The following is a 144,179-nucleotide window of genomic DNA, read 5'->3' as shown; positions in this document are numbered from 1 at the left end:
TGGCTAAGAACTGCACCTTGAGGAGAAAGTGCAACCGCTGTGAGGAGGTCCACCTCAACATCCTACACGAGGTCTCCCTCGCCAGGTCCACGGAGGGCACCAGAAGCCCTAGGTCCGGTAGCGCACCGGAAGAGGAAACACCTGTCTACTATCTAGACCCAACCCAGAGCAGCGGCTCCAAGGTCCTACTGAAGGTGGTGAAGGTCCGACTTCACCACAACAACGCTGTGTACGACACGTACGCCGTTCTAGACGACGGGTCGGAACGGACCATCCTTCTCCAGGAGGCAGTGCGCCAGTTGGGGCTCCAAGGGACTGAGGAGAAGCTGACTCTGCGCACGATACGTCGCGACCTTAAAGAGGTCACCGGGGCGAGAATCAACTTCTCTATCTCCCCGGCGGGGCGGCCGTCGGACAGATATCGGCTTCAGAATGTCTTCACCGCAGACCAGCTAGCGCTCTCCCGCTACGACTACCCCCTGGAGAGATTACGCGCAAGATATTCCCACCTACGGCGAGTAGACCTACATCCGATAGAAGGAGCGGAGCCAACCCTTCTCATCGGCTCGGACAACGCTGCACTGATCGTGTCGCTCCGTCCTCCGCTGAGAGGACCACGAGGCTGCCCGATGGCTGTTAAGACTGCGCTTGGGTGGGCCCTCCAAGGCGCTACCGAGTGGAGAGATAGAGACGGGAGAGCTACGTCATCCCTCCATGTCCGAACCGAAGAAGTGCAGACCATCAACTGCCTTCACACCAGTGTGGACTCCATGAATGCGGCGCTACTAGACAACGTCCAGAAGCTGTGGACGCTAGACGTTGCGCCCTACAAGAATGAGAAGCTCTACGTACGGTCAAAGGAGGACGTCTACGCCATAGACCTCCTTAAAGCAAAGACAGTGCGTATCGAAGTCCAGGGCGTGAAGAGATACGTCACACCACTACTCCGAAGAGAACCCATGCCAGAGTTTCGAGTATCCCCTCGAACCGTCCTACAGTGTCTGACCAGCACTGAGAAGCGTATGAGGAAGGACGAGGTCCTTGCTGCTTCTTACAGAACGGAGATGAAGAAACTGACGGAGTCCGGTCTGGTGAAGAAGCTTGAGCCAGCCGAGGCGAACCAGAGTGCCGAGTCTTGGTACCTCCCGCACCACAATGTTCACCACAACGGGAAGAACCGAGTGGTCTTCAACTGTAGCTACCAGGTGGGGAAGCTCAACCTCAACCACTATCTTCTCCCTGGTCCAACCTTGACCCCAGCCCTCTTGGGAGTTCTGGTGCGATTCCGTCAGCAGCCGATCGCAGTCAGTGGTGACATTAAGCGAATGTTTCACCAGGTCAGGATGTTGGAGGAAGACAAGCCACTCATGAGGTTTCTCTGGAGAGAGGACCCGAGCGACCCCGACCCCTCTATCTACCAGTGGGAGGTGCTACCCTTCGGGACAACCTGCAGCCCCTGTTGCGCCACCTATGCGCTACAGACTCACGCCGCGCAGGAGACGGCACCTCCTGGAGTGTTTGACGCCGTCCATAAGAGCTTTTACGTGGACAACTGCCTCCACAGTTCGAAGACAGCCACGGAAGCCCGCCAGCTAGTCCAGGACCTGCGTGCTCATCTCCAGGAGGGTGGATTTGAGATCTGCCAGTGGGCCAGCAACGACCCGCAAGTCATCAGAGACCTCCCGGAGGAGGCCACCTCGACCAGCAGCGAGGCTTGGGTCTCTCACTCACCAGATGATGCTCAGGAGATGACGCTCGGACTTATCTGGCAGTTCCAGACCGACACTCTACGCTATCGCAATAAGCCTGCCAAGCCCCAACGCGTCACGATGAGAACGATATACAGCACTCTAGCGAGCCAGTACGACCCACTGGGATATATCGCTCCCTTCACGACGATGGCCAAGGTGCTTGTCCGGGAGCTGTGGGCCCAAGAACGAGGATGGGACGATCCTCTGCCTCGTCACCTAGAAGAGAAGTGGAAGGCCTGGGAGCAGGAACTTCCCACTCTCCAGCACATCAAGCTGCAGCGGAGCTACTTCCCTCCCTCCACGGACCTAGAGAGGAGTGTCATCACGCTACATGTATTCTGCGACGCCTCGGAGATGGCGTACGGGTCCGTGGCATACGTCAGAGCGGCAGAGCTTGGAGGTGAAGTCCACGTCTCGTTTGTCCTGGCACGTTCCCGAGTGGCGCCGAAAAAGCAACAGTCCATCCCAAGACTGGAGCTGTGTGCTGCCCTGAACGGCGCGCAACTGGGAAGGTTCCTGCTCGACGAGCTCCAGCTACCTCTGATGAGCGTCACCATGTGGTCAGACTCAACTACCGTCCTCCAGTGGTTGAAGTCCAGCTCATGTCGGTATAAGGTGTTCGTGGGCACCCGAGTCGCAGAGATTCTGGAGTTGACTGAGGTGAACTGCTGGCGTTATGTAGACACCAAGAGGAACCCTGCTGACGTCATCACGAGAGGGGCAACTCTCCAGGATCTGGCTGAGCCCCACCTGTATCACACGGGACCAGACTTCCTACAGGAGCGGGAGTCAGAGTGGCCAGCCACGCCGGCGTTAGCAGAAGACAGAGAGGACAAAGAGCTGCGTAAGACGTTGTTCTGCGGAGCCACCCAGGTCGTAGACCCTGAGACTACTCCGGGAGAGGAGTGTGAGACGCTCGAAGAGCTGCAGAAGAGGATGTTCTGCTCCAAGGCCGGTCTACCCCTAGATACTATGCTCAGCGCCGAAGATTACACCGCGGCGGAGCTCCTGGTGCTGCAGAGTGCCCAACAGGATGCCTTCTCCCGAGAGCTGGAGTGTCTCGAGAAAGGGAAGCCGATCCCCTCGGACAGTAGACTCCGCGGCTTAGCTCCAGAGCTCGACGGTGTTCTCATTCGCGTGGGTGGCAGACTGCGCCGCGCTCAAGATCTAGACTTAGACACGAAGCATCCCATCGTGCTTCCCACTAAGCATCAGGTCACCAGATTGGTCATCAAGCACCATGATGACAAAGTGCAGCACGCGGGTGGAGAGCGTGTCTTCGCGGAGGTACGACGGAGATTCTGGATACTCCATGGACGGGAGGCGGTACGGAGATATCAAAGGTCCTGCTCGGACTGCCAGAGGTGGCGAGCCACGCCGCCGCAGCCCATGATGTCCGATCTGCCCGAGGACCGGCTGCGACTGAGACAGGCTCCGTTCCACTCTACTGGGGTCGACTGTTTCGGGCCACTCCTAGTCCGAAACCGGCGAGCCTCCGAAAAGCGGTGGGGCATCATCTACACGTGCCTGACGACGAGAGCAATGCACCTTGAAGTTCTGCACCAGCTCACAAGCGACAGCTTCCTCATGTCCTTCAAGAGGTTCACCTCCAGGCGAGGGACCCCTAAGACCCTCCGGTCGGACAGAGGCACCAACTTCGTCGGTGGTGAGGCCGAGCTGAGGGCGAGCTACGCTGCGATGACTGAGGAGGCCCGTGACAGACTCGCCTCCCAGCAAGTGAAGTTTGAGTTCAACCCCCCAAATGCTCCACACTTCGGGGGAGCCTGGGAGCGGGAGATTCGCTCAGTAAAGAACGTCCTACGTACCATTCTCGGACAGAAGGTGCCTACCGATGAGGTGCTCGAGACTGTACTAGCAGAGATTGAGGGCATCTTGAACTCCCGGCCCCTAGGCTATACCTCCAGTGATGTAGCAGATCTGGATCCCATTACGCCCAACTTCTTGCTGATGGGGCGGCGAGACTCTGCACTGCCTCAGGTAGTCTACGACCCTGCAGAGCTCACCGGAAGAAGATGGTGGAGGCACAGCCAGGTGCTCGCGGACCAGTTTTGGAGGCAGTTCATACTGCACTACCTGCCGACCCTGCAAGTCAGGCAGAAGTGGACGAGGGAGAGAGACAACTTGTCCGAAGGTGCCGTGGTACTGGTGATCGACCAGTCCCTTCCACGCGCCGCCTGGCAGACAGGCAGAGTGACCAAGGTCCTGCCGGGTCCGGATGGAAGGGTGCGGACGGCCATCGTGGACGTTGGTGGTCGCACTTACACCCGACCTGTGGCACGCCTGATTGAGCTCCCTCAAATTACAAAGGACACTATCACCTCATACCTCACGCTGCTAGAGCAGCCTAGCCAGTGTGCCTTCCATAGTTAAATGAAACCGAGGGTTTCATGGGGCGGCTGTTATGAAGGCCCACAATTTAGAGCCAGTTAGTTTCCCCAAATCAGCCCTATTTTGCCCCTGTTATTTCCTTAATTATTTTCCATACTATTCATGTACGTTTTCATGAAGGTGTATGTATTGTTATTGTAATTGTATAAGTTCTGTCTTAGATTTGTTCAGTATTGTGCAAGCGCCAGATTAGTGGGCGTGGTTTTGATTGGCGTACGTGACTTGATGTATGTTCGGTTGGTATCTATAGCTACGGAGGTGGTCTGTGCGTTAGAGTGAAGATGAATGAGAAGTTACTCCTGTCAGTCACAAAGTCGACCAAGCATAGCTGAATTCAGCCTCGTCAAGGTGAACTCATTACTGTGTACTGTGTGATGCTGTCTAGGAGACCTGCCTTTAACATCGACTGTTAATAGTAAATCACTAGCTACCCGCATCACCGCGGGAGTTCGGAGTTTAGTGAGTTAACAGCGCTAGCCCAGTTTAGCTGTGTCACCGTTAGCCAGCCTTGCTAGCCGCCGGCTGCTAACGTTGGCGCATAGCGAGACCAAAGCCAAACAAAGCCGTCGCCTCCGAGGTGGATTGCGACCGACCGCTAACACCACCGGAGCTGACCGTGGACCACCGGACCTGAACCATTCACACCTCGTCGTTTACTACGAAGACGCCCCTTTCCCTTCAAATTGCAACGTCACTCCCCCCCCTTATCTGCTGCCTTCCTCGAATCACATACGAGCTCCAACCAGGCCTCAACGCGCTCATTTTCAGTCCCGGACTCTAAGCCTTTTCAGGCCAGGTACTGTGTGTGAGTGAGTGAGTGAGTGTGTGTGTGGCCGGCGGGGAGGGAGTATATTGGGATGTATATATAATTTGTATAAATAAATGTGTTTGTTTATATTTGATACATTGCTGTGTGTTTAGTTGTCTGTATTGTTTAGTTTAACAGCAAATCTAGTATTGGGTTTAAGTATTGTCTTATAGTGTGATTAACTGAGTTATAGCTTGTATTATAATATATGATATATATATATAACTGTGATATGCTAGTCTAAAGGGTTGCTGGCGCCCCCTGCCTCTATCCTCCTACACTGCCGATTTAGCTCAGAGTTAGTTAGATAACCAGCCCTTCCTAAAATTCTACAGTCCTTTAGCTACTCCCTGGTTACAGGGGTAACTAATTAAACATGGTGTCAAAAAATGATCACACACCATGATCAGCCGATGACCTACTCACATATTCCTCTGGTGTAGATGTAGATGTAGAACTGTGTGCCTCTGCAGGGCTCGACAGTGCGACTGTTTTGGTCGCATTTGCGAGTGAATATATTTCTGTGCGACTTGGAAATACATTCAATCGCACCAGTGCGACTAAAAGACTGCTGAACTACTGTCATGCGCAGTCAAACTTATGTGTATAAGCGATGAGGGAATGAAAACAGTGAACAGAAACGTGTGTCGCAGAAATGCTTCACGCGAGTCCTATATGCGCTTACAATGCGCATAATGGGTATATGGGATACAGCTCTCATAGTTCGTAGCGCTGTGTTTTGTTAGCTGCTAGCTGCTAGCAGCGTTTGCTTCCGGTTTCATTACAAAGAGGTTAACCCTATATGTGCCTGACGTCTAACATTCAAATGACTCTAACTTCATCTTTTTTCGGATTTCAATGTATGACACATCATTTGAAAGCTTATGATCCGTAGTTCCAATCCACAACACGTCTCATTTGAAAGTGTTTATGTATAATTTTTTACCTTTGAAAGTGTTTTGTTTATATATATTTATATTATACAATTTACCAGTCATATTCTGGAATGTGTCTAAATGTTAAAGTTCCATAAGTATAAGCAAAATAAAGTAACAGTTTGTAAATAAATAGTAGCATTTAAAAAAAAAAAAAAAAACGTGAACCGTGACCCAAAAACCGAGGTTCATACCGAACCGTGGGCCAACTGAAATTAATATTCTTACTTCCCCTTTACATTGTGTGCGTCTCCATTTTTATTACGGCCAAGAGCCGGTTATGATCATTTTGATATGTTATGATTATGATCATTTGTTGTTGTTGTTGACGAAAATTGCACAATTTTCATTGTGCTACTGAAATTCTTGGTGTCCTACTAAATTTTTCAACATGGTAGCACAGTGCTACCTGGGGAAAAGGTAAGCGTCAAGCCCTGCTCTGGAACAATACCTTCAACAACAACAATACCTTCTATAAGTACCCCATGCTCCCCACAATAACTACTCCACTTTAGACACACCACACTTAGCAGCAGTTTACATTCAGTTCATCTGACAATCAGTTAATTTAGTTGAATAAACAATAAACAGATTTATGGAATATTTGATGCATTAATTTATCCTGACTAGAGTTTCTCTCCTGAAACCATCCATTCTATAATTCTCCTCCAGACTCTCTACACTTACCAAGCAGACCAGCTGATTCTCTCTTCAGCTCCTCCAGACTCTCTCACACTTACCAAGCAGACCAGCTGATTCTCTCTTCAGCTCCTCCAGACTCTCTCACACTTACCAAGCAGACCAGCTGATTCTCTCTTCAGCTCCTCCAGACTCTCTCACACTTACCAAGCAGACCAGCTGATTCTCTCTTCAGCTCCTCCAGACTCTCTCACACTTACCAAGCAGACCAGCTGATTCTCTCTTCAGCTCCTCCAGACTCTCTCACACTTACCAAGCAGACCAGCTGATTCTCTCTTCAGCTCCTCCAGACTCTCTCACACTTACCAAGCAGACCAGCTGATTCTCTCTTCAGCTCCTCCAGACTCTCTCACACTTACCAAGCAGACCAGCTGATTCTCTCTTCAGCTTCTCCAGAGTCTCTTCACCTAACCACACTCCAGGTTTAACTACTGTATGTAGGAGAACACAGAGGTGAGTCCTGTGTACTAGACTATTAACATTAACACAGAGGTGAGTCCTGTGTACTAGACTATTAACATTAACACAGAGGTGAGTCCTGTGTACTAGACTATTAACACAAGTCAGTACAGGTGATTTTAATGTCTCCAGTAATTCCATCCCCTCTCATATATGATATGGAGGTTGGTTCTACTTCTAATCACAATTCAAACAAACAATTCATCTTAATCAGATTGATGTGTGATTCCCTCAGGATGTCATTTGATAGGATGTCACTTTTGCAAAGATTTAATTTGACACTACAATTGAGAGTATTTTTTAAAAACCATTTTGTAGTTTATAGTGGAACAAATCATTTCACACTCACCAGCTGAACCACCACCACGAGCTGTGAATAATACAATTGAACATGTAAATCAGGTTAAACTGTGAGACATATATTGATAATGATGATACAGCGAGCAGGACTGCCATCAGCAGGCTAGTAGCTGTTTCCTTATTAAAGTACACCCAAACACAATGAACTAGGTATCATACTTGACATGTGTTAAAAGGTTTCTAATGAAGACAACAAGATCAGCATAGACAGTGATGGAATGTTTATAACACAGTTCTGACTCAGAATACCTCTCCCTGACTCCCTACATGTGAAAGTACAACTGTGTTGTACAAAGAACACAGCTGGTCATTGTTCATGTTCATGTGTTTATAGTCATGTACTGCAGCTGTACAACACTTACGTCTGGTCACTAACTCCACAGCAGCCACCTCCTCCTGTCCTCCATGGGTGACCTCACAGATGTATTTTCCTCCATCTGACCCCCTGTAGCCTCTCAGCCTCAGGGACACGTTGCCTCTCTCCAGCTCCTGGGTGATCAGACTCACTCTGCCTTCCCAGCCCCCCCCCCCCCTCTGTCACCTGGCCGTTCTCATACAGGTAAATACACTGCCTGTTTTGATTGATTGATTGAAAACCTTTATTGTCCCCAATGGGGAAATTTTGTTGTCAAACAGCTCAGTTAGGGCAGAAAACATTCAGTACAGAAAACAGAAAAACATTCAATAAAAAACATAAAACAGTGCAGGCTCAATAAGTAAAAAGTTCCAAAAGTTCCATCTCCAGGTCTCCCCCACCCTGCAGGGCCTGGTTGTAGAGTCGGAGTGCAGCTGGAATAAAGGACTGTCCAAATCTTTTTGTACTTTGACGGGGGAGAACAAATCTGTGGCTGAACTTGCTCCTCATCCCTGCCAGCTCGCAGTACATCGGGTGGGAGGGATTGGCCAGCATGGCCGCCAGTTTTTTCCCCATCCTCTGTTCTGCCACCACCTCTAGGCTGTCCAGCCCGGTCCCCACCACAGAGCTGGCCTTCTTCACCAGTTTGTTTAGCTTCGCAGCATCCCTGGCACAGATGTTTCCACCCCAGCAGGCCACGGCGAAGAACAGAACGCTGGCGACCACCGACTGGTAAAACATTTGCAGCAGCTTGTTGCAGACACCGAAAACGTTCGTAAACCACTTGATCGTCATGGTGACAGCACTGGTCTCAGGGGAGAGGTGACATGGGAGGGTGACATCTTCACCTTCAACAGCAAACACCCAGTCTGTGGTTGTGAGTTTAAACTCATCTGTTGGTGAAGGGAAACATTTATCACTTTCAACATCTCACGTCCATACAGGCAGACCACACACACACACACACACACACACACACACACACACACACAGACACAGACACAGCAGTCACAGCAGTCACAGCAGACACAGACACAGACACAGACACACACACACACACACACACACACACACACACACACAGCTCATATAGACACATATAGGCCTGCTGTGGATACCCAAACAAGACACACATGGAAATACATCCTGTCTCTCACACACACATCAACTAAAAAACACACATTAGACAAACACACAGGACACCATAATATACTATAGTACTACAGTGCTGAAGGAGGTCAAAGGTGATCCTCAGTAGCAGAGCTCACACTAAAGCACCTCAGCTGTTTCTCACAGACACAAGCTCAATAACAAGTCTCATTAATGTGACACATTCTAATGCTTTGGTCCGCATGGCGGCAACCAATCAAAATGTTGGGACTTTTATTTTGAAACACGGAACTACGTTTCAACGTTGTTGAGAATCACAACACAAACTCGCTAGTCAAGCCAAAATACTGCAACATAATGGATTTGGTGAGTAATCCCCACAGCTACCTAGTTAACTATAACACTACTTTACATTGTTACCTAGTTACCTATAACACTACTTTACATTGTTACCTAGTTAACTAGAACACTACTTTACATTGTTACCTAGTTAACTAGAACACTACTTTCCATTGTTACCTAGTTACCTATAACACTACTTTACATTGTTACCTAGTTAACTACAACACTACTTTACATTGTTACCTAGTTAACTACAACACTACTTGACATTGTTACCTAGTTAACTAGAACACTACTTTACATTGTTACCTAGTTAACTACAACACTACTTTACATTGTTACATAGTTAACTAGAACACTACTTTACATTGTTACCTAGAACACTACTTTACATTGTTACCTAGTTACCTATAACACTACTTTACATTGTTACCTAGAACACTACTTTACATTGTTACCTAGTTAACTAGAACACTACTTTACATTGTTACCTAGTTAACTACAACACTACTTTACATTGTTACCTAGTTACCTATAACACTACTTTACATTGTTACCTAGTTAACTACAACACTACTTTACATTGTTACCTAGTTAACTACAACACTACTTTACATTGTTACCTAGTTAACTACAACACTACTTTACATTGTTACCTAGTTAACTAGAACACTACTTTACATTGTTACCTAGTTAACTAGAACACTACTTTACATTGTTACCTAGTCCAGGGCTCGACATTAAGGCTTGTCCGCTTGTCCGGGACAAGTACATTTTATGTTTGGACAAGTGGGCTTCCTCCTGCAGTTGTCCGATGGACAAGTCAAAACAAAAAAACTAATCAATATGTGAAGGGTATACCGCCGTCCACTAGGTGGCAGTATGTCGTTTGTTATGCTGTCCGGCTCAGTCAGGAGTCGGCCATGTTATTATTTGATTAGTTTCAGACGTTCATGTTACGGTGGCCGTCTATTAAGCTGTCCACCTAATTCCTGTAAGTTTGTCATTCAAACGTTTCTGGTTAAGTTACAGGGCTCTACGCTAACCTTTTTCACTAGGAGCACATGTGCTCCTAAATGAAAAATGTTAGGGGCACACAAAGAAATTTAGGAGCACAGTGAAACATTTAATTATAACACATTTTTATTAGTGATTTTGCAATTTTTGCACCAAAATCACACATTGGCCCATGCCTACAGCCCTACTAGACGCAGAGTTGATGGCATTGTATTATGGTAACTAGCTGTGTCAAGTTCTCCTGGTTAGCAGCATGTTCATTCATTCATCCATGTCATGCCTGTCAGCTAGCAGCTAGCAGCCCAGCCAGGCTTTAGGGCTAGGTCTGTCAGCTAGCAGCCCAGCCAGGCCATGCAAAGGTCTGTCTCCATGCTGCCCACCTCCCTGCTGCTGGGTCAGGCTACATCAGTCACACACGGTGGCCAGACAACTCCACATCTAGGGGTATTAAACTACCCCACATCCAGATGACCAGTCCCCAGCCCCAAGCTGCCCGGGGTGGTGACATGTGGAGGTGGCCAGCCCAGCACGGTGCCTCTGCGGCGGCTAGCTGTTAGCACACCACCATCCCCGGGGGTCCCACCTCTCTGCCACACTCAAGTACAACATGTTGCATTTTCATGCCATTAGGCAACTTGCTTCCTAGGGTTTCCTAGGGTTAGAGATGCATTTGGACTTCTGGAGTACCTCCACTACTTTCAATGGGTTCTGAAGGTCTGAGAGCTTTCTACTTTCTACCCTGGGTTGTTAACCCTGGTTGTAACCTTGGGTTCAAATCTGGAGTGTGTGGGACCAAATCTGTAGATGTGGTGAGCTAATGAAGCTAATGAAGCTTGAGATGAGAAAAGGGCGCTTGTCTCTTTAAGGCCCAGGAGGGAGTTAGCGATTAGCGATGTTAGCTTAGCGCCAGTTTAACAGAAGTAACTTCACTTTTAACATGACTTCCCGTGGTCGTAGCGGGCTGGCTGACGGCTTAAAATGTGGCCACACGGTTCGCGCAGATATATATATATATATTTTTTTTTTTTTTTTTTTTTTTTTTTATAATAATCTGTACTCGCACGTGTGCTCGTGAATTTATTTCTCTAGTCGCACAGATGTATTTTTAATCGCAAATGCGAGTGAAATGGTCGCACTGTAGAGCCCTGAGTTATATATAATACATTTACCCTGCTTATACTTTATCTCAATTCATGCTTCTATTGTTTGTATCACTGCAGGGCTTCTTCATCTTTGTCATTAAATACTTCATTGACATTGAGGAGCGTATTCCTTCATGAAGAAGCCAGGAAGCCATGGTCGTCGTTGTATGCTCTGTCCCTGGCTGCGCTTTCGGAACTGAAGACGTGTCTGAAGCACTCGCCATTGCCCTGTTGACTAATCATGGATTTGCCCATCAAAGCACATCGCCTGTCACAGCCGCGCCGACCCCCCGAGGCCCGAAACTGGATCGGCCTAAAGTCGACGTAGGCGTATCAATTGAGGAATGGAACGTGTTCAACCGTCGTTGGGACGTCTTCTGCACTGGCTCAGGCATAGGAGCCGCCGAGGCCCCTTTCCAGTTGTTTCAGTGCGCTGGGCCTGAACTTGGTGACAGCCTGTTGAAAGTCAACCCCAACGCCGCTTCCGAACCTTTGCCACACCTAATTGCCGCCTTGCGTTCACTAGCAGTCATTCCAGTCGCCACATGTGTCCTGCGCACCGAGCTGCTCCAGTTACGCCAGGAGCGTGATGAGACATTCCGCGCCTTCACTGCCAGAGTGCGGGGGAAAGCGGAGACATGCGCCTATGTTACAATATGTGGCGCGGTGTGGTGTGGCGAGGATGTGGACTATACCGACCACATCATCCGCGACGTTCTAGTCAATGGTATCTCTGATTCGGACATTCGCCGAGAGATACTAGGGACGCCAGACATCCTTAAAATGCCAGTGAATGACGTGGTTGCACTCGTCGAAAATAAAGAGATGGCCCGCAATGCTCTCCCGTCATCCGCCCTTTCGGCCATGTCGCCATTCCAGCGCTTAAAAAAGAGTCCACAGGCGAGCCCCACCCCGACCCCAGGCCCAGCGGACGTGGCGAAACGAGCCCCGTGCCCAGGGTGTAAGAGGACCTTTGATGTCTTCACAGAGGGATCTCGCGGATGGAATACCAAGCCCCACCAGCTTTGTATCGACTGTTATAGGGCCCGCCGACGCAAGGGGCGACCGCAGCCGTCTACCAGCAGTCAACAGGCCGCCGTAGAGTCAGAACCGATCTCCCAGATTTCGTCGGTTCAGTCTGATGCCCGCCCTGGCCGACGTCGTGGGAGCCACCACCAACGCCACTTCCCCACGCCTATCAGACTTGAGCACCACATTTTCTCCAAGGGCGAATGGAGAAGGGCCAGGCTGAGAGACCATCCCCGAGCGCTGACCACTATCTCGGTTGACATGCCTGTCGGTCCGAGTGCAGGCACCAGCGACCGTGGCTCGGTCAACGGGGCGAGGGTATCCGCCATCGCGGACACTGGTGCACAGTCGGACCTTTGGTCCCTAGAGGAGTTCATTGCCTGCGGATTCTCACGTGACGACCTGCGTCCCGTCCATCTCAGCATGTCGGCCGCCAACCGCTCCCCCATAGCTGTCGAAGGCGCATTCTTCGCTAGACTCTCGGCAGCCTCCAGCAGCGGTGGAGTGGCGTCCTGCCGCTCCATGGTGTACGTGAGCAGCTCAGTCCGGGCCATGTACCTATCCTACGAGTCGCTGCTCAACCTCGGCCTCTTGTCTATGGACTTCCCATCAGGTGACATCGTAGGGGGGCCCAACGACGAGCGTGGGTCTTACACGCCAAACCAGCCCCTGTCCGTCAATGCTATGAGGTCCACCAACGGCGGCTGCGGCGACCCGAGTAACCCCCACAGCGCCCAGTGCTCATGTCCCCAGCGTACGGTCCCTCCGGAACGCCCTGCGGCGCTACCTTTCCCTGTCACACCAGAGAACAACAGCCGGATGAAGGATTGGCTACTCGGGAAATACGCCTCATCCACATTCAACACTTGCCCTCATCGGGCGCTGCCGTGCATGGAAGGGCCACCCATTGAAATGCATGTGGACCCCGCAGCCACGCCAAGAGCATGCCACACCGCGGCCATTGTGCCTCTACACTGGCAGCAGAGAGTCCATGATTACCTTCTCCGGGATGAGGCCCTTGGTGTCATTGAACGTGTGCCATACGGCGAACCAGTCACATGGTGCCATCGTATGGTGGTCACTCGGAAGCACAATGGCTCCCCCCGCAGGACCGTGGACCTCTCACCTCTCAACAAGTTCTGCCTACGTGAGACTTTCGCCACCGAGTCCCCATTCCACCTCGCACGTCGTATCCCAAAGGACACCTGGAAGACTGTCACGGACGCCTGGAATGGCTACCACAGCGTGCCCCTGCATGAATCGGATCGTCATCTGACCACATTCATCACGCCCTTTGGCATTCACGAGGGCCACGGAGAGAGACTCACCGGTAGATGAAGAAGAGGAGGAACATCGAGGTGAAACCAGAGTCTCAGGCAGGAACTCGGAAAGAAGAGAAGAGTGTGACATCTGTGGAAGCGATCAGCACGGTGGCAAAATATTCTTCTGCCAAAAGTTCAAGAGTGTCAGTCTGGCAGAGAAACGAGCCATAGCAAGGCAAAGCAAAGCCTGTCAGAAATGTTTGGGCATGCACGGCGCCGACGGGGAGTGTAGTAACCGGTACCTGTGCAGAATGTGCAAGCAGAATGAAGGAGGGGCGAGTCATCACTACCTTCTGTGTCCCAAGTGGAATGAGGGAAAGAAGACAGGGCCAGGGTTCTCTGATGAGCAACGGGAAGTCCTGGACTCTTTGGGACTCAACCCTGAACAGGAAAGGAGGGTGAACGCATTCACCAGTAAGGCTTCGATGACGCTGAGCACGGGCGCAGAAGGCGGGGGTCTCTTCGCGGAGAATGGGCCAGAGGAACATCCAGTACTAATGATGACATTGATAGTCAAAACAGAAGCAGGAAATGCCCTGGGAACCCTCATAGACCTCGCCTCCGACACAAATTATATCACCAACCGGGCCGCCGATCGGCTCCAACTGGAGCGGAGGCAAGTAACACTGACTGTGCAGGGGGTCGGTGGAATGAAGGTCAGGGTCAAGACTAACAAATACCTGCTAAAGGTCAGGGCGTGGAGCAACAACAGATGGAGTCCCCACGAGATGGTATGCTACGGGCTCGACACAATCGCTCGTGCAGACAAGGTCATCAGGCCAGAGCGACTCTGTAAGTTCTTCCCTGGGGTCGAGAAGAAAGAGCTGGTTCGACCTGAGGAAATCGAGCTCTTGATCAGCCACCGAGAGGGACGACTCGCTCCACGGTGGATAAGAAGGACGGGAGACTTAGTGTTGTGGGACGGGCCTCTGGGGAAGACCGTGGGAGGAACGCACCCAGACCTGTTTGAAAGTTGGGAAAGATCCGCACACAACTCCCAGACGCACTTTGCGCGTTCTCTGAGAACGGAGGCAGTAAGATTTGAGGAGATCCCCTGCAAGACGCCCAGCGCCAAAGAAGAGGATGGAGACCAGAAGCCGCAAGGTCATGAAAGGACCGGGAGAACAGCTGCAAGCAGCAAAGAGGTCCTCGAGTGGTGGAGCTGGGATAGCATCGGCGCCGCGTGCGAGCCAAAATGCGGAGGGTATCGCTGCGGAAATTGTCAACAAGGCGGGAAAGAGATGACTCTCGCAGAGAAGAAAAGGAAGAGGAGCTCTGAGCAGGACGGAGAGCAGAATGAGAATGAGGCAGAAGATCAGGCAACCACCAAGAAGGGCAAGAAAAGTAAAAACAACAGTTCAGAGGATGACCCAATCAGAGAGGCCGCAGAGGACGAGGCGGGGGAAGCTAAGGAGGAAGCAAAGGGGACATCCACACCGGTTGGGAGTTCCAGGGACCCCGAGCATGAGAGGGAGAGGCTCTGGGGCGCTGCTCTCATGGACCTGATTGAGCCAGAACGCTTCAGTGAAATAGGCAGGCTCATTCGGGTAGTTGGGTGGGTCCGGCGAGTTGTTAGGCAGTGGTTGGTTTGCAGGAGGGCTCCAGAAGACGCAAAGTGGGAGGCTACACGCCCGAGGGAGACAAGAAGCGGAGTTAGCCTCGGCGTCCAGGAGCTAAACGCAGCTTTCCGCAACCTGTGTCTGGCTGCACAGGATGGAACAGAATTTCCTAAAACGACTTGGGGCAGACTGGTAGTTAAGAAGGTCGAAGGGCCGGGGCTGATGGTGTGTTCCGGAAGAATCCAGGAGGCGAAGGAGGTGGGAATCCCACTTGTCCCCTACACTGCATGGATCAGCACTCTGTTGGCAAGGGAGGCCCATAAGGCGAACCACGAGGGGTTGGCTGGCACCCTATTGAAGATGCGCAAGAAGGCGTGGGTGATTCAGGACGAGGAAGGAGCGAGGGCCGCGATCTCTTCCCAACGCTCGACCGAGACGTTGGGCGGGTGGTCGTGCTGCTTCCCGTGGAGGAGCAGTAGAAAATAACTGTATTGAAGAGAGGGAAAGTTGTGGTCCATTTAGTTATAAAGGACCAATGGACCAAGTGGGAGGTGTTTGGCTAATCCATGGGAGGGTTCATTTGGGGGTTATTTTATTTGTTGATTGTGATTGGTTAAAAGTATGCATGAGTGGAGTGATTGGTTAGATAGAAATGGGGGCGGGCTTAATGAGTGTGTTCTGAGAGACAGGGGAGACGGGAGATCAGTTGTACAGAGAGATGGGAGTTGGTAAGTTGAGTTCTGTATGATTGTGTAGTTTGTTAAATCTTTTCTGTTAGTTTGTTCACTGTTAATTATTTACATGTACTAATATCAATGTGTTGTGTTCAGTTTTACAATCTGTTTAATAGAGGAAGAAGGAAATCAAATCGAATTGTGTCAAGTCTCATCATTTCACCCGTACTGCCGGAGCAAGCAGAAGATTCACCATTCAGCTAACTAGAGGGAGAGCTGAACACGTACGCTAGATGAGATAACAAACTCACGCCTGTTTAGACTCAGGCAGCGTACCCTCCCATGGCGCTTCGACATTGTGCACCTGCCTGGAAAGAGCAACTATGCGCTGACGCAACCTCAAGACATCCGTCTCCATCAGGCTCAGCGAACGGCCTCTCACTGGGATTGCCGGGCGTGCCTGACGCCGTGGAGTCAGCACTTATGGCTTCCATCCGCGCCGATGCAAAAGAGCTCGGAGCCGTCTCTTGGACCCTCCTTGCACGAGAAACAGCAAGTGATGCATGCCTCAGCCACCTTCTGCACCTGATCGAACATGGGGACAGGGTTGATATGAACGACCCCGCCCTGGCGAGTCTATCACCAGTCTGTGAGTCCATTTACGCACAGGACGGCGTCCTGCTATATCATGACCGCGTCGTGGTCCCTCCATCCCTCCGCGACAGCGTCCTTCGACACCTCCATGCCGCCCACCAAGGGATCTCGGCGATGGGGCAACAGGCCCATGCCATAGTCTACTGGCCAGGGATGTCAGAGGACATCCGAGCCGCCAGGTACGGATGTGCGGACTGTAACCGGAACGCTCCGTCACAAGCAGCCACGCCCCCGCTACCATCCTCGCCACCGTCCACCCCATTCGAGGCGGTGTTTGCTGACTTCTTTGACTATGGAGGTCGTCACTACCTAGTTATCGGAGATCGACTATCGGGCTGGGTGGAGGTCCTATGCTCCACAGCAGGCACTGATATGGGAGGCTCAGCTGGGCTGGTTCGCCACCTCCGTGCGTTCTTTGGCTCCTTTGGCGTGCCGGAGGAACTTTCGAGCGACGGTGGTCCGGAGTTCACAGCAGGCCAGACACAGGACTTCCTCCGTTTGTGGGGCGTCAACCACCGTGTGTCCTCTGTTGCTTTCCCACAGTCAAACGGAAGAGCGGAAGTTGCAGTGAAGTCTGCGAAGCGCCTCCTGATGTCCAACACTGGCCCGACTGGCAGTCTCGATCATGACCGCTTTCTGCGTGCCATGATACAGTTACGCAACACGCCTGACCCCGACTGCAACCTCTCACTGGCGCAGATTATCTTCGGTCACCCCCTTCGAGGTTCGCTTTCCTTCGTCAACAGGCTTGAGAAGTTCTCGAACCCACATATCCGACCGCTCTGGCGCCAAGCATGGGCGGCAAAGGAGGATACCCTTCGGACCCGGATGTCCCGTACCACTGAGTCCCTGCAGGCTCACTCGAAGCCACTCCGCCCATTGGCACTTGGTGAGAGGGTGTTCCTCCAGAATCAGCAGGGCCCTAGCCCTAACAAGTGGGACAGGTCAGGGGTGGTGGTGGAGTCACGTGATCACGATCAGTATCGGGTTAAGGTTGATGGGTCTGGACGCCTGACTTTACGCAACCGGCGGTTCCTCCGTGGCTACACCCCCTATGCTCCTCAGCAGCCAGCTGCTATGTCCCCTCCACCTACGCCCCTGGTACACCGCTCCCTACCTGTCCAACCGTGCCCGGTGGTGCCCCAGGGGATCGTCCAGCAGCTGGCGGATGGACCCTGTGGCGCGGCCCTGGGTTCCTCCTTGCCGGCGCCTGCTGGTGAGGCGGCCCCTGGCCTCGGGTCCCAGGGCGACCCTGTCCCCACTGATGCCACCCCGAACGCTTCGCTTCTAGTGTCGCAGTCGCCACTGTCGCTGCCCCGTCCTACGCGGCCTAGCCGTACAAGGGAGCCACCCAAGCACTACGAGCCCGAAACAGGCCGTTGGACGCGGGACTGAGTCCGGTTACCTATTTCAGTTTATAGCTTTCCGGACTGGGGGGGATGAAGGGTATACCGCCGTCCACTAGGTGGCAGTATGTCGTTTGTTATGCTGTCCGGCTCAGTCAGGAGTCGGCCATGTTATTATTTGATTAGTTTCAGACGTTCATGTTACGGTGACCGTCTATTAACACTACAAGCGCGACGTTTTTTTACCTACTAAAGCGCGACGAGGTGTGGATTCACACGACCACTATTCACAATGGGGGAGTGTGTACTGACCCACAAAAATCGCTGGATGGCGATGTCACGCAAGAAGCGTGAACACGCAACAGAAACACACCGCGGGGGAAACCCGATCTCTTTGTTCATTGATCGGAGAGCCATCAACCCTCCCCCCACTGCCCGCAGCGCAGAGCGCATGTCTTATCGCTGGAACGAGACTGACTGATACACACCACACCTCTGCCATCATACATCGGTCCCACATGTATTTATTTACCATCATATTTTTCAATATAAAACGGTATGATATGGTAGCCTACATTGCAGTCGTCCCGCAGTTCTAGTAGATCGCCGACATCATGTTATTTGATGTACACATTTCACGGCAAGAGAATTCCGATTTGTGGCAAACACCCAACAATTGTTCGTTCACTAAACATTATAACATGAACACAGTTATAGCACCAGTTCCTAGCACCTAGTTTCCTAGCACCAGGGGAGCCCCCCCTCCCAAATTTCGTTGTTTGGTACCTGTACTATATCAATGACAAATAAAGACCATTCATTCATTCATTCAAACAATGACAGTTACAGACTCGCTCAAACTGTAGCGAGATTAGGAGACTACTAATTGAGAAAAAGAAAAGAAAATACATGAAAGAAAGGAGAGAAAGAGTACAGAATGATAAATCATTCAGAATGTTATTGGTTTTAATATTTCACAATCTGCCAGAATAAGCACGCTCCCTCGCACGCCCAGCCCATCATTTTTGATGCCGCTAATGTGTGTAATGAAAAGTGTGACAATGTTGAAAGACATGATGTCATAATCAAAATATAAAACCTGGTTGGATAAAATAAGATTCTGTTGTGATTGTGTTGACATTGTTGTGATGTCAAAAGAGATCTTGGTTATGTAATGTGTAAAGTGGAGAGGAGATTGATCGGAACTGCGGGAGTTTTCATTACTAACGAATGATGGTTGATTATTATTATACAAAAATAATAGTAATAAATATTGCAATATTGTGTTATCATAGTTATGAGCTTCACAGTGATAAAGTCTGTTTATTTGTCGTGAACTTCACGCCGGCCGTGCCCGTAACATCAGCAGACAATCGACTGCTGTAAGCTTGTAAGCGTTGAAACCTGCTTGGCAGCTTTGAAACCCGCTTGGCTCGCTCATGAATTGGCAGCTATTGTTTGCTGATGGGAAACGATCAATAAGATTACCCTCCCCCGTGCATCAACCATTGCATCAAGTGATTGTAACTCACTTTAGAAACTAGTTCTTAGCCTACACGTTTATTTGTCAAATACATGCTCTGCATGTTTCTCTAAAATGCATAAAGTTCCTATGAGCTGAGAAGTGGGGAAATTATTAGAGCAATCTGATATGAAGCTTGAGTCAGCTGAGAACGAACTATGGAACAGATTAAATGCTATATATGGAGAGGAGATTGATTGAGACTGCGGGAGCTTTACTAATGAATGAAAGTTGATTATCATTATTAAAAAAGAATAGTAATAAATATTGCAATATTGTGTTATCATAGTTATGAGCTTCACAAAGTCTGTTTATTTGTCGTGAACTTCACGCCGGCCCTAACATCAGCAGACAATCGACTGCTGTAAGCTTGTAAGCTTTGAAACCCGCTTGGCTCGCTCATGAATTGAATCAAGTGATTGTAACTCAGAAGTTTGTAACTTAGAAACGAGTTGTCCCATACAGTGATTTTGTTTGTGCCTACTTGTTAGAAACAGAGCCTAGTATGTTTATAACCAAGTGCTTTAGTTGGCGAGCGGACATGCCACATATCATCCCAGTACCTCCATCCCACATGTATTTTTCATATTTTTCAATATATGTTGTATTGTCTGAATGAACATTTATTTCGCCATATTACGTGACTTATCACCTTCGTTTTTTGTGAACGGGACGATCAGAAAGAGATTCGTTTACCACAAAACAAGGAATGCAAAATCCAAAAAACAACGTGTTACATTGGCCGTCCTAATGAGCCGATAACTGTAGGCTACTCAAATAGAAGTCATTATCACTATTAGGCTACCGCGTCTCAATTTCAATGGCATTCAATTGTCAGGATTCATCTGTGATAAACAATGGCCTACTAATTACATGCCATTGAATATGTTTGCAATCTGCCATCCTATTTATCATCATATTTTTCAATATACCTCCATAGCAGTCTACAGTCTAATTTAGCTATTTCTATAATTACATTATGAGAACATCAGTGTTGTTCCGCCTTTGGCTGTATTGTATTGAGCCTATATTATGTTTATAATCAAGTGCTTTAGTTGGCGAGTGGACATGCCAGTGTTATGCAAAACATTAACACAGTGAGGATTCAAACAAACAAAATAATGAATACACTCTGCAATTGGCTACTACTACAACGTGGTCTACAGTGATATACAAAAAATACATTATATACAATATTATAAATATCCTTTTGTTAAATATTCGTTGATGAACTACTTTGCTGTGGTACCTATGTAATACCACACAGCTTGATAGGTACATACTGTGCAGTGTATCATTCATAACTGTACATAGGCTACACATATCATAATATCTGATCACTATTGCATGGAACTTGGGTGAAAAAAAAAACTCAGCTCCAACAAATCTGAAGGGATTGGGAGACATACTGTACAGTTTATCATTTTCATAACTGTCTGTACATATACATATCTTATGTATCACTATTGCTATATATAGCCTATATATAAACACATTATGTTACAAATATCAGTCTTATCCACTGTATCTAATTCAGCACTGAAGCCTGAAGGTTGAGCACAGTGTGTGCCCCCTTGCTACCTCTGCTGATATAAAAGAGAATTGCAGCCTTGGAGAAAAAGATGGCAGCCGAATCCCAAGGCAAATACACAGACACACACAGAAATACTGCAAAATCGCTTTATACTAACTCGATTTTGACAATGTAAAGATGCTGGGTGGTAGAACGCACATATCTAGGAAAAGTCATGAAAGGAGGGTCCTGAAATTTGATCGAGTGCAAAGGTAGATTTTTTTTTGTACTCACTGGTGCTGTTTAACACCTCACGGCTGATTAAGTGTTAAGCTGTCCACCTAATTCCTGTAAGTTTGTCATTCAAACGTTTCTGGTTAAGTTATATATTATACATTTACCCTGCTTATACTTTATCTCAATTCATGCTTCTATTGTTTGTATCACTGCAGGGCTTCTTCATCTTTGTCATTAAATACTTCATTGACATTGAGGAGCGTATTTCTTCAATATGTATTAATATCTGCAAACATAATTCCTCCTTCTGATCTGAATAGTAAAAAAAAAATAGCAAGCAAAGCGAGGCTATTTCAGTCTCTCGTAGTTCGTTATCGTCATAGTTCGTAAATTCGCTCAGAGCGCCAGAGCGCACACTGCGTTCAACGTCATAAAGAGACCAAGTAATTTGATTGGACAAAAGGCATTCCATGAGTGCTGATCAGATTCCAGAGCGAGTTTACGAACGCATAGTGTTGTGGGTCTCCTGTCACTAGTGCCATTCACGTGAACATGCGCATATTCGCTTCTTCTCAATGCCGCTTATTTTCATGTAGTTCGATGCGATCGTATATTTTAGGTTTGAAGTTTTAAGACCAGCACATCGCAATACGAACTTCAGAATGACACTAATGATAGATTTCTCAATTTGAATATAGGATACTATCCAAAGGCTAGCAAATAAGATTGCTTCCATTGGGGAGGGACTGTAGTGTAAATATTCCTAGATATTCATCCCTTTTGTGGCCAATCTTAATCTAAACGGGTTAGGGTTACGTTTTTAAATAATTACAAAATATTGTTTGAAAATTAAGGATACATCATTATCAAATCAATAGTAGTCAAATGTGTTATTTGCATACACATACACTCACTGGCCACTTCATTAGGCACACCTTGGGGTTGGACCCCCTCTTTTGCCTTCAGAACTGCCTTAATTATTCGTGGCATAGATTCAACAAGGTGCTGGAAACATTCCTCAGAGATTTTGGTCCATATTGACACTATAATATCACGCAACAGCCCGTCTGGCACCAACAACCATGCCAGGTTCAAAGTCACTTAAATCACCTTTATTTCCCATTCTGATGCTGGTTTGAACTTCAGCAGATCGTCTTGACCATGTCTACATGCCTAAATGCATTGAGTTGCTGCCACATGATTGGCTGATTAGGTATTTGCGTTAACAAGCAGTTGAAAAGGTGTACCTAATGAAGTGGCCGGTGAGAGTATAATATATTATTATTCTTAATATTGCTTTTTCAAAATCTTTGGATTTGGACAAGTAACCTGAGCTCTAGGACAAGTAAAAGATAAGTTCACTTGTCCGAAGGACAAGTACCTGAAAAAGCTTAATGTCAAGCCCTGCTAGTTAACTACAACACTACTTTACATTGTTACCTAGTTAACTAGAACACTACTTTACATTGTTACCTAGTTAACTAGAACACTATTCTACATTGTTACCTAGTTAACTACAACACTACTTTACATTGTTACCTAGTTAACTAGAACACTACTCTACATTGTTACCTAGTTAACTACAACACTACTTTACATTGTTACCTAGTTAACTAGAACACTACTTAACATTGTTACCTAGTTAACTACAACACTACTTTACATTGTTAGCTAGTTAACTACAACACTACTTTACATTGTTACCTAGTTAACTAGAACACTACTTTACATTGTTACCTAGTTAACTAGAACACTACTTTACATTGTTACCTAGTTAACTACAACACTACTTTACATTGTTACCTAGTTAACTACAACACTACTTTACATTGTTACCTAGTTAACTAGAACACTACTTTACATTGTTACCTAGTTAACTAGAACACTACTTTACATTGTTACTTAGTTAACTAGAACACTACTTTACATTGTTACCTAGTTAACTACAACAATACTTTACATTGTTACCTAGTTAACTACAACACTACTTTACATTGTTACCTAGTTAACTACAACACTACTTTACATTGTTACCTAGTTAACTACAACACTACTTTACATTGTTACCTAGTTAACTATAACACTACTTTACATTGTTACCTAGTTAACTAGAACACTACTTTACATTGTTACCTAGTTAACTAGAACACTACTTTACATTGTTACCTAGTTAACTACAACACTACTTTATATTGTTACCTACTTAACTACAACACTACTTTACATTGTTACCTAGTTAACTACAACACTACTTTACATTGTTACCTAGTTAACTACAACACAACTTTACATTGTTACCTAGTTAACTATAACACTACTTTACATTGTTACCTAGTTAACTATAACACTACTTTACATTGTTACCGAGTTAACTAGAACACTACTTTACATTGTTACCTAGTTAACTACAACACTACTTTACATTGTTACCTAGTTAACTAGAACACTACTTTACATTGTTACCTAGTTAACCTTTTATTATTATTGTCATGGTTTCTTAGGTTTTCATTTTAGAGACATCTAGTGGACATTTTATGACATTACATTTGTTACTGCCTTTATTCAGTTTCGGTTTTGATTAGTCACATGACGAACATTAGTCACATGACGTGAGCACACTGTTCAGACGTGATAGCTCGTGCAACAGCTAGTTGAGAGAAAAAGCTCCGGAGAATCTCTTTGTTTACATTCTTGCCCTGGAAAAGGCTTTGTATTCTGTTCCCACTGCGCGTAACCAGGGCGCAACTTCCACAGATAGCGAACACACACTGACACATAAATGAATCCTCAGACGCTGGAGTAAAGTTTAGTTCTTTACTCAATCCTCAGAAACATGAGTGGTCGTTTGGTTATTTTGTAAAACTGTAAATAAACATAAGAGTACAATTACTGTAATGCTCAAAACTATACTGTTACACTTTCAACATCAACAGTATGTAGCCAACATATTATATCAATATAGCAATACAAATAGTTATACTTAAATAATATAAGCTATGTATTTATAAACATATACATTATACATTGTAGTTAAACAAGAAAAGAAAAGGCAACTTACAAGCAAAGCCTTTTCCAGGGCAAGAATGTAAACAAAGAGATTCTCCGGAGCTTTTCCTCTCAACTAGCTGCTGCTACGAGCTATCACGTCTGAACAGTGTGCTCACGTCATGTGACTAATGTTCGTCATGTGACTAATCAAAACCGAAACTGAATAAAGGCAGTAACAAATGTAATGTCATAAAATGTCCACTAGATGTCTCTAAAATGAAAACCTAAGAAACCATGACACTCCCCGTCTGGTATGGAGGAAATACCACTATGAACTAACTCAGGGATACTCAGTCCTTTGGCGACATGAGAAGCACTGTCTCAGATATTGGTCTCAAGAACGTTTTAGCCGTCCCATGTTTGGTGATCTTCACTTCGATTCTTCTGATCTTACCGTCCTTGTCAGGGAATGTCTGGCTGACTAGTCCTAAGGGCCAGTCGTTGCGCTTAGCCTGAGCATCTTTGAGAAGGACCAAATCCCCTACTTTGAGGTTCGGACGTTCCTCTTGCCACTTGCTGCGACTCTGTAGTGTCGTGAGGTATTCATGTCTCCATCGGCTCCAGAAAGTATTTGCAAGGTGCTGAACCTGTTTCCACTGCTGTCTGTGGAGGTCCGTATCACTGAAATTTCCCGGAGGAGGAAGTGGAGTGCACATCTTCTGCGTAAGAAGCATAGCTGGTGTTAGAAGAAAAGGAGAGTCTGGATCCATTGAGATGGGGGTGAGAGGTCTGGCGTTGATTATGGCTGTAACCTCTGCCATCAGGGTGGAGAGAACTTCATGAGTCAGGCGAGAAGGGCAAGCCTTGAGCAGCATGGAGTCAAGTATGCGCCTTGATATCCCTATCATCCTTTCCCAGGAGCCTCCCATGTGGGATGAATGAGGTGGGTTGAAGACCCATGAGCAGCCCTCTTCTCCCAGGTACTTTCGAATGCTAGGCATGTTGGGGTCGGTCAGCAGAATGTTCAGCTCTCTGCATGCGCCTGTGAAATTTGTTCCACAATCTGATCTAATCTGTTTGGCAGGTCCTCTTAGACTAAAGAACCTGCGTAGCGCATTGATAAAGCATGATGTGTCCATTGACTCAATCAATTCGATGTGGACAGCGCGCGTACTTAGACATGTGAAAAGAACAGCCCATCTTTTACTGTTTGCCTGTCCTCCTCTTGTGCGTCTTGTGCTTACATGCCAGGGGCCGAAGACGTCCAGTCCCACGTAGGTGAATGGGGGTTCAGTACTCAGGCGATCAACAGGTAGGTCGGCCATCATCTGTTCCGTCACTCTGCCTCTGAGCTTCTTGCAGGTTACACAGTCGTGAAGGATGCCTTTGATCAGTCGTCTTGCTCCCATGATCCAGTACCCTGCAGTGCGGACAGCGCCTTCGGTAAAGACTCGGCCTTGGTGCATCACCCTTTGGTGATGGTGTTCCACAAGTAGCTTTGCGATGTGTTTCCGTCCCGGAATAACAAGAGGGTGTTTTTCCTTGTAGGCGAGATCTGAATGTCTGAGCCGTCCCCCTATTCTCAGGAGGCCTTCTTCGTCGCAATAGGGATTGAGTTTCTTCAGAGGACTACTTCTTGAGATGTCCTTTCCACTTGCTATGCACGCAAGTTTGTCCTTGTAAGCCTCTCCTTGCACGCATTTGATGATGATGAGTTCAGCTTTTGTCAGTTCTTCAGCTGTGCGAGGCTGCTTGCAGTGATGCCATGAACTGCAAGTTTGATCCTGATCTTTGCTGGTAGCCTTACAGGATTCCACGATGTGGATGAGTGAACTTGTTGCTCTCACAAGTCGCTTCCATGAGGAAAAACGCTCGAATCTGTGAGATCCAAGGTGTGTTCTGTCGTTGGGCAGGTTGGTGATGTGTGCCCGCACCTCTATGTCTGAGTCCGGGTTGATGAGGTCAAAGACTTCAGGTGATGATGGTTCCTCTACTTGTAGCAGAAACGTTGGTCCTCTAAGCCAGGTTGTCTCACCAAGCATAGCTGCAGGCACAGAACGTGTGCCAAGGTCAGCTGGGTTATGGCTTGTGGAGATGTAGTGCCACTGGGTTGGTTCAGAAGACCGCCGTATACGCTGCACTCTGTTGCTCACATATACATAGAACCTTCTTGTCTGGTTGCTAATGTATCCTAGGACAACTCGGCTATCTGTATAGAACTTGACAGCATCCAGAGCTATATCTAGCTCGCTTGTGACTAGCTCAGCGACTTCCACACCCAACACGGCAGCTCCCAACTCCAATCTTGGGATAGTGTGAGCCGACTGTGGAGTTAACTTAGCTTTTCCAAGGACAAATCCTACTTGACATTTTTGCTCAACATCAATTACTTGGAGATAGGCGACTGCTGCAATAGCCTTCACTGAAGCGTCTGAGAACACGTGTAGCTCCTTTCTTATGGCTGTTGAGATTGTAGAAGCAGAATAGGTTCTTGGGATCTCCAACTGCCTGAGGTCTTGAAGAGAGCTTCTCCAAGCGTTCCACTCATCTTCCCTTTCTGGAGGAAGAGGAGAGTCCCAGTCGGAGGCCTCGTTTGTGAGCTCTCGTAACAGGATCTTTCCCTGTATCGTAACTGGTGCAACGAATCCAAGTGGATCGAAGAGGCCGTTGACAGTAGCTAGAACACCCCTACGTGTGAAAGGCTTTGTGGATTCTGCTACTTGAAACGTGAAGACATCTTTCTTCAGATCCCAACTCACTCCAAGGCTCCGTTGAATAGGAGTGGGATCGACATCCAAGTTTAGGTCTTTGAGTCCCTTTGCTCGGTCCTCAGCAGAGAATGCTTCCATAACCTCCTGGCTGTTGGAAGCAACTTTGTGAAGTCGCAGGTTCGACACAGCAAGCATCTCCTGTGTCCGCTTCAGTAGGTCGATGGCTTCACGTGCTGTGGGCCTTGACAGGAGTCCGTCGTCAACGTAGAACTCTCTTTCGATGAACTGTTTGGCGTCAGACCCAAATTCTTCTTCACCATGAGCTGCAGCACGTCTGAGACCATAGATTGCCACCGCAGGAGAGGGACTGTTCCCGAATACGTGAACCTTCATGCGGTACTCACATATGTCGTTCCTAGGATCGTTGTCCTCGTACCACAGAAAGCGGAGAAAGTTCCTGTGGTCTTCTTTCACAACGAAGCTGTGAAACATTTGTTCTATGTCCACAGTGACAGCGATCGGTTCTCGTCTGAATCGCACCAGTACTCCTAAGAGGCTGTTATTTAAGTCCGGACCAGAAAGGAGAACATCGTTCAGTGACACGCCTTTCCATTTTGCACTGGAATCGAAGATGACTCGAATCTGGCCTGGCTTCTGAGGGTGATAAACCCAGAAGATAGGTAAGTACCAACATTCTTGTCCGTTCTCCAATGTAGGAGCCAGCTCAGCATGATCACGGTCGAAGATGTTCTGCATGAACGCGATGAAGTGCCTCTTCATCTCGGGCCTTTTCTCCAGTGTGTTTTGAAGAGAGGTAAGTCGTGTGAGGGCCTGGCCTCGGCTGTGAGGGAGTTGCTGACGTGGTGTTCTGAATGGCAATGGTGCCACCCAGCTGTTGCAGTCATCCATATACATTTCTTTGTCCATGACCTTTAAGAACAGTCTGTCTTCAATAGAGAGTCCAATCTTGTTGTCATCCTCGGACGTGTTGAAGATGGTGCTCCCTAAGTTGCATTCCCGGATACTGTGGGTGCCTTGCGCTGGGGCAATCTGATGTGCTGGCTTCGGAACATATTGCTCCTTCACCTGGATCCTGTTCGGACATGGGCTGAAGAATGAAGGGCGTTGGTTCTCAAGCACATTGGTGCGGTAGCTTTGGATGTCTGAAGGCTTGTGGGCTGCCTCTAGGCAGACTTCTCCTATGATGACCCATCCCAGGTCGAGTCGTTGTGCGTAGGGGGCGTCATGTGGACCGTTCCGTTGCTCCCGCACTTTATGAACTCTAAGGATGTCTCGGCCTAGCAAGAGAAGGATCTGTGCTTTAGAATCCAAAGGTGGTATACCATATGCTATGGGCTTGAGGTGGGAATGATGCAACGCTGCTTCTGGCGTAGGTATCTCAGCTCTTTCGGTGGGAATGTTGTTACACTCTATTAGTGTAGGTAGTGTCACTGTTGTAGCTCCATCCACAGATTCCACCACAAAGCCTGTGGCTCTCCTTCCTGTCATCTGAGTTGTACCTGCACATGTACGAAGTGTGAATGCTGAATCTGACCCCTTGATGTGGAACATATCAAAGAATTCAGACCTTGCAAGCGACCTGTTGCTTTGGTCATCCAGCACAACATATGCTCTGGTTGCTCTCTCTGGGTGTGCTTCTGGGAATATATTCACCAGGCAAATCTTCGAGCAGGATCTGCCGCTTTGACCCTCTGCACAGACTTCTGTGCAATTTGAGGTGACTGCAGATTGGTCTGATCCTCCTTCTCCCTCCCCGCCATCCTCAGATGGGGCTGGAGGCGGAGGTCCTGGATGAAGAGCCGTGGTGTGGCTGTTACTCTCACATTCCATGCACTTGATGGCTGTGGTGCAGTTCTTGGCTAGATGAGTAGTTGTGGAACAACATCTGAAGCAGACACCGTTGTCTTTGAGGAAGGCCTTGCGCTCCTCGAGGGGCTTGCTTCTGAAACCTCTGCAGCGTGTTAGGGGGTGTGGCTTCTTATGGAGAGGGCATAGTTTTTTTATGTCCACTGCTGTTCGGCCTGAACCGTCTTGTGTGTCTTTCTCGTGAGAGACATCTGTCTTATGTGCAGAGACCATGCTCTTACTTTGTCTCTTGAATGGCTGCTCTGACTTCATCTGGGCTGTGTTACTCATCGATAGCCTGAAGCTTGGGTCATTGCGAGCTCGTGCCTCTTTGGTGATGAACTCGCAGAAGAATGTGAATGGGGGAAAAACTACCTGTCGCTCAGCTTTGTATCTGGAACCCTGTGATATCCATTTCTCTTGGATGTTGTAGGGCAACTTGTCTACGATGGGCAAAATGCCGCGTGAAGTGTCCAAATAGCTCAAACCAGGCAGGTAACCTTCGAACATGGCTGCTTCCAACTCTTGGAGAAGGTCACTTAGCTCTCTCAGCTTCACAGGATCTTTATTGCTGATCTTTGGGAAGTTCTCCAGCCTGTCGAAGAGGGACTTTTCAATTACCTCTGGAGACCCGAAGCACTCTTCTAAGCGTTCCCAAGCTTTGCATAGACCTTGAGATGAATGACATACATGTACTGCTCTTATTCGTTTCACGTGCTTTGCAGATTCACTCCCTAACCACTTAATCATGAGGTCCATCTCTTCATTAGCACTGAGTAGTAGTCCGTCAATGGCGTTCTTGAAGGACGACTTCCATGCCCAGTAATTTTCTGGGTGATCATCGAACTTGGTGAGACCGGAGGTTACGAGGTCTCTGCGTGCTAGGTACCGAGCCACATCACTGATGTCGGTTGTGTCACCGCTTCCTGTTGGTTTGTATGGTGAACCCTTGGGCCTGCTGGGTGTGAGCTGCTCTGATGTCTTTGGCCTACTAGGTCGCAGTGATGGAGAGCTGTGCTCATGCTTCACGGTGGAGGAGTGCTGTCTCTCGTATGAGACAGTCAGACGCTGTCTGGGTGGTGAGGAGGATCTCAGCCTATGGACTATCGGTTCCAGATTGGCTATAGAGTCGTTAACATCTTCGGCAGATAGTGGTAGCTGTGACTGTTGTTCTACGTACTGGCGTGTGCGGTCAACAGTGGCATGAATGACAGCTTCGATACCGTTGTTTTCTTCCTCCGCTGCTGCTTCAAGAACATTAGCTTCAGCGATGGCTTCTGCCACTTCTTTCTCATGCAGCAAGTTCTTTAATTTTGCTTCCATTTGGGCTTTTTCGATCATAATCTCTGATTCCATTTTTGCATAGCCAGCACGTGTGCGTGCTACTTCCACTTTGACACGTGCATTGACAGCTGCCCTACTGGCTGTTGATTTAAAAGACCTAGATGTGCTAGAGGCCACTGACCTTGTCTCAGCATTGCTCAACTCTTCCATCATGAATATTGCTGTGTGCTTGGCGTGAGCAAGAATGATGGGGAGCAGTGCTTGCGCTGAAGATCTCTCTCCTTGAGTCGATCCGCCCGCTGAGTGGTTGCTTTTTTACTATTCTGTTCCCACTGCGCGTAACCAGGGCGCAACTTCCACAGATAGCGAACACACACTGACACATAAATGAATCCTCAGACGCTAGAGTAAAGTTTAGTTCTTTACTCAATCCTCAGAAACATGAGTGGTCGTTTGGTTATTTTGTAAAACTGTAAATAAACATAAGAGTACAATTACTGTAATGCTCAAAACTATACTGTTACACTTTCAACATCAACAGTATGTAGCCAACATATTATATCAATATAGCAATACAAATAGTTATACTTAAATAATATAAGCTATGTATTTATAAACATATACATTATACATTGTAGTTAAACAAGAAAAGAAAAGGCAACTTACAAGCAAAGCCTTTTCCAGGGCAAGAATGTAAACAAAGAGATTCTCCGGAGCTTTTCCTCTCAACTAGCTGCTGCTACGAGCTATCACGTCTGAACAGTGTGCTCACGTCATGTGACTAATGTTCGTCATGTGACTAATCAAAACCGAAACTGAATAAAGGCAGTAACAAATGTAATGTCATAAAATGTCCACTAGATGTCTCTAAAATGAAAACCTAAGAAACCATGACACTTTGCTTGTAAGTTGCCTTTTCTTTTCTTGTTTAACTACAATGTATAATGTATATGTTTATAAATACATAGCTTATATTATTTAAGTATAACTATTTGTATTGCTATATTGATGTTATATGTTGGCTACATACTGTTGATGTTGAAAGTGTAACAGTATAGTTTTGAGCATTACAGTAATTGTACTCTTATGTTTATTTACAGTTTTACAAAATAACCAAACGACCACTCATGTTTCTGAGGATTGAGTAAAGAACTAAACTTTACTCCAGCGTCTGAGGATTCATTTGTGTGTCAGTGTGTGTTCGCTATCTGTGGAAGTTGCGCCCTGGTTACGCGCAGTGGGAACAGAATAGTAAAAAAGCAACCACTCAGCGGGCAGATAGACTCAAGGAGAGAGATCTTCAGCGCAAGCACTGCTCCCCATCATCCTTGCTCACGCCAAGCACACAGCAATATTCATGATGGAAGAGTTGAGCAATGCTGAGACAAGGTCAGTGGCCTCTAGCACATCTAGGTCTTTTAAATCAACAGCCAGTAGGGCAGCTGTCAATGCACGTGTCAAAGTGGAAGTAGCACGCACACGTGCTGGCTATGCAAAAATGGAATCAGAGATTATGATCGAAAAAGCCCAAATGGAAGCAAAATTAAAGAACTTGCTGCATGAGAAAGAAGTGGCAGAAGCCATCGCTGAAGCTAATGTTCTTGAAGCAGCAGCGGAGGAAGAAAACAACGGTATCGAAACTGTCATTCATGCCACTGTTGACCGCACACGCCAGTACGTAGAACAACAGCAACAGCTACCACTATCTGCCGAAGATGTTAAGGACTCTATAGCCAATCTGGAACCAATAGTCCATAGGCTGAGATCCTCCTCACCACCCAGACAGCGTCTGACTGTTTCATACGAGAGACAGAACTCCTCCACCTGGAAGCATGAGCACAGCTCTCCATCACTGCGACCTAGTAGGCCAAAGACATCAGGGCAGCCCACATCAGAGCAGCCCACACCCAGCAGGCCCAAGGGTTCACCATACAAACCAACAGGAAGCGGTGACACAACCGACATCAGTGATGTGGCTCGGTACCTAGCACGCAGAGACCTCGTAACCTCCGGTCTCACCAAGTTCGATGATCACCCAGAAGATTACTGGGCATGGAAGTCGTCCTTCAAGAACGCCATTGACGGACTACTACTCAGTGCTAATGAAGAGATGGACCTCATGATTAAGTGGTTAGGGAGTGAATCTGCAAAGCACGTGAAACGAATAAGAGCAGTACATGTAGGTCATTCATCTCAAGGTCTATGCAAAGCTTGGGAACGCTTAGAAGAGTGCTTCGGGTCTCCAGAGGTAATTGAAAAGTCACTCTTCGACAGGCTGGAGAACTTCCCAAAGATCAGCAATAAAGATCCTGTGAAGCTGAGAGAGCTAAGTGACCTTCTCCAAGAGTTGGAAGCAGCCATGTTCGAAGGTTACCTGCCTGGTTTGAGCTATCTGGACACTTCACGCGGCATTTTGCCCATCGTAGACAAGTTGCCCTACAACATCCAAGAGAAATGGATATCACAGGGTTCCAGATACAAAGCTGAGCGACAGGTAGTTTTTCCCCCATTCACATTCTTCTGCGAGTTCATCACCAAAGAGGCACGAGCTCGCAATGACCCAAGCTTCAGGCTATCGATGAGTAACACAGCCCAGATGAAGTCAGAGCAGCCATTAAAGAGACAAAGTAAGAGCATGGTCTCTGCACATAAGACAGATGTCTCTCACGAGAAAGACACACAAGACGGTTCAGGCCGAACAGCAGTGGACATAAAAAAACTATGCCCTCTCCATAAGAAGCCACACCCCCTAACACGCTGCAGAGGTTTCAGAAGCAAGCCCCTCGAGGAGCGCAAGGCCTTCCTCAAAGACAACGGTGTCTGCTTCAGATGTTGTTCCACAACTACTCATCTAGCCCAGAACTGCACCACAGCCATCAAGTGCATGGAATGTGAGAGTAACAGCCACACCACGGCTCTTCATCCAGGACCTCCGCCTTCAGCCCCATCTGAGGATGGCGGGGAGGGAGAAGGAGGATCAGACCAATCTTCAGTCACCTCAAATTGCACAGAAGTCTGTGGAGAGGGTCAAAGCGGCAGATCTTGCTCGAAGATTTGCCTGGTGAATATATTCCCAGAAGCACACCCAGAGAGAGCAACCAGAGCATACGTTGTGCTGGATGACCAAAGCAACAGGTCGCTTGCACGGTCTGAATTCTTTGATATGTTCCACATCAAGGGGTCAGATTCAGCATTCACACTTCGTACATGTGCAGGTACAACTCAGATGACAGGAAGGAGAGCCACAGGCTTTGTGGTGGAATCTGTGGATGGAGCTACAACAGTGACACTACCTACACTAATAGAGTGTAACAACATTCCCACCGAAAGAGCTGAGATACCTACGCCAGAAGCAGCGTTGCATCATTCCCACCTCAAGCCCATAGCATATGGTATACCACCTTTGGATTCTAAAGCACAGATCCTTCTCTTGCTAGGCCGAGACATCCTTAGAGTTCATAAAGTGCGGGAGCAACGGAACGGTCCACATGACGCCCCCTACGCACAACGACTCGACCTGGGATGGGTCATCATAGGAGAAGTCTGCCTAGAGGCAGCCCACAAGCCTTCAGACATCCAAAGCTACCACACCAATGTGCTTGAGAACCAACGCCCTTCATTCTTCAGCCCATGTCCGAACAGGATCCAGGTGAAGGAGCAATATGTTCCGAAGCCAGCACATCAGATTGCCCCAGCGCAAGGCACCCACAGTATCCGGGAATGCAACTTAGGGAGCACCATCTTCAACACGTCCGAGGATGACAACAAGATTGGACTCTCTATTGAAGACAGACTGTTCTTAAAGGTCATGGACAAAGAAATGTATATGGATGATTGCAACAGCTGGGTGGCACCATTGCCATTCAGAACACCACGTCAGCAACTCCCTCACAGCCGAGGCCAGGCCCTCACACGACTTACCTCTCTTCAAAACACACTGGAGAAAAGGCCCGAGATGAAGAGGCACTTCATCGCGTTCATGCAGAACATCTTCGACCGTGATCATGCTGAGCTGGCTCCTACATTGGAGAACGGACAAGAATGTTGGTACTTACCTATCTTCGGGGTTTATCACCCTCAGAAGCCAGGCCAGATTCGAGTCGTCTTCGATTCCAGTGCAAAATGGAAAGGCGTGTCACTGAACGATGTTCTCCTTTCTGGTCCGGACTTAAATAACAGCCTCTTAGGAGTACTGGTGCGATTCAGACGAGAACCGATCGCTGTCACTGTGGACATAGAACAAATGTTTCACAGCTTCGTTGTGAAAGAAGACCACAGGAACTTTCTCCGCTTTCTGTGGTACGAGGACAACGATCCTAGGAACGACATATGTGAGTACCGCATGAAGGTTCACGTATTCGGGAACAGTCCCTCTCCTGCGGTGGCAATCTATGGTCTCAGACGTGCTGCAGCTCATGGTGAAGAAGAATTTGGGTCTGACGCCAAACAGTTCATCGAAAGAGAGTTCTACGTTGACGACGGACTCCTGTCAAGGCCCACAGCACGTGAAGCCATCGACCTACTGAAGCGGACACAGGAGATGCTTGCTGTGTCGAACCTGCGACTTCACAAAGTTGCTTCCAACAGCCAGGAGGTTATGGAAGCATTCTCTGCTGAGGACCGAGCAAAGGGACTCAAAGACCTAAACTTGGATGTCGATCCCACTCCTATTCAACGGAGCCTTGGAGTGAGTTGGGATCTGAAGAAAGATGTCTTCACGTTTCAAGTAGCAGAATCCACAAAGCCTTTCACACGTAGGGGTGTTCTAGCTACTGTCAACGGCCTCTTCGATCCACTTGGATTCGTTGCACCAGTTACGATACAGGGAAAGATCCTGTTACGAGAGCTCACAAACGAAGCCTCCGACTGGGACTCTCCTCTTCCTCCAGAAAGGGAAGATGAGTGGAACGCTTGGAGAAGCTCTCTTCAAGACCTCAGGCAGTTGGAGATCCCAAGAACCTATTCTGCTTCTACAATCTCAACAGCCATAAGAAAGGAGCTACACGTGTTCTCAGACGCTTCAGTGAAGGCTATTGCAGCAGTCGCCTATCTCCAAGTAATTGATGTTGAGCAAAAATGTCAAGTAGGATTTGTCCTTGGAAAAGCTAAGTTAACTCCACAGTCGGCTCACACTATCCCAAGATTGGAGTTGGGAGCTGCCGTGTTGGGTGTGGAAGTCGCTGAGCTAGTCACAAGCGAGCTAGATATAGCTCTGGATGCTGTCAAGTTCTATACAGATAGCCGAGTTGTCCTAGGATACATTAGCAACCAGACAAGAAGGTTCTATGTATATGTGAGCAACAGAGTGCAGCGTATACGGCGGTCTTCTGAACCAACCCAGTGGCACTACATCTCCACAAGCCATAACCCAGCTGACCTTGGCACACGTTCTGTGCCTGCAGCTATGCTAGGTGAGACAACCTGGCTTAGAGGACCAACGTTTCTGCTACAAGTAGAGGAACCATCATCACCTGAAGTCTTTGACCTCATCAACCCGGACTCAGACATAGAGGTGCGGGCACACATCACCAACCTGCCCAACGACAGAACACACCTTGGATCTCACAGATTCGAGCGTTTTTCCTCATGGAAGCGACTTGTGAGAGCAACAAGTTCACTCATCCACATCGTGGAATCCTGTAAGGCTACCAGCAAAGATCAGGATCAAACTTGCAGTTCATGGCATCACTGCAAGCAGCCTCGCACAGCTGAAGAACTGACAAAAGCTGAACTCATCATCATCAAATGCGTGCAAGGAGAGGCTTACAAGGACGAACTTGCGTGCATAGCAAGTGGAAAGGACATCTCAAGAAGTAGTCCTCTGAAGAAACTCAATCCCTATTGTGACGAAGAAGGCCTCCTGAGAATAGGGGGACGGCTCAGACATTCAGATCTCGCCTACAAGGAAAAACACCCTCTTGTTATTCCGGGACGGAAACACATCGCAAAGCTACTTGTGGAACACCATCACCAAAGGGTGATGCACCAAGGCCGAGTCTTTACCGAAGGCGCTGTCCGCACTGCAGGGTACTGGATCATGGGAGCAAGACGACTGATCAAAGGCATCCTTCACGACTGTGTAACCTGCAAGAAGCTCAGAGGCAGAGTGACGGAACAGATGATGGCCGACCTACCTGTTGATCGCCTGAGTACTGAACCCCCATTCACCTACGTGGGACTGGACGTCTTCGGCCCCTGGCATGTAAGCACAAGACGCACAAGAGGAGGACAGGCAAACAGTAAAAGATGGGCTGTTCTTTTCACATGTCTAAGTACGCGCGCTGTCCACATCGAATTGATTGAGTCAATGGACACATCATGCTTTATCAATGCGCTACGCAGGTTCTTTAGTCTAAGAGGACCTGCCAAACAGATTAGATCAGATTGTGGAACAAATTTCACAGGCGCATGCAGAGAGCTGAACATTCTGCCGACCGACCCCAACATGCCTAGCATTCGAAAGTACCTGGGAGAAGAGGGCTGCTCATGGGTCTTCAACCCACCTCACTCATCCCACATGGGAGGCTCCTGGGAAAGGATGATAGGGATATCAAGGCGCATACTTGACTCCATGCTGCTCAAGGCTTGCCCTTCTCGCCTGACTCATGAAGTTCTCTCCACCCTGATGGCAGAGGTTACAGCCATAATCAACACCAGACCTCTCACCCCCATCTCAATGGATCCAGACTCTCCTTTTCTTCTAACACCAGCTATGCTTCTTACGCAGAAGATGTGCACTCCACTTCCTCCTCCGGGAAATTTCAGTGATACGGACCTCCACAGACAGCAGTGGAAACAGGTTCAGCACCTTGCAAATACTTTCTGGAGCCGATGGAGACATGAATACCTCACGACACTACAGAGTCGCAGCAAGTGGCAAGAGGAACGTCCGAACCTCAAAGTAGGGGATTTGGTCCTTCTCAAAGATGCTCAGGCTAAGCGCAACGACTGGCCCTTAGGACTAGTCAGCCAGACATTCCCTGACAAGGACGGTAAGATCAGAAGAATCGAAGTGAAGATCACCAAACATGGGACGGCTAAAACGTTCTTGAGACCAATATCTGAGACAGTGCTTCTCATGTCGCCAAAGGACTGAGTATCCCTGAGTTAGTTCATAGTGGTATTTCCTCCATACCAGACGGGGAGTGTCATGGTTTCTTAGGTTTTCATTTTAGAGACATCTAGTGGACATTTTATGACATTACATTTGTTACTGCCTTTATTCAGTTTCGGTTTTGATTAGTCACATGACGAACATTAGTCACATGACGTGAGCACACTGTTCAGACGTGATAGCTCGTGCAACAGCTAGTTGAGAGAAAAAGCTCCGGAGAATCTCTTTGTTTACATTCTTGCCCTGGAAAAGGCTTTGCTTGTAAGTTGCCTTTTCTTTTCTTGTTTAACTACAATGTATAATGTATATGTTTATAAATACATAGCTTATATTATTTAAGTATAACTATTTGTATTGCTATATTGATGTTATATGTTGGCTACATACTGTTGATGTTGAAAGTGTAACAGTATAGTTTTGAGCATTACAGTAATTGTACTCTTATGTTTATTTACAGTTTTACAAAATAACCAAACGACCACTCATGTTTCTGAGGATTGAGTAAAGAACTAAACTTTACTCCAGCGTCTGAGGATTCATTTGTGTGTCAGTGTGTGTTCGCTATCTGTGGAAGTTGCGCCCTGGTTACGCGCAGTGGGAACAGAATAATTATGTTTTTAAGCGCTTTTTTTTCGAAAGAAAAGTCTGATCATTACACGTCAGTATACACGTGTCATAAACACCAAACCAGAGACACCAAGCGAACACATATGTGAACCCAAGTCTACCCAGCAGTCAGTGTGTTTTATATGTATGTTCTAAATACTGTACTATACTATAAATCTACCCAGCAGTCAGTGTGTTTTATATGTATGTTCTAAATACTGTACTATACTATAAATCTACCCAGCAGTCAGTGTGTTTTATATGTATGTTCCAAATACTGTTACTATACTATAAATCTACCCAGCAGTCAGTGTGTTTTATATGTATGTTCTAAATACTGTACTATACTATACATCTACCCAGCAGTCAGTGTGTTTTATATGTATGTTCTAAATACTGTTACTATACTATAAAGGCAAGACAACGCAGCCACGGACATGTGAGCAGTAGCGGCTGGCCGATAGAGGGCGCTGGGGCGCCGCCCCCACCTTCACTTCCTAGTTCCCCACCTTTTTTGATTGATTGATTGATTGAAAACTTTATTAGAAGATTTGCAGAAGTAGGTACATGAAAGTACATATTACATACAAGGTCAACTAACAGGATAAAAACCCAAGAAAGCCACTGGCTTATTTCAATTGGGGTCCTTCACTTCCTAGTTGCGATTTGTAAACGTTTTTAAAAACAATAAACATTGTTTATTCACAAAATGCGGCTGATATTCTGTCGGCGCCTATCAGCATTAATTAAAAATCCTCCAATACAATAAACATTTTATCTGTGTGTGTGTGTAAAATTCACTGTTAAAATACATTGATTGATTGATTGAAAACTTTATTAGAAGATTTGCAGAAGTAGGTACATGAAAGTACATATTACATACAAGGTCAACTAACAGGATAAAAACCCAAGAAAGCCACTGGCTTATTTCAATTGGGGTCCTTGATTCTCAATTCATCGTTACATGTAAGACAGACAAACAAAACTAGTACTATCTACAAGATAATACAGACAAATAACTAGTACTATCTACAAGATAAACATACATCCAACATGGGAAGAACAATACAACAAAACATAAGGTATGTACAGCGGGTAGGACAGGTGGGGACATACACCACAGGTGGGGGCGGGGGACAAAACACAAAGTATGTACAGTGAAAAGTTGTGGCAGCGTAGGGGGAGGAGTCGGGTCGCCGATGGAATGCAAGTCTATCGCAGGCCGAATACTTTTCACTTACACGTGAGCTGTAGCAGCGCTCCAATTGGCTGTGTCTATTTCTCGGCCGGGGCGCAAAAAGTTGCGTCCTGAATATCCGGTTGTATTGCAGACAATGCATTATGCTGAGGACTTCCGACTTCCGGTTTTCCGGACTTCCGGGCTTCCGGAGTATTTTAAATGAACATTCGTAATGTCTGTCTCTGATGTTCATGGTCAATTAAATCAGCCTATTTTGTGCAACTAATAATGTTCCCGCTAATGGGTTAACCGAGCAGCCTCGCACCTAATGTGCAAGCACCTAGCTTCGAACTATTCATAGCAATATGCGCGGGGCAAAAATTATCTATTGCCTCTAAAATCACCACGAACAGAACGGCGGAGGAACGGGTAAACACGGCTCATGTTGGTGTCCTCAAAGGTAAGAGCTGTTTTTCTTTAACTCAACTGATAGCATTACCTTGCTGTTGTTGTTTACCGAATGCTCCATCTGACTGTCACACTGTGATTGTACTTGTGTAAACAGTTAATGAGTAACCCTAGCCGGTTTTGTGCGTGTCCTCTCATAGGCCTACTAATCAGTGGTGTAGTCTAGTTTTTTCTAGCGGGTATACTGTGATTTTTCCCTCCCAGCCTCATATCGTTCATAAACATACATCTGCGCTCCCTGTCTAACGTTATATATATATAACATGACATGTTATAAGGCTGATCTGTGCATGATATTGCTGCATTCTGACATATTTCATGTCGCATCTCCCCCCTTTGATGGTATATGACGCTATAGTCAGTGGCAATGGTCCAAAATTCAAGTGCTTCGTAACACAGACGGGGTGAATTTCATGAATGAAAGTGAAAGTTCTGTCACAAAACGCCGTTACGTATCCTCACACATGTTTAAGTGGGTATTGCGTGGGTAAAGTGAAATTACGTCTTTGTTTTGAGCGCCAGTGCGCGTTTTATGCGCGTGCACGCGAAAAAAAAATCGTGCACGCGAAAAAAACATCGCGCGAAAGAGGACCCCCCCACCACTAATGTGAAAAATCCTGAAAGAAACACTGCTGTGCCCTACCCAAACATTTTTGCACCAGCCGCCACTGCATGTGAGACAGTAATATGACTTACTAGGAACTTTGGACTCTGCCATTTCCCTGCAGGAAGAGTTGGAGAGCAGTATTACCATTGATACAGACACCATCTGTCCATCAACATCATTTGAACAGTAAACACAAGTACAGGCCTTCGTTTTAAAACAGAAACGTTGTGTTTAGTTCAGTGGAAAGAGAAATACTGAGAGAGCCTCTTACCTTCACCAGTCCTCAATCTCTTCTCTACAGATTAACAACAGTTGATGTAAATCCACTTCAATACTTCTTACACATGAACAGATTCAAACAGTATTTCCCAAGAACGTCTGAATTATTCGGTGTTTATTTGTCTCCACAGCACACTGCCTGTAAGAAACGTACCTGACAGTGTACTTTCACTTTCTCAGATGAACAGGAAGGGGTGTGCTTAAAGCAGTGGACTGGCACCCCCTACAGGCCGTACAACATCACTTCAGCCAGCCTGTTGGGTTCCACGTCCAGGGACCATCCTTAGCTTCAGGTCAGCTGACATCTGTCCCTTGAGAGTAAAGACACAACTTTTTATTTACTTTTTTATTTACTTACTGGTAGATAAATATAGTTGATTCAAATACGCCTCTGCCATCAGACCTCTGCAGCTCATCCAGAACGCTGCTGCCCGTCTGGTGTTCAACCTCCCCAAGCTCTCCCATGTCACCCCCCTCCTTCACACCCTTCACTGTTCTCCCAGTAGCATTTCATCAGATTCAAGACCCTGGTGCTCGCCTACCAGGCAGCAAAGGGAACAGCCCCTCCCTACATGCAAGCTACACCTTAACTGTCCCTCCTGAAGACCTCCATCTCTTCAAGCTACACCTTAACTGTCCCTCCTGAAGACCTTCATCTCTTCAGGCTACACCTTAACTGTCCCTCCTGAAGACCTCCATCTCTTCAGGCTACACCTTAACTGTCCCTCCTGAAGACCTCCATCTCTTCAGGCTACACCTTAACTGTCCCTCCTGAAGACCTCCACCTCTTTAGGCTACACCTTAACTGTCCCTCCTGAAGACCTCCATCTCTTCAGGCTACACCTTAACTGTCCCTCCTGAAGACCTCCATCTCTTCAGGCTACACCTTAACTGTCCCTCCTGAAGACCTCCATCTCTTCAGGCTACACCTTAACTGTCCCTCCTGAAGACATCCATCTCTTCAGGCTACACCTTAACTGTCCCACCTGAAGACCTCCATCTCTTCAGGCTACACCTTAACTGTCCCTCCTGAAGACATCCCTGTCCTCTATTATTGTACAGGCTTAATTTGATTTAAATTCAGCCAATTCAGGAAGTGATTTGGAATGTACAATTTAAAAATGGTAAATGTTGTGATGAAAAGGACATCTTATTTTAGGACTACTGAGATCATTCAAAAGTAAATAAATCACTGAATTGGAATTCAACTGTCCTCAACCCTAGACTAAAACCTCTGACCTCAACCCTAGACTAAAACCTCTCTCCTCAACCCTAGACTAAAACCTCTCTCCTGCACCAGTTCTCAGAAGTAGGCTGCCCCTTTGACCTGTACATGGACCAGACTTTCCAGGACAAGTATATCAAATACCAACCACTACTTGGTACGATAACCAGCTTTGGGTACAAGTGCAAATTCAGCATACTTGTATTTGGAAGTCTGGGCCATGTATATAAATGCACCATGAGGGGTCTGAGAATTGCTGCAATGACTAAAAGAAAGGCCAAACAGGTTGCCAAATTTTGCTCTGTCTCAGCTATTATTGGCAGCTTGGCCGTGTGGAGAAGGAGGTGTTATGTGTATCCTTAAGTGTTCAGTGCTGCTTAGCCCCGAAATATTTGATTCCCTGTTTGTATAATATAATTTGTGGAACCAAATAAAGTATTCAAATGTGTGTGTGTGTGTGTGACACCTGCAACTAACCTGTGGAGCACTGTTTCAAAATGAGTTTGAAGTTTCAGATGTTTAGGTCTGGGGCGCCACCTACTGGACATCGTGTACCTTTACATCTCGTCACCTCAACTCCCAGAGGAAATCTATCAAGGACTTTCTAACCCTATAGTGGTGGACATATTAGATTTTATTGTTTTATTGTTGGCTCCATTTCCTTCAAATTGTGTCAGGTCTGGTTTTCACTGAGAAACATAGATGTGAAGCTGCACTGTTTATAACTATGTGTGAATGAGTGTGCATGCCTAATCACCCAATCAGGTTCAGGTGTGATGTCAGAGGTGTGAAAAGGACACGAGCGACCCACACACCAGACAACCCATGGATTCCTTGTGAGAAAATCGGTTTTGTTTCTGTTAAAAACAGACAAACCAACTAAAGAAACTCAAATTAATTAATTAGTCGAGTTTTCAGTCTTCACATTTTCCCCGCTTTCATTGAATGTGGGACTTGTTTGGTTTGGCAGTACGGAGAAGGAGACCCTGGAGGAGGAGACCCTGGAGCAGCGGTGGAGGAGAGGGGAGGGAGGTGAGCCTGCCAGTCTATCGGACAATGTAAACAACAGCTGTATGACGAGTTTGTATGACACAGTTTGACGAGACTGAAGAGACGCGCAATGCATTTTGGGGATGTTGAGTAGGAATAGCATGCATGGATCGCATACTCAAAGATTTGACAAAATCTAGTATATATACTAAATTTCTCGCATACTCAAATTTTGCATACTGTACAGTGTGAACGCTCTCGCATACTCAAATCTACGTCATATCTAGTATGAGTAGTATGCATCGCATCCATTCATTCATTCATGCTAGTATGCTATTCCGAACACAGCCAATGTTGTTGTTGTCAGTACATATGCAGAGTGTGAGTATAAAGCGGATGTTTTTTTCTACCTGCAAAACTACTACGTTTGTCCTGTTATTGCCGTCACTCCTACATTGGTGAACCTGATTTTCTCTCAAACGTTTTTGGGGATTATTGAACATGTCAACTAACGCAGTTTCACTCAAGCTGCCCAATTTTTGGGAACAAGATGCCACGGCATCTTGAACAGGCTGAAGCTCAATTCGTCCTATAACACTCTTAGCCAAGGGGCGACGACAGTGAAAAATGTGCAATGTGAGCACCTGTAGTACTACCTGTCTGCCTGCAGCCAGAGAGGAACTGTTTCAGGGACTGTTCCAAACTAAGAGCCCAAGGCTCACCAACTTTCTTGGACAGATGTTTTACACTTGTACTTTCAAATTGAACATGCAAAATATGTTGTCTATGTGCAATCACAGTATCTATTTTTACTAAAAACATGTCTAGTCCTACATAACAGATCTGTCTATGTGCAATCACAGTATCTATTTTTACTAAAAACATGTCAAATCAAATTCCGTTTTTTGTGTTTTTCTTGTTATTACACTGTCAACCAAATTGTGCATATTTGATACCCTTCTAAGCTTCCCTCTAAGCTTGTAAGTAAATTGGTTGAAAATGCAGTTTTCTACTGGAGTATGGCAGCTGGAGAAGATTTTTGAAGAAGAAGGATTGCTGTGTGAAACCTGCTTGGTAAAGGATATTTAGCCTCAAATAATCATAAAAACATTGATACCATTTAAAAGCCCTAGCTCTTCTCTTCAAAATTGACATATAATGTTTGTCTCTCTGATGTAATATGAACACACCACAAACATTTGTTGTAACGGAACTCAATATTCCGAAACATGAAAATATGAAATATGAATATATAATTAGGTTTAAAAGGACTCAGATTAAGAAGGACTCAGAGTTTATTCTTTAATGGACTCCAGTTCCAGGTGTTGTAGTTACCATAGTAACAGGCCGGTACAGGTACATTCTGATTGGTAGATCAGACCCAGACCAGACCAGATCAGACCCAGACCAGACCAGACCCAGACCCAGACCCAGACCCAGACCAGACCCAGACCAGACCCAGACCAGACCCAGATCAGACCAGATCAGACCCAGACCAGATCAGACCCAGACCAGACCAGACCCAGACCAGACCAGACCCAGACCAGACCAGACCCAGACCAGACCAGACCCAGACCAGACTAGACCCAGACCAGACCTAGACCAGACCCAAATCAGACCAGACCAGACCCAAATCAGACCAGATCAGACCAGACCCAGATCAGACCCAGATCAGACCAGACCAGACCCAACCCAGACCAGACCAGACCAGACCCAGACCAGACCAGACCCAGACCCAGACCAGACCAGACCAGACCCAGACCCAGACCAGACCCAGACCAGACCCAGACCCAGACCCAGACCAGACCAGAGAAAAGCAAGGTTATCATTTTCATATGTAGAAACACAGAAAACTGCTCAGATTCACAAATTACAAATACATTCACATTATTCGGACAGGTCATGTGACTCCTAAACTATAAAGGTTGCTATGGGAACCCCAGAATGATGAGGTTCCCTCTGTCACCATGGCGATCTGTCCACCCAACAGGTCAAAGGTTAAAGCATCATGTCACAGTTCTAATCACAACCTAACTAACCCTAACTAACTCCACCTTAACCCTAACTAACCCTAACCCAGCCTAACCCTAACCCTAACTAACCCTAATCAACCCTAACCCTAAACAACCCCACCGTAACCCTAACTAACCCACCCTAAGTAACCCTAACCCTACCTAACTAGGAAAAGTGCTATACAAATAAAAGTTATTATTATTATTAAAGGTGTTAACCCTAACCCTAACCAACCCACCCTAACCCTACCTAACCCTAACCCAGCCCTGGGTGGAGCGGAGAAAAGAGTCTGTCTGTCTGACCAGATCAACACTGTTCATCTGAGGGGGCGTGGTCTGTCTGGGGGGGTGTGGTCTGTCTGGGGGGGCGTGGTCTGTCTGGGGGGGGGGGGGGGCGTGGTATGTCTGAGGGGCGTGGTATGTCTGAGGGGCGTGGTCTGTCCGAGGGGCGTGGTCTGTCTGAGGGGCGTGGTCTGTCTGGGGGGGCGTGGTCTGTCCGAGGGGTGTGGCCTGTCGGAGGGGCGTGGTCTGTCTGGGGGGCGTGGTCTGTCTGGGGGGCGTGGTCTGTCTGGGGGGGCGTGGTCTGTCTGGCCAGAGTGTGACATCACTAGGTATGACATCACCAAAGCCCAGCAGGATGGTGGTGTGATGGTAAAGCTATAACAATGCGTGTGTGTGTGTGGGGGGGGGGTTGGGGGTGGGAGTGGGAGTGAGGGTGTGTGAGTGTGTGTGTGTGTGTGTGTGTGGGGTTGGGGGTGAGAGTGGGAGTGAGGGTGTGTGTGTGTGTGTGTGTGTGTGTGTGTGTGTGTGTGTGTGTGTGTGTGTGTGTGTGTGTGTGGTGTGGAGGTGGGGGTGTGTGTGGTGTGGAGGTGGGGGTGTGTATACTATTTACAAGCATAGACCAGCAGAACCATCATGACTGTCGGATGACTTCCTGGTTGAGGAACCGACAGGAAGTACCTCTGATCACGACACACACACAGACACACACACACACACACACATACACACACACACACACACACACACACACACACACACACAGGGGCTAGACCTAGCCACGCCCACTGGAGGGTCAGATCACCTGACAGACAGACTGGAGTCATGTGATCACATGTGACTACATTCACTATGACATCATCAGATAGAGCCAGCCAATGGGGGCAGTCTTAGCTGATACTGTGGTTGTTGTTGTCTATAAACAGGAAGTTGCCTGGTGGAGTGTGATGATGTCATAATGCACAGTCTTTAAACTGTTGTTGCTTTTATCTTCTGCGTTGCCATGGTTTCAACCTTTAGCCCCTCCCCACCCACACCTGTAGCCCATCCCACCCCCACCTTTAGCCCCTCCCCATCCACCTTTAGCCCCTCGCACACTCACCAGACAGGCAGGAAGTGCACTTTGATTAATGATTATAATTAATTTGATGATAAAAAAAACTAAAAACTAACTTGTTGATTTTCAAAACAACTAAGGCTCAGTCACATGACCATTAATATAGACGAGATCAACGTCCAATCAAACGAGGGGGAACAGGGTTTGTTGCGACGCCCTTCCCTGTGATCAGCCAATCAGCTGAAGGCTTTAGTTCTCTGATCAGCCAATCAGCTGAAGGCTTTAGTTCTCTGATCAGCCAATCAGCTGAAGGCTTTAATTCTCTGATCAGCCAATCAGCTGAAGGCTTTAGTTCTCTTATCAGCCAATCAGCTGAAGGCTTTAGTTCTCTGATCAGCCAATCAGCTGAAGGCTTTAGATCTCTTATCAGCCAATCAGCTGAAGGCTTTAGTTCTCCGTCGCCCCTGGTGATGATGATGATGAAGACTATCTGTCGTGCTTCTCGGGGGCGTGTCCCTGGGTCTCCTCCTCAGAGGGTGTGTCCAGGGCAGGGTTAACCAATCCCTCCCAAGACTCTGAGTCCCCGCCCCCCTCGGAAGCCCCGCCCCCCTCCGAGGCTCCGCCCCTCTCCGCCGAGGCTCCGCCCCTCTCCTCCGAGGTCACAAAGTCGTTCTCCCATTCCAAGGCGTTGGAGTCCTCGGAGGCGGGGCCACAGGAGGAGGAGGCGTGGCCAGAGGAAGAGGCGGGGCCAGGGGGCCGCAAGGCCGCCCTCAGGATGTCCTCCTCCGTACGGGAGCGCTCCCACGCCGGCGCTGCACGCGTCATACCTGGGGGAGGGGCAAGGGGAGGGGCTTTAAGTCATCTTTATAAAACACATTTAAAACAACTTTTAAAAAATGAATAAATCCACTGTACATGGATTAAAATCCACAATAAATACAATCACAATAATGTAAGGATAAAGACATGCATATAAAGTACATTAAGGATGGGTTCCCCATTGAATTTGATAAAGCATTCTTCCCCTATCTTTATTAGGGTTGGGTACCGAAACTTTGCATTCGGTACCTACCAAACCGAATTGCAACGAGATTTCGGTTCCTCGTTTCGGTTCCTCTCTCGCCCCCTGGTGTCCGAAATGGACGTTACATGCAACAGTCAACCGCACGTGACATCGCCTGTTAAAGTTCCACTCAGTTCATGTAATCGAGACTGAATCGCTCTCACGAGGCGAGGCGAGGCGCTTGCAAAACAGTTTTGTGATTGGTCTGAATTTAGCGGGAAATTTGGATTTGAACAACGACACAATATTGACAGGGGAAAAGAATTGGAGTAGAATTTGTATTGACAACGGATTTACATGCTGGAAAAACATGCAGCTAAAATTCAGGGAACATTTGGACAATACGAGACACAAGGGAGCTGTGGTCGCATGGTCGTATTACAGGGCAATATGCGCGGTGCAAAAATAATCTAAAATCATCACGAACGGCGGAGGTACGGGTAAACAGGGCTCATGTCGGTGTCATCAAAGGTAAACGTTGGTTTTCTCAGCTGATAATATGCATTACCTTGCTGTTGGTTGTTTACCTAATGCTCCATCTGACTGTCACACTGTGATTTGACTTGTGTAAACAGTTAATCAGTAACGTTACTGTGCGTGTACTCTCATGTAGGCCTACTTCGTATTGATGAGCTGATAATCTTTCAGTGTGTGTGTGTATACGTGACTGTCAGTCACAAGTTTATATTCTACGAATGTTGTTCAGTGCTGTATGCGCGTTCCCGGTTCTGTGTGTACTCTTGTGTACTTCATATTCAATGAGCTGATTATCTTTGTGTGTGTGTGTGTGTGTGTGTGTGTCTTGGGCGTATCTGTCAGTCACATTCAGTGCTGTATGCGGGTTCCCCATGTTCTGCTGCAGCTGTAGCGTCAGGATATCTTGGTATTTGATCACCTTCTATATAAAACATTGCCGCTCTGCATTAATGGCGTGCACGCGGAAAATCGCGTCAGTGACCACCCCGCCAATCAAAAGTACTAATTTAAGTACCGTTTCGGTACCGGTACCGTTTTTAAAGTATCGATTTGGCACCAGTATCAAATAAAACCCAAACGGTACCCAACCCTAATCTTAAACCAGGTGTTTGCATGTTGCCACAACCCTAACTCAATCTCAGTCTTACTAAAAAAAGGACAAGGACCCCCTGGAGTGTGGCTCCTACAGGCCCATAAGTCTCTTGACCTGCGACTATAAGACCCTCACTAAAGCTCTTGCACGACGCCTGGAGACGATATTACCCCCTTATAATCCACCCTGACCAAACAGGGTTTGTTGCAGGCAGATAATCTTTTTTTTAATATGCTGTGGTGACCCACTGTACATAAGACATTCCCTAGACACTACGGAGGAGGTACGGCTCCTTTAAGACGAGAAGTTGAGAGTTCAACCCAGGGGCTTTCTGGGTAGTGTTTAGAGTTAGCCATTCCTGTTTTATACACGAGTTTCACGCGAAGTTGTTGTTACCCTATGCTGTTGCACTGTTATACTATTGCTGCTGTTCTGACATTCAAAGTTGGGAAGTAAAACATCCGACTCGACAACCTGTCTACCGTCTCCTCGTTTCTACTCACTCCCACAATGCGTCACTTATTTCATGTTCTCTACTCTGCCCACTCCACAGTACAACCTGAGATTATAATCTCACTACTGCCGAAAAGGCATTTGATTGAATTGAATGGACCTATTTATTCACTGTTCTGGAGAGATTTGGTTTCGCATTTACACATGCATTCAAAGACATTTCCAAGCATAACTTCCAACCACTGCTGGAACGAACTAAACAGGATTTAGCTAAATGGGTGTCTCTACCGATCTCGCTAGCAGGGTGTATTAACTAAATGACAGCATTGCCAAGGTTTCTTTTTTTTTGTGATCAAATGTTTCTTTATTTTCTTTTAAAACACACATAATGACAAAACAAGACAACAAGGCCACATCCTGCAATCAACGCCCCCAACAACCCATACAACCACACCACAACACACAAATTACAATATAGCTATCTAGGTATTAGGGACATACACTACAAATCGGGACCCCAAAAAATGTAATAAATAAATAAATAAATAAAAGAAAGTAAATAAAATAAAATAACCCCCACCCACCCACCCCAGGGACCAGAGGACAACAGTAAATTACCATTGTGATAACCAACACTCAACTCAAAAGATTTTTAAGATCGACAGCTGTGGATATCCACAAATTAATATTTGCCTCTTTAGCACCATGCATACGGGCCGTAGAGAGTTCCAAATAAACAACATCCAAAAAACGTAAAACCCATTGTTTAAATGAAAGTGAATGTGGAGGCTTCCAACGTGTGGCAACCATTTTCTTTGCTGCCGTCAGACCAGCAAACAGAATGCGTCTTTTAGTTTGAGGGAGGGGTAACAGGGAAAGATCATTGAGGATCAATACAGAAGGAGAAGGGGGTATAGTCACAGAGAGCAGAGCAGAAAGTTTAGAAGCGACCATTACCCAAAACTCTGAAACCTCTGAACACTCCCAAATCATATGAATAAATGTGCCCACAACCCCCAGAGGACACAGAGTACAATTGGGGTCATTTATGATTTTCATAGTACACATCTTCAGAGGAGTCATATAAGTCCTATGAATACAATTATAATGAATTTGTTGGTGATCAGGATTCCTTGATGTTTGTAGGACATCTGACCACACTTTATCCCAGTCAAATTCTAGGTCTAAGTCCGGAATGTCCACCTTCCATACCGATCCAACTGCCAAAGGCAGGTATGTTTTCTGCAGGAGGTACCCATATAATGTGGAAACTAAGCCCCTCGTACTACCCACCCTGTCCAGAACAACAAGCACCGGGTGCCTATGAAGTGGCTCCTTCCATGGGACCCCATAGGTTTTCATGGCAGCCCATAGTTGTAAATAAAAGAAAAAGGAGGAGCGTGGTAAATTAAACTGAATTTGTAACTCTTCAAAAGAGTGAAGACCTTTGTCCCCAATAAAATCGCCCAATGAATAAATACCCCTGTCAGCCCATTGTTGGAATCTAATCGGACGCCCCCCAATTAAGAGTGCATCATTATTAAATATTGGTGAGCAGGGGTTCCATCCAGAGGGCAGTTTGCATGTTCTCGTCATTGCTCCCCAGACACTGATTAATTGAGAAATAATTGGGCCAAACCGTTGCCTACACTGAGCAGGTGGAGTGTTGGAAAACAGCACCTCCTTCAGATTGAGAGGGAACGTCAATCCCTCTTCCAAAGCACGCCAAGAAACCTCAGCCATGGGATTAAACCAAGTTACCAGAGGACGCAGTGTGAAAGCCCAATAGTAACGTTTACAATTAGGTAGAGAAAGGCCCCCATCCTGTCTCTCACGCTGTAATGTAGTCAATTTAATTCGGGGTTGTTTACCTCTCCAGATGAATTTAGTAACTGCGGATTGCAATTTGTTCCAATAAAGAGAGGGGGGAGGAAGAGGAAGCATAGAACTTACAAAGTTAATTCGGGGGAGCACATTCATTTTAACTATGGAAACCCTAGTGCTCAGGGAATTCGGCAGTGCAACCCATCTGTCCAAATCCTGTGTTATATTAGAAGGAAATTCTGAAAATTGGTATTAGCTGTAGTCAGCAGTGAGGGATAAATGTCAATGCCTAAATATTAAAATTTGGTAACGATCGGAATCTGGGAGGGCACAACTGCACTCCTCATGGCCTCATTTAGCGGCAAGAGAGCAGACTTGGTCCAATTTATTCTGTATCCAGAGATGGCGCTAAAAAGATCAAAGATGGACAGAATATGGGGAATGGATTGTGGAGCATCATCTACATAAAGAAGTACATCGTCTGCATATAGGGATATGTGATGCTGAGTGCCACAGATAGAAATTGGTGTGACTGTGGTCGACTGGCGGACCCTCTGAGCCAGGGGCTCCAGGGAAAGCGCAAATAGTAATGGGCTGAGCGGACATCCCTGTCTGGAGCCTTTAGCAATCGCAAACGGTGACGAAAAATTCCTCCCAGTCATTACCATTGCAGAAGGGTTCAAATAAATCGTCTTGATCATATTTAAAAACATCGTACCGAAACCCAATTTTTCAAGCACCGTCCATAAATAGGACCACTCGAAACGGTCGAATGATTTCATAGCGTCCAGCGACAGCACCGCAGTAGGATAATTAAATGAGGTAGCACCATCTATGATGCACCAAACGCCTGCTGGATAAACTCCAGGGAAACATCAAATGGGCACGAATGGAGATTAAACCCAGCAAGTCCCGCAGTATCTCCATTGTCAAAGGCAAGCTCGCCAATGAGAGGTTCCACGTCAACAACGAGCCAATACCAACAGTTCTAGAGAAGCCTATCAAAAGCCTTGGCCGCTGGTATAGCGCAGAACTCAAAGACTCGAAGCAGGTGGAACAACTCAGGCAGGATACAATCAGTGGCCTCAAGCAGATCAACAACACTGCTCTCCCTGGGAAGCTGAAGCTGTGGTGCTTTCAGTTTGGGCTGCTGCCCCGTCTCATGTGGCCAATTTCCATCTACGAGGTCACACTATCCCATGCCAACCGGCTGGAGAGACTGGTGAATGCACAAGTGAGGAAGTGGCTTGGACTGCCGAGAGGCCTTAGCAGCATAGGCCTGTATGGCAACGGAGCCCTCTCCCTACCAATCTCAAGCCTGGTGGAGGAGTACAAATGTGCCAAATCAAGGCTGGAAATGACTCTCACAGAATCCCGGGATCCATTCGTCAGAGGTGCTGCTCCGATCCTAGCAACGGGGAGGAAATGGAAGCCATCTGCAGCAGTTGCGGTGGCAAAGACCGCCCTCAGACACCGGGATATAGTGGGGCATGTCCAACATGGCAAAGGGGGCCTTGGTTTGGAAACAACAACACCCACATGGCAAAAGGCTACTCCAACCGAACGGCGGAAGATGGTGGTTGAGGAGGTGCGCCACCAGGAGGAAGCAGCCAGGTGCGCCAAGGCAGTCTCCCAAGCCCAGCAAGGCCGCTGGATGAAGTGGGAGAGCGTGGAGAGGAGGAAAATCACATGGAACGAGCTGTGGAGCATGGAGTCTAATAGGCTAAGTTTCATCATCAGAGCCACATATGATGTCCTGCCCTCTCCTACCAACCTACATCTCTGGTATGGAGAGGACCCAGCCTGTCTCCAGTGTGCAGCCCCAGCAAGCCTCAAACACATCTTGGTGGGTTGCAAGACCAGTCTAACTCAAGGAAGATACACCTGGCGCCACAACCAAGTGCTAAAGTGCTTGGCTGCCGAACTTGAGCACAAGAGGGTAACCACCAACGCCATGCCTCTAAATGCCCAGACTACCTTTCCACGGAAAACAATCTTCATCCGGGAAGGGGAGAAACAGTGGACCAAGCCATCACCTCCAGACTCAGGCCCACTGAACGCAGCCCGGGATTGGGAAATGCGGGTAGACCTCAGCCAGAGGCTCACCTTCCCACCCGAAATTGCAGCGACCAACCTGCGCCCAGACCTAGTCCTCTGGTCCAAGTCCTGCCGGCGTGTCTTCATCGTAGAACTGACGGTCCCATGGGAGGAGGCCATCGATGAGGCATTCGAACGGAAGAGGCTGCGGTATGCCAACTTAGCAGTCGAAGCAGAGGGGCGGGGCTGGAACGTGAAGGTGTGGCCAGTGGAGGTGGGCTGCAGAGGCTTTGTAGCCAGCTCCACCACAAGGCTCCTGAGGGCAGTAGGGATCAGAGGACAGGCCCAACGGAAGGCAATTAAAGAACTATCCACTGCAGCAGAACGGAGCAGTCACTGGCTGTGGCTGAAATGTAGGGACCCAACATGGGCTCCCAAATGACCACGTGGTGCCACCGTGCGACACACACCCAGGCCTGATCAGCCTGTGGTGGGCCAACCTCGGCAGAGGGTGTCTTGTGATAAATGGCCGAAACACCCAATGAGGTCGGGGACCACAACTGAAGATGTGTCGTACTGGTGGCACCACGTGATCATTGCCAAATTCCACTCCACCCAAGAGGACATCTCCAACTCCACTCAGTCAATTGTTGTGCTAATTATTTAGGGATTTTAACATCTAGTCCTATTAAGAATCCATGTGTAAGAGTCTCCTCATGAAGCCAATCTGGTCCTGATGAAGCCTGTCTGGTCGCAGTGAACCAATTTGAGCATGTAAGTCTGTAACCGGCGTGCAAGAACCTTGGCATAAATGTTAATTTCTGAGTTAAAAAGGGAGAGCGGCCTATAGCTCCCACAGTCCAAGGGGTCTTTGTTTTTTTTCAGCAGCAGAGAGATCAACGCTATATTAACATCAAAGGAGCCCTTCTCAATAGAGAACAAAATCATTTCATGCAAAAGCGGGCCCAAAATGTCCCAGAAGATATGGTAAAACTCAGGTGGTATGCCGTCAATGCCAGGAGACTTGCCCCTCTGCATATCTTGAGCTGCCTCTCTGAGTTCTTCCAGGGAGATAGGCCGGTCGAGAGATGCAGATTCATCTGCTGCGAGACTAGGCAATTGCAGGTAATTCAGAAATTAATCACAAGCAATTCTATCATGAACAATCTCAGAGCTGTAGAGGTCAGCATAGAACGACCTAAAGGATTAATTAACATGCAATGGATCCGTGCAAATAACACCATTACTTGTCTTAACAGCAGAAATATCCGCAAACCGCTCATTAACCCTAAGCTCCAAGGCCAATAAATGGCTGGGTCTTGCACTGTTAAAATCGTAATTTTGTCTGACCCGGTGAATAAGGAATTCTGATCGTTGTTTGAGTAAAGAGTTTATTTCTTTTTTAACCAAATTGCGCTGTAATGCGGTGCTGTCGCTGTACTTAAGCTGAAGTGAATTATCCAGGCGAGCATATTCAGATTCAAGTTGATTTAATTTCTCTGCTCTGGCCTTATTGCGGGTTGAGGAAAACAGGATTGTGTTGGACCTTATGAAACCTTTGACGGCATTCCAAAGCACTCTCGGGTCATCAACTGAACCCTTATTTATGTTTACAAATTCTTCCAGTTGTGGTTTAAATTGCAAAACAAACGATTCACTAAGTAAAAGGGGATTATTGAAACGGCATCTAGGGGCCCTATTAGTCCCAACTCTAAGTGAAGCTGAGCAGACCACTGCTTTGTGATCAGAAGGAGCAAATGGTACATGGTACGTCAGCTATTTCCGAAAAAATATTTTTGGAGGCAAAAATAAAATCAATTCTTGAAAATGTCTCGCTGAATAACATGAAAGGTCCTTAACCGAGGGATTAATCAAGCTCCATAAGTCAACAACGCACAAATGAATGAATGAATGAATGGTCTTTATTGTCATTGCTATAGTACAGGTACCAAACAACGAAATTTAGGAGGGGTGGCTCCCCTGGTGTTAGGAAAGAAAAAAAACTTTAAAAAAAAAAAAAAAACACAAGAAGGGAAGGAGCTGGTTTACATAAATAAAGGCTATGTACACTATCCACTCTACTATACTGTACAGATAGACGACTAGGGTTGGCCCAAAGCATTGGCCCACGCACGGAGAGCAAGAGAGGCTTGTTTCTGGTGGCTGGCTTCGGACGCCATGGTTCTGTCAATTTTATAATCCCATACCGCATTAAAGTCCGCTCCCACAATACATTTGAAATCTGGAAATTCCAACATAGTATTGGTCAGCAAATCATAAAACACTTTATCATAATTGTTAGGTGCATAGGCAGAGATCAGCACAATTTTTTCCCCATCTAGTTGAATTTTAGCCAAGGCTATTCTACCCTCCGGATCCGCCCAATCTCCCAGGATGTCATATTTAAAAGTACGGCGACAGACGATCGCAACGCCCTTAGATCTAGTGTTGGCAGCCGATGAAGCAATCACATGATAATGTCTGTTAGCCAGACGATGGGGGTCTTTAGATAGAAGGTGTGACTCCTGTACTAGAGCTATATCAACTGCTTTCCTTCTGAGGAAATCCAAAAATGTTGTACGTTTATTTGGCGAATTAAGCCCCCTGACATTCAGGCTCACAATCGTGAGTTTAGTCATAACAAAAAATGGCTACATTTTGTAAACAAGTGTCATTATCTGAATGAATAACCCATGGTCCCTGTGAGAAAATAAAACCCAAATAAAACCCCAAAACAAAAACAAACAACAGATAGTTGTTTGTACCTCTCTGTGCTGCCTCCCCATAATGCCTTTTTTTGGTATGTTTTGTTTTGTTTAATGTATTGCTGTTTGTAAATGCTTAATGTTGTGTGGCCTGTAATTGTCCTGTGGCTTCTATGTGCTTGAAATGTCGCTGCCCCCATATGTGGTGTTTGTTGTAGCCCCTTCAACCACCTCAGCTTGCTTACGTGTGTTTTTTGTCAAGTGTGATGTTGGGGTACCTTGTCTCAGCCACGTGTTCTTAGAATATTTAAATGTTTTATTTTAACTAATGACGTTACTTTTCAGGATGCCATGTTGCAACTGGCCGGGGACTTCAGCTGAAAATTAGCCGACTAGGCTAAAGCTGCCTTTTTTACTGTATTTTATATGGTTCATGTATTTGGATTGTCCTCGATATAATAAACGAATAAACTAAACTAAACTAAATAGAGAAATGAGGGGAAGAACTATCCACCCCTGCATCTCAGCTCTCGATAGTCGCTCGCGACTCACCAACGACTCTGGCAACTATCCGATACACAAGAAAAAACAACAACAACCTACCATAAGAACTCCTACTTTAGTATAAAATGATCAACACTTTCACCTACGGATAGAAGTTGTTACCATGTAACTGTGAAAAATGAAAGAAATAAAACACTCCCTGAATTGAACAAACACTGGGATGTATCAAAACAGTGCTAATGTTGCTGTGAACATAGATTAGCAAAATCTCTATAGGCCGGATAATCAAATTATGGCCAGGCATTATAATAACGGTACCTTTCCCCCTGTTTAATACCCGATTCACCACAAAACTATCTTGTATTTTAAAATGACTCAATAGCCACATGCTCTTACCTAGTACTGACTGAATGTCAGCATTCTGTATTGCTAGAAAACAGAAATATATTTTATATATATTTTATATATAATATAAAAATATAAAACAAAACAGCCATATAAATGAGATCACCATTGCATCAAACATAAATAAAGTAACAACATGTGGCATCTCTAGTAGGACATTCTATGCCTAGTAGACTATATGGTAAATGTTAATATAGCCGCAACAAAAATAGTACTTTTACCCGTTTGACCTATTAAACCATTTTGTATTATAATTCTCCCACATACCTTTACCTAATTCTGATTGAGTGAAGACATGTTGTACTGCTCCAATACAGAAATGCTATATAATTGATATAACATAACATAAACCAAGTATAACATACAGTAATGTGGTAACTCTATTAAGACAAAATATGCCTAGCAAGCTATATGAAAAGGGTTAGGCTAACAGCAACAAAAGTAGTAACGCTCTACAACACGAACAGGCTGATAGTACCACTTTGACAATTTGCATAGTATTATCATCAACCGCCAAATAGTGCAAAAAATTATAATAAAAAAGTGTAATGATGTATACTACCAGCAGCGATAGATCACACAAACCTACCCTCAAACCGGGGGGCATGAGGAAAAACAGCCCAATCGTCAGCCCGACTGTGGTTACCCATCGTTCGGATATGCACGAAAGTGCACCGTTCAACCTTTATCCCTGGAGGAAAGGACGTGCTCCTTCACATACAACTCCGCCTCTTCCCTGGTGCTGAAGATGTTGTTTGCCCTCGAAAGTCAGTCTGAACCGGGCTGGGTGTAAAAACCTGAATTTGACACCCTGCTGGCCTCGGAGCATTTGCTTGACGTCGTTGAAGGCAGCTCTCTCTACTACCCCTACTACCCCTCTACTACCCCTCTACTAGGCAGCTCTATTCTTAGCAACGGCTGCCGTGAGATCAGGGAACAGGAGGACACGTTTCCCATTATGAGTGAGCGGCCCCGCTTCTCTGGCGCGTCTGAGAATTTCCTCACTGACATGAAAGAAGTGGACCCTCGCTATGAAAGGACGGGACGCTCCTGGCCTCGGCTGGGAGTATAGCCTATGAGCCCGATCCAGCAATGGGGCTTCCTCGAGATTCAGCATGGATTTCAGCAAGTTAGCCAGGAACTCGCGAGGGTCGCGTGAGCCCTCAGCCTCTTCGATGCCCAGCACCCGAATGTTATTCCGGCGAGAGCGGCTCTCCAGGTCCTTGCATTTGTCTCAGATGGATGTTACCTCCGCTGTCAGAGAACGCACCTGCGCCTGTAGGTCGGTCGTCTCGTCGGACCAATGGGATAGTCCCTGCTCCAGCTCATCTATACGGGTAACCTGGGTGCCAACTTCAGCTTGAATGCCAGCCACCGCCTGGTGATGCTCGACTCTCACCGCAGCTATTTCAGTTTTCATCAGGTCAGCCAAGCTCTTTATTTTTTGTCAACAGAGGTACAGATTCAGATTTGCAGCACACATGTTTGATTCCCTTGATTTACATTTTTACATTTTTACATTTTTGGCATTTAGCAGACGCCTTATTCCAAAGCGACTTACAATCGATACATTTGAATGCTAAGCATGTGAATCATCAGTCCACCATTCGTGGCAGGAAGAGTAGTCTAGCTCAGGCCCGGGGCCATTGATAGAAGGAGAAACCTTCTTCTACCACCTTCTTCTAGAACCTTTTTTATTTTGTAAAACATTTTTATACTGGAGGAACAGAGAAACAGTACAAAGGGGGCGATAGAAGTTCTTAGGGACACAGTAGAGGGGAAAGCGGACGTCTTTAGGAGACGTAGTGCTGAAGGGCAGAAGATGTCTCAGGAGGAGCAGTTAAGGTGTAGCCTGAAGAGGTGGGTCTTCAGTCTACGACGGAAGATGGGTAGTGACTCTGCCGTTCTGACAGCCGTGGGGAGCTCATTCCACCAGCGGGGAGCCAGAGTTGTGAAGAGACGTGATCGGGCAGCATGACTGCTGTGCAGAGGTGGTGGGGCCAGTCGGCTAGCCGAGGTGGAGGAGCGGAGAGAGCGGGCTGGAGTTTGGGGGGTTACCATTTCCTTCAGGTAGGCAGGGGCTGTCCTTTTAGCTGCCTGATATGTAAGCACCAGGGCCTTGAATCTGATGCAAGCTGCTATCGGGAGCCAGTGCAGGGTGCGAAGGAGAGGGGTGACATGAGAGTATTTGGGGAGGTTAAATACCAGACGTGCAGCAGCGTTCTGGATGAGCTGCAGAGGTCTAATGGCGGAGGCGGGGAGACCAGCCAGGAGTACGTTGCAGTAATCCAGGCGGGAGATGACCAGTGCCTGGGTCAAGAGTTGCGCTGCCTCTCTGGTAAGGAATGGTCGTATCCTTCTGATGTTGTAGAGGAAGAATCTGCAGGAGCGAGCCGTTGCTGCAATGTTCTCCGCACAGGATAGTCGGTTATCCAGGATCACTCCAAGATTCTTGGCTGTCAGGGAGGGGGTTACAGTAGAGTTCTCCACTGTGATAGAGAAGTCTTGGAGAGGGCAGGCTTTCCCGGGGATGAAGAGGAGCTCGGTCTTGTTAAGATTGAGCTTGAGGGGGTTTCCGGTTGGCGATGTAAGAGCAAAGACGTCGAAAACAGGTCTCCCGATTACATTGCAAATTGCACTACTAAAACAACATCAAACCTCTACAAAATTGTCACAGCTCATTATGAGTATCCTAGGCACTTTTTGATGTCAAAATGACCAACTCAAAATCTAATAAGAAACCCAGCGCACAGACCTCCGTGGCAACACGAGCTAACATTAGCATAGCAAGCAAACTGTCAGCCATGGCTGCAGCCTCGGAGGACAGCAACGTTGCTAAAGGTAGCCTACCTGCTGCCGAAAACATCTCCATGGCGCAGCTGGTGGCCGAGCTGGCGAAGCAGAGAGCCGGACTGAAGGAAGATGTCTCTCAGCTGATCCAAGTATCATTAAAGCCTCTTGAAACTGCTGTGAATGCCCTCCGGGACACGGTCGGCTCATTCCAGAGAGATGCCGGAGAGAACTTTGAACGACTGACCACGGCTGAAGCTACAATCAAAACTCTCCAGACCCAGAATCAAGTCTTGCTGGACCATGTAGACGACATCGAAAACAGGTGACGCAGATCCAACCTGAGGATAGTGAACATCCCGGAGGGCAGCGAGAACGGCAAGGACCCGGTTAAGTTCATCTCTGAGCTCCTGGTAGACTGCATGGGTCCTGATGTGTTTACCGAGCCGCCTGAGCTGGAGAGAGCCCACCGATCACTTGCCCCAAAACGGGATGGGAAACCAGCGAGACCGTTCATCGTGCGCTTTCTTCGCTTTCAGCAAAAAGAGGCAGCCCTGCGGTGGTCCAGGAACCATGAGGTGCAGTTCCGGGGGTCCCCTCTGAGGTTTTACCCCGACTTAAGCTCCGCACTGGCGAGGAAACGCGCCGCCTACAACGGCGTGAAACAGGCACTCTACCAGAAGGGAGTACGGTTCCGTCTGATGCACCCCGTACGTCTGGTGGTAACCTTTGAGTCACAAACTTTCACATTCGACTCACCTGAAGATGCCCAGGAGTTTTACAAACGTCGGGTAGCAAAGGAGTGACAAGATGACTCTGTCTGGAGGCATTCATATTGAGTGAAAACACCCATGCAGGCGAGTTTGGCGAGCGGGACTTCACACAGTCTCGCTATTACTGTCTGAAATGGGAACCCGCTTCCAGGTACATTATTCTTCTCCCTGCCTTTTTTTCTGCAATATATACATGTTGGAAATCGTTTGGTTTGAACAAGTGTATTGTTGTTTCGAGTCATTCTAGCTGTACACATCAGCAGTGTAATAGCCCATGTTAATGTTCGCTTTTGGACTGACACTAACGAAACAACTAATGTATTACCCCAACATGTAAATGTACATTTGTTAATGTGCTGGGTCATTTATTTTATTTTATGTAGTGGTATTATGGTTGTATAGTATATGGTAGGCTACATTGCATTGTAGTAATTATATTATTGCTATGTTTAATATTGCCTATATATACAGATCTGTTTCTATTATTTTATTCGTTTTCCCTCTTTCGACATCTTTACTATATGTTTTTGTAGTGATGTTACTACCTATACAAATTGATCGGGAGTTCCTCGAGTGAAAATAGGGTTAATGGGAATAGGCCTACACTCGCGGAAGACTAACGAAGATTTGGTGAGCCTGCAGTTTGCCTCAATTGGGGACGCAAACATAGGCAATGTTTATGTTATTTTTTTCTATGTTGTATTGTTATCTAGGGTAATCTGGGATTTTGTTTGGGTTAATAGGGTATTGGGTGTGTGCATCCCTGGTCATTTTTGCAGTTTTAATTGTTTGTTTTCAACATTTTACTATACATTTATAAGTGGAGGTACCTTTTTACTTGCTATACGTGTTTTTTCCAGTAAGTGCTGGGCTGTGATATGGCAGAACATATATTTCTTTATAAGTATTACCAACAAATTTCATAGATTATGAACAGGACACAGAATAGTAGTCAGACTGCAGGGGGGGCGAATACAAGATTTATTTCATGGAATGTTAAAGGTTTGAATGGACCTGTTAAACGGACCAGAATATTTGCACATCTTAAACTTTTAAAGTGGGAAATTGCTTTCTTACAAGAAACACATTTGATGGTTAGAGATCATAGTAGACTTAAAAAATCAGGGGTTGGCCAAATCTTTCATTCAGACTTTAATTCTAGATCACGTGGCACAGCAATCATAATCCACAAGAAAACACTATTCAACGCCACTGATATTATATCTGACCCACACGGCCGTTTTATCATTGTCTCAGGGTCCCTCTACCATAAACCTGTAGTTTTGGTCAATGTGTATGCACCCAATTGGGACGTCGAGAAATTCATGGAAAAGGTCATTTCATCTATACCTGACCTAAACTCACGCTGCCTTATTTTTGGTGGCGATCTAAACTGCATGATTAATCCTTCCTTAGACCGTTCCAACCCAAAATCAAAGAAACCCTCCAAGATGGCTAAAATGTTGTCAGCGTTCATGGACCAAATTGGATGTGTCGATCCATGGCGCTTCCAATTCCCTCACGATAAAAAAATCTCTTTTTTTTCTCACACGTCCACCATTCGTATAGCAGAATTGATTACTTCTTTATAGACAGAACATTACTTCCCTTTGTCAAAAACGTAGAATATTCAACCATAATTGAATCTGACCATGCCCCAGTACTATTGGATCTGTCCTTCCCACTTAACTACTCTGACCGCGCTCCATGGAGACTTGATACCACACTACTAACAGATAAAGAATTCTGCCAAATGATTTCAACTGCCATAGACAATTTCTTGGAAACCAATAGGGACGACACTGTTTCTCCCTCCCTGCTCTGGCAGACCCTTAAAGTAGTAATAAGGGGGGACATTATTGCATACACATCTAGGTTGAACAAAGCTAGGAGGCAAGAACAGGAGCAACTTCTCAACTCAATGATTGACATAGATCATCAATACTCTGACTCTCCCACCCCGGAGCTTTACAAAAATAAGCTGAATCTCAAAGCCAAATACGAGTTATTAACATCTGATAAGACAGAACGTATGTTGCTGAAATCACGAGGCTTTGTTTATGAGCATGGGGAAAAGGCTGGTAGAATGTTAACGCATCAATTAAAATGTAAATCCTCTGACCAACAGATTCCACAAATTAAAAGAGAAAATGGGGAGCTTACAACTGACCCCCTCGAAATCAATGAGACTTTTAGGGCATTTTATTCCAAATTGTACACTTCCGAGGCACCCAATGATGATGCCAATATGCAACATTTCTTCACAAATTTAAATGCCCCTGTTATCAACCCTGTTCATAAAGCAGAACTAGAACTACCCTTCCAAGACACCGACATTTATAATGCAATCACAGCTATGCAAAGTAGTAAGGCCCCGGGCCCTGATGGATACCCCATCGAATTCTACAAAAAATTCTCAACCAAATTAACTCCCCTCATCTTAGAAATGTTCAATGACTCAATGGATAATGGGGCCCTGCCACAGACACTAACAGAGGCATTCATAACCCTTTTACCGAAACCAGGGAAAGACAGAACAGAGTGTGGTTCACATCGCCCCATCTCGCTGCTCAACAGCGATGTCAAGATATTAGCTAAAGCACTCGCCCGGCGTCTAGAGTCCGTCACAGACGAGGTGATCTCCCCTGATCAAACTGGCTTCATGTTGGGCCGCCACTCATTCTCTAATAGGGCTGTCCCAAACGACTATTTTTCTAACGATTAATCTAGCGATTATTTTTGGGTTTAACGATTAGTCTAACGATTATTATTTTTGCTGTTCGATTAATGTATAACTTAATTTCCCCCAAAATAATGGCTGTATTGTCTCTCTCTGTTTAACAGTGTCTTTATAAAGCACTCTGGGTAATAGCTGCTGCTCTTATAAAACAAAGCAGCGTGTGACATGCACATTACTCAGACAGCCGCTCCTTTAAATGATCAGCTGATGTATGGGGCTGTCTGTGGGCCCGCAATTAAACACAGACACCTTTAATTCGGCGACCTACTACTACTACTACTACTACTACTACTACTACTACTACTACTACTACTACTACTACTACTACTACTACTACTACTACTACTACTACTACTACTACTACTACTACTACTACTACTACTACTACTACTACTACTACTACTACTACTACTACTACTACTACTACTACTACTACTACTACTACTACTACTACTACTACTACTACTACTACTACTACTACTACTACTACTACTACTACTACTACTACTACTACTACTACTACTACTACTACTACTACTACTACTACTACTACTACTACTACTACTACTACTACTACTACTACTACTACTACTACTACTACTACTACTACTACTACTACTACTACTACTACTACTACTACTACTACTACTACTACTACTACTACTACTACTACTACTACTACTACTACTACTACTACTACTACTACTACTACTACTACTACTACTACTACTACTACTACTACTACTACTACTACTACTACTACTACTACTACTACTACTACTACTACTACTACTACTACTACTACTACTACTACTACTACTACTACTACTACTACTACTACTACTACTACTACTACTACTACTACTACTACTACTACTACTACTACTACTACTACTACTACTACTACTACTACTACTACTACTACTACTACTACTACTACTACTACTACTACTACTACTACTACTACTACTACTACTACTACTACTACTACTACTACTACTACTACTACTACTACTACTACTACTACTACTACTACTACTACTACTACTACTACTACTACTACTACTACTACTACTACTACTACTACTACTACTACTACTACTACTACTACTACTACTACTACTGTAACTGCCTCTGTCAAACAGCCCCAGACACAGGGCAGACTCACTGCTATGTTTAGCCAACTTGAATGCCAACATGGCCATCAGGGTTTTTCCTGGCTCAAAATTAGGCGGATGTGGTACCAGTGGTGTTTGACATCGGGGGGGACCCATGAAGCAGGGCTGTCTGGGGGTCCTTAAACATCAAACACTTAATTTCTTGCATTCTGGTGAATTGATATGCACCAATTTGTGCCCTTTCTGCATCAATTTATGGTGGAAATGTCATTATTTATGTAAAGGAAAACACAATATTCAGGCACCAGATGACCATTCAAAATATAATGTAATATAATGCAATATAAGGCTCTCAGGCATTCTGTACTTTCAAATATGTATTCTCCTTGAGCAGTCAACATACTATCAGCTATTTCGCTAGCAAAAACGAAAGCTAACTTATTTGCGAAACAGCGCCCCCGCCACCACGTCGGCGGAGTGCCGCAATTGCAGCTAGATTTTTGTTTAAAAATGTTTTTGCGACGCACCGACGCACATTACGCAAGTCGACGTATTGACGTAGTCGATTGCGTCGACTACGTCGACCCAGCCCTATTCTCTAACATCCGAAACCTTCTAAATGTCATACATTCTCCTACGTCCGAGGAGGTACCTGAGGTGGTTATCTCCCTGGATGCGGAGAAGGCTTTTGACAGAGTGGAGTGGGCGTACTTATTTGAATGTCTGAAAGCTTTTGGCTTTGGACCCACTTTTATTGCATGGATCAGACTACTATACTCATCTCCTAAGGCAGGGGTCGGCAATTAGGTTTGGCCTCGGGCCCAAAAATGTTTGAGCCACTAGATGGCGGGCCCGAACATAATCAAAGGCTAATTTAAGTAATTGATTGTTAAAAAATGTGACACGTTCTAATGCTTTGACTTTTCTTTCGAAAAATGTACACATCGCTAGTCAACTAACACAGCTTGATTTGTGAGCCTGCTAACAATGTAAAGTAGTGTTCTAGTTAACTAGGTAACAATGTAAAGTAGTGTTCTAGTTAACTAGGTAACAATGTAAAGTAGTGTTCTAGTTAACTAGGTAACAATGTAAAGTAGTGTTGTAGTTAGCTAGGTAGCAGTCCAATCCATTACGTTGCAGTATTTTGGCTTGACTAGCGAGTTTGTGTTGTGATTCTCAACAACGTTGAAACGTAGTTTCACCCTTTTCCATAGTTTTGAATAGTGTTGTTCCGATACCGATACTAGTATCGGCATGGCCACCGATACGCACAAAAATGCTGGTATCGGTATCGGCGAGTACTAACAAATAATAACACCCGATACCAAACTTGTGATGCGCGTTTTGCACAGGCGGCATTCGTAATTCGCTCTTAGAACGCTGGAGCGCACAGTGGTATCAACGTCATAAAGGGACCAAGCAATTTGATTGGACAAGAGGCATTCCTTGAGTGGTGATCAGATTTCCAGAGCGAATTTACGAACGCACCCACAGCGTCCCGCAACTCGGTGAATGAATTGTCTCCGGTGACGGTGTGAAGACACGAGAAACATTCCATTTTTAACTCATTGACTGCCAAAGACGCCAATTGGCGTCTTATAGAATAGTAACGTAGACTGCCAAAGACGCCAATTGGCGTCTTATAGATTTTTTTTTTTTTTCCGCGGGGATCGCGTTATTGACATGTTCTACACCTAGTGTGTGAATTTCAGACTTGGGTGTAATGTATTTCGGTCCCAGATGAGGGCAGTAATTCGATTTAGCTCAGCTATAAAAAGCCTGGACAAGGAAGTGGCTTGTTGTGGGTTGTAGTAATGGCGAAGAGGAGAGCGAAGACGAGAGGTTCAGGCGACAAGCATTATAAGCAGTTGACACTGGCACAGAGCTTGTCTGGCAGTGGATCTGCAAGGAGTGTGGTGCAGATCAGGTCAAGCAGATCTGGTATAGGAGATGTGCCAAACGCGGCGAGATCTGGTATAGGAGATGTGCCAAACGCGGCGCGGAGCATTGCGGAGCAGCGCAGCCATCGCGCGACTCTTCAAACAGTTCAGAGTCGGACGATTCTGAACCAGACCCCGATTCAGACGAGTGGTTGCCTTCCCGATCGGATAGTAGCAGGGGCTCCTCTCCAGATCAGCGCGGATCCCCGCGGGTGGAGAGCAAAAACGGTAAAACTGTTGAATGAATGAATGAATGAATTTGTTTTTCTTTTTGTATTCTTTACAGACCGTGTGTGTGTATGTGTGAGTGTGTGTGTGTGTGTGTGTGTGTGCCTGTGTGTGTGTGTGTGTGTGTGTGCCTGTATGCCTGTATGTGTGTGTGTGTGTGTGTGTGTGTGTGTGTGTGCCTGTATGTGTGAGTGTGTGTGAGTGTGTGTGTGTGTGTGTGTGTGTGTGTGTGTGTGTGTGTGTGCAGATATGAGGGAGATGAAGAGGGGATGTTTATGGGTAATGTGATGTAAGGCTCATATTAGTTATGAGGTAGTTATGGGTAACCTTGGGTCTACATGTATGTGCTACACAAATAAATTTGCCTTGCCTCAGGTCAGAGAGGCTCTGTTTCACGCGCGCGCGTGTGTGCGTGCGATGTCTACCTGTGTTGACGTCTACCTCTGTGTTGATGTTTACCTGTGTCTTTGAAGTATACCTCTGTGTGTTGATGTGTGTGTTGATGACCTGTGTGTGACCTGTGTCTTTGAAGTCTCCCTCTGTGTGTTGATGTCTGTGTTGATGACCTGTGTGTGACCTGTGTCTTTGAAGTCTCCCTCTGTGTGTTGATGTGTGTGTTGATGACCTGTGTGTGACCTCTCTGTGTTGATGTCTACCTGTGTGTGTTGTGCTGAAACTTTAACCATCACTAGAGCAGTATAACCAGGGGTGCACATATCTGGTGCGCCAGTGCGCATGCGTCGCCAAAATGCATGCTGCGCGGAAGATCAGCGGCATGAACGCGCTCTTGCGCACCAACAGCTGGGAGCGCTGGGAGAGGAATTTACTTCCTCAAAATCCACCTGCTGACTGCTGACTGCTGCATCACTGCAAGCCCCGTAACGCCATCACAACGACCACGGCGACTCCCCTCACGAAAACATTCGGAAAGTATCGTAACTTGTACTTTCATTCCGCGTATCGCGTATCGCACGGTTATCACGCCGACACGTGACAATTCAGTCCCGAACGACTCGTCGCTAAAAGGAAAAACAACACCAAGGAACTTCACGTTTCTTTTCTCTGAAGCTTTCAAACGTTCAGACGTTTGTTTTACAGCTTCATTATCGCACCTAGACCCCTGACCCAGGGAATATGGTTGGGAATTATATTAGAAAAAGAAAAAAAAAAGACTTTGTTGCACAATCAAAATAATGAGCTATTTAAAGTGATAGCCTACAACATCCTCTACCATGGTTGAAATTGAGGACAGTGATAACTTACAGCAGTCAAGAGAGCAGTGATGATGATGATTAAGCTTGTAGCATAAATAAATGCTTAGGCTGTAACTTTTTGTTGAAAAGTTGATTTCAGTGTTTACAGAACAGAGCAGTGCTTAAAGAGATGTCAGTTGATTTCATTGTGTTTAAAGAACAGACATTCAGTTAGTGCTTAAAGAGATGTCAGTTGATTTCATTGTGTTTAAAGGAGTCTGACAGACTTTCATGCTTAAAGAGCAGTCATTTGATTTTGCATTTGTTTCTTTTGTTTTGCACACAATCATTTGTTCGTTCATCTTTATTTATGAATAAATGTCGTTTTGCTAATATAAGTTATCCATGTATCCCTTTTTTATCCATCCTGTGGGACGGGTCGTGACTCGCGAGCTCGAGGAGCACCAAGCAGCATCCCTAGGTGCTCCTCTGAGCACTGGCCCCAAAAAGTTATGTGCACCCCTGAGTATAACACTATTACTATTACTATTACACTATTACACTACATCATTACAAAGCAATAAAACATGCCTTTTGTATATATATATTTTGTATAAAATGGTATATATTTCAATATTTTACAGTTCCTGAATCGAGCAGAGGACGTGCCTCAACCAGTGGGTTTGCTGCAAGGAGACGGCTGTCTTCAGAGAAAGCTGCTGGTTGGGGTGACGGTGACTGGCAACCCACAAAGGTTCCATTCACGGCAACCCCTGGACCCCAGAATGCTGCTGCAGAGCTGAAATCTGACCGGCCGGTTGATTTCCTGGAGCTGCTCATTCCTGATGAGCTGGTGCAGCACATTGCAGATCAAACCAACCTGTATGCCAAGCAGTTTTTACAGGCACATCCCGACACATCCCGACACTCCAGAGGGAGGTCATGGAAACCGGTGACAGTCCCAGAACTGAAACGATTCTTTGGACTCACTTTCATCACCGGTTACATAAAAAAGCCAAAAATAGAAATGTATTGGAGTGTGGATCCACAGGACGCCACTCCATACTTCAATAAAACCATGTCCAGGAACAGGTATCAGCTCATCTGGAAGTTCCTCCACTACAACAATAATGCATCACAGGACGCCACAGATAAAATGTATAAAGTGCGTCCTATTTTAGATCATGTTGTAGCCAAATTCAAAGAGCTGTATCAGCCCTTTGAAAGTATCTGCATTGATGAAGGAATGATGCAGTGGCGTGGCCGCCTATCATTCAAAGTGTATAACCCTCAGAAGCCGGTGAAGTATGGAATTAAATCCTACATACTGTGTGACTCTTATACTGGGTATTGTTTTAACATTAAGCCTTATGTTGGCCAGCATAACACACTCCCAGACACAGTGTTCTCCCTCCTTGACCGTCTCACAGGACACGGATACACACTTTACATGGACAACTTCTACAACTCTGTTCAACTTTGTGAGCAGTTGATCAAAGCCAACACCAACGTCTGCGGAACACTGCGAAAAAACAGGGGGGAACCGCAGATCATAAGGGAGCCGACAAAGAACGACTTGGGTGTGGAGGGGAGGGTGGTGCGGCACAATGGCAGGGTGCTGGTTATGGCATGGCAGGACAAGCGTCTGGTGAGGATGGTGACAACCTGCCACCATGACAGCATGCAGAGGGTGGAGGTGTGGCAGAAAGGGAAGAAGGAGAAGGTGGGTCAGCTCAAACCGCAGTGTGTTGTGGCATACAATGCCTGCATGAATGGGGTCGACAAACTTGACCAGAACATTGCATATTACCCATTCATACGGAAAACACTCAACTGGTCAAAGAAGTTTGTGGCATACTTATTTCAGCTGTGTGTGTTCAATGCATATGTGCTGTACAAGGCCAGGAACCCGGGGAAGTGCAAAACACACTTGGAGTTCATGAGGAGGGTGGCGAGGTCGTGGACTGAAAAAACCTATGTAGCGGAGGAGGAGGAGGAGGAGGAGGAGGAGGAGGAGGAGGAGGAGGAGGAGAGAGGAGGAGGAGGGGGAGGAAGAGGAGGAGAGAGGAGGAGGGGGAGGAGGGGGAGAGAGGAGGAGGGGGGGGAGGAGGAGGAGGAGGAGGAGGAGGAAGAGGAGGAAGAGGAGGAAGAGGAGGTCCGACAAACCAGGGCCGCAAGACAGAGAGACCCAGACAGCAGGCTGGATGGCCGGATGGCCAGGCATGAGTTGGAAAAATTAAGGCCCACCAGCAATAACACAAAGCCAGCAAGAAAATGTAGGGTCTGCGTTCGAAGGGGTAAAAGGAGAGAGACCAGAATGTGGTGCAGGTCCTGCCATGTACCCCTGCACTCAGGAGAGTGCTTCACAGCCTACCACACAGAAAAAAAATATGATTGTGTGCATAGAGACACACACACACACACACACATATCTGTAAATAAGTTTACACACACACACACACACACACACACATCTGTAAATACGTTTACACACACATACACACACATCTGTAAATAAGTTTACACACACGTACACACCTGTAAATAGTTCACACACATGTAAATAGATTATTTTGTTATGTTTTGTATTATGTTCTAAATGTTCTAAATCTGTGAATAAATGTAGTTATTTTGTCATCAAAAGCCTTTTTTCCTGTGTTGTTTTTATTGTTTCATAGAAGTAAACAACTTTTCAGATGTTTGAGGTGTCACTAAAACTAAAATATGTGGACGTCAGTCACCGTTTTGCTTGAATTTGCTTCTCTGCAGAAAAAAAAAAAAAAAAAATCTGCAGAAAAAGCTCGTTTTCTCTGTTTATTGGTCAAAATCAGGTATTTTTGCTGAAACCACCCTATGTTCTACGGCCGATTTCTAAACACTCAAAGAGGCTAGAAACAAACTTTCTTTTTCTGATGAAAGAAGAGAGTCTAAAGTTTTGGTAGATATGTTCAATGTTTATGTAGTCCGAAAAGTCAATATTTGGTGGGTCTTCAAAGTTCAGCGAAAATGCCCCAAAAGTCTGGCAGTGTGGAGCTCTCCGCTCTGAACATGGCTGGCAGTCAACGAGTTAAAGTTGAGCCAAGTAAATAGGATTTTACAAGTCCCGTTAACAAGTATATCATCACCTGTGATCGGCAAGCATGGCCCCTAAGGATTATGTGGCAGAGAAATGTACGTTTTGTTTTACCGGCGTTACTCATACAGACAGTGTGTGGTTGAGTTGCTGCTACTGTTCAATGAACAGAACATGCAAAGCGACAGGCACTGCTGGGGATGAAGAGCTAAGTAATGTTATACGCGTAACTAATAACTAGCTATCGTTCTTGACTTTTGATTTCAACAATGGTGCCACGTTTGCCCACTTTTCACCAGGGTAACTAATTCTGTTGGCCAATGCATGGTAGCTAAAAAACCAACCCCGTTTCATGAAGCACACACCGGACTGTCAAAGTTATAAAAACCAGTGTCTAGAACTTTTAAGTCTACTTGCGTTTAGCTAGAAACTTTGCTAGGAGTCTCCGACTAGAAGGTTTAAACCCTAGCAGCATTCTTTGCTTGTCAGGCTTCAAAACTACCCGGATGGAATAACTCGGAAGAAGTCCGGGCCAGTCTCTGTGTCAAACCTAGTCGAATATGGAAGTGATTTCACAAATTCATTGAACTGCACTTTGACAAATCGTGTGCCTTCACATATATTAGTACCTGGCCACATTCTTCTTTTGATGGGCGACACCGCCTTCACTCCCCAGTCCCACAGGCCGGCCCTGCTGTTATGATTAGTTACAGAACCAAATGGTACCTTGATTGAGTTGGTTAATTGATTTTTGTTGATACTTTTCATGATACCAAACACCCGATGCCAGACTGTGTTAGCAATAATTTTACATCGAGGTGAGTATGCGGCTCAAAAAACATGTTTTTTTGTTTAGTTTTTTCAAACGCCGTGGTATCGGATCGGTACTCGGTATCGGCAAGTACTGCACGGTCAGGTATCGGTATCGGTATCGGGATCAAAAAATGGTATCGGAACAACACTAGTTTTGAATAATAAATGTGTGGACTGACGATGTAGCGCAGCCTAACTTATTCTAATAATTATTTAACATACTTTTGTTCTGATAATTATTCCCCCCTCCTCCCAGACAAGGTCACATTATTATTGGATTGGTTGTTTGCGTGCCGGGTGAAGTTAGCTAAACATTTAACCTGCTAGCTAGCAAGAGAAACATAATGTCACCCTCCAAAGGTCTAAAGAGGAAAGTTGACGGTGGAAACAGGGCATTTAAAGAGGAATGGACAGCGAACTATACGTTCATCCTACCTGGTTTCATCAATGCAAAGCCGTTGTGAGAGACTCACATTTTCCGTGCTCACAATGTTCCCTTTCTATACATGCGAGTCGCCCTTTTCGTCAATGAATGTGATAAAGACGCACGAGAGGAATCGATTGACGCATAAAAACCTTGAGAACTGCCTGCGGATTAAAGTGACGTCCATATCACCAGATATCAAGCAAATACTGACCGATGGGAGATACTTTTTGTTTGCGCCGATTTTGTTGTCAATGTTTTTCAGAAAATGAAACAGAATTTGCTTTGTTACTGTTCATATGTGTGTTGCAGTCACATATACGTAAATATTACGTTTGAATGATTTACTGAGCTCGTGTTATTTTTTTCAAACCACAGACGGTATGTCGGCTATTTCAGCACCGTGACGCGTTGTCCACCTGCTTATGATTGACTATTATATGGGGTTCAGCGTCAGTGCGCTTCGCTGCCTGATTGTCTGTCCCTGTGTCATTCACTCTCAACATGGATAAAAGTACAATAAGCATTATTCAGGTGGAGGTTGATTCTCTATTCAGACATTATAGGCGCTATATGTGGGACTGTCGGTCCGATATTATATTAAAAAAAAGTGGATTCTCAAAATAAGCTGCTGGGCCAAATATTATTGGTGATGGGCCAGCAATGGCCCACGGGCCGCCTATTGCCGACCCCTGTCCTAAGGCATCGGTAGTTAAGAACGGGAAACGCTCCACATTTTTCTCATTGTCGAGAGGGACACGCCAGGGGTGCCCGCTGAGCCCACTCCTATTCTCATTCGCCATCAAACCTCTGTCTATCATGTTAAAATCTTCTCCAATAATAAATGGAATTTCTAGATGGGGGAAGGAACACAAGGTGGCGCTATATGCCGACGACTTACTGTTGTATGTATCTGACCCGGTGCAATGCATTTCCCATATAGTTCAGATGCTGCATAGATTTGGTAGCTTTTTGGGATACAAGATCAACCTCACTAAGAGCGAATGTTTTCCAGTGAACAACCTAGCTCTCGCAATCCCACAATGTGACTTGCCCTTCCATTTGTCTAAATCTGGCTTCAAATATTTGGGAATTATTATTACACGGTCCTTCTCTAAACTACATTTTAAAAAACGGCACGCCCCTTGTTAATAAATTAAAAGACGATTTACAGAAATGGAGGTCCATTAATTTATCACTGGCAGGGAAGATCAACTGTATTAAGATGAACGTTCTACCCCGATTCCTCTACCTTTTCCAATGTCTCCCTATATTCCTCCCAAAGTCCTTCTTCTCGTCCATAGATAAGTCCATATCATCTTTCATTTGGGGGGGTAAAGTCCCTAGAATACAGAAAAGACTTCTACAGCGACATCGGTCCCAGGGCGGACTGGGCCTACCAAATTTGCTTTATTATCACTGGGCTGCCAATATTCAGAAAATCATATACTGGGTCCATTCACCACAGCCGTCTTGGTGCGAAATAGAAAATGAGTCATGTCTTTCAACATCCCTCTCCGCCTTGATTACCTCCAAACTCCCTCTATCTGCCCCACACTACACCTCTAACCCTGTTGTTGTTAATACATTACGAATATGGTCACAATTTCGACGCCACTTTGGTTTATGAGATTTCTCCAACCTAGCCCCTATCTGCAATAACCACCTTTTTGTCCCCGCCAGAATAGACAATGCTTTCGCCTTATGGAAAAGACTCGGTCTCTCCAAATTTAAAGATCTCTATACTGAGGGCGTCTTCTCGACCTTTAATCACCTCTCTCAAAAATTCAACCTTCCCCGCTCAAGTTATTTTCGATCCCTCCAGGTCCGACATTTCATTAAAAGTTTGGATCCAAACTTCCCAAATGCACCACAACCTTCTGCTATAGATGATATCCTCCAAATTCCTCCCAATCTAAAAGGCCTAATTTCAAGTATTTATTCTAGCATATCATCCCTCGGAGACACTTCCCTCCACAAAATTAAAGAGAAATGGCAGGAGGAGCTAGGGGACGTAATACCCGATGACTCCTGGACTGAGGCTCTGACGAGAGTTAACGGGAGCACATCATGTGCTAGACTAGGCGTAATCTAATTTAAGGTCCTGCATCGAATTCACCTTTCCAAATCTAGGCTAGCCAGAATCTATCCTAACGTAGATGAGAATTGTAGCAGATGTCATAACGCTCCGGCAACGCTAACACACATGTTTTGGTCATGTCCCTTATTATTTGATTATTGGTCAGCAGTTTTCAGGACCCTCTCACAGGCACTAGATCTGAACCTGCAACCTAACGCCTACTCAGCTATCTTTGGCATAGCGCCAACTGACCAACAGATTATTAACAAGCATAAAGACATTGTGGCATTTGCCACTCTACTTGCTCGGCGGAGGATTTTGCTTTGTTGGAAATCCCCCAAACCACCGAATTCCTCCTTATGGTTGACTGACCTTATGCTTCACTTGAAACTTGAAAAGATTAAATACACACTTAGGGGGTCCAAAGACCGCTTTTATTTCACCTGGAACCCAATAATATCCTATTTCAACAAACTAAAAACCCTCCCTGACAATGCAAGTGTGCTGGATGCTGAGTGATGACATATGTTGTGAATTAATTTATCAGGATAAACCCCTAGATCATCATCTAGATCAGGGGTCGGCAATAGGCGGCCCGTGGGCCATTGCTGGCCCGTCACCAATAATATTTGGCCCAGCAGATTATTTTGAGAATCCACTTTTTTTTTTTTTTTTACAATATCGGACCGACAGTCCCACACCGCGCCTATAATGTCCGAATAGAGAATCTACCACCACCTGAATAATGCTTATTGTACTTTTATTCATGTTGAGAGTGAATGACACAGGGACAGACAATCAGGCAGCGGGGTGCACCGAAGCGCACTGACGCTGAACCCCTCATAGTGAATCATAAGCAGGTGGACACGGCGTGGTGCTGAAATAGCCGACATGCGGTGTGTGGTTTAAAAAAAAAAAAACATCAGCTCATTAAATCATTCAAATGTAATGTTTACGTATGTGACTGTAACACACATATGAACAGTAACAAAGCAAATTCTGTTTAATTTTCTGAAAAACATTGACAACAAAATCGGCGCAAAAGTGGTGGTAGGCCTATGCTCCTGAAACGACAGAGCAAACGCGCTATTAGGGATAATAAGTACAATGAGCCATAAGCCATTCATTCAAAATATACAAAATACAATTAGGTTATTAAATACAATAACGACAGGCTTGGTACTCACTTAATGTGAAAAGTGGCATCTCCCATCGGTCAGTATTTGCTTGATATCTGGTGATATTGACGTCACTTTAATCCGCAGGCAGTTTTTATTTATTTTTTATGCATCTATCGATTCCTTCGTGCGTCTTTATCACATTCATTGAGGAAAAGGACGACTCGCATGTATAGAAAGGGAACATTGTGAGCACGGAAGATGTGAGTCTCACAACGGCTTTGCATTGATGAAAGGTAGGATGAACGTATAGTTCGCTGTCCATTCCTGTTTAAATGCCCTGTTTTCACCGTCAACTTTCCTCTTTAGACCTTTGGAGAGTGACATTATGTTTCTCTTGCTAGTTAGCAGGTTAAATGTTTAGCTAACTTCACCCGACACGCAAACAACCAATCCAATAATAAATAATGTGACCTTGTCTGGAGGAGGGGGGAATCATTCAGAATAAAAGTATGTTAAATAATTATTAGAATAAGTTAGGCTGCGATACATCGTCAGTTCACACATTTATTATTCAAAACTATGGAAAAGGGTGAAACTACGTTTCAACGTTGTTGAGAATCACAACACAAACTCACTAGTCAAGCCTAATACTGCAACGAAATGGATTGGACTGCTACCTAGTTAATTATAACACTACTTTACATTGTTAGCAGGCTCACAAAACAAGCTGTGTTAGTTGACTAGCGATGTGTACATTTCTCGAAAGAAAAGTCAAAGCATTAGAACGTGTCACATTTTTTAACAATCAATTACTTAAATTATGTTCGGGCCCGCCATCTAGTGGCTAAAAATTTTTTGGGCCCGAGGCCAAACCTAATTGCCGACCCCTGATCTAGATCATCATCTCGTTCTAGAGAGGGACATAATATTACAATCATAACAGACATGATATCATAGACCAACACGGCCATCTCATCTATCCTCACTTACAAATGAATTGCACTTTATTTTTCTTTATTTCTTTGTTTACTCGCCTGTACTGTCTTCATTACCTCAGTGTTTCCTCTATATGCATTTATTGGTGGCGGGCCGCCACGAATGAATTTCCTCCGCCACTAATTGATTCAGTCCACACACACAAAAAAAAAAAACTGAACATTTTAGCTGATTAAAATATATCTGATCCTAGATCAGCGCTATAATGGATGTTGACTAAAAGTGCACCTAAATCCACGCCCATCTCTCTCTAACCGCTGATCCAAAATCAGATTAATGACATTAAACATTCAGTTGACGACGTGACACAAGGGCTACTCCTGATTGGTCTAAATGTGAACCGGCATGAGAACCGTGCAGACTCAACCATCCCTGCTCAGCAGTCTTACCTGCCGAAATGCTCGGGCGCCTGTGTTTTCTCCTCGCAAATAACGGGCTAAAAGTCACCGGTAGTACCATCTAAAAGATACAAAAAACTGATCTAGCTAGCTAGGTGCACAAATAAGATATCACGTTAAATAACTTCGAAAAATTAAACGAAAACAGCGACAGATGGATGGATTTTTCAAGAAAAAAGATGTCCCAGACACTTCAAACATTGCTGAAGCTAGCAGTGGCTATGAGCGATCCGAAACTGCATGGCTGGCAAAGGAGCTAGGTGGTGGATCAGCTAACAACGTTTATGGCGGGGTACCACCACCACCAGCTACAACTACAGCGGGAGAGCCATCAGCATCGGCTAGCTGTGTTGGTGTATCAGCAGACATTAGCAAGTCAAAAAACGATTCTTATGTGCCGTCACTTTAGCAACGACAGTATTGGCAGGGAAAAAAGAAGGGGAGTCGATTTTTTTAGTGACAACGGAATTACATGATGGAAAAACATGCAGCTAAAATTCAGGGAACATTTGGACAATAAGAGACACACGGGAGAAGGACGGGAAAACCGGGCTCATGTGGGTGTCATCAAAGGTAAGAGTTTGTTTTCTTTAACTCAGCTGATACTCAGCTGTTTACCGAATGCTCCATCTGACTGTGATTTTACTTCTGTAATGTGGTGGGTTGACATAATTCACGCACGGAACTATGGGTTGGGAGTATTGTTCCGTCCGCAGTTGAGTGCGTGGTAACCGAGTTGTTTAGTCTGTTCTATTTACTGCTTGAGTGTGTTGTTGACAATCGTTCATGTCCTTCATTAAACGATTAGCTTTGTCATTTGATACGCCGCCTACGACTCCCGTCTCTCGGCACTACAGTAAACAGTTAATCAGTAACATTAGCCGCTTTTGTGCTCATGTAGGCCTACTTCGTATTATATTATAGCTGATGATCTTTGTGGGTGTGTATGTGACTGTCAGTCACAAGTTTATATTAACCCTAGTCGTCTATCTGTACAGTATAGTATAGTGGATAGTGTACATAGCCTTTATTTATGTAAACCAGCTCCTTCCCTTCTTGTGTTTTTTTTAAGTTTTTTTTTTTAAAGTTTTTTTTTTCTTTCCTAACACCAGGGGAGCCACCCCTCCTAAATTTCGTTGTTTGGTACCTGTACTGTAGCAATGACAATAAAGACCATTCATTCATTCATTCATTCATTCATTCATATTCTGTATATATATTTTTTTTTTTGCCATCCTCCCTCTAGTTTTGGTTGAAATTAGGTCGTTGTTTTGAGCGCGCGTGCACGCGGGAAAAAATCGCCGGACAGGGCTATCCGCCACTAATGTAAAAATTCCTGGAGGAAACACTGTACCTATCACCACTGTTATTATTATTATTATTTATTGTTATTTATTTATATCCTTCGTCCTGGGATGCACCACTTGGGATTTTGTGTGTGTGGGGGGGGGGGGGGGGGGGGGGGAACATGTTCGTGTTTTGTGGAAAAAAATTTAAAAAAATGAAAAGTATTATTTTTGTATATCTGTAACATCTCAATAAAAAGAAAGTAAAAAAAAAAAAGATTGAGCTTGAGATGGTGGTCAGCCATCCATGTTGAAATGTCAGCGAGACATGCAGAGATACGGGTTGCCACGTGTACATCAGACGAGGGGAAGGACAGGAAGAGTTGAGTGTCGTCTGCGTAGCTGTGGTAGGAGAGCCCGTGTGAAGAGATTACCGAGCCAAGAGACTTGGTGTAGAGAGAGAAAAGTAGGGGCCCTAGGACAGAACCTTGGGGTACCCCAGTGGAGAGGGTTCGTTGATTTCCTCGTGCAGCCCAGCTATAGCCCCTAGTAGCACCGCTTCGGAGGAGCTAGCTTCGTTAATAGGGTCAGAGTTAGCATCAGGAGAGCTAGCCTGCATAGTAGCACGCGTGTGCGGCATTGTAGTATCCACTGCTCACGATTTGGTGGCTAAAGGTAAAAATAAAAACTCTGAAAACGTAAATAAAAACGAGTATGATGATACTATAACACAGTAACAACTATTGGAGAGAAAAATAGGTGTTGATGATAACGGATTGAATAACGGATTCAAGAGCTCTGAACTTCGCGTCCTACCCGCTCATCACGTAGACCGGAAGCCTCCATTGCCAAGGTTTCTATATCTACTCCAATGATTCCTGCCTGCCTTCTTGCGAATATCTTTTTTAAAACAATTAGACAAACTAAGTTCTATTTTTATATGGAATAAGAAGCATGACAAAGAGTTACCTAGAGAAAACAAAATCTGATGGTGGACTAGGCCTCCCCAACTTCATTAATTACTATTGGGCAGCGAATATCTTAAAGTGGATGTATTGGGTATCCACATTTGAAGAAATGTAGATGACCTCCTGGTCTACTATGGAACTGCAGTCCAGTCTCCCAACTTCTCCTATTTGTCTATTGAGCTCCCCTCTGCCTATTAAGACTTCCACTTTTATGCAGAATCCCATTGTTAAATCATCCCTGAAAATACAGTCGGGCTGCCCGATCACGTCTCTTCACAACACTGGCTCCCCGCTGGTGGAATGAGCTCCCCACGGCTGTCAGAACGGCAGAGTCACTTCCCATCTTCCGTCGTAGACTGAAGACCCATCTCTTCAGGTTACATCTTAACTGCTCCTCCTGAGACATCTTCTGACCCTCACCACTACGTCTCCTAAAGACACCCGCTTTCCCCTCTACTGTGTCCCTAAGAACTTCTACTGCCCCCCTTGTACTGTTTCTCAGTTTCTCCAGTAATATAAAAAATAAAAAATTAAAATAAAAAAAAAGTTTTAGTAGAAGGCGATAATAGGGAGAAGGTTTTTCCTTCTATCAGTGGCCCCGGGCCCGAGCTAGAGTACTCTTCCTGCAACGAATAGTGGACTGCTGATTCACATGCTTAGTATTCAAATGTATTGATTGTAAGTCGCTTTGGAATAAGGCGTCTGCTAAATGCCAAAAATGTAAATGTAAATGTAAATATGGTCTCAATTTAGGAAAAGTTTTGACCTCTGTCAAACCAGTATTTTTTCCCCACTATCTTCTAATCATCTCTTCCCATCATCACTAATTGATACAGCATTTAACTGAATGTAACTTATGGCATAGAAATGGCCTTGGTTTTTTTGATGGTGTATTTGCCTCCTTTGACACTCTAGGTAAAGACACAATATCCCAAATCTCATTTCTTTAGATCCCTACAGGTGTGCAGTTTTGCCAGCAAACATCAACAACAAACATTTCACCTCATTCATTTAGTTTCAGGGGGAGATAAAGCTGTGAGAACATGATTGGACCCAGGATGCAACCCTGTGGGACCCCACATGAGAGACTGACTGGGGAAGAGAACAAACACACCACATCTCACACTTACACACACCACATCACACCACACCACACCACACCACAGCACACACACCACACCACACCACAGCACACACACCACACCACACCACACCACAGCACACACACTCGCACTCACACTCACACCACACACCACCCCCCCCCCCCCCAGCCTACCTTCCTCGTCCTCCCATTCCAGGTCCAGAGAGGCGTCATCGTTGGACCTGGTGGGGAAGTCCCAGCTGCTCTCTGTGTTAGGAGTCACTACACACACACACACACACACACACACACGATATGTTGAGTGTACATGTTGTGTATATTGTGTGTATATGATCGAGGCATATATTCTGAGTGTGTGTGTGTGGGATTGCATGTGTGTGTGTGTGTGTGTGTGTGAGACTCACAGCTGCCCCTGAAGGCTTCTGATTGGGCCTTGACATTCTGCAGGAACGAATCAAAGTCCTCGCCTGGAGTTGACCTGGAACGCATCCACACCCACATCAACACCAGGGGCCTCATTTATAAAGCTTGCGTACGCCCCAAAAGGTGCGTAAGCAAATTTTCCCGCAATTTGGGGATTTATAAAAACTGTGCGCACCTCTAGGCTACGCACACTGTGATCCATGCGTACGCATAGAAACTGGAGAAATGTCAACTGCGACTCCGCTGGCAGAAGGATGAAACAGGAGAAACGCTTTGAAATGGATACTATTTCCACTAACATAAATCAAAATATTACCTCACATAAATGTGAGTGCACACAAAGAATATACGTGCACACTGCACATATCGTATTCTCCCTTGTCCTGTACCCATCACAATGTAGCCTACATATATCTTTGTTCGTATCATATAGATATTCATGCAAATATATATTCTTATCTTTTAATATTAATATTCATTGCACATAGCGCGAGGCTGGACGAGTTGAGCACCGTTCCTGATTCACTGTTCCCGAGTACTCAGTGGGTAACGTCCCGATAAATCCAATGATTGCAATGTCCATACATTGAAGAACATGAACAAGCCCACTGTAGACAATTGACTATCATCCCCAAGCACACCCCATGTATACGGACTACGAACATTTTAAGCGCACAGACATTGTATTACTGAACTATCTATTATTACTAGTTGCACCACCAGTGTATCTTGTCTTACCTGTAATATTGTCACCTTTATCTTGTATTATGCCTATTGCCTTATGTCTTGTGCTGCAATGTCAGGAACCGAAGCTTAAGAATGTTATTCTCTTACGAGAGTGTTACGTTGTGTAATGCAATCACTAACGTAACAATAAACTTTAAACATTCATGGCTTTTTTACAATGCACTGATGATCATGAAATGCATCTGGTTAGATGACGTACTGCATTTCCTTGTCTTGGTACTTGTCAATAAGCTTGAATATAATCTAATATAAAAGAAAAAAAACATGATTTAAGATAATAAATACAAAGGGAGATCTGTTTTTGCAAAACAACCCCTCAAATATCTTGTACAGTTTAATCTGGAATCATATTTAATTGCAATGCATCTGTAATTATTAAACAATACGTGGACATGTATTATCATAAATAGTAAGGTGAACAGTAGGACAAATCACGTTTAACACTACGAGCGCGAAGTTTTTTCACCTACTTTTAGCGCGACGAGGTGTCGAATCACATGACCACTCTTCACAATGGGGGAGTGTGTATTAACGCACAAAGATCGCTGGATGGCGATGTCACACAAGAAGAGAAAATGACAAGATCACTAGGCTACCTCTAAAAATGCATAAAGTTCCTATGCGCAGAGAAGCAGAGAAGTGGGGAAATTATTAGCACAATCTGATATGAAGCTTGAGTCAGCTGAAAACGAACTATAGAACAAATTAAATTATATATATGGAGAGGAGATTGATTGAGACTGCGGGAGCTTTACTAATGAATGAAAGTTGATTATCATTATCAAAAAAGAATAGTAATAAATATTGCAATATTGTGTGATCATAGTTATGAGCTTCACAGTGATAAAGTCTGTTTATTTGTCGTGAAATTCGCCGGTAACGTCAGCCTGTCAGCCCCTGCAACTGCTCACAGGGGTTGTGAGTTGTGATTATATGTGATTATATGGAATGGCTGAATATGTTCATTCTTTTTATTTTGATTACATTATATAATTGTATTTGGTATAATGACAAATAAACTTGAAACTTGAATGATCGCACAGGAGCGTGTACCTGCACAGTAAAGTGGAGAGGAGATTGATCGGGACTGCAGGAGTTTTCATTAGGCTACTAATGAATGGTGGTTGATTATTATAATAATAAAAATAATAGTAATAAATATTGCAATATTGTGTTATTATAATTATGAGCTTCACAGAGATGCACAAGCCTGTCGTGTTTATTTGTCGTGAACTTCACGCCGGCAGTGTAACATCAGCCTGTCAGCCCCGGCGACTGCTGTAAGCTTAGTAAGCGGGAGAGCCGTGTTTGAAACCCGCTTGGCTGCCCCCAACTCTCTCTCTCCTGCCTGGATGGTGTGTATTTACGAGGTGGTCACCACAACACACGCACACTTTATTTGTCAAATACACGCTATTGCGTGTTTCCATTCATGATGTGTTTCTGTAAATTCATATATATCCTATTACATTATTTGAAAATTGACAGCGCTGTAAATAGTGTCATTCAATGCACAACGCACGTCATTTCACAGGACTGATCGACTTCACTAGATCTGTCCAATAAAATGAAAAATTCTGAGTGGGACTGCTCAGAAAAAACAATAATACATTATATACCGTAGGTCTATTATAAATATCAGTTCGTTATATAATATTCGTTGATGATTACATAATCAAATGTAGGCTACTGCAATGACTTTCATTACTACTGCGAGAGTTGAGAGAGTTGAGAGAGTTGAGTACAACAGAGTACAACCTTTGTGGTGGGAGGTGTGAAGGTGTGAAGATCGTTTGAAGGGCTTGTTGGATGAATTGGCATCCTTTGTTTGGTGATCGGAAACGATCAAAAAGCGATCATTGAGAATAAGATGACCCTCCCCCATGCATCAACCATTACATCAAGTGATTGTAACTCACTTTAGAAACTAGTTCTTTGCCTACACGTTTAGTTGTCAAAAGTTGCCTCGCTGGAACGAGACAGGCGCGCGAGACTTATATCAGTTCAATAAAATGAAAACTATATGAGTGGGACTGCCCCACTCAGAAAACACATTAAACAACAACATTATATACAAAAAATACAATACAATATTATAAATATCCGTTCGTTATTATTACATAATCAAATGTAGCCCGCAGCGCAGAGTGCATATGTCTTATTGAGTCATCTGTATTTGGAACACGAGTTGACTAGCTGGAACGAGATATATGTGTCTACTGACGATGTAACCAGACACCTCTCGGAAAACAGAAATACGTCAAATTCGTCTTCAAAGTATTTCTGACGTAAAACTCAGATTTTCGTTTTTTCAGCTAACATTCAACTTGAAGATGTGAAGTACCCACTCGTTATTTTTCAGAACAGTTTTACGTTCATTAAATAACTATAATCTAGCAACAAAATAGGCTTGTTTGTCATGCTTGTGGCTGAAATAACACGAGGATCACACTTGGGTGTGATTGGCTGTTGAGCTCAAGGGGGAGGGACAAAGGAAGCCCTGTTTTAATGTTTACAATGAGAATGTGTTCTGAGTTTGTTCATAGATGAACACTGCTTAGCTCATCAATTGTTCAGTAATGACTGAAGGCACAAAGAAAGTCCCCAAGAAATGAAACTTTACTAGGACAACATACGGATTTCACGGGATCAACATACCACAACACGTTCTGCTTTTGGGTAAGTAGCATACAGTCCTTTGTTTGTGTTGGGCTAGCCGCGTTAGCTAGCGAACATTAGCTAGTACGTTCTGTGTCGTCGTATTGCCTTTTAAATATATATATTTTTTATGTTTCCAAAGATTAAAACATTTTTACAATATAATTGAACAATTTTTTTTTTTCCCCCGTCCCCATGTATCCACCCCCTCCCCCCCCCCCCCCACCCACCATTGTGCGGCAACGCCCAACGACAACACAACAAAAAGATAATAATAATAAGACAAAACACACATGCCTACATACACACACACACACACACACACACACACACACACAAACACACACACAATAATACATTAATTAGGGATGCGCTATGATATTAACAGCAATTCACATCACCGTGCATCCCTACAAGAAACACTGTCCATCAAACAATAGTACCTGAAGCTGCCCTTCTTGCCATAAAATCTATATGTGGTTGCCATATTTTTACAAAGACCTGACTCTTATGTCTTATATTATAGTATATTTTATCTAATGGAATGTAGCTAGATATTTCATTTAACCAATGTGATATTGTAGGAGAGTAATCGGATTTCCAATGGATTGCAATACACTTCTTTGCAGCAATCAAAGCAAGATCAATATATTTTTTTTGAAATTCATTCCAAGGATCCATATTGATTGTGCCTAAAAGACACAAGCGAGATGATTTTGCAATGTGAATATTTAAACATAATGCTATCGTGTCAATTACAAAGTTCCAAAATGTTAACAACAAATTACATGACCAAAACATATGGTAAAACTCCCCTTTCTGTTTTTTGCAGCGCCAGCACAAAAAGGACATTTCATTATTCATTTTATAAAGTTTTGCAGGTGTATAATAAGTTCTATGCAAAATTGTAAAAAGAAGGAGTTTGTGCCTCATATTGTAAGAACATTTATGAACTTTAAGACAAAAGAAAGACCAGTCCTCTTTACTTATATCCATGTCTAAATCCTTTTCCCATTTACACCTCGTAGCATCTGTACTTGTAGACAAGCATTCAAGCAGAGATAAATAAACTTGAGAAATACATTTAGAACTTTGAACCTCCTTATTGATAAGGCCTTCTATTTTGGAGGGCTTGGGTTCTTCAAGAGTGCCTTGAGTTGTCTGTATCATATGGCGGATTTGAAAAAATTGAAATAAATGTGTGGAAGGTAAATTATATTTTGACTTTAACTGAAGGAAAGAAACAAATGTACCACTGTCGTAAAGATGTGTTATTTCCCTTATCCCCTTGTCGTACCAAGACTTGAAGGTGTCATCATTAAAACAAGATGTACAATTGGGGTTTCTCCAGATAGGAGTATAGGGCGAAAGGTGTTCCTTGTGACCCATACGTTTATGGGAGTTCTTCCATATTAGTAAACTGTTAATAATACCGTAATAGGATTATTTGTGATTTTTTAACCTGTTGTAAACCAATATAAGGCAGGTATCTCAGTTCATATGGAAGAATGTCATAAGATTCCAGTCTTGACCATGCGCTAGATGAGCTAGAGAACCACTGCCTAATCTGGGTAAGTTGAGCAGCCAGAAAGTAAATGTTAAGGTTCGGTAAGTTTAAGCCACCATCATTATATGGAAGTTGTAAAACTTGTTGGCTAATCCTTGGTGACTTACTCTCCCAAATGAAAGAGGAGAAGATGCTCTGCATCTTTTTGAAGAAAAGTAGCGGAGGGGAAAATGGAATGTTTTGAAACAAAAAAAGAAATTTGGGTAAAATAGACATCTTAATAATGTTGGTTCTGCCCATAAGAGATATAGGAAGTAAATTCATCCTTTTCAGATCATTTGAAACTTTCTCAATTAATGGAGAATAATTAAGGTGATAAGTGTCATCTATTTTGTTAGGAATATATATGCCCAAATACTTCATATAATCTGGAGACCATTTCAAATTAAATTTGTCTTTTAAAGAGTCAAAATTAAATTTGGAAATTGGCATAATTTCGGTTTTGGACTGGTTGACTTTGTAGCCCGATAGATCGCCAAACTGATCCAGTATTGTAAACAGTATTGGAATTGAGTACAAAGGGTCACGTAAATAAAGTAAAATATCATCTGCATATAATGAAATAACATGATTTTCGCTTCCAATTTTAATGCCCTGTAGGTAATTATGTGATCTTATTATTGCAGCCAGAGCTTCAATAGCTAGAGCAAATAATGATGGAGACATCGGACAGCCTTGTCTTGTCCCTCGTGATAGCTTAAAGGGGGATGAGTGCTGATTGTTTGTCTTAATGATTGCCATAGGGAGACTATAAATAATGCGAATCCAAGAAATAAAAAAGGGTCCAAAATTATATCTTGATAAAATGGCTATTAAGTATTCCCATTCTAATCTATCAAATGCTTTTTCAGCATCGATAGAAATAGCCACCATAGGAGTAGTACAGTCTTTAGTGTGAAACAAAATATCAAAATACCTACGAATATTATCAGACAGTAGACGACCATGAACAAACCCTGTTTGGTCCGAATGAATAAGATTAGATACCACTGATTCAAGGCGTAGAGTTAGAATTTTAGTGATGATCTTATAATCGACATTTAACAGTGAAACTGGCCTATAAGAAGCACACAACCGTGGATCTTTATCTTTTTTTTTTAAAGTAGAATAATAACTGCTACGTAAAGAGATTGAGGGAGTAATCTTTTTGAAGACTGGTTGAAATCATAGAATGAAAAAAAGGCATTAGCTGCTGAGAAAACTGTCTATAAAACTCCACTGGAAGACCATCCAATCCCGGTGCCTTGCCCTTTTGAAGAGAGTACATAGCCTTCAAAATCTCCTCTGAGGTTATATCTTTGTCTAACTGGGACCTCCTTTCAGTTGTCAGAGAAGGGAGAGGAATGTCTTTCAGAAAAGTATTTAAGGTCTCCTCACTACAATGACACTCCGATTCATACAATTCACTATAAAAGCTTTTGAATGTATCATTAATCTCTACGGGATCCATTATAACGCAACCATCCGCCCCTTTAATTCGCAAAATAGCTCGATCTTCTGATTCTTTCTTTATTTGCCATGCTAGTAATTTACCTGCCATTTCGCCTTGCTCGACAGATCTTTGCTTTGTTTTAAAAATATTCAATTCAATAAAATGTGTGTTTATATTATTGTATTTCATTTTCAAATTGTCAAGCTGGCAAAGTACCGCAGGATCTTTGGATACACAATGGTGTTTCTCTAACTTCTTAATCTGTTGTTCGATATACTGTAATTCATCTTTGGTTTTGGCCTTAAGGGAGGAAGAGAATGCTATAATCATCCCTCTAATATAGGCTTTCAATGTGTCCCAAACTATTAAAGGACAAACTGTTGAATCCTGATGTACAGCAGAAAAAGTGTCCAAATGGGCGTTCATAAATTCAATAAACTGTTGGTTGGCTAACAATGATGTATTGAACCTCCAAGTTTTAGATGGTGCCGGAGGCCCATCAAAATCAATTGAAAAAAGTAATGCAGAATGGTCTGATAAGATTCTCGCCAAATACACACATTTTGATATCTTGGAAACAAAAGATGAAGATACAAAGAAAAAATCAATTCTTGAATAAGTGTTGTGCACAGGGGAGTAGAATGAAAAATCTCTGTCATTAGGATGAATAGTTCTCCAAGTCTCATAAAGGCCCAGTTCCTGAGTGTTTTTGGCCAAAGCAATAGACATATTGGATAGGGAGTAATTAGTGGTCGAAGATCTGTCCAAATTAGCATCTAGAATGCAGTTAAAGTCACCCCCCCCAAAAAATTGGAATTTTTAATTTTGCCACCATTAATGTAAGGTCATTAATACATTTGGGGTCATCATGATTAGGACAATAACCATTTTTAAAAATTACTTCGACTTGGTCCAGCAAGCCCCTAACAAAAATATATCTACCATTTTTATCAGATTTAACTTCTTCAGGGAGAAATAATACATTATGTCTGATGAGAATTACAACACCTCTTGAGTTGGAAGCAAATGAGGAATGAAATACTTTACCAACCCATCCCGATTTGAGCTGTTCATGAGTTGAGAATAGGAGATGAGATTCTTGTAAAAAGGCTACATCCACTTTTTGTTTGTTCAGGTATATCATAATTGTCTTCCTTTTCACCAAACCCCCCATTCCTTTAACATTATACGTTATGAAGTTGTATCTAGGCATTTAGAATAATCCGAAGGAACAACTGACAGGACAAGAAAATACAAGACAGGACAGAAAAATAAATAAATAACACAAAACAAAACAAAACAAAAAAAACAACAATCCCACACATACACAGACATCCGCACTCTCCCACCCACCCATTTGATACCTCCTGAGTATATCCTGCCCTGTACACTACAGGGTGCAGCATATTAACAGGAATGATGTCATGGCTATCTTGGTAAAAGAAAAAAGTGAAAGATACTAACCCAAGAGCTCCAACCATAGGGTCCTGTCCCTCCCCCCCAACCCCCCCATCAGCCCCATGATCATAGCCCACCCACCCCTTGCCCCCTAATCCCAATTGGCACCCCTCTTCCCCAACCCCCCCAAAAAATAAATGGACAAAAAGGTCCATCCAGAGCCCACCCAACCTCCCCCCTCCACCCAAAAAAAGTGACAGTGAAGAAAAGATAGTCAGATACCCCTCCCTCTCCCTTGTAGCTGTTCCTTGTTTGAGTAATTACCATATATAATAAAAAATAATGATAATACAGAATTAGAAACCAAAGAAAAAAAAGAAATCATTTTCAAGTATCATTTGGGGTTATAAAGCCATCAGCAATGAAATTATATATTCATTCAGTTCTATAATAAAAAACAATAATTGTCTTCAAGCTACCTATAATGTCATACGTAAATTGGGACACCCCATATGTTAAAAATACTCAAATAAGCAAGGTTGTGTGGAACAGGCAAACTTAAAACATTAGGCTATTATAACGCTATTCAATCTGATTAGTCAGCAACCTATCATAGAGATCAGATTGCGAAATGTGTCGCACACAGTCAGCCACCATACAGCTGGATCGGCATTTACAGTAAATAGAAATCAAAAACTATAGTGGTTTTACAGCGATGTCAGCCGGATTTAAACTCACTGAGTTGCTACACGATAGAAATAAACAAACAGAGTCATTGGAGTGACGTCCTCCGTGAGTAACGCCCCACCAGGAAGTAAACAAGTCCAGCATGTAGTCAACAATTATCGCTTGAAAAACAAAGTCTAGAGCGAGCTCTTGTTAAGAGCCTTACCCCGATCAGGAATTGTCCTCAAGTGAAGAAAGGAACTTCTCTGCCTCTGATAGTTCGTGGAATAGATGGTGCCCAGAGCTATGGATGAGCTTGATGACCGCAGGGTACAGCAAGAATGCCTCACAGCGCAATCCCCGAGCCCGGTGCATGACTGGATAGCAGGGACGTCTGAGTTTAGAAGTGTACTCGCTGTAATCCGCTGCAAAACGGATGGTGCACCCGGCGATCTCCACGGGAGTTTTCCTTGATTCTTGGAGGATGCGGTCTCTGTCTGTGAAGCGAAGGAATTTAATGATCAAGGACCTGGGATGTGATGAAGAGGCTCGAAGAGACCCGGTGCGGTGAGCTCGCATGATCTCCAGCGGCTTGTCAGCCAGGGAGGGGAACCATTTCTGGAAGTTGGCAGTGAGGTAGGATATTGCATTCCCCGATTCTTCTCCCTCCTTTAGATTAATCATTCGTAGGTTGTCCCTTCTGTTCCTATCCTCGAAGGATGCCAGTTTGGTCTCGAGCTGAGCTAGGAATGTGGTGTGTTGAGATGTAGTGACCTCGGATTCCTTTACCCGCTATTGTAGCTTGGAGGGCGTTGTGGGACGTGACGTGAACAAGATGGCGGAGTAGAAGCCTCGCGGTTACTCTCCCTTAAGTTTGTCTGAGCAAACATCTATATTTCTGCTACGAAATCTGATATTAACCTACACCAGTTGAAAGTTTATTAGCCTGTTTAGTACTGTCCATAATGGCTAGCCGTACACGCAAAAATAAAGATCCTTTGGTCATGCCGATGGACGGCGACGAAAACTCAGAGAGCGCTCTCACAGTGGCCTCTCTCGAGGCTACACTTAAACGCTATTTCAATACAGCAGAGAAAAACTCTAACGACCGATTCGACCGGCTGGAGACCCAGCTGGGATCCATGGAGGCAACCCTGACCAAACACGATAAGGAGATTAAAGACTTTCTAAAACAATCGCATAGTAGCACATTATGCTGTTCTTATAAGTTGTGTTGTTGCTACTGTGTACAGTTAGTTAACTGTTTGTCTTGTGTTACTTGGGTTGGGCTAGCCGTGTTAGCTAGCTAGCATTAGCTAGTAAGTTGTGTGTGGTATTGCGTAATACTTTCTAAAACAATCGCATAGCACATGTTCTTATAAGTTGTGTTGTTGATACCGTGTACAGCTAGCTAACTGTGTTTATTTTTGTCTGTTTCAGCTTTGATGTCAAGCCCCCCGGATCTGGCCAGACAGAAGTATCTTTTTGATCAGAGAATTCTGTTCAGATGAGGCAAAAGACACCACATGCCCACCAGACGCCACAGCACCTTTACTTTAATTCATTACTTACTTTACTTATTTACTTGTGATTATTGTGATGATGGTATTGTTGTGATTATGTACCTTGCTGCAAAGCTAATGTTGAAGAACCACAGACAAAGATTTGTATTATTGTGTACTGTAAAATAAATTCTGATTCTGATTCAAGACTTTTTTGTTTCATTAAAAGAATAATAGTTACAACAACTGGCTAATTAGCTTAGGTAATACCTTGCTAGGTAATAATGTTAGCTATACTGTAGCTATCTGACCCAGTGAGTAACACTGACATATTGACAGCTGAGTGGTTGGGGGTGGGGTTAACCAGACATTGTTACCGCCCATTACCTGGCTGTGAAGGTGAGAAAAAACAATATCTTTGATGGGGATTTTCTGTGCTTAGTGATTTCAGGTGTAGCAACTTTCAAATACTCATGTCGTCTTCAATTTGTTTCCGATTTCAATGTATGATGCATCATTTGAAAGCTTACAATCTGTAGTTTAAGCACATGTAAAAAACAGAAAAATGATTTCGCCTACAGGTAGCCCTTTTCATTGTCAGTTGTCACATATATGAGATATATATGGTACATTGCAGTCGCACGCGCCCATCCCGCTCCAGTTCTAGTAGATTGCCGACATCATTTTATTTGATGTACACATTTCACGGCAAGAGAATTCCGATTTGTGGCAAGAGACAGTTTATTCACCCAACAATTGTTTGTTCACTGCACAGTAACATGAACACAGTGAGGATTCAAACAAACAAAATAATTAATACACTCTGCAATTGGCTACTACAATACCAACAGAAGAATATAGGGGATTTTGGCAAACATTTTTGGGCCGCTACCCACACGTTTAGCTGTGTTGCTCATTCCACGAATGCATGATCCTTACAAGTTGTACCTCGTTGTAAAGGTGACTAATCAGGCTTTCCAACGATATAAAATACAATACCAATTGGTATTATTAAAGGGGAGGAATAATCAACCAAAAAAGCGTTTCCGAACTTTTTTTTGAGGGGTTTATATAGTGTGATGCGTACAGGACAAGGACCAATAAGATATGTGCAGTGTGCACGTATCCTTTGTGTGCACTCCTTCATAATGCGTGAGAGGCAATATTTCAATATGTCGGTGGAAATGGTAGGCCTATCCATTTCAAAGCGTTTCTCCTCTTTCATCCTTCTGCCAGCGGAGTCGCAGTTGCTCATTTCTCCAGTTTCTATGCGTACGCATGGGTAGCAGTGTGCTTAGAGGTGCGCACAGTTTCACGCCAAGTTCCTTTTTTATAAATCCCAAATTTGCGGGAAACTTACGTACGCAAGTCACAAAAAAAAGGGTGGGACAAGACGCTCTTTCACGTGTGCAACATTAGAGTTGATTGTGATTCATAAAGGGATGCAGGCGTGGAACTTGCAAATTCCACTGGCGTGCTCACCGTTTTATAAATCCGAATGTTCTTGTTTTGCAAAGTGTGTGTGTGATTGTGTGTGTGTGTGTGTGTGTGTGTGTAGTCCCTGTCTCTGATGAGGTGATCACAGACCCCTGTGTGATTGTGAAGGCCGACATCACAACACCGCAGGAAGAGACTGTCGGACTGCACAGAGACTCTGCAAGGAGGGTTCTGCTCAGCCTGAAGCAGTCTGAGATCAGGCAGCACTGGTGTGGACTCAGACTACAGGGAAAGCTAGCCTGTTTGCAGTTCGCTGACCACTCAGTCTCACACTCAGTGTATAAGAACGTCGCTGTTGGTGAGGATGTTCTGAAATTCACCATCAAAGCAAGACTGCAGGTATTACCGACCAAGTACAATCTGTCCACCTGGTATCCCCACACTCACAGTCCATTCTGTTTAAACCATCAGGATTCACAACACCTAGAGTCCATTGCACACATAACAAATGGATGTAATGCATACAAACACCTGTACATAGCTCGTCATGACCGTATTGTGGAGATTGTGTCTGATACAGTACAAAACATCTTACCATCTAGCGCAGTTATGTACAAGCATGCCAGAGTGTTACCAGAGTGGTTTGGTTTTGCCAATGATGTTTTTTCCAACATCCCAAATACACCTGATGTTATCTTTGTTGACACCAGCCACAAGGAGGTGCTGATTATAGAAGTAGGCTGCCCCTTTGACCTGTACATGGACCAGACTTTCCAGGACAAGTATATCAAATACCAACCACTACTTGGTACGATAACCAGCTTTGGGTACAAGTGCAAATTCAGCATACTTGTATTTGGAAGTCTGGGCCATGTATATAAATGCACCATGAGGGGTCTGAGAATTGCTGCAATGACTAAAAGAAAGGCCAAACAGGTTGCCAAATTTTGCTCTGTCTCAGCTATTATTGGCAGCTTGGCCGTGTGGAGAAGGAGGTGTTATGTGTATCCTTAAGTGTTCAGTGCTGCTTAGCCCCGAAATATTTGATTCCCTGTTTGTATAATATAATTTGTGGAACCAAATAAAGTATTCAAATGTGTGTGTGTGTGGTGTGTGTGTGTGTGTGGTGTGTGTGTGTGTGTGTGTGTGTGTGTGTGTGTGTGTGTGGTGTGTGTGTGTGTGGTGTGTGTGTGTGTGGTGTGTGGTGTGTGGTGTGTGTGTGTGTGTGGTGTGTGTGTGCGTGCGTGGTGTGTGTGTGTGGTGTGTGGTGCGTGGTGTGTGTATGTGTGTGTGTGTGTGTGTGTGTGTGGTGTGTGTGTGTGTGTGTGTGTGTGTGTGGTGTGGGTGTGTGTGTGTCTGTGTGCGTGGTGTGTGGTGTGTGGTGCGTGGTGCGTGGTGCGTGTATGTGTGTGTGGTGTGTGTGTGTGTGTGTGTGTGTGTGTGTGTGTGTGTGTGTGTGTGTGTGTGTGTGTGTGTGTGTAGTCTGGTCCTCACCGTGGCTGACTTCCCTCCGCCCTCCTCAGCGTCCCCTGCTGGAGACACACACACACTACCTCAGAAATACACACACACACACACACTACCTCAGAAATACACACACAACCTCAGAAATACACACACACACTACCTCAGAAATACACACACACACACACTACCTCACTACCATACACACACTACATCCCTACCACACACACACTACCTCACCACCACACACACACTACCTCACTACCACACACACACTACCACACACACGCTACCTCACTACCACACACACACTACCTCACTACCACACACACTACCTCACTACCACACACACACACTACCTCACTATCATACACACACTACCTCATTACCACACACACACACTACCTCACCACCACACACACACACCACCTCACTACCACACACACACTACCTCACCACCACACACACACTACCTCACTACCACACACACACTACCTCACTACCACACACACACACTACCACACACACACACTACCTCACTACCACACACACACCACCTCACTACCACACACACACTACCTCACTACCACACACACACACACTACCTCACTACCACACACACACACTACCTCACTACCACACACACACACACTACCTCACTACCACACACACACGCTACCTCACTACCACACACACACTACCTCACTACCACACACACTACCTCACTACCACACACACACACTACCTCACTACCACACACACACACTACCTCATTACCACACACACACACTACCTCACTACCACACACACACACTACCTCACTACCACACACACACTACCTCACTACCACACACTACCTCACTACCACACACACACACACTACCTCACTACCACACACACACACTACCACACACACACACACACTACCTCACTACCACACACAACCTCACTACCACACACACACACACTAATTCACTACCACACACAACCTCACTACCACACACACACACACACACTACCTCGGACTCTGAACAGGTGAGGTGTTGCTGAGCTGAGGAGAGGACAGACATGCCAACCAAAGGAAAAGCAAAGTGAAGAGGAGGTGAAGGAGGAGGGGGGAGGTGAAGGAGGAGGGGGGGGAGGTGAAGGAGGAGGGGGGGAGGTGAAGGAGGAGGGGGGGAGGTGAAGGAGGAGGGGGGGAGGTGAAGGAGGAGGGGGGGAGGTGAAGGAGGAGGGGGAGGTGAGGTGAGGGCAGGTGAAGGCAGGTGAGGTGAGGGCAGGTGAGGGCAGGTGAAGGCAGGTGAGGTGAGGGCAGGTGAGGGCAGGTGAAGGCAGGTGAGGTGAGGGCAGGTGAAGGCAGGTGAGGTGAGGGCAGGTTAGGTGAGGGCAGGTGAGGTGAGGGCAGGTGAAGGCAGGTGAGGTGAGGGCAGGGAGGGCAGGTGAGGTGAGGGCAGGTGAGGTGAGAGCAGGTGAGGGCAGGTGAGGTGAGGGCAGGTGAAGGCAGGTGAGGTGAGGGCAGGTGAGGTGAGGGCAGGTGAGGGCAGGTGAGGTGAGGGCAGGTGAGGTGAGGGCAGGTGAGGGCAGGTGAGGTGAGGGCAGGTGAAGGCAGGTGAGGTGAGGGCAGGTGAGGGCAGTGAGGGCAGGTGAGGGCAGGTTAGGTGAGGGCAGGTGAAAGCAGGTGAGGTGAGGGCAGGTGAGGTGAGGGCAGGTGAGGTGAGGGCAGGTGAGGTGAGGGCAGGTGAGGTGAGGGCAGGTGAGGGCGGGGCTCAGTGGCCTCTCACCTCCTGCAGCCTCCTCTGGCGAGCCAACATGGCGGCTTGGCGCTGGGCAGCGTTCCTAAGCTCCTCCTCCTGCCTCAACTCCTCCTCCTCAGCCTCTAACTGATCACATGACAAAACAAAACAACAACAAAATCAGAAGTAGTAACATAAATGAACATAAATATGATGTAACATAAATATGATGTAACATAAATAAAAACTAATGAAGAATCAAAACGCTGATGACTCAGAGCTCTAATCACGCCTGATTGGTTGTCTATACGGATATTAAGCCTTCTGATTGGCTGGCTGGTTGGCTGACTGGATGGCTGACTGACTGACTGAGGGTTTAGGATCAGGGTTAGGGGTCAGGTTTAGGGGTCAGGGTTAGGGGTCAGGGTTAGGGGTCAGGGTTAGGGGTCAGGGTTAGAGGTCAGGGTTAGAGGTCAGGGTTAGAGGTCAGGGTTAGGGGTCAGGGGTTAGAGGTCAGGATCAGTCCTACCTGGGCCTGTAGCTGCAGGTCTAGCGCCGCCTGCTGGTCAGTGATGGCAGCATAGCGATGCTCCTTCAGGTGGACCAGCTCACCCTCACTGATCACCCTGGCAACACACACACACACACACACACACACACACACACACACACACACACACAGCTTAGACACACCAACACACACCAGGGCTTGAAATTAAGCTTGTTCAGGTACTTGTGAACTTATCTTTTACTTGTCCGAGAGCTCAAGTTACTTGTCCAAATATGACGATATGTGTCTACTAACACACTACAAGCCAGTAATACATTACATTCCAACTCCAACAGTTACTGTGGATCTACTCCAGAGAACGTTCCATTTCAAAGTTTACAGTAAAGTGGTCGTGCCACTTAATGAATGTTAATGTGCTCTGCCAGCATTCATGTTTTGATTGAGAGACTTCAGTGATGTGCCAGATTCTCTAGGCATGATTGTTTTAATTTTGAGTTATTTCATTAAGTTAAATTTGGTTTTGGAATTTGAAATTATAATCAATATTCACAATTAATTAGTTGTGTTCTTATTTGTTGATAATGCAATGTGACAACTTGCCCGACATAGAGTAACACTTTACCCACTGATGGGGCAAATTGTCAGAAATGCACACTGTCTATTTAACGGTCTATAGCTCTGTACTGAAATTAGATATAATCAATACAAAATATATGCCCAAGACTTCCTTCTTTCATTTGGTATGACATTTAAACCATTGTGATGAATTGTGCCTATAAATGTTAAAATAATTAAATAATTTTGCCATTTAGCAGACGCTTTTATCCAAAGCGATTTACAATTACGAATTACAGGGACATTCCCCCTGGAGTAACTGAGGGCTAAGTGCCTTACCCAAGGGCCCATGTTAGACAGCATGTGACAACATACCTTGCACTCCCCTACTCAGCAGACATAGATTGTTTGACAAGGCAATTACAGTGACAAGGCAGCTACATTGGCAAGGCAGCTACATTGACAAGGCAGCTACATTGACAAGGCAGCTCCATTGGCAAGGCAGCTACATTGACAAGGCAGCTACATTGACAAGCCAGCTACATTGACAAGGCAGCTACATTGACAAGGCAGCTCCATTGGCAAGGCAGCTACATTGACAAGGCAGCAGACATTGACAAGGCAGCTACATTGACAAGGCAGCTACATTGACAAGACAGCTACATTGACAAGGCAGCTACATTGACATGGCAGCTACATTGGCAAGGCAGCTACATTGACAAGGCAGCTACATTGACAAGGCAGCAGACATTGACAAGGCAGCTACATTGACAAGGCAGCATACATTGACAAGGCAGCATACATTGGCAAGGCAGCTACATTAACAAGGCAGCTACATTGACAAGGCAGCTACATTGACAAGGCAGCTACATTGACAAGGCAGCAGACATTGACAAGGCAGCTACATTGACAAGGCAGCTACATTGACAAGGCAGCTACATTGACAAGGCAGCTACATTGACAAGGCAGCATACATTGGCAAGGCAGCTACATTGACAAGGCAGCTACATTGACAAGGCAGCTACACTGACAAGGCAGCAGACATTGACAAGGCAGCTACATTGACAAGGCAGCTACATTGACAAGGCAGCTACATTGACAAGGCAGCAGACATTGACAAGGCAGCTACATTGACAAGGCAGCAGACATTGACAAGGCAGCTACATTGACACGGCAGCTACATTGACAAGGCAGCTACATTGACAAGGCAGCAGACATTGACAAGGCAGCTACATTGACAAGGCAGCTACATTGACAAGGCAGCATACATTGACAAGGCAGCATACATTGGCAAGGCAGCTACATTGACAAGGCAGCTACATTGACAAGGCAGCTACATTGACAAGGCAGCTACACTGACAAGGCAGCAGACATTGACAAGGCAGCTACATTGACAAGGCAGCTATATTGACAAGACAGCTACATTGACAAGGCAGCAGACATTGACAAGGCAGCAGACATTGACAAGGCAGCTACATTGACAAGGCAGCTACATTGACAAGGCAGCATACATTGACAAGGCAGCATACATATGCAAGGCAGCTACATTGACAAGGCAGCTATATTGACAAGGCAGCTATATTGACAAGGCAGCATACATTGACAAGGCAGCATACATTGACACTAGGGCTGCACGATTAATCGATTTTAAATCGAAATCGCGATTTGAAATGATGCGATTAGCTAATCGCAAAGCCTGCGATTTTTTTTTTTTTTTTTTTTTTTTTTTTTTTTTTTTTTTAAACCTTTATTTGACCAGGAAGTCACATTGAGATTAAAACCTCTTTTGGAAATTTGATCAGCACTCATGGAATGCCTCTTGTCCAATCAAATTACTTGGTCTCTTTATGACTTTGAACCCGGCGCTCTCAGAGCGAATTTACGAACGCAGGCATAGGTTGTGTCACGACAGTCAGTCCAATTATTATGAGACTTTGGGCTAACGTAACGGAGACAATTAGACACCACTTGGCTTACTGGACGTATGATAAACGTTAGTATGTTATAATTGCGACAGGTAAGTGTACAATTTCACTATACTAACTGTACCAGCCAAGTGCATGTCGGTGCTGTTAGTCCAGCCTTAAACTTAGCTTAGCTAACTTGTAGTCTTCGAGACGGTAGCTTAGCTTAGCTACTCATGCTAACCCGGCGTTAAAGTACAGACACAGAGTTGACAGTCTCAGCAACCTGCGGGTTGGTGTTTATATAGTATAGCAGGCTTATGGATACATGGAAGTTAACTGTTCTGTTGTCAAACATGAATGTGTCCTGTATGCATAACCTCATACCATTCGTTCATACCAGCCGGCTTTAAAGACGCAGAGGTTAGCCTAGCCTAGCCTTGGGCTGAAGTATGTCACAGATTCCTAAGTCAAGGTGACGTGTGTCTGTGCTCCATAGTCAGAGACCACCATTCTATCATTCATCAGTTCGACTGTTGACCGAGTCATCTAGATGTGGTCCTTTCAGTTATAGTCACAGTGTATCCCCAAATGATCATTTTAATAGCTGGATCATCTTAGAAAGTAGCCACCTGTCTAGATGAGATATACAATTCATATCTTTTAAGTTCTCATCCTTGCATTAGAATTAGAGCAGTTAATAGTTTGATGGTATCATGTGGTAATGCTCTCTGAAAATAGGTGATAGACAGATTCATCCAATCACCTGCCAAGTATTTTTTGAAAGTACCTGCCCTTTTCCAAACAGCTTCCAATTAAGCTTTCCTAGATGGTTGTGTGAAACAAACCACCTGAGTCAGGTTAGTAATGCTCCATCACATGTTTTAATCTGAAGCTTGATTTTAAAGCAACCCAACTTTAAAGCAACCCAATGTAAGTTTAGTTCTTTCACTCGTAGCTCGGGCTGTGGGGGTGCTAGAGGAGGGAGCCTCTAAGTCCCCTGAAGACGTACAAACAAACTGCACGTTGATACGACCTTCCTAGCCGGAGATATGGCCACACTTTACAAAACCCCCCCTTTTTTTTTTTTTTTTTTTTTTGCTATTTAAAAAATAAATAATCGCAAATTAATCGCAATCGCGATATCTGTCCAAATAATCGCAATTCGATTTTTTTCCCCAAATCGTGCAGCCCTAATTGACACGGCAGCTATATTGACAAGGCAGCTACATTGACAAAGCAGCTACATTGACAAGGCAGCTACATTGACAAGGCAGCTACATTGACAAGGCAGCTACATTGACAAGGCAGCAGGTCATTGACAAGGCAGCATACATTGACAAGGCAGCTACGTATATTGACAAGGCAGCTACATTGACAAGGCAGCTACATTGACAAGGCAGATACATTGACAAGGCAGCTATATTGACAAGGCAGCTACATTGACAAGGCAGCTATATTGACACGGCAGCTATATTGACAAGGCAGCTACATTGACAAGGCAGGTACATTGACAAGGCAGCTACATTGACAAGGCAGCTACATTGACAAGGCAGCTACATTGACAAGGCAGCTACATTGACAAGGCAGCAGACATTGACAAGGCAGCTATATTGACAAGGCAGCAGACATTGACAAGGCAGCTATATTGACAAGGCAGCTACATTGACAAGGCAGCTACATTGACAAGGCAGCATACATTGACAAGGCAGCATACATTGACAAGGCAGATCTATACATTGACAAGGCAGATACATTGACAAGGCAGCTATATTGACAAGGCAGCTATATTGACAAGGCAGCTACATTGACAAGGCAGCTACATTGACAAGGCAGCTACATTGACAAGGCAGCTACATTGACAAGGCAGCTACATTGACAAGGCAGCTACAGTGACCGGCAGTGGTGCTGGTATTTCGTCCGATGACATTTTGCGTTTCCCTGCTTTTCCTGGCACCTGGCCAGTTTTAGGTGCTTGAAGTAGCGTGTTAATTAGGGATGTGACAGAATAATCGATTATTCAAATAATCGTTTCCAAGGGCTTGTCCGTCAGACAACTGCAGTAGGAAGTCCACTTGTGCCGGACAAGCCTTGAGCCCTGCGCACACACACACACATACACACACACACACACACACACACGTTTAACATACCTTGGACATGGACCTGGACTTTCCGCCTGAAATCAAAAATGTTCTGATGTCAGAATCACCCAATTACAAGTGAAGCAATAAAATGAATAAATGTGGTATTGTTTCTATGGTTACCGTACGACAGTGTTGTTTCTATGGCAGTGTTTCCCCTAGGTTTGCTGCCTTGGGGGGGTGGCATGGACCTTGGCATGGACCCCCCCCCCCCCAGGGGGTAAGAGTCAGACCCTGCCTCATACCAGCGTCATGTCCAGGGGTGTACTTGTACATTAAGCCGCCTCACGCTACGGAAACAGGAGATAGGCTCCTGCCCTATGGGCCATTAGGCTCCAGAACCATCGGTTCTCAAGGCTACTTACTTATGTGGTCTTGACTACCTGTCCACTTTCTCACCTGGTTCTTGCTCTCTCTCTCTCTGGTGTGCCGACACCATCCTGCTCTCTCTCCTTCTCTCCCTCCCTATCCTCCTCTCTCCCTTTTGCTGTCAACCAAAAGGTAAACAAAACAGCCAGAGTATTTATAATCTGCTGTGGGCAATCCAGTCAGATAATGTCATTTTGACTTTACTCTCTCACCTGAAAAAAAATCGTATGTCCAACTATAAAAAACGGACATTTCCAATGCTTCAATCAACTGTCCATGTACATACTGTAAATATGCCATTATGGTATTACCATGAAGCCCAACTCTAGCAGAATAAGAAAGATAGTATATCTACTTTAAGTAAAATAATAAAGTGCCTCCAGTTAGCTCTTTAGCTGGCAAGTGTGCAAGGAGACTAGCTCATCTCATCACCTCTGAGCTAGCTAGCTTGCTAGATCTTTGACACTATTTACACTATGGAACTATAGTCAGACACTTTCTAGTCACGATAATAACGACCAATTTTAACCAACTTTCTCTGTTAGAACACTCAGCAATTATATTTGCTAACGTTTCAACTTGCTTACTTTCAATCTGGAGACATCACAGCCGGCAAAAACTCTCGCGTCTCGCGCGCACACTATACAAAATCTTGTATTATTCTCCAGCGCTGGCACAGCGCGAAGTGTGGAGATAGGTCTGGCTATGCGAGACTACGGCGGACTAACGTTACCAATGAGCCTATGGGCTTGCCACTCGCCAGATTCGGGTTGGGTGCGTTTAAAAAACGCGGATATTTTAGCTTGTCAGATGTTTGGTGTCTACGTCCGTAATAATTCCTCTTTCTTGGGGGGGCGGGGGGTTCCGTTGGGAGGGCGGCCCGCCCCCCCAAGGCAATGGTAGGGGAAACACTGTATGGTTACCGTATGACAATGTTGTTTCTATGTTACCGTACGACAATGTTGTTTCTATGGTTACCGTACGACAGTGTTGTTTCTATGGTTACCGTACGACAATGTTGTTTCTATGGTTACCGTACAACAATGTTGTTTCTATGGTTACCGTACGACAATGTGCAGTCCATTTCCAATGTTGTTTCTGTGGTTACCGTACAACAGTGGTGTTTCTATGGTTACCGTACGACAGTGGTGTTTCTATGGTTACCGTATGACAGTGTACTTACGTCATCGCTCTCCACCAGGTTCTCAAACTGAGGAGAGAGAAAGTAATGTTGATGTCATAATGATGATGCCACTGTATCTCAACCAATAACCGTTACACTACATAAATGGACTGACTTATATACAGTATATCTCAAAAGTGAGTACACCCTTTAGATTTTTGCAAATATATATATATAATTTTTTTCTTTTTTTTAATAATCTGTTTATTCATTTCTTTTTTTCATCAAGAAAACACAAAACACTTGAACAGAAAAACAAACAACAGGAGAGACAGACGCCACAAACGGTGAAAAAACAAAAACAAACAAGATACAAACAATGAAGCAGACAAACAAAAATAAAAATATATAAATACATTTAAAAAAAAATAATAATAATAATAATCTGGGTACAAAGGTACATTTCTTTTGGGGGGGTATGCATGGCAGGGCGTGAACATAATAATCATAATCAGACAGCCATCCATCCATGATCTCAGAGCTAAAAAAACAAAACAGGGAGAGCCACTTATGTACTGCGCAGTCCTTGCAGTAATGTAAAGGCCAGATATGGATCCCACATACTGTGGAAATGGTCAGTTCTGGAGTGCAACATTGCTGTAACAAATTCACAAGGAATGCAGCTCATAATAATGTTGTGCCAGGAGTTCTTTGAAGGAGAGGCTTCTTTAATCCAGTATAGTAGAATGTTCTTCCTTGCAGCAAAAGTGAGCAAATTAAACAGTCTCTTATGACTGGGTCTTGTAATATGACAGTCGGTAAAGCCAAGAAGCAGATTTACAAAAACAGTGAATAAAATCACCAATAAAGGTTTGACATTTACAGCACATTGGAGAAGAATCTGGATACATTTTGTTTTTGAGTGCAGGAGTTATATGTATACGGTGGAGAATTTTGAGTTGAGTTGATTTAAACCGATTACAAACAGATATATCTTTGGCATATGTCCAGACCTGCTGCCAGTCTGGGGCTCCAATAGAGATACCCAGATCTCTTTCCCACGCCACTTTAGTGGCCAGGGAGGTAGGCGGTAAAATAGAGATGAAACATTTATAGAAAGTGTTAATTCGTACAGGAACTTGGAGAGATGAATGAATGAATGAATGAATGAATGAATGAATGGACTTTATTGTCATTGCTACAGTACAGGTACCAAACAACGAAACGAAACAGATAAGATCTGTTCAATCTGTGAGACTGTGTTGTTAGTTATTAATGTGCTGTCCTTAACAATAAAATGTTTAAGTTGTACATATTTAAAATGATCCGATTTGAGAAGGCCGAGCTGATGCTCTAGCTGAGAGAGAGACAGTAAAGTTTGCCCCTGAAACATATCCCTGAATACCTTCAAGCCTTTTGCATGCAGTTTCTTAAAGCCCCTGTCCGCACGGCCTGGTTCAAAATCGGGGTTATCTAGAATTGGTGTAAGGGGAGAAGTTAATTCAGCACGACCCTCTATCTTACGAGTACAATTCCAGGCTTTCACTGTACATAGTGTAATAGGATTAGAGCATGCTTTTTAAAGAGATTTAAGGTCTTTAAGAAAAAGCAGGTTCCAAAGGGGGCATTTAGATTGAGAATTCTCAATATCAATTCAAACTGATGTTGGGTCATTTTTAAACCACTTTGCCATTACACAAAGGTGCACCGCTAACTGATAGAATCTAAGATTGGGTAAATCTAGGCCCCCATCGGAGCCAGACACTTGGAGTTTAGCTAGCTTCAACCTTGGTCTCCTTTTGCTCCATATGAAAGAGCTTAGCCATCCCTCGAGTTCTTTAATGACCTTATTAGATAATAATAGTGGAATCATTTGTAGAGGATAGAGAAGTCTAGGAAGAATATTCATTTTGATGAGGGCAACCCTGCCCAACCAAGAGAGAGGTAGAGGAGCCCAGCGGTCCAAATCTGCTTTAATCGAATTCAAGAGAGGTGGAAAGTTATATTTATAAAGCTGATCATATGCTGGAGTGATGAATACTCCCAGATAGCGGAGGCCAGCAGGTGACCAGTGAAAAGGGAAGGGTTCTAGTTGATCAGGGATAGATTTCAAAGATCCTATGGGCATAGCTTCTGATTTATCAACATTTATTTTGTACCCTGACAGGGTGCCGAATGCAGATATTGTCTCTATGAGGTGTGGAATTGATGATTGAGGACGTGAAATAAACAATAAAACATCATCAGCATACAGTGAGATCTTGTGCTCTCTCTCTCCTACCCTGATGCCAGATATTAAAGCGTGTTGTCTTATCGCCTGTGCCAGGGGCTCAACAGCAAGATTAAAGAGCAATGGACTGATGGGGTCCCCCTGGCGGTTTCCCCGTTGTAAGGGGAAGTTGTTAGACCTCAGCCCATTGGTCAATACCGCTGCCAGAGGGGAATTATACAGGATCTTAATCCAATTAATAAAATAATCTCCCAGGCCAAATGCCTTCAAAGCAAAAAACAAATAGGGCCATTCAACTCTATCGAATGCCTTCTCGGCATCTAGAGAGAGCACAATGGCTGGATATTTAGAATCCTGGCAAAACTGGATGATATTGAAAAGCCTTCTGGTGTTATCGCTAGAATGTCGCCCCTTAATGAAACCTGTCTGGTCTACATTAACAATACAGGGTAAGACTTTTTCCAGGCGCATGGCTAAGATTTTGGAAAGTAATTTTTGGTCTGAGTTTAATAAAGCAATTGGCCTGTAGGAGGCACACTTTTCAGGGCATTTGTGACTGCTCCTGGTGTTTCTGGACACCTCTCGGAAATGAGAAAGACGTCAAATTCGTCTTCAGAGTATTTCTTACATAAAACTCAGATTTTCGTTTTTTTAGCTAACATTCAACTCGAAGATGTGAAGTACCCACTCGTTATTTTTCCGAACAGTTTTACGTTCATTAAATAAGTGTAATCTAGCAACAAAATAGGCTTGTTTGTCATGCTTCTAGTTCAAAATAACACGAGCATCACACTTGGGTGTGATTGGCTGTTGAGCTCTCGGGGGAGGGACAAAGGAAGCCGTGTTTGTTTTGAGAATGTGTTCTGTTTAGAATGAACACTGCTTAGAATGAACACGGTTTAGCTCATCAATTGTTCAGTAATGACTGAAGGCACAAAGAAAGTCCCCAAGAAATGAAACTTTACTAGGACAACATACGGATTTCACGGGATCAACATACCACACATGTAAGTAGCCTACAGTCCTTGACTCCTTTGTTTGTTTGTTTGTTGGGCTAGCCGCGTTAGCGTTAGCATTAGCTAGTACGTTCTGTGTCGTCGTATTGCCTTTTAAAGACTTTCTAAAACAATTGCATAGTTAGTAGCACATTATGCTGTTCTTATAAGTTGTGTTGTTGCTACTGTGTACAGTTAGTTAACTGTTTGTCTTTTGTTACTTGGGTTGGGCCAACTGTGTTAGTGTTAGCATAGCACATTCGTCAAAAACATTCACATTCAGCAAAAACGTGGTATGTAAACATTGTGTTAAACTCGTGTTCAGTAGAATTGTAATGTGATCTATTATCTTTCTTTAAAGAACCTTTCAGTTCTAAAAGAGGAGATCAGGGAAGTCTTGCTTACCAGACTGTAGCTGTAATACTGTAATACCTTACCACCAAGGTGTAGACAGACACACAGACACACAGACACACAGGGATGTAGACAGTAACACACACACACACAGACACACACAGGGATGTAGACAGTAACACACACACACACACAGACACACACAGGGATGTAGACAGTAACACACACACAGACACACACAGGGATGTAGACAGTTACACACACACAGACACACAGACTCACAGACACACAGCTCTGTGTCCCCGTCCCACGCAACAAAGCCCCACAGAGTCCTCCTGTGTCAATCTCCCTGCAGTGTCCAAATCTATAGGATGATTTATAGGATGATTTATTTGTGTGGGCCATGACTTACAAGACATGTCACGAAAAGAGCTTCAAGTAAAAACAACTAGTCGAAATGGGAGGGAGGGAGAGAGAGAGAGAGAGAGAGAGAGGGAGAGAGAGGGAGAGAGATAGGGATAGAGAGAGGGGAGAGAGAGATAGAGAATATACACACATACACACATGCAGAGACACACACACACACACACACACACACACACAGACACAGACACTGTGATTTATATCTTCTGCTGTCTAGCATCCATAGGGAGGGGCACTAGTCTGGACATACACACATGCAGAGACATACTACACACACAGACACAGACACACACACACACACACACACACACACTTAGACACACACACACACACACACACTCTCTAGAAGTCATGTTTAGTGTTTGTAAGGCTACTAGAAGTCATGTTTAGTGTGTGTAAGGCTACTAGAAGTCATGTTTAGTGTGTGTAAGGCTACTACTGTATGTTGTGTGGGTAAATATGTACAGCTGTCATACTCATAACATAATTTCTTTCTTTGCAGAGCAACGTGTTGTCCCCACGCGACACCGAGTTGGACCTCTGACGTTACACGAAAGAAGAAGAAGTGTGAACAGCTTCCGAAGGCTGTGGAAGACCTTGGTCCCTCACATAACAAGCACGAAACCCCGGACAGATCTGTGCTGGGAGTGCCAGCGGAACAACTACCAAGTGTTCCGAAGTGCCAATCTGCCGGATGTGGTGAAATCAGCCAAGCTGAAGAAGCAGGAGCAGGAGCTTTGATGCTCAGAGACCTGGCGTGGTTATGGCCAGGGAATACAACGACGCACAACCAGTCGAGTTTCAGCTACTGAAACACATTGATGTCAAGCCCCCCAGAGGTGATCTTCCTGTGCAAGCCCCACCCGGACTTGACGTGGACAGACAGAAGTATCTCTTTGACAAGATCAGAGAATTCTGTTCTGATGAGGCAAAAGACACCACATGCCCGTGCCCACCAGACTCCACAGCGCCTCAGAACAAGACTGTCCGTTTGTAGTGGCAGGAGAAACACGCTGGAGGAATGCAGGAATTGCACACTACCTGACTACTTGAGAAATTAAGATTCATTACAGGCTGTAAACCCCTTATACATCACTGTGTGCTATACTCCCTGGTTAACTGGTCATCTCTCTCTATCCGCCGAACCCTTCACTGCTATACTTTCATTTACAAATCCATCCTTGGTCTGCTCCCCTCCTACCTTTCTAACCACTTGTCATGCAAGCAATCTGTCTACGGCCTTCGCACACAGGACATCATCACATACTCCATCCCCTTGGTCCGGACCATGAAAGGCAAAAGGGCGTTCTCATTTGCAGCCCCTTCCTCTTGGAATTCATTACAGCAGAGTCTGAAACTGTCTCAGCTGATCCCTCTCTCCAGTTTCAAGCTCTTGCTGAGAGGCATACAGTGCGAGTCCATGATCTGTTCTTGCTATTAAGTTGACCCTCCCTTTTGCCCATTACTGACCCCTCCCTGTCCCTAGATCTTTAACTGCCTAGTTTTAGGTTTTTGTAGTTTTAGCTTATCTTAGACTGTTTTAGACTAGTTTTTGTTTTAGACTGTGTAGTTTTAGTTTAGTTTGAGCTCAATGTGTTTCTTACCTGTATAAATAAAGGTTAAAAAAATAAAATAAAATAAATACCTGAACACTTTCATTTTCATCTTGTTGAACTTTGCACAGCATGTTACTGTTTACACTTTATTACTTGCATGTGACACTTTATACACTTTGTTACACTTTATTACTTACTTTACTTTTTTACTTGTGATTATTGTGATGGTATTGTTGTGATTATGTGATTATGTTGCTGCAAAGCTAATGTTGAAGAACCACAGCCAAATATTTGTATTATTGTGTACTGTAAAATAAATTCTGATTCAAGACTTTTTTGTTTCATTAAAAGAATAATAGTTACAACCATAAAGCCTCCATAATGATAAGCTGGCTAATTAGCTTAGGTAATACCTTGCTAGGTAATAATGTTAGCTATCTGACCCAGTGACTTACCACTGACAGATAGTGACAGCTGACAGCTAGAGGGGGAGTGGTTGGGGGTGGGGTTAACCAGACATTGTTACCGCCCATTACCTGGCTGTGAAGGTGAGGAAAAAACAACATCTTTGAAAGGGATTTTCTCTGCTTAGTGATTTCAGGTGTAGCAACTTTCAAATACTCATGTCGTCTTCAATTTGTTTCCAATTTCAATGTATGATGCATCATTTGAAAGCTTACAATCTGTAGTTTAAGCACATGTAAAAAAAAGAAAAATGATTTCGCCTACAGGTAGCACTTTTCATTGGGCTGTGTCACATTTATCCTTTTTTAAAATAAGAGAAATATTGGCCTCTCTTAGGGATTGTGGCAAGATCCCAGTTTCATAGGAGTGGTTAAGCATGGCTAGCAATGGATCAATAAGAATATGGCTGAATTCCTTCAGAAATTCGCAGCCATAGCCATCTGGCCCTGCCGCCTTTCCAGAAGGCATGGATTTCAAGGCGGTGAGCGCCTCCTCTCTAGTTATTGGGGAATTGAGCAGGGATTTTTGGGCTTCAGTAATTTGGGGGAGTATAAGGTCATCAAAGAATTCATGGAGCAGAGAACGGAAGTTGTTTGGTTGTTCTGATTTATATAGATTAGAATAGAAAAGTGCAAACTCACTATTAATGGTTGTAGTGTCAAATGATTGGACCCCGTTATGATCTAAAATGGACACAATAGTTTGGGAATTGAACCTCTTTTTAGTAAGATTAGCAAGATATTTTCCTGATTTATCACCAAATTCATACGTTTCTTGTTTAGCATATTTTAAAATATGTTCTGTGTCTTGGATCAATAGGGTGTTTAACGCGGATCTAACAGCTGACACTTCCCGAAGTAGGTTTGCAGATGGAGATAGAATGTACTGTTTTTCTAGATCAGCTAGTTTAGTTTCAAGCAGTTTGCTCTGTGCATTCTTTTTCTGTCTCTTAGCTGCCTCATATGACATAATTAGACCTCTGCAAAAGACCTTACAAGTTTCCCACAAGGTAGAGGGATTATTCGATGAGGATGAGTTTATACAATAGAATATCTTAAATTCAGAGGTGATATAAGAAATAAATTTGTCGTCTCTAAGAAGGGATGGTTTTAGTCTCCAAGACCTGGTCATTGCCCTTTCCTCAGATAGAGAGTATACCATGTAAAGTGGAGCATGGTCAGATAGTTTAATATTACCCATAGTGCATGAGGATATCAGGAATAGTTTACAGTTTTTGCAAATATTCTGTTATATCCTTTCAGGGGATAACATTATCCTACTGAAACTTTGATATAACTTCAAGTAGTCAGTGTGCTGCTTGAATAACAGTATAGATTTATTGTCCTTTGAAAATTACTCAGTACACAGCTGTTAATGTCTAAACAGCTGGCAACAAAAGTGAGTACACCCCATAGTGAACATGTCCTAATTGTGCCCAATGATGTTGTTTTCCCGCCCTGGTGTCATGTGACTCGTTAGTGTTACAAGGATTCAGGTGTAAATGATAAGCAGGGCTGTTAAATTTGGTGTTTTGGGCACAATTCTCTCTGAATGCTGGACAACATGGCACCTCGTGCCACCTCGCAAGGAACTCTCTGAGCGGCTGAAAAAAAATGATTATTGCGCTTCACAAAGATGGCCTTGGCTATAAGAAGATTGCCAACACCCTGAAAATGAGTTGCAGCACAGTGGCTAAGATCATACAGCGGTTTTCCAGGACAGGTTCCACTCGGAACAGGCCTCGCCAGGGTCGACCAAAGAAGTTGAGTCCACGTGCTCAGCGTCATATCCAGAGGTTGGTTTCCAAAAATAGACGTGCGAGTGCTTCCAGCATTGCTGCAGAGGTTGCAGAAGTGGGATGTCAGCCTGTCAGTGCCCAGACCATACGCCGCACACTGCATCAAATCGGTTTGTATGGCCGTCGCGCCAGACAGAAGCCTCTTCTGAAACCGATGCATAAGAAAGCCCGCAAACAGTTTGCTGAAGACAATTAATCCAAGAACATGAGTTACTGGAACCATGTCCTGTGGTCTGATGAGACCAAAATAAACCTGTTTGGGTCAGATGGTGTCCGGCGTGTGTGGCGGCACCCTGGTGAGGAATACCAAGACAAATGTGTTTTGCCTACAGTCAAGCATGGTGGTGGCAGCATCATGGTCTGGGGCTGCATGAGTGCTGCCGGCACTGGGGAGCTGCATTTCATTGAGGGACACATGAATTCCAATATATGACATCCTGCAGCAGAGCATGATCCCCTCTCTTCGGAAACTGGGCCGTTTTTTAGGGCAGTTTTCCAACATGGAAAACTGTTTTTTTAGGGCAGTTTTCCTCTACACCTACGACTTCACCCCCGTCCACCCCAGCAACTACATCGTAAAGTTTGCAGACGACACCACCGTGGTGGGATGTATCTCGGGGGGGGACGAGGCGGCATACAGGGATGAGGTAGAGCAACTGAGCAAGCTGTGCAAGGTTAACAACCTGCTGCTGAACAAGTCAAAGACCCAGGAAATCATCGTAGACTTCAGGAGGAAAAAGTCAGAGATCCAGCCCCTGCTCATCGACGGAGAGAGCGTGGAGAGAGTCTCAACCCTCTGATTCCTGGGACATCACATGCGGGATGACCTGACCTGGAAGGACAACACAAAAGGCACCATCAAGAGGGCACAACAGCGGCTATACACCCTGAGATGCCTCAGGAAGGAACACAGCAAGCAGGAGATACTGGTGACCTTTTACCGCGGCGCAGTGGAGAGCATCCTCACCTACGGCATCTGCAACTGGTTCTCCAGCTGCACAACAGCGGAGAGAAATGCGCTACAGAGAGTAGTGAGAACAGCACAGAAGATCACCGGCGCCCCCCACCCCTCTCTGGAAGAGCTGTACAACACACGCTGTCTCAGGAAGGCCTCAAAGATCTCCAGGGACCCGACCCACCCTGGGCACGTACACTTTACCAGGCTGCCCTCGAAAAGGAGGTTCAGGACCCTGGCCGCTAAGACAAACAGACTGAAGAACTGCTTCTACCACAGGGCCGTCCAGGCCCTGAACACAGCAAAGACCTAAGTTCTGGGCCCTGGACAGTCTGGACGGATTGTATGGCAGCTGCTGGACTGAAAAAATCAGGTGTAGTGCTGAGGCACAAACATGTACATTTCAAGCCTGCAAACTGTGACACTTTAAATAACGTGAAAAAATACTATTGTGCAATATGACAACCCTAGTCGACTATCTGTACAGTACAGTACAGTGGATTGTGTACATAGCCTTTATTTATGTAAACCAGCTCCTTCCCTTCTTGTGATTTTTTTTTTACGTTTTTTTTTTTTTTTTCCTTTCCTAACACCAGGGGAGCCACCCCTCCTAAATTTCGTTGTTTGGTACCTGTACTGTAGCAATGACAATAAAGTCCATTCATTCATTCATTCATTCATTCATTCATTCATGATAATGACCCTAAACACACCTCCAAGATGACAACGGCCTTGCTGAAGAAGCTGAAGGTTAAGGTGATGGACTGGCCAAGTATGTCTCCAGACCTAAACCCAATTGAGCACATGTGGGGCATCCTCAAGAGGAAGGTGGAGGAGTGCAAGGTGTCCAACATCCGTGGGCTCCGTGATGTCGTCATGGAGGAGTGGAAGAAGATTCCAGAAGCAACCTGTGCAGCTCTGGTGAATTCCATGCCCAGGAGGGTTAAAGCAGTGCTAGATAACAATGGTGGTCACACACAATATTGACACTTTGGGCACAATTTAGACATGTTCACTATGGGGTGTACTCACTTTTGTTGCCAGCTGTTTAGACATTAACAGCTGTGTACTGAGTCATTTTCAATGGACAATACATCTATACTGTTATTCAAGCAGCACACTGACTACTTTAAGTTATATCAAAGTTTCATTAAGATAGTGTTATCCCCTGAAAGGATATGACAGAATATTTGCAAAAATCTAAAGGGTGTACTCACTTTTGAGATATACTGTACATATATAGCGCCTTTATCCAAAGCGCTTTACAACAGCCTCTCATTCACACACCAATGGCGGCAAGCTACCATGCAAGGCGCCGGCCCGGTCACTGGGAGCAAGTTGGGTTTCAGTGTCTTGCCCAAGGACACTTCGACATGTGGCCAGCCGGGGCTCAAACCGCCAATCTGCCAACCTTGCGATCATTAGACGGCGACTCTACTTCCTGACACACAGGCGCCCCACTACACACACACACACAAACACACACACACACACACACCTACACACCTACACACACACACACACACTCACACTCACACTCCCCAGAGAGAGGGTGATGATGGGTATAGACAGGGTCAGGACAGGGTTAGGACAGGGTTAGGACAGGGTTAGGACAGGGTCAGGGTCAGGACAGGGTTAGGAGAGGGTCAGGACAGGGTGAGGGTCAGGACAGGGTCAGGACAGGGTCAGGACTAGGGTTGGGTACCATTAGGGTTTTATTCGATACCGGTGCCAAATCGATACTTTAAAAACGCTACCGGTACCGAAACGGTACTTAAATCGGTACTTTTGATTGGCGGGGTGGTCACTGACGCGATTTTCCGCGTGCACGCCATTAATGCCGAGCGGTGATGTTTTTTAATACTAGAACAGCAACGTTTTTTTACCTACTTTTAGCGCGAAGAGGTGTCGAATCACACGACCACTCTTCACAATGGGGGAGTGTGTACTGACGCACAAAAATCGCTGGATGGACGATGTCACACAAGAAGAGAAAATGACAAGACACTACAGTATATCTCAAAAGTGAGTACACCCTTTAGATTTTTGCAAATATTCTGTCATATCCTTTCAGGGGATAACACTGTCTTAATGAAACTTTGATATAACTTAAAGTAGTTAGTGTGCTGCTTGAATAACAGTATAGATTTATTGTCCATTGAAAATTACTCAGTACACAGCTGTTAATGTCTAAACAGCTGGCAACAAAAGTGAGTACACCCCATAGTGAACGTGTCTAAATTGTGCCCAAAGTGTCAATATTTTGTGTGACCACCATTGTTATCTAGCACTGCTTTAACCCTCCTGGGCATGGAATTCACCAGAGCTGCACAGGTTGCTTCTGGAATCTTCTTCCACTTCTCCATGACGACATCACAGAGCCCACGGATGTTGGACACCTTGCACTCCTCCACCTGCCTCTTGAGGATGCCCCACATATGCTCAATTGGGTTTAGGTCTGGAGACATACTTGGCCAGTCCATCACCTTAACCTTCAGCTTCTTCAGCAAGGCCGTTGTCATCTTGGAGGTGTGTTTAGGGTCATTATCATGTTGGAAAACTGCCCTACGGCCCAGTTTCCGAAGAGAGGGGATCATGCTCTGGTGCAGGATGTCACAGTATATATTGGAATTCATGTGTCCCTCAATGAAATGCAGCTCCCCAGTGCCGGCAGCACTCATGCAGCCCCAGACATTGATGCTGCCACCATTGCTTGACTGTAGGCAAAACACATTTGTCTTGGTACTCCTCACCAGGGTGCCGCCCGCCACACACGCCCGACACCATCTGACCCAAACAGGTTTATTTTGGTCTCATCAGACCACAGGACATGGTTCCAGTAACTCATGTTCTTGGATTCATTGTCTTCGGCAAACTGTTTGCGGGCTTTCTTATGCATCGGTTTCAGAAGAGGGTTCTGTCTGGGGCGACGACCATACAAACCAATTTGATGCAGTGTGCGGCGTATGGTCTGGGCACTGACATCCCACTTCTGCAACCTCTGCAGCAATGCTGGAAGCACTCACACATCTATTTTTGGAAACCAACCTCTGGATATGACGCTGAGCACGTGGACTCAACTTCTTTGGTCGACCCTGGCGAGGCCTGTTCCGAGTGGAACCTGTCCTGGAAAACCGCTGTATGATCTTAGCCACTGTGCTGCAACTCATTTTCAGGGTGTTGGCAATCTTCTTATAGCCAAGGCCATCTTTGTGAAGCGCAATAATCCTTTTTTTCAGCCGCTCAGAGAGTTCCTTGCCATGAGGTGCCATGTTGTCCAGCATTCAGAGAGAATTGTGCCCAAAACACCAAATTTAACAGCCCTGCTTATCATTTACACCTGAATCCTTGTAACACTAACGAGTCACATGACACCAGGGCGGGAAAACAACATCATTGGGCACAATTAGGACATGTTCACTATGGGGTGTACTCACTTTTGTTGCCAGCTGTTTAGACATTAACAGCTGTGTACTGAGTAATTTTCAAAGGACAATAAATCTATACCGTTATTCAAGCAGCACACTGACTACTTTAAGTTATATCAAAGTTTCAGTAGGATAATGTTATCCCCTGAAAGGATATAACAGAATATTTGCAAAAATCTAAAGGGTGTACTCACTTTTGAGATATACTGTACCTCTAAAAATGCATAAAGTTCCAGAGCAGCGGGGACAGAGCAGAGAGTCAGCTGAAAAGGAACATATATATATATATAATATATAATATATAATAACGTATGCATGCCATTGTAGATGTAACGTAAGTGGAGAGGAGATTGATCTAGGAGATTGATCGAGACTGCGGGAGTTTTCATTACTAACGAATGAAAGTTATATATAATAAATTATCATTATTAAAAAATAACTGTAATATATATTGCAATGTTGTCCCTTTCACACATAGTTCCATGTACCATATTTTCCGCACTATAAGGCGCACCGGATTATAAGGCGCACCTTCAATGAATGGCCTATTTTAGAACTGTTTTCATATACAGGGCGCACCGGATTATAAGGCGCATAGAATAGAAGATACTGCAGTCAAACGTTTGACTGGGGTTGCGTTACGCCCAAGCTCCACCTACTGCGTTGCGTCACCTCTCCATCGGTGTTGTGTCAACTTCCCGTTGTCCATGCTCCACCTGAGCGTTGTCACCGTCAACGTTCTACCTGCTCCACCGTCAAACATATATATTTTTCCACCTCAAGTATCAGCCGTTCGTCATCCATTTTTGCAACAAGCGTCAAGGACCTGCGGTGATTCACAGCTGACTCGTGTGAATAGCAATTTGCAATAGCTGCGACCACGAGATATAGAGTAGTTAGCTACAAGCATTTTCAATCTGCTCTTATCTCTATTAGTGGATTAACCGCTGTGGTGATTTAACAGCTGATAAAAATACATAAAGTAGACTACAAACAGAGCAAAACAAGAAAACAACACCAGAAAACAACCAATAGGCTATACAATTATAACCAACAACCAATATGTGACAGCTCCTGGTGAAATGTGCAACGTAATTTTTCAGTTTTTACACATGCTTAAACTTCAGATTGTAAGCTTTCAAATGATGTGTCATACATTCAAATCAGAGAAAGATTGAACACGACAGGCGTATTTGAATGTTGGTTCACCTCAAACACTGAATGGGAGAAAAGTGACTCTGAACGCAGCCACAGCTACGAACGCTGCTAACAAAACACATCGCTACGAAGGTCCAAACTGTATTTTAATAACATCACAACATACTGGGAGAACATCGACATGCTAAAAACACATAACTACACATAACTAGATGAACACACAGTTCTTGCTTTTGAACACGAGCTAAAACGAAAGTATGTTTACAAGTCAACCCTCCCTTACCGGTAGCCTATGGCAAACGAGAATAATGAATCCAATACACAAATTATAAGTGTTTAGTGATCGTTAAACTGTTGTTTATTATATCAAGTGGGTACTTTAAAACTTCAAGTTGAAAGCACCAAGAAGGACCGCCTCGAAATTCATCGATGTTCATGTCCCGTGCTAGCGCTGTTGCCTTCATTCGAATAGTGACTGTAGAGACGCTTCTACTTGCTGCTCTCTGTTCAACAACCCACTGTTCGAGTTTGTCCTCTAACTGTGGCCATCTCGCTTTGTTCCCTCGGAAACTATGTTTAGTCTTCTTTACTTGGGGTCTTTATACACACACAAGTGGTGTGGGACTGTGAGTAAGCACAGTACCGGTGTTTACTGATTACCGTAATGCTGCAAGCGGTGCGGCTTTGTAGTTTACCAGTCGTACTGAAACATTTTGACAGAGCGCCTTGAGCGCCGTGTACAACCAGTATGGATCAACCAATTAACCAATTGATCCATATATAAGGCGCTCCGGATTATAAGGCGCACTGTCGGTTTTTTTGAAAATTAAAGGCTTTTAAGTGCGCCTTATAGTGCGGAAAATACGGTAATTTCCTTGGAATCCCAAGCTGTGTTGACCAGGTATCTGTAATGTTCACATTTATATATAACAGTAATAAATATAGCAATAAATGACAGCGCTGTAAATAGTGTTATTCTTGCACAATTGCACCCAAAACGTGCTATTGCCGTCCGGAGTTGATCAGCTCCAGATTGAACCAAGGTTCTTCGCTACAGAAAAATGTTCATACAATGACAAACATGTGATGCGTTTTATATAATATTCTTTGAACAACAGAACGGGACAGGCGGCAGAAACTGCCATAATATACCATACATATACAGTATCTGCCATATATCGTACCTCCGTTTTATATTGAGAAATATGATGATAAATACATATAGGGCGGAGGTATGATATGTGGTGTGTGGCTAGATATTTTCATGTAGCACTGTGACTGTGCCTATTGATTGATTGATTGATTGATTATACTTTATTGTCCCTGAGGGGAAATTTGTCTTGGGCATGGTACTTTCATGCTTCAAGTGCAACAGAGACGATACATACAACATACAGTAGGCAAAGTAAACAACAGGACAGCAACAAACATTGAGTGACATTGGCAGCAGTTTCCACCTGGACATGGCATCATTTGGTATACCGTATTTTCCGGACTATAAGTCGCTCCGGAGTATAAGTCACATCAGTAAAAAAAATGCGACATTAAGAGGAAAAAAACATACATAAGTCGCACTGGACTATAAGTCGCATTTATTTAGAAATATATTTCACAAAATCCAAGACCAAGAACAGACATTTAATCTGGAAAGGCAAGTTTATTCAACTACACAATAGAACACAGAACAACAGGCTGAATAGAAGTCCGGTATGTTAACATAACACATTAACAGTTATTCAGCAACACAATAGCATAAAGAACATACCTGGGAGGCTGAATAGGCTAAATGAACATAACAAGCCAGCGAGTCCAACAAGCAAGTTACCAGTAAGCAAGTTCACCAAGCTACCGTTTGCTTAGCTTCAACAAGCTAATGTTTTAGATCACTTCTTCAGGGGTATAGGAGCAGCATATAGTTGTCACAAGCCCAGAGCGGCCCAGAGCGCCCTCTGTCGGCTGTAGACGGTAATGTTTACTCCTTGGTTCATGTCAGTCAGTATGAAATTATATATATATATATATATATATATATATTGATATATAAGTCGCACCTGACTATAAGTCGCAGGACCAGCCAAACTATGAAAAAAGTTTGGCTGGTCCTGCGACTTATAGTCCGGAAAATACGGTAAATATATATTGCACATAACCCTTCAAGTGGTGTTTTCGAATATTGCACATGGCCCTTCAAGTGGTGTCTAAGATAAAGTGCAGGTGCTGGTGATCATGTCCTAATCATCGTTTCTGCTTGAGCGAATTTATTAGTTTAATGGAGAATGGGACAAATGATAGTTTTAAGAGCTTATAATTACATCTTGGCATGCGAAGCCTTCTACCTAGGGGGAGAACTTCTGTGGATTATTATTTATAAATAGTGGTCTCCTGAGAGGAGCGAGTCTTGATTTTTTTTTATGCAACAAGGAGGAGAAAATGTTTACAGAAACACACCGTTGGGACGTGGTGGAGCGGGGGAAACCCGATGTCTTTGTTTGTTGATCGGAAACGATCGAGAGCCATCAACCCTCCCCCCATCAACCATTAGGCCTACATCAAGTGATTGTAACTCACTTTTTAGAAACGAGTTGTCCCATACAGTGATTTTGTTAGAAGCCTACTTGTTAGAAACCGAGCCTAGTATGTTTATAACCAAGTGCTTTAGTTGGCGAGCGGACAATTGGCTACTACAATGTACAATGTTGCCAAAATCAACTAGGCCTATCTAATGTTCGAAAACGAATCTACAAATATGAATCTGTATGGTACAACCGTCTTGCCTGTTGTGTATTATTATCATTGCCGACACAGGTCTATGAACATCTGATAATAAGGTGAAGGGCAGTATTATTCATCTTTACTTTATTGGGTGAATAAAATATGAATGATTGTACAGTTGTCTATGGGCAAGAATGGGCTTTAGTTGGCGAGCGGACATGCCACATATCATCCCCGTACCTACACCGTACCTACCCCCACATGTATTCATCATCATATTTTTCAATATATCTTGTATTGTCTGAACAAACATTTATTTCGCCATATTATGTGACTTATGCACCTTAGGTTTTTGTGAACGGGACGATCAGAAAGAGATTAGTTTACCACGAAAGAAGGAATGCAAAATCAAAAAAACAACGCATTACATTGGCCGTCCTATTGAGATGATAACAGTTTACAGATTGAACTCATATCTCTCGAGTATGTTTGCATATGAACACACTTATTCCTATGTAGCCTATTGCATTATTTTCATACATAATACATTCAATGAGCAGCTTTCCGAGAGCCCACGGCACATGAGAGTAAAGTTAAAGTTTTATATTATATTCTTTGAACAACAGAACGGGACAGGCGCGAGAAACTGCCATAATATATCATTAGGGATGCACGATATTATCGGCACCGATATTTATCGGCCCGATATTGAGGAATTCATGTTTATCGGTATCGGTATTTATTATAAAATTTTGCCGATATTTAACCGATAATATGAAGCCGGAAATATTTCTGCTTCCGGTTTCCGGTTTCCGCGCTCTGCTTCCGGTTTCCGCGCTCAGGCACGCAGTTTGTATAGACGAGACGCGAGCGAAACATGCCTTCCCCGGTGTGGACATTCTTCACAATTTCTAAGGCAGATATTGCGTTTGCAATTTGCAATACATGTTCAACAAAAGTTCGGAGAGGAGGGCAAAGGTCTACGAGTTACAACACAACAAATCTAATAAGTCACCTGAAGTATCGGTTATCGGCCACGAGAAGCGGGTAAATATCGGTATCGGTATCGGTTGGGAAAAATGCATATCGTGCATCCCTATATATCATACATATATCTGCCATCCCACACCTTACCTCCATCCCACATGTAGCCTATTTATCATCATATTTTTCAATATACCTCCATAGCAGTCTACACGATTTAGCTAGGCTATATCTATAATTATATTATGAGAACATCAGTATTTTATTATGAGTGGGACTGCTCAGAATAAAAATAATAATACATTATATACTGTAGGCCTATTATAAATATCCGTTCGTTATATAATATTCGTTGATGATTACATAATCAAATGTAGCCCGCAGCGCAGAGCGCATAATGTCGTATTGAGTCAACACGAGTTGACTCGCTGGAACGAGACAAACTGATACACACCACACCTCTGCCATATCATACATCGGTCCCACATGTATTTATTTACCATCATATTTTTCAATATAAAACGGTATGATATGGCAGATATATATGGTACATTGCAGTCGTCCCGCTCCAGTTCTAGTAGATCGCCGACATCATGTTATTTGATGTACACATTTCACGGCAAGATAATTCCGATTTGTGGCAAGAGACAGTTTATTCACCCAACAATTGTTCGTTCACTAAACATTATAACATGAACACAGTGAGGATTCAAACAAACAAAATAATTAATACACTCTAAAAGTGTCTACTACAATGTTGCCAAAATCAACTAGGCCTATCTAATGTTCGAAAACAAATCTACAAATATGAATCTGCGTATATCTATGGTACAACCGTCTTGCCTGTTGTGTATTATTATCATTGCCGACACAGGTCTAATCATAACTGAACATCTGATAATAAGGTGAAGGGCAGTATTATTCATCTTTACTTTATTGGGTGAATAAACTCAATATGAATGATTGTACATTGTTGTCTATAGGCAAGAATGGGCTGAAACAAAAGTAGTTACAGACTGCCTCAAACTGTAGCGAGATTAGGAGACTACTAATTGTAAATAGTAATCCACAATTATGGTTATTACTGGTGGCCTGAGGTGGTCCAGTGGTCTAGCACCGTGGTCTACAGTGATATACAAAAAATACATTATATACAATATTATAAATATCCGTTTGTTATATAATATTCGTTGATGAGTACATGTATAATCAAACGTAGGCTACTGCAATTACTTTGCTGCGGTAGCTATGCATGCACCACACAACTTGATAGGTACATACTGTGCAGTGTATCATTCATAACTGTACATAGGCCTGGGTTTCCGTTAACCGGTAATTACCAGTCTTTGTCCGGTAAAATGTGTTGAAGTCCGACACATTTAAACCTCTTCGGTCATAATGTCCGGTGAAAATAATTCCCTCTAAGCACAATTTGAATACAATTCGCTAAAGTTTAATTGTCACATTCTGATTCCTTCTATATTAAAAAAGACGAATATATAGGCTATATATTTATTTTATTATTATATGATTTGACGCCGGCATGATGATGACTCCGCGAAACAGCGTCAATAGCCTTCCTAGCGGCAGGGTTGCCAGATGGGATTGACAATTTACAGCATAACCAGTCTATTACCGCTAAACCCAGTAGCCCATTCGGCGATAACCCGGCCCATCTGGCAACCCTGCGTAGCGGGCCACCATAATAATAATAATAATAACTTTTATTTGTATAGGCTAGCGCTTTTAACCTGCAAACGTTGCAGCTCAAAGTGCACCATAGCGAGCGAGAGGTAAACATGGCGAGACAAAGTTTAAGTAGTGCCGTAGTGGCTCCTCCAGCCAAAAAGTCTTGAGGGTTTCGAGTTGAATGGAAAGAAAATTTCCCCTGTCTGCGTTTAGATGGGGAAGGAAAAATGTTCTGCTCACCGTGCAAAAAATCGGGGAGGAATAACGGATTCATGAGAGGAGCAACGAATATGAGAATGTCGGCTCTCACTGATCACAGTCGGTGCAGTGACCACATATCGGCGGTCAGTTTGAGGCAACAGCAAACCGCTATGAAAGGCCACTGTGAGCAGGCTAATGAAACGGCTAACAATAAGCTGCACTCTCAGCTACAAGTTGCATTTCACATGGCAAAAAATGGCATCGCATGTCATCAGTATGTGGGACTGACTGAGCTCCTGAAAGCCTTAAATAAAATAGCCTGCTATTCAGGCTATCCCCTATCTGAGAAAAGGCATAGGCTACTATAGGCCTATTAACATCGAACGGAAATTAGCCTATGCGCATTGCAAGTTCATTTAAAGTCTATTTATTTTCAAAGAGTTTTATTCTATTTTATTTTATCTGATAAAAGGCATATGAACGGAAATTAGGCTAGCCTATGTGTCACGCCAGAAGCCTACATGTAACCTCTTGCACTTTTCAATAAAATGTTATAAATCTAGACATTGTGGTATTTCTTTATATACGTATCCCAGCCTGCCTATCAATCGTTTCTCAATAAACAGTTATGTTCTCCTCATTGTCATACTCCCGAGTCCGATTAAGTATGATTTGACAGGCAGCTAAACTAAATGCCTTCCCAACCAGCGAGACCTGGTTATTAGGGGTGCAACGGTTCAGTTGGCCCACGGTTCGGTACGGTTCGGTATTTTGGGTCACGGTTTTCGGTACGGTTCGGTTCAGAAACAAATGCTACTATTTATTTACAAACAGTACTTTACTTTATATTTGCTTATACATATGGAACTTTAACATACACATGTATATGTAATGTATATAATGTTTATATAATGTATATATAATTGTATATAAGCAAAAAAGACTTTCAAATTTCCCCCAAAAAATAAACACTTTCGAGACTGCTGTCTGCTCACTGACGCTACCTGACTGGCTTTCCTGCTCCCAGTCAGTGTTATCGTTGAGTGGTAGCGGCGAATATGCTGTTTCATGTTAGAGGTGCATCCATTAGCATATGGCACACGCTTTAAGCAGAGCTTGCAGATAGTAATGTTTCTGTCCACTGTTTTTTTCCCCTTATTGTCGTATTCCCCCCACACCGCAGACTTGTAGGAATCCGGGGCTTCCTCAAACTGTTGCCTCTCAACTGGGTTCGCCATGTGTTCTAATCCGGTCGCCATCTTCACCTTTTTTTTCTCTAACAGTGTTTTTGTTTCTTCCCTGTGATTGGATATTAGGCAGCCAATTAGGCAGTAAAGATGTACAACTGCGTTCCAGACCAACTCGACCTCTGACCAAAGGCCGCGTTCGAGGCATTCACGTGGACGCTCCGGCGCTCTCAGAGCTAATTTACGAACGCGGCCAAATTGATCTTCTCGCCATAAAGCTTAAGCGTACAGTGGGCTTCCTGTATAGATTTAAATCTTGCTTTTCCTTGGCTTCCAGAAAACGTCTTGTCTCCGCCCTTTTCCTTTCACAATTGGATTATGGTGATACAGTATATAGGTTTGCTTCTCTGTCCACTTTATCCAAGCTAGACCCCCTGTATCATTCGGTTCTAAGATACATCACCAATAGTGCCTTCAGGACCCATCACTGTACACTGTATAGTCTGGTTGGATGGCCATCTCTTTCTGTCAGAAGGCTCCAACACTGGTACACTCTTGTGTTTAAAATCATCTCTGGCTTCTTACCGAATTATCTGGGCCTGAAGTTCATCCCTATACCGAGTGGCTCGGGTCTCAGGTCTCGTAGATGGCTACAATACAAAATACAAGGTGCCACTTATCATGAACAATGTTGGAAGGGCAAGCTTGTCTTATTATGGCCCTTGGTCTTGGAATGACCTACAGACTACTTTTAAATTAGAGGCCCTTATTTCCATAAGTATCTTCAAGCGTAGATTAAAGGATGTGGTCACCGCTCGCTGTACCTGCTTTGGTTAGACTTCTCAATGTTTTAATCACCTTGTAAATACCCCTACCATTGTTTGTCTATTGTATTGTTGCCACTGTCTTATGTCCTGTCTTGTTATCTGAACAGTTTTTTTAAGCTACTATTTTGACCCTGTCTTGGCCAGGTCTCTCTTGTAAAAGAGGTTTTAATCTCAATGTGACTTCCTGGTAAAATAAAGGTAAAAAAATAAAATAAAATAAATAAATAAATAAAAAAGAAAACCGTCACGGTTCACTAGTGAATTGAGCCGTGGAACGCAAACCGTACCGTCCGTAAAAAAAACGAGAACCGTTGCACCCCTACTGGTTATAGAAATGACGTTGTTTTATTGATAAAAAAGGGCAAAACTGAAAAGAGAAAATAGAAAACTCACATTAATCCCAAACAATTTAACAGACTTCAGTTAACGTAATGTGGAGTCCGTTCATTGATCGATGCAGTCTGTTCAGTTCCCAGTGTGGCGCGCGTTCAGCGCTGGACATATGGCATAGCGCGCATGCGAATCATGAAAGCCTATATTATTATATTTATTATATAGCTCGCATCTAATCGTATCGGATGAGAAATAGACATTAAACGGCATATATAGGCTAGGCTACACAACAGTAATCACCGCGACAAACAGCTATATTATATTTTAATATGATGACCGGAATATCTCACGTTTGTCCGGTAAATTGAAATCTTCCCGAACACGTTGACCGGCACAAATGTTTTCTAACGGAAACCCTGACATAGGCTACACATATCATAATATATTATCACTATTGCATGGAACTTGGGTAAACCCGCTGTGGAAAAAAAACTCAGCTCCAACAAATCTGAAGGGATTGGGAGACAACTGTACAGTTTATCATTTTCATAACTGTCTGTACACATACCTTATGTATCCCTATTGCTATATATAGCCTATATATAAACACATTATGTTACATACTTATCAGTCTTATCCACTGTATCTAATTCAGCACTGAAGCCTGAAGTTTGAGCACAGTGTGTGTCCCCTTGCTACCTCTGCTGATATAAAAGAGAATTGCAGCCTTGGAGAAAAAGATGGCAGCCGAATTCCAAGGCAAATACACAGACACACACAGAAATACTGCAAAATCGCTTTATACTAACTCGATTTTGAAAATGTAAAGATGCTGGGTGGTAGAACGCACATATCTAGGAAAAGTCATGAAAGGAGGGTCCTGACATTTGATCGAGTGCAAAGGTAGATTTTTTTTGTTGTACTCACTGGTGCCCTATGACACCTCACGGCTTTCCTAGTGATATAGAAGGTGATCAAATACCAACATATCCTGACGCTACAGCTGCAGCAGAACATGGTGAACCCGCATACAGCACTGAATGTGACTGACAGATACGCCCAAGACACACACACACACACACACAAAGATAATCAGCTCATTGAATATGAAGTACACAAGAGTACACACAGAACCGGGAACGCGCATACAGCACTGAACAACATTATTAGAATATAAACTTGTGACTGACAGTCACATACATACACACACTAGTGTTGCACGATATACCGGTACCAACGATATACCGCGGTGCCAAAATGTCACGGTGCCTACTATACCATAAGCTTTATACAACGGTACTACCGTGGAATACTATACTACCGTGTTGAACACGGTACCAGCGGGGCAATGTGTTACCTCTATTACCAAATTCACTGGTTCTGCTAATGAGGACAAGACTGGCTCGCGACTAGGGGTGGGCATCAATGATCGACGATCGATAATTGATCGATAAGGATCTTGGTCGATCACAAAATATTTTGCTCGATAATCATTAATAATAATAATAATGGAAATTAGTTTGTCCACGTGTCACCGGATTGCGTTCGTCTCTCACCCCTGAACATGTTAACATGATCATCTTTCTGAACAAGAACCAGTAGGCCTGCCGCCTACAGTCTCTCGCTGGAGTTTAAATTTAAGTTAAGCTGGACGCTCTTAAGGACACTAACGTTTTCAGTCATCCTCCTATTTGTGAGTAACTGTTTTTTTACTGCTCCTATGGTGAGTTACTTATTTTCTATATTTATATTTATAATGTAAAATGTGTTTTTAAGTTAAACAATTTAGGCTACTCACTGCCTTGTTTAAGAGGATTGTTATCTGACTGTAGTGTCTAGTTTGAATGTGAATGAATGAATGTGTGCAATAGCAACACAAATAAAGTTTTTTCCCCAAGGAAAAAATAAAAAAATAAAAAAAAAATAATGAAAAAAAAGCTTATCAATTAATCGATAATTGATCGTTAATTCTTGCGATTATCGAAAAAGAAATTTTGAGCGTATGCCCAGCCCTACTCGCGACACCGTTGTGACAGATCCCAGTTTGTTTGCTCGCGCACATCTCCGCAGCATATTACCTTATATATTGACGTTATCTGGATGTCTGTCTGGGCGCGAGCCAGTCTTCTCAGTATCGTCATGGCAGAAGCGTTCCCTACCCATAGCGTCGCACCATCAACGCCAAAATTACTAAAGAAAACTAACTCAAAAAGTTTTATCTGGAACTATTTTGGTTTTAAACCAGATCGCGAAGGTAAAGCAATAGATGATGGCCGTCCGTTCTGCAGGAGATGCAATCATGCCATACAGGCAAAAGGAGGCAACACGTCAAACTTAATAAAGCACCTACAATGTCGTCATCCAGACCTTGCACTGGAATACAAGCAAGCTAATGAGGTTAGTATGGCTTTATTTGTTATACTTATGTGTTCTTGCAATTAGCTAATATTACAAAAATGAATGAATAAACTTCTTAGCTAAAGTGTGCGGCAGCACTGCTGCTGTTGCTGGCTAACCAGCCGGTGCTAGCCAGCCTGGCTAGCTAATGAAGTAATAACCACACTTCTGCCCTGCTTAGTGACAATCTTTGGAATATGACCACTGAGTTTTCTTAAGTTGAGTCTTGAGCTACAGTTTGGAAGTAGCCCTCTATATTTTTGATATGCCAGTGTTTGCTTTTACTTTTCAAGTTCGTGAAAAAGACCCCACAGACGGACAGACATACAGACACAGAAAGACAGACATACAGACACAGAAAGACAGACAGACAGACAGACAGACAGACAGACAGACAGACACACACACACACACACACACACACCTACTTTGCTATACTCTTGCAAAAGGCCAGTTGGTCTGTTTGATGTTTCAAACTACTTATTAATAAACATGTTATTCACAAAAATATCGGTTTCAGTACTTTTACTTACCTGTAGAGTTACAGTGTAATGCATTAAATGCATGTTATTCATGCACCACTCATTAAGTTATTGTAACTTGTATAAATACATTGCATGTTCATAAAAATAAAAAGTGTTACAAAAGTGCCGCGGTATCGCGATACTAATCGTGATACTTGGGCTGGTATAGTATCGCAGGGTAAAATATTGGTATCGTGACAACACTAATACACACACACACACACACACACACACACACTGAAAGATTATCAGCTCATCAATACGAAGTAGGCCTACATGAGAGTACACGCACAAAACGGGCTAACGTTACTCATTAACTGTTTACACAAGTCAAATCACAGTGTGACAGTCAGATGGAGCATTAGGTAAACAACCAACAGCAAGGTAATGCATATTATCAGCTGAGAAAACCAACGTTTACCTTTGATGACATCGACATGAGCCCTGTTTACCCGTACCTCCACCATTCTGTTCGTGATGATTTTAGATTATTTTTGCACCGCGCATATTGCCCTGTAATAAGAGCATGCGACCACAGCTACCTTGTGTCTCGTATTGTCTAAATGTTCCCTGAATTTTAGCTGCATGTTTTTCCAGCATGTAAATCCGTTGTCTATAAAAATTCGACTCCAATTCTTTTCCCCTGCCAATATTGTGTCGTTGTTAAATCCAAATTTCCCGCTAAATTCAGACCAATTACAAAACTGTTTTGCAAGCGCGTCGCCTCGCGCATGGTGAGAGCGATTCAGTCTCGATTACAGGAACTGAGTGGAACTTCAACAGGCGATGTCACGTGCGGTTGACTGTTGCATGTAAAGTCCATTTCGGACACCAGGGGGCGAGAGAGGAACCGAAACGAGGAACCGAAATCTCCGTTGCAATTCGGTTCGGTAGGTACCGAATGCAAAGTAACCGGTACCATACCGGTACCGGTTTTCGGTACCCAACCCTAGTTAGGACAGGGACAGGACAGGGACAGGACAGGGTCAGGGTTAGGACCGGATCAGGACAGGGTTAGGACAGGGTTAGGACAGGGACAGGACAGGGTCAGGACAGGGACAGGGTCAGGACAGGGACAGGGTCAGGACAGGACAGGGTTAGGACAGGGTCAGGACAGGGTTAGGACAGGGTCAGGATTAGGACAGGGTCAGGACAGGGTTAGGACAGGGTCAGGGGCAGGACAGGGGCAGGGTCAGGACAGGGTCAGGGTCAGGGTCAGGGTCAGGACAGGGTTAGGAGGACAGGGTTAGGACAGGGTCAGGACAGGGTTAGGACAGGGTTAGGACATGGATAGGGTTAGGACAGGGTTAGGACAGGGTTAGGGTCAGGATAGGGTTAGGACAGGGTCAGGAACAGGTCAGGAAAGGGTCAGGGTTAGGACAGGGTCAGGGCAGGGTCAGGACAGGGTCAGGACAGGGTCAGGACAGGGTCAGGACAGGGTTAGGACAGGGTTAGGGTCAGGGTCAGGACAGGGTTAGGTCAGGGTCAGGACAGGGTTAGGTCAGGGTCAGGTCAGGGTCAGGACAGGGTCAGGACAGGGTCAGGGTTAGGTACCTCGATGGTGTAGTGTTCTCCTGTTGTGCTGCTCCGGAAGTACTTGGATCTGAAGGGAAACCGTGACAACCGTTTACTGTCTGACGCCATGACAATCGTTTACTGTCTGACACCATGACAACCGTTTACTGAAGTAACTTCTGTCACTCATAGGTAAGTCACATGACAAGACAAACTGTATACATTTATGTATTCATTCATTTATTTTTATTTCCCCAGAATCCATATCAGAGCCAAACCTGGTAGGCATGGAAACGCAGTCGTCTGCTGTTGGATACCTTAATGCCTCACAAACGTCATGTTGCTCAGTGAAGTGGTGATGTCACTAACAGCTCCAACTGTCCCTGGGGGGGTGGGACTAGAACATTCCCTCCCTCTCCCTCTCTGTCACCATCTCTCTCTCTCTATCTCTGTGTCTCTCTCTCCCCCTCCTCTCTCTCTCTCTCTGTCACCATCTCTCTCTCTCTCTGTCTCTGTCTCTCTCTCTCTCTCTCTCTCTCTCTCTCTCTCTCTCCATCTCTCTCTCTCCCCCTCCTCTCTGTCTCTGTCTCCATCTCTCTCTCTCCTCCCCCCCTCCTCTCTCTCTCTCCATCAGAGCACTTTGAGCTGCAACGTTTGCAGGAAAAGCGCTACACATAAAAAGTTATTATTATTATTATTATTATTATTATTATTATTATTATTATTATTATTATTATTATTATTATTATCTCTCTCCCCCTCCCTCAGCTGACAGGTGTGACACCACTGGGACACTGATGGAAAGTGACAAATGCAACACTGGAGAAACAGACAGGACCCCCAACCCGACCCTGAGGGGTGGGACCCCCAACCCCCAACAGAGAACGGCCCACTCCAGCCATCTAGTTAGCTCAGCCGCTAGCCTGCAGGGCAGGGCGGGTCACTCACCCTCCGCCTCTCTGGATCCTGTTCGCCTCCCGTCTGAAGACGCTGGAGCAGTAAGACCAGCAGGTCCCCATCACATGCTGTCCCGGGGCTTCCCTCTCTCTGTCCCGGGGCTTCCCTCTCTCTGTCCCGGGTTAGGGTGCCTCTCTCTGTCACGGGTTAGGGTTAGGGTTAGGGTTTAGGTTATCACGGTTATTGTCCTGGGGTGATTCATTCCTCCGTTGCCGGACAGTGACGCTGACAGCAGCTCAGGACAATGAGACAACATATATAATATCTCATATATACATATAGATATAGAGAACATGATGTAAGTCCATGGTAGGGTGTCCAGGAGGTATTGATTATCAGGTGTGTCAGCTGTCAGACATCACTTCCTCTTCCTGACTCAGCGGCACACGTGATTAGTGTCGTAGTTACGGAGCAGCGGAGGGCTCAAAACAGTCGAAGTATCAAGCGATTGTAAATGTTTGAAATACAGTCCAAAAATTAGTATTTGTTTTTTGTTTTTGTTGCAATGTATACACTGCCCATGTACGTCACTTCGTCTTAGTTTTCAAAAAACAAAAAACTTTTCAGTTGAAAATTAGCCGACTAGGCTAACGCTGCCTTTTTTACTGTATTTTATATGGTACATGTATTTGGATTGTCCTCGATATAATAAACTAATAAACTAAATTAAACTAAACTAAACAAGCTCTGTATATGTGAAATAAAAATAAATTATATTAAAGACCACATTTAGAAGCTCTTGTTGATTTAATGTCTGGTTGCATTAATGTCACATGATGCTGGAGTGGAGCCGCAGATCTGAGATCTGATCTGTCATTCACGATGTTTTACGATTTTATCTTCTGTATCTCTGTTCTGTTAGGGTTAGGGTTAAGGTTAGGGTTGGGTTAGGGTATCTTCTGTATCTCTGTTCTGGTTTTGTTTGTTGTGTGTTTGTTTTATTGTCCTGCTGCTCTTTTTTCTGTACAGTGTCCTTGATGTTGAGAAAGGCGCTTTTAAACTAATCTATTATTATGATTATTATTATGATTATTATTGTTGTTGTTATAATAATAATAATCATAATCATATTCACAAAGGAGAGCTGTGCTGCCTCACACGGCCACCAGAGGGAGGTGCAGCCTGTCACTGTTCAGAAGAGTAGAAAACAAAGCTCAAATCACCTCCTGGGGTGGGGATCGAACCTACGACCTACCGATGGCTGGCTTTTCGAACCTCTAACCTCACACACACACACACACACACACACACACACACACACATTTACATTTTTGGCATTAAGCAGACACCTTAATCCAAAGTGAGTTACAATAAATACATTTGTCTAAGTAAGTGAATCATCTGTCCATCAGTCATCACAAGAAACAGTCATCTATGCTAGAAGAAGGAAGCAGTACATTTATTTCATTTTTTTCAATTATTATTTATTTACAGTAGAGAAACTGTACAGAGCGGTAATGAGATGAAAAGGTCTTCAGGAGGGACAGTTAAGGTGTAGCCTGAAGAGATGGAGGTCTTCAGGAGGGACAGTTAAGGTGTAGCCTGAAGAGATGGAGGTCTTCAGGAGGGACAGTTAAGGTGTAGCCTGAAGAGATGGAGGTCTTCAGGAGGGACAGTTAAGGTGCAGCCTGAAGAGATGAAGGTCTTCAGGAGGGACAGTTAAGGTGTAGCCTGAAGAGATGGAGGTCTTCAGGGGGGACAGTTAAGGTGTAGCCTGAAGAGATGGAGGTCTTTAGGAGGGACAGTTAAGGTGTAGCCTGAAGAGATGGAGGTCTTCAGGAGGGACAGTTAAGGTGTAGCCTGAAGAGATGGAGGTCTTCAGGAGGGACAGTTAAGGTGTAGTCTGAAGAGATGGAGGTCTTTAGGAGGGACAGTTAAGGTGTAGCCTGAAGAGATGGAGGTCTTCAGGAGGGACAGTTAAGGTGTAGCCTGAAGAGATGGAGGTCTTCAGGAGGGACAGTTAAGGTGTAGCCTGAAGAGATGGAGGTCTTCAGGAGGGACAGTTAAGGTGTAGCCTGAAGAGATGGAGGTCTTCAGGAGGGACAGTTAAGGTGTAGCCTGAAGAGATGGAGGTCTTCAGGAGGGACAGTTAAGGTGTAGCCTGAAGAGATGGAGGTCTTCAGGAGGGACAGTTAAGGTTTAGCCTGAAGAGATGGAGGTCTTCAGGAGGGACAGTTAAGGTGTAGCCTGAAGAGATGGAGGTCTTCAGGAGGGACAGTTAAGGTTTAGCCTGAAGAGATGGAGGTCTTCAGGAGGGACAGTTAAGGTGTAGCCTCAAGACATGGAGGTCTTCAGGAGGGACAGTTAAGGTGTAGCCTGAAGAGATGGAGGTCTTCAGGAGGGACAGTTAAGGTGTAGCCTGAAGAGATGGAGGTCTTCAGGAGGGACAGTTAAGGTTTAGCCTGAAGAGATGGAGGTCTTCAGGAGGGACAGTTAAGGTGTAGCCTGAAGAGATGGAGGTCTTCAGGAGGGACAGTTAAGGTGTAGCCTGAAGAGAGATGGAGGTCTTTAGTCTCCGGTGGAAGACAGGGAGTGACTCTGCGGTAGGGTTAGGGTTAGGTAGTCAAGGCGGGAGATGACCAGTGACTGGACCAGGAGTTGAGCTGCTTCTCTGGTGAGGAATGGACGTATCCTTCTGATGTTGTCAAGGACACACATACACACACACACACACACACACACCTCCTCCAGCTAGCTGCTCTTGTTATTAATTGACTAAATGAATGACATCGTTACAGAGACCAATGATACGTGATAGACCAGATGGTGTTAGACACACACACACACACACACACACACACACACACGCAGAGGGAGAGAGAGAGTGGGAGAGAGAGGGAAAGAGAGAGATTGCCTGGACCTACTATATGTGGGATTATTTTAGCACCAGCACAGACAGACAGAGAGACAGGCAGCCTATCCTCTCCTCTCCTCTCTCCTCTCCCATCCTCCCCTCCCCTCTCCTCTCTCCTCTCCCCTCCTCCCCTCTCCTCTCCTTTCCTCCGCTCTCCCCTCTCCTCTCCTCTCCTCCCCTTTCCTCTCCTCTCTCCCCTCTCCTCTCCTCTCCTCCCCTCTCCTCTCCTCCCCTCTCCTCTCCTCTCCTCCCCTCTCCTCTCCCCTCTCCTCTCCTCTCCTCTCCTCCACTCTCCTCTCCTCTCCTCCCCTCTCCTCTCCTCTCCTCTCCTCTCCTCCCCTCTCCTCTCCTCCCCTCTCCTCTCCTCTCCTCCCCTTTCCTCTCCTCTCTCCTCTCTCCCCTCCTCTCCCCTCCTCTCTCCCCTCCCCTCTCCCCTCCTCTCACCCCTCCCCTCCCCTCTCCTCTCCTCTCCTCTCTCCTTCCCTTCCCTCCCCTCCCCTCCCCTCCCCTCCCCTCCCTCTCTCCTTTCCATGTATGTATGTAGGTCATTAACACAGTTCCTATACAGGACAGGAGAGCTGGAGGGGTGGGGGGGGGGGGGGGCTTGTAGCTGCTTGGTGCCCTTGATTAGGAGGAAGAGGAGGATTTCACCAGTGAATCTATCTATCTATCTATCTACCTATCTATCTGTCTGTCTATCTATCTATCCCTCTATCTATCTATCTATCTATCCCTCTATCTATCTATATATCTATCTATCTACATATCTATCTATCTATATATCTATCTATCTATCCCTCTATCTATCTATCCCTCTATCTATCTATCCCTCTATCTATCTATCTATCCCTCTATCTATCTATCCCTCTATCTATCTATCCCTATATCTATCTATCTATCTACATATCTATCTATCTATCTATCTATCTACATATCTATCTATCCCTCTATCTATCTATCTATCTATCTATCTACATATCTATCTATCTATCTATCCCTCTATCTATCTAGCTATCTAACTATCCCTCTTTCTATCTATCTATCTATCTATCTATCTATCATTGTATTTTGACTTTTCATCCAATTTGTATTACAGTTTTTCTCAATTGCTTTGGTGCATTTCTCTGATCAGAATTAAAATTCTCATAACTGTTAGTTCAACCTCCACAACATTTAGTCATTTGGGCTAGGGGTGTAACGGATCACCTAACTCACGGATCGGATCGTGTCACGGATTTTGAGTCACGGATCGGATCATTTTTCGGATCAACACAAAACATATGTTTTTTTTAATAAAAACAACATTTTCCTTGAATTCTGTAAAAACACCACTTTTAATGTGTGAAACAAAAAAACAACATTCAAGATGTCAAAACTGATATATATATATATCACATATATATATATATAACATCTATATATAACAACATATATATAACAACATATATATATATATATATATATATATATATAACATCACTGCTGCAATCTGGTTGCCAAGTGAAACCTAACTTTACCTAAATAATAAAGTGAAATCCTTTAAACATGGTAAGAAAAAAAAGTAAATAAAGCAAAGCAGCCTCAAGCTTATAACTTCATATTCATTTTCAAAAATATGAGGATGTCCACATTGTCTGGGGAGAGGGCAGACCTATTTGCAGTCACTATGTCTCCTGCTGTGGAGAACACCCTCTCGCTAGGAACTGAAGTAGCCGGCACAGCCAGGTAGCGTCTTGCCATCATGGCAACGTGAGGGTACACACCGTAACTTTCTTATCGACCTCCCTCCTTCCATCATTATTATAAGTAACAGGGAAGCCAAAGTGCTCCCATACATGTGATTTCAATGACGAGGGAGGCCTTTCCAGTTCGCCAACGTTGCTAGCACTCGCCATGATACTTGTTGCTGTGGATTCCCAGCTTCACGTGGAGTGAGTACGTAACAGAGTACTTTTTTTGTGTGTTTACACAATCACCCAGGCTGCTTAGCGGGTGATATGACGTGATATAAGTGGGACAGAGATGAGTGAATGAATGTTGTTGTCAACTCAGTACGCATGCAGAGAGAGAATAAAGCGCACATGATTGTTTTTCTACCGGTTACATTTGAATGAATGAATGGTCTTTATTGTCATTGCTACAGTACAGGTACCAAACAACGAAATTTAGGAGGGGTGGCTCCCCTGGTGTTAGAAAAAAAAAAAAAAAAAAAACGATTTTGCTATTGATCCGCGGTACACATGCGTTCCGAACCGTGGAGGGCGATCCGAACGTTTCTCATTGCTTCCAACAAATTGCAAATGCTTTTGGACATGCATCAATTGCTGTCATACAATTCTCTGCTGTTTTATAACAGTATCATTTGCTTATATCATGTCAGTCAAAATGAACTATACTTTTGGATGCTGAATAGTCATTCCCTATAAAACTAATAGTCCTCATTTCATTGCTTGAGTCATTACATACAAACAAGTTGTCAAAATCTGTCAAGCAAATTGTATACATTTCTTTATAATTTTTCCTGAAAAAACTATTTATCTCGGGTGAACCTCAGCTTTCACTGATGAGGAGGAGTGTGTGAAGCATTACAGTTTTTCTCAGTCGCTTTGGTGCATTTCTCACATCACTATTAACATTTGCACAACAGTTAGTGCTTTTCTCAAAACAATTAGTACAAACTGCAAAACCTAGATGATAACCTGCAAAAGCGTGTCACTTGCTCAAAATGGATAGTTCATTCCTCAAAAGCAAGTATTCATGTCAATGAAAGTGTCAGTGTCATCAAAATGAAAAGTCCTGACACCATTGTTTATGAACAAGATAGTCAAATGGCTTTGTCATGTTTTCATTATGACAGTTCACTCTGTAAGTGTTTTCCAATGCAAAAAAGTCAGATCTTGGTGACACTACCTGAAAATGCTCAAGACAGTACTATACACTATTTGCACAGCCATTTGAAATCTACAGTGGGTTACACATTACTGTATTTAGTGAGGTAAATGAGTACAAGACACTGAATACGTATGTTTCACATTGTTACTGCATATGCTCTTTGCAATTCTAATTTGTTCACAGCATTGTGCAAAAGAAAAATACAAACTTATTTACAACAAAGATAAGAAACACCCTTTGGGTAGTGCTGTGCACAACTGTAAACAATATTGCAGTACATATTGGAACTGAATTGGAACATACAACATAGACAGTACTGTAAATCATTAATTCACATCCAGACGTTCCTGTCTGTCTGGCCACATACTGTATTTTCATCGACATCACAGCGAATATCATCCCTGGCAATGCAGCGAGGAAAGTATCTCCTTGAGTGGCGAATCCACCCTCTGCAGGACTGTGCTGTGATGTCATCACATGCTGCATCCATGGCCGCTAGCAAGGCCATTTGTGTATGTGGATGCCGGTCATATACCTTCCACCTCCAGGCAGAGAAAAACTCCTCTATCCAAGGGAATGGGGAGTAGGGAGGGAGATATTCCACCAGCATCCTTTCATGTGCTGCAAACAGATCTGAATGGTGAAAACGCACATTATCCCATACAACAACATACTTGTTCAGATGGTCTCCATTTAGACCCCTCTCATTCTCAGGGATTATGTCCCTGTAAAGAATGTCTAAAAAAGTCAGCAGATGTTGTGTGTTATATGGACCAAGACAGGGTATATGGGTGAGGATGCAGTTTTCTGAGATGGCTGCACACATTGTAATATTCCCTCCTCGTTGGCCTGGGACAATGGTTGCTCTCTGTCCAATGTGATTTCTTCCACGCCTTCTACCTTTTGCCAGATTGAAACCCACCTCATCAACGTATATGAATGTGTGCAGCGGTTCCCTGGCCTCCAGCTCCAGTACACGCTTTATCCCAGAATAGAGAGAGAGAAAAAAACTATAAAAACGTTTCCTGCGTAACATAATGCAAGGAAGGAAAAGGGGCCCTTTTCCACCTCTGCGAGGTTGTCTTGCCTTGTCTTGTCTATGTGGTGCAGAGTAAAATTACAGTAATGTACAGTAAACATGAGATATACTGCTTTAACCCATATTACTGTAGTGTACAATAACAGTGCTTCCCACTTGTAAAATGCTGTAGTACAGTACCATACTGTAAATATGGCAAATCTTTACTGTAACACTACTTTACACTACAATACAGTAAATCTGTGCTGCAGTAAAGCTGTAAGTCTAAATGTAAAATGTCAAAAGTGACAAGTTCTTGTCCCACTGTAAGCTTCATGTATGACACAATGACAGTGGTGCAGTGCAGATTGTTTAGTGCTGAATTACTGTCCAATATACACACACCTGTTCTCCCGACAAAATGTTTGAATAATTGAATTTACAGTGGTTCTCCCAACATTTGGCTGCACCCTTCGACCTGCCTCAGCCATTGTGAGGCCGTGATTGACAACATGGTCAACAATTGTAGCCCTAATTTCACCAGGAATCTGCCTATGTACTTGGTCTCTTCTTCCTCTTCCCCTGTTTTGTCCCCTCCCCGCATCCTCGCCCCTCTTCCACGATGCTGACCTTCTATTTCTGTGTCACAGTATTGTCAAAATGGTACACACTATGTCCTGCTCGGTTCATATATGCTTGCCAATTGAGGGTTCATGGGATTCAGCTCTGAGTGACTGTGGAGAAGTGGCTTATCATTGGTAACAATTACATGTAATGCTTCACACACTCCTCACATCAGTGAAAGCTGAGGTTCACCTGAGAGAAATTGTTTTTTCAGGAAAAAATTTGAAAGAAATGTATACCATTTGCTTGACAGATTTTGACAACTTGTTCAACATTTTTGGATGTAATGACTCAAGCAATGAAATGAGGACTATTAGTTTTATATGGAATGACTATTAAGCATCCAAAAGTATAGTTCATTTTGACTGACATGACATAAGCAAATGATAATGTTATAAAACAGCAGAGAATTGTATGAAAGCAATTGATGCATGTCCAAAAGCATTTGCAATTTGTTGGAAGCAATGAGAAACTGCTACTATGATGTGCACAATTGACTAAATGTTGTGGAGGTTGAACAAACAGTTATGAGAATTTTAATTCTGATCAGAGAAATGCACCAAAGCAATTGAGAAAAACTGTAATGCCTCACACACTCCTCATCAGTGAAAGCTGAAGTTCACCCGAGATAAATTGTTTTTTCAAGAACGAACTATAAAGAAATGTATACAATTTGCTTGACAGCTTTTGACAACTTGTTCAACATTTTTGTATGTAATGACTCAAGTAATGAAATGAGGACTATTCGTTTTATAGGGAATGACTATTCATCATTCATAACTATAGTTCACAAATGACTAAATGTTGTGGAGGTTAGGAACAGTTATGAGAATTTTAATTCTGATCAGAGAAATGCACCAAAGCAATTGAGAAAAACTGTAACAACTGTAACAACCTATATATATACAGTATATACTGTACTGTTGTAATATTTTAAACACACAACTGCTCATCTATTTCAATGATCAAACTGAAAGTCCGACTGACTGACTGACCTTGTAACCGTGGAGACGAGGGGAGTCGTTACAACAGGCGTCATTAATAAAGTGACAGGTCGCCATGGAGACCAGAGGAAGCTAATGGCCACCGTCACCTTGGCCCACAAACAGCCAATCAGAAGCTGTTCCTCCAGGCGTTAGCACTCCAGTGCTGTGATTGGTTCTCCCCTCTTCACTCAATAGGATTCGATAGGTTCATCCCACATTCCAATCATTCCAAGGTTAGAGGCTGTCTGAGGGTAGAGGCTGATGGAGGGTAGAGGCTGATGGAGGGTAGAGGCTGATGGAGGGTAGAGGCTGATGGAGGGTAGAGACTGATGGAGGTTAGAGGCTGATGGAGGTTAGAGGCTGATGGAGGGTAGAGGCTGTCTGAGGGTAGAGGCTGATGGAGGGTAGAGGCTGATGGAGGGTAGAGGCTGATGGAGGGTAGAGGCTGTCTGAGGGTAGAGGCTGTCTGAGGGTAGAGGCTGTCTGAGGGTAGAGGCTGATGGAGGGTAGAGGCTGATGGAGGGTAGAGGCTGATGGAGGGTAGAGGCTGATGGAGGTTAGAGGCTGATGGAGGTTAGAGGATAATGGAGGTTAGAGGCTGATGGAGGTTAGAGGCTGATGGAGGTTAGAGGCTGATGGAGGTTAGAGGCTGATGGAGGGTAGAGACTGATGGAGGGTAGAGGCTGTCTGAGGGTAGAGGCTGTCTGAGGGTAGAGGCTGATGGAGGGTAGAGGCTGTCTGAGGGTAGAGGCTGATGGAGGGTAGAGACTGATGGAGGTTAGAGGCTGATGGAGGGTAGAGGCTGATGGAGGTTAGAGGCTGATGGAGGTTAGAGGCTGATGGAGGGTAGAGGCTGATGGAGGGTAGAGGCTGATGGAGGGTAGAGACTGATGGAGGGTAGAGGCTGATGGAGGGTAGAGGCTGATGGAGGTTAGAGGCTGATGGAGGTTAGAGGCTGATGGAGGGTAGAGACTGATGGAGGTTAGAGGCTGATGGAGGGTAGAGGCTGATGGAGGGTAGAGGCTGTCTGAGGGTAGAGACTGATGGAGGTTAGAGGCTGATGGAGGGTAGAGGCTGATGGAGGGTAGAGGCTGTCTGAGGGTAGAGACTGATGGAGGGTAGAGACTGATGGAGGGTAGAGACTGATGGAGGGTAGAGACTGATGGAGGGTAGAGGCTGATGGAGGGTAGAGGCTGATGGAGGGTAGAGGCTGATGGAGGTTAGAGGCTGATGGAGGGTAGAGACTGATGGAGGTTAGAGGCTGATGGAGGGTAGAGGCTGATGGAGGGTAGAGGCTGATGGAGGTGTAAAAATAGAGACTTCATCAGAGCCCAGGAGACACACACACACACACACACACACACACTAGCTAATGATAGCTATGACTCATTAAGTAGAGCATCAAACTTGGTTGTTGATGTGACTGATCCTGTAAATGTCTCTGATGATATACTACTGTATATATACCTACTAGTACTAAATACTACTATATATATATATGGTTGTATAATGTATGTTGTATGTGTAAGAGGTGTATGGATGTATGTAGTGTAAAACTGAAAGACCCCAAAACCTGGTACCCAGAGACCTTACAAACAAACCCCAACGGAACCAAATCAACAGGAAGGAAGAGAGAGAGCTGAGGACACACCCATCTCATATATACATCCCCAGCTCCCCAAACCCATGTGACACCACTCAGCCTAACGACCCACCCACTCTGCCCAGGCTCCAGCCACAGCCAATAGGCAGAGTGGGAGGCGTCACACTACTGTACCTACCTATATATATATATATATATATATATATATATATATATATATATATATATATATATATACTACTGTACCTACCTATATATACAGTATATATATATATATATATATATATATATATATATATATATATATATACTACTGTACCTACATACTGTATATATCTATATATGTGTATTGTATTGTATATATATATAAATATATATATATATGTGTTCCTATAGGAGCGTATTGTATTGTATATATATATATATATATATATGTATTGTATTGTGTATATATATATATATATGTATTGTATTGTATATATATATGTGTATACTGTACCTACCTATATATATATATATATATATATGTGTTCCTATAGGAGCGTATTGTATTGTATATATATATATATATATACGATGTGTATTGTATTGTATACTGTATACACTACCGTTCAAAAGTTTGGGGTCACTGAGAAATGTCCTTATCTTTGAAAGAAAAGCACTGTTTTTTTCAATGAAGATAACATTAAATTAATCAGAAATACACTCTATACATTGTTAATGTGGAAAATGACTATTCTAGCTGCAAACATCTGTTTTTTAATGGAATATCTACATAGGTGTATAGAGGCCCATTTCCAGCAACCGTCACTCCAGTGTTCTAATGGTACATTGTGTTTGCTAATCGCGTAAAAAAACTAATGGATGATTAGAAAAACCTTGAAAAACCTTGTGCAATTACGTTAGCACAGCTGAAAACGGTTTTGCTGGTTAGAGAAGTTGTACAAATGGCCTTCCTTTGAGCTAGTTGAGTATCTGGAGCATCACATTTGTGGGTTCAATTATACTCTCAAAATGGCCAGAAAAAGAGAACTTTAATATGAAACTCGACAGTCTATTCTTGTTCTTAGAAATTAAGGCTATTCCATGTGAGAAATTGCCAAGAAACTGAAAATGTCCTACAACGGTGTGTACTAGTCCCTTCAGAGAACAGCACAAACAGGCTCTAAGCAGAGTAGAAAGAGAAGTGGGAGGCCCCGGTGCACAACTGAGCAAGAAGACAAGTACATTAGAGTCTCTAGTTTGAGAAATAGACGCCTCACAGATCCTGAACTGGCAGCTTCATTAAATGGTACCCGCAAAACGCCAGTGTCAACGTCTACAGTGAAGAGGCGACTCCGGGATGCTGGCCTTCTAGGCAGAGTAGCAAAGAAAAAGCCATATCTGACACTGGCCAATAAAAGGAAAAGAACACAGACATTGGACAGAGGAATTGAAGGAGGAGTGTTATGGACAGACAAATCGAAGTATGAGGTGTTTGGATCACACAGAAGAACATTTGTGAGAAGATGCAGAACAAGTGAAAAGATGCTGGAAAAGTGCCTGACGCCATCTGTCAAGCATGGTGGAGGTAACGTGATGGTCTGGGGCTGCTTTGGTGCTGGTAACGTGGGAGATTTGTACAAGGTAAAAGGGATTTTGAATAAGGAAGGCTATCACTCAATTTTGCAACGCGGTGTGGTGTGGTATGTATGGTGTGGTGTGGTGTGGTGTGGTGTGTAGGTGTGGTGTGGTGTGGTGTGGTATGTATGGTGTGGTGTGGTGTGGTGTGGTGTGGTGTGTAGGTGTGGTGTGGTGTGGTATGTGTGGTGTGGTGTGGTGTGGTGTGGTGTGTAGGTGTGGTGTGGTGTGGTGTGGTGTGGTGTGGTGTGGTATGTGTGGTGTGGTGTGGTGTGGTGTGGTGTGGTATGTGTGGTGTGGTGTGGTGTGGTATGTGTGGTGTGGTGTGGTGTGGTGTGGTGTGGTGTGGTGTGGTGTGGTGTGTAGTAGGTGTGGTGTGGTGTGGTGTGGTGTGGTGTGTAGTAGGTGTGGTGTGGTGTGTGTGTGTGGTGTGTAGTAGGTGTGGTGTGGTGTGTGTGTGGTGTGTAGTAGGTGTGGTGTGGTGTGTGTGTGTGGTGTGTAGTAGGTGTGGTGTGGTGTGTTTGTGGTGTGTAGTAGGTGTGGTGTGGTGTGGTGTGGTGTGGTGTGTAGTAGGTGTGGTGTGGTGTGTAGTAGGTGTGGTGTGGTGTGGTGTGGTGTGGTGTGTAGTAGGTGTGGTGTGGTGTGGTGTGGTGTGGTGTGGTGTGTAGTAGGTGTGGTGTGGTGTGTAGTAGGTGTGGTGTGGTGTGGTGTGGTGTGGTGTGTAGGTGTGGTGTGGTGTGGTGTGTAGTAGGTGTGGTGTAGTGTGGTGTGGTGTGTAGTAGGTGTGGTGTGTAGTAGGTGTGGTGTGTAGTAGGTGTGGTGTGGTGTGTAGTAGGTGTGGTGTGTAGTAGGTGTGGTGTGGTGTGTAGTAGGTGTGGTGTGTAGTAGGTGTGGTGTGTATGTGTATCTACGCGTGTGTCAATGTTTGTATGTATGTCTCTTCTGGGTCGGGCCTATCCCTGATCGGAGTTCAAAGGCAAAGTTAGCAAACAAATATTGTATCAAACAAAACAACACATTTTCTCTAAAGTGGTGGTGGTTATCGTGGGGTGGTGATGAGTGTGATGTGATGAGATGAGATGAGATGCGATGTGATGAGATGAGATGAGATGCGATGTGATGAGATGGTTGAAAAACTGTGTCGCACCCTCAAGTGTCAGGACTCATCAAACCCAAGCAAGGAGTAATCACTTCCTTATATACAATATTGTCCTTGGATTGGGCAAGAGTCATTTTCAATATAAAAGTCTTACAGATAGACTTATCTTATAGATAGATTGGCCAAAGTACCACTTTCAAAGTACCATTCAAGAAAGGTTTTTCATAAATAATAATATAAAGCTTTTTGGCTCCAACAATACTACTACTACTATATACATATATATATATATATATATATATATATATATATATATATATATATATATACTACTACTATACTACTGTATACTATATATATACCTACTACTACTATATACTACTGTATATATACCTATTACTACTATATACTACTATATATATACTACTACTACTACTATATACTAGGAGGAGGAGGAGGAGAGGAGGAGGAGGAGGAGGAGGGGGAGGAGGAGAGGAGGAGGAGGAGGAGGAGAGGAGGAGGAGAGGAGGAGGAGGAGGAGGAGGAGGAGAGGAGGAGGAGGGGGAGGAGGAGAGGAGGAGGAGGAGAGGAGGAGGAGGAGAGGAGGAGGAGGATGAGAGGAGGAGGAGGATGAGAGGAGGAGAGGAGGAGGAGGAGAGGAGGAGGAGGAGAGGAGGAGGAGGAGGAGGAGGAGAGGAGGAGGAGGAGAGGAGGAGGAGGAGAGGAGGAGGAGGAGAGGAGGAGAGGAGGAGGAGGAGGAGAGGAGGAGGAGAGGAGGAGGAGGAGGAGAGGAGGAGGAGGAGAGGAGGAGAGGAGGAGGAGGAGGAGGAGAGGAGGAGGAGAGGAGGAGAAGGAGAGGAGGAGGAGGAGGAGGAGGAGGAGGAGAGGAGGAGGAGGAGAGGAGGAGAGGAGGAGGAGGAGGAGAGGAGGAGGAGGAGAGGAGGAGGGGAGGTAACCTTTAGGTCAGTAGCTGCAGGACATCAGCGTCAGCATGGCTTCACGCTCTACATGGTAGATGTATAATAACAGTAATATTATCATATATCAGATATATATAGCTGCTTACTCCAAACTGATTTACAACGGCCTCTCATTCACACACACATTCACACCCACATTCACACACACATTCACACACTCACACACACATTCACACACTCACACACACAAATTCACACACTCACACACACATTCACACCAACCTGGTCTCACACGGAAGCCGTCAGTATTCGACGTCTGTCGTTCGTCTCCAAACGTCGAATTCCGACGAGAAAACGAGCTCTGAAAGCGCAGGGGTGCGCGTGATATGTGCGCCTGTCGGGCTGCACGCCACATTTTGAGATACAAGCGCTTCAACGTTCATTCATTTGGAACTGCGAGAATGAGTAACATTAGCCCGATTGCACTTGCATTAATAAAGCGTTAATATATTTATTCTTTAAACAAACAAATCTGGGGGAGTGGTCGGAGTTAACGAGATATTGTTCCAATCCATTACCTGGCCATTCAAGTTTGCATTGCCTAGCGTGTAGGCCCGTGAGAAATTGAGAGCATATAAATCACTAGATGCCTACAACTACGCAATCTGTGGTCATGTACAGTACATCAAATACCATGACATAGATTCTAAATAAGAACAATATTCCATTTGCTTACAGATTCCGGGGTGGTGTTATTTGCCGATGTCCGTGTGAGTCGTCCGCGAATACATGGGTCTTCCTCTTTGCTGGATTATTTGTTCATTTGCTTTAATGAAATGACAATAATTAAACAAGTCCTGAGCAGGGCGAACGCAGGTGTAAACATTAGAACAGTCTATCTATTTCCTCTTCCGGTGCGTGCACGGCACGTGCTACCCCAGGCCACCCCCTGGACACACCCATGGCTGCACTTGCATTAATTAGTTAGGCCACATCATTTTGAGATACAACCAACGGAGAACAGATTTTAATAGGCCACATTTTGAGATACAACCAACGGAGAACAGATTTTAATAACAACAGCAGAAACAATTGTCATCTTCACTGTTTTATTCGCTGTCAATAGGCCTATCAAACTAGCCTATTTTACAACCCGACGGCAGTGCGCTTCAACGTTCATTCATTTGGAACTGCGAGAATGAGTAACGTTAGCCCGATTGCACTTGCATTAATTATAGGCTACATTTTGAGACCGGTCGGATCTATTCATACAACAAGGGACACAGCACTTTCCCGTTTTCCCCATATTGTCAGGGTATTTGAGCCTCGGAAAAGCGCTATATAAATATAATTTATTTATCAAAGTGGGTGTGGCTTAGACAGTTAGGGGGAGTGGCTTGTATCAAAGTGGGTGTGGCCTGTCGGTGGGGCCGAGCCGAGTCGGAAAATATCTAAACCGTGTCTGTGGCACCTACGGTTGCGACGCTAAAGTCCTTTAACCTTTAATGTCACACTAGACTAGGCCCAAAAGCCTGAATTAAAGTGCTGGGGTACGTTTGGGCCCAGGGAACGGGCTGCGAAAGAGTCACACTCACCAAACTTGACACACTCCTTCCCCTTCATGGGACATTGTACAATTTCAACTTTCACCCTCCTAGGCCATTCCCTAGAGGCCCTGCACGCGACGCGGCGGACAACTGTAGGGAGGTTCTAGTGCTTGATGTGAAGTGCCGTTTGGAATGAGACATCTTCTCACACGTACAGGCACACAACGAGTACAACATGTTGCATTTTCATGCCATTAGGCAACTTGCTTCCTAGCATAGCAGGTCCATTTGGACTTTGAAATACGTCCATGACTTTATATGGCCACTGTGTGTGTCTGTGGAGAAAAGGGTACGTTTGGGCCCAGGGAAGGGGCTGCGAAAGAGTCACACTCACCAAACTTTACACACTCCTTCCCCTTCATGGGACATTGTACCATGTCAACTTTCACCCTCCTAGGCCATTCCCTAGAGGCCCTGCACGCGACTGCTATATATTAGCAGGGACCTGCTATGCTAGGAAGCAAGTTGCCTAATGGCATGAAAATGCAACATGTTGTACTTGTTGTGTGCCTGTACGTGTGAGAAGATGTCTTTTTACAAACGGCACTTCCAATCAAGCACTAGAGCTCCCTACAGTTTTCCACTTCGTCGCGTGCAGGGCCTCTAGGGAATGGCCTAGGAGGGTGAAAGTTGACATGGTAGAATGTCCCATGAAGGGGAAGGAGTGTGTAGAGTTTGGTGAGTGTGACGCTTTCGCAGCCCGTTCCCTGGGCCCAAACGTACCCCAGCAGGAGCACCTTTCAGTCAAAGGGCACAGACCTATGAAGGCCTCTAGTGAATGGCCTAGGAGGGTGAAAGTTGACATGGTACAATGTCCCATGAAGGGGAAGGAGTGTGTCAAGTTTGGTGAGTGTGACTCTTTCGCAGCCCGTTCCCTGGGCCCAAACGTACCCCAGCACTTTAATTCAGGCTTTTGGGCCTAGTCTAGTGTGACATTAAAGGTTAAAGGACTTTAGCGTCGCAACCGTAGGTGCCACAGACACGGTTCAGATATTTTCCGACTCGGCTCGGCCCCACCGACAGGCCACACCCACTTTGATACAAGCCACTCCCCCTAACTGTCTAAGCCACACCCACTTTGATAAATAAATTATATTTATATAGCGCTTTTCCGAGGCTCAAATACCCTGACAATATGGGGAAAACGGGAAAGTGCTGTGTCCCTTGTTGTATGAATAGATCCGACCGGTCTCAAAATGTAGCCTATAATTAATGCAAGTGCAATCGGGCTAACGTTACTCATTCTCGCAGTTCCAAATGAATGAACGTTGAAGCGCACTGCCGTCGGGTTGTAAAATAGCCTAGTTTGATAGGCCTATTCACAGCGAATAAAACAGTGAAGATGACAATTGTTTCTGCTGTTGTTATTAAAATCTATTCTCCGTTGGTTGTATCTCAAAATGTGGCCTATTAAAATCTGTTCTCCGTTGGTTGTATCTCAAAATGTGGCCTATTAAAATCTGTTCTCCGTTGGTTGTATCTCAAAATGATGTGGCCTAACTAATGATGTGGCCTAACTAATTAATGCAAGTGCAGCCATGGGCGTGTCCAGGGGGTGGCCTGGGGTAGCACGTGCCGTGCACGCACCGGAAGAGGAAATAGATAGACTGTTCTAATGTTTAC

At 44.5% G+C, this 144,179-nt stretch overlaps 1 protein-coding gene across 1 annotated transcript; it reads right to left on the bottom strand.

Annotated features, from left to right (window-relative positions):
- Positions 1-46,395: 46,395 nt before the first annotated feature.
- ap1ar (adaptor related protein complex 1 associated regulatory protein) lies at positions 46,396-127,451 on the bottom strand (the record flags this gene model as incomplete). The annotated part of the gene is made up of 10 exons (XM_080536659.1): positions 127,325-127,451; positions 126,416-126,464; positions 100,706-100,732; positions 99,163-99,188; positions 94,569-94,665; positions 94,088-94,186; positions 88,316-88,521; positions 79,417-79,490; positions 79,187-79,273; positions 46,396-46,736 (listed from the first exon to the last, which is right to left on the bottom strand). Exons 1-10 carry the CDS (start codon positions 127,393-127,395, stop codon positions 46,396-46,398), a joined length of 1,077 nt encoding a protein of 358 aa, XP_080392785.1. The 5' UTR covers positions 127,396-127,451.
- Positions 127,452-144,179: the final 16,728 nt, after the last annotated feature.

Source organism: Nansenia antarctica, assembly GCF_963989245.1.
Source record: "Nansenia antarctica genome assembly, chromosome: 7".
NCBI classification, from domain to species: Eukaryota; Metazoa; Chordata; class Actinopteri; order Argentiniformes; family Microstomatidae; genus Nansenia; species Nansenia antarctica.
The sequence above is the reverse complement of the archived record's forward strand: the minus strand, read 5'-3'. Positions and strand labels throughout refer to the sequence as shown.